This window comes from Raphanus sativus, chromosome 2, assembly GCF_000801105.2.
Source record: "Raphanus sativus cultivar WK10039 chromosome 2, ASM80110v3, whole genome shotgun sequence".
In the NCBI taxonomy this organism is placed as follows: domain Eukaryota; kingdom Viridiplantae; phylum Streptophyta; class Magnoliopsida; order Brassicales; family Brassicaceae; genus Raphanus; species Raphanus sativus.
In genome coordinates this window covers 6847322-6963783 of record NC_079512.1, presented here as the reverse complement: position 1 = coordinate 6963783, position 116462 = coordinate 6847322, and the positions used below count along the sequence as shown (strand labels likewise).

Here is a 116462-nt window from a genome sequence, read left to right as displayed (position 1 = left end):
ATTCGGTCAAAAACACTGAACATGGTAAGAATGACCAAAAGAAATATTGATTTGAGGCTGGCCAAAAAAGCCTGAACTTTTGTTGATTTTTATCAGTTTATTAAGAAACTTTGATTGACTGACCAGATTAAGCCACCGTTAACTAACAGTGAAGACGTGGTTAATCAACTTAAATACGATCGTTAAGTAAAACAACGTCATTTTGAGATGGAATGAAACGACGTCGTTTTACCTATTTTTATTATCAAAAATATGTTGTTCGCGCCAAATGACGAGGTTTCTTACCACTAGACTACTGTCACTTTTAAGAATATTCATAACATGTTTTCTTTTATTGAGTATCAAACAAATCTCGAAAAATCTAAATTTTTTAAAAAAAAATTCCAAAAAATCTTAAAAATTCAAGAAAATTCTGAAAATTAAAATTAAAATTGAAATTATAAATATTAAAAAAAAAACATTAAATTTGTTTTATAAAAATTAATGTATCTAAGATCATTTGAGTTTTTATCTTAAATACATTAATCATACTTTTTTTATAAATTAATATATTTGAGATAAAATAGAAAAATGATAATAATCACACTAAAAATGTTTTTATTTAATTATTATCATATTTTAGAAAAACAATTGTGATAATATCATTTGTTTATTGTATCTTAATTATCATTTGTCTATTTTATCTTAAATACATTATTCATACTAAAATCTATAGTGTGATAAATATCATTTTTATTTTATATTACATACGTTAATTTATTTAAAAATATATTTCAAGTTTTTTAATCATTAAATTTAATTCGTTGCATTTTTGAATTATTTTAGTTTTTTTTTGAAATTTTAATGTATTGATTTTAAAAAAAAAAACTTATTTGTAATTTCAATTTTAATTTTACTTATCAGAATTTTATTGAATTTATAAGTTTTTTTGGAATTTTTTAAAAAGAATTTAGTTTTTTTGAGATTTGTTTGATACTCAATAAAAGAAAACATGTTATGGATATTCTTAAAAGTGACAGTAGTCTAGTAGCAAGAAACCTCGTCATTTGGCCATGAGTTCTCAGGTTCGATCCACGCGAACAACATATTTTTGATAATAAAAATAGGTAAAACGACGTCGTTTCATTCCATCTCAAAACGACGTCATTTTACTTAACGATCTTTGCAAACATCGTTTAATCATTCTGTAACGGTGTGTTTAATTTGGCGAGTCAGCGATAACTTACTGATTAAAGTTTAAAGTCAAATATAGTTCGGTGTTTTTTTGCCAGCCAATATGTTCGTATTTATTATGGCAATTCGTGCAAAGTTCATGATTTTTTTGGCCGAATTCCCATTTATAAACCCCTATGAATTGATTTGTGAAGTCTTATAAATAAAGGGGAGTTATGATCAGTAATGTTTTAATATGCTTTTTAATCCATATAAATGATTTTATTAACCCTTATAAATGATTAAGTTAACCCTTAAATGATTTATAAATAGTTTTATGTCTCTATGAACTATTATAAATGGTATGTCTGTTATACCAATTATGAACTTTTATAAAAAAAACTCTAAACCAATTTTTAAAAACTAATTTTATAGTCTGTAAGAAAGTATTATTTGTTCTTAACCAATTTGTAAATACTTATAAATAATTATAAACTTTTATTAATGGGTACACTTTTTATAAGAGTTTATAACTGAAACACAAAAGATTTAAATTCTTACAAAGGAAACACCAGTTTATATATACTTATAAATTTTTATAAATTGATTTATAAGGCCTTATAAACTGATTTGTGGCTTATAAAGTGATTTTTGAGGCTTTAAGTTAATTTATTATTGTTATTGACTAATTTTAGGTTTATAAGTGTTATAAACTGATTTAGAAGAATAGATATTTTTCAAACAGCTCAAGAAGACTCTCTAAACAATTTTCATACCTTTTATATTTTTTTATAAAGCCTTTATAATATTTTTATAAATCTTTATAAACCTTTATAAATGGTTTATAAACTATAAATAAATATATTTATTTACTTTATAAACCTTTATAAATTATATCTTTATAATTTTATTTGTTATTAGAATCATTTATAAAGGTTTATGCATTACTTATAAGGGTTTATGAATTGTTTATAATATATTACAAATCATTTGTAATGGTTTATAAATCATTTATAATGATTTATAGATCATTTATAAGATGTTTATAGATCATTTTAAAGGTTTATAAATAGTTTATATAGTCTTATAAATAGTTTATATAATATTATAAATAACTTATAAAACCTTATAAAATTATTTAAAATCAAAAGAAACCATAAAAGTATTAATAAAGGCTTATAAATAGTAATGCATCTCCATGTAAATGGCCTTCATTTAACGACTACGACCGATTTGGATGCCTAACCTATTTATTATACTGCTGCATCCATCGATAAGCTATAGAAGCATCCATAACCAGAAAATCTGCTACTAGCATAGGCATTTGAGCAATGAAACCACCTTTGAGAGCATCACGGTTTTTGTGTTGTCAGGGTCTAGCCACAGACTGTAAGCTGATTCTCCGTTGCAGTCAATCTCTCCGGACAAGCCCTTCAAAAGCGCGGTCTCGTATCCCAACAGTGAGAGAATGGTGTGGCGGAAACAAACCGGTTTGGTGAAGTTCTTTGCGTATCTGATCCCTGAAAACAAAGCTGACCATGTTTCTTCTAGCTGCGTCTGCAATAAAATAAACGTTTCACAACATGGACATGAAAACTCCTACTAGATTCATCTAACGAAACTAACTACCAAGAAGAGGAGTGTACCGTGCAGTGTCCATCAATGAAAACAACGTGTGGACTATTAGGCTAACCAGTGACTCTAGAGGAAGTGTGGACGATTAGGCGAACCAGTGATTCTAGAGGAAACATAAGCGATGTACCAATACGTAACGTTATGGAACATATTTTCTTACAAAACGTTTCCTAAAATCTCAGATATATTCAACCAACAACAATCAAGACTTACGGCGAGGTCCAGTCCTTTTATTGTCGGCAGGTGGGGGAGGTAAGGTGAACGTGTGACAAGGATGTCCTTGAGGAAGCGTATAGCCAAGAAAATGTATAGGAGGAGGAGGAGACAGTGTGACACTTGTGACTAGAGAAGATATATTCCGAATTTTGATATTTTGCTCTTCGTTTGTTGGTAACAAGATAGAATGATTTACAACAAGAAGTGCCATTGATGTGAAGACTCGGAGGAACTTGAACTTCCTGACCATCTTCACCTGATTCTACAATAATAACCTTTAAATCAAAATCCACCTCTTAAGTAGATTCCTCAAGTAAACACTAGTTCTTAAAGTATCGTTGTCAACAATTCTAAGGGCAAAACAAAACACACTGGGTACACACACAAAGCATACTCCTTTTGTCTAAGACCAATCACACAAGCTAAGAAAAGGAGTAACCTTTGCCGGCATAGAGGATGCGGAGGAAGACGACGGCGGAGATATAGAAGATGAGCAACATCACCACTGAGAAGCTTCATGTAGCCACCACCACAAGTCAAGCTTTTGCTTGCGCTTGACTGAGAACTGGAAGACTAAGGTTTTATCACCGGATTCGTCGATTTCGTCACCAGAGTCGTCAATTTTGTCGCCGGAGTCATCGATTTCATCGACGGAGTCGTCGATTTCGTCGTTGGTAGTGTGTGAGAGAGATGCCGGAACTCGTCGAAGGGGAAGAGAAGATGAATCACACGAAAGAGAAACCAACCATGTGTATTTATGAAAATATCCTCATATTAGTGGTATAAATGAATTGTGGTATGAGAGAAAGTGTAAACATGAAATTTCCCAAATAAGAATAACATTATACTTTAGAAATTATGATAACAAAAATTTTTGTTGATAGATAAGTATTATTTTAGAACTTTTGATCAAAAGGTTCTATTTTTTAATATTTTTTTAAAAATTGTTATTTTGGAAAGTTATAAAATTTTATAGATAAATATAATAGATTTGGGATTGTGATTTAGAAATTAAAATAACAATATTTTTTGTTGATAGATGAGTATTCATTAAGAATTTTTGGTCAATATATTTTATTTTTAAATAAACTTTAAAAATGCTATTTTGAAATTTATTATTTTTATACAGAAACATTTTAAATTTGTTATTATGATTTACAAAACAAAATAACAAGAATTTTTGTTGAAAGATTATTATTCTTTTAGAAGTTTTGATCAAAAGGTTGTATTTTTGACTAAACTTTTTTAAAAATTCTATTTTGGAAAGTTATAATATTTATAGAGAAATATTTTATATTTGGGATTGTGATACAGAAATTACGATAACATGAATTTTGTTAATATATGAGTACTGTTTTACAATTTTGGATCACTAGGTCTTATTTTTAAAATAATTTTTAAATGCTATTTTTAGAAAATTATCATTTTATAAAAAAATATTGTAGATTTAGGATTGTGATTTAGAAATTATGATAACTCGAATTGTTATTGATAGTTGAGTATTTGTAAAAAGTTTTGATCAATATGTTGTTATTTTTAAATAAAGTTTTTAAAAATGCTATTTTTAGAAAGTTATACTTTTTATTGGGAAATATTGTAGAGTTGGAATTGTAATTTTGAAATAAGGATAACAAGTTTTTTTTTTTAGATGAGTATTTTTTTAGAATTTTTGATCAATAGGTTGTACATTTTAAATAAAATTTTAAAATGCTATTTTGGGAAAGTTATCATTTTTATAAAGAAATATTGTGGATTTGAGATTGTGATTTGGAAATACGGATAATAAGAAGTTTTGTTGATAAATGAGTATTCTTTTATAATTTTTGATCAATATTTTGTATTTTTTTTTTAAAATAAATTCTTTAAGAAATACTAATTATGGAAAGTTATCATTTTAAAAAGAAATATTGTACATTTGTGATTGTGATTTAGAAATTTGGATAACAAAATTTTTTGTTGATAGATTAGTATTCTTTTTAGAATTTTTGATCAGTAGGTTCTAATTTTGAAATAAAATTTTAAAAATTGATATTTTAGAAAGATAAATTTTGTAGAGAAATATTGTAGACATGTGATTGTGATTTAGATATTAGGGTAGCAAAAATATTTGTTGGTAAATGAGTATTCTTCTAAAATTTTTAATCAATAGATTGTATTTTTAAATATACATTTAAAAAATGTTACTTTTGGAGTTATCACTTATATAGAGAAATATTATAGATTTTGGCTTTAAAGGTATTAAACACTCAACTTTTGTTGACAAGTCATTTTAATCATAAGATTTCGTTAACCATGCCATTTTAGATTTATCGTTAGTCAACTGTCATAATAAACAAACAATAGGCGTAAAATGACTTTTAAAAGTAGACCATCCATACCATCCTTCATACTACTTTTACTGCAACGATATGAGGGCTAATGGTAGGGGAATCATCACCGACAGGCTTGAAATCTTGAAACTCCTTGAAGTTCAACACCCTCAGTTTTGCTCCGTAAAGCTTCTTCTTCCCAGACTCAATGATCTCCAGATTCAGATGATGCATCGGAAACGTCACTTATTTTTTTATTGCAACATATTTATTGATATTAACTTGAATTTACATAATCCTCATGTAGACGATTAGTAATTATAGCTGGTACATCGAAATGAGATTCAAACAAATTGTTATTTGGAATATTAGCTTTAGCCAAAATATCTGCTACTTGATTTGCCTTTCTTCCCACCCAAGTAAACGTAATTTCTTCAAACTTCAATTCCACCATCGTATTTCTCTAATCCAGTTATAAGCTCTAAAATGTAACTTCCGTTATTACCTCAATAGCCTTTTTGCAATCAGATTGCAAAATAATTTTCTTGTATCCCCTTATCCAACAATGTTGAATCGCCCATATGAGTTATACCTTGTAGTTCACTTTCAGAAGCACTTTGACCTTTCCTTCCTATCGCTTGAACATTTACATCCTCCACTCATATTTCTTACAATGAATCTCACCCTTGCTTCCAGATCATTGTTAACAAAACTTCCATCAACATTAAAATTAATTGATTTGTCTATCCGGTGGTCTTTTCCGGAAGAGATGAGTTCTACTACCTGAAGATCTTCCGTGTTGGTGTTATCCAGCTTGTGGAAACATCACTTACTTATCATATCAATTCTAAAACACAACTATATAAGTACTCATCATCTCCATAAAAATTTCCTAAGATCCACCAAAGTATAAACACGAATGGAGGTGAAGATGCTGATAGAAACGAAACCTCTATCTTGAGATAACCAGAGAAGAAAGTAGAAAAAAAAAGATGAAAATTATGAAAAAGAGTAAAAAATGACTATTCATCATTCTTGCATACCTTTAGTTGGTTTGTTGCTGTGAGCTTAATAATAACGATGGTTTTTGGGAGGCGATATTTAGAGTATGTGTAAGAATGATGGAAGGTGGAGCAAGCGAAGGCGGGAAGCTAGTAATGATGATGCCAGTTTTAGAATGGACCGTAAAATCCAAACATGAAAGCAAATCGTGAAAGAGAGCGAGAGAACACCTCGAGATAGTTAAAGAAAAGAGTATAGGCTGCAACTGGAATGCTAAATTATGGAATGAAATTAGTTGGAATGCATCATTCCACAGGATTCCAAAAAATATTTACCAGTTACTTGAAAAACCATTTCAAATCAATTCCACATATTCCAAAAATGGAATAAAACTTAAAAACAAATCCTTTTGTAAAATATTTTCCATTTGTTCCATATTAAAAAGGCTCGTGAATGTGTGGAATGATTGGAATTCCAATTCCACTAAAAATTTCAGTTTCTATTCCAATTTATTTATCATTCCATTTTTTTCATTCCACATATGATTATTCTTTTTATTCCATGTATTTCATCTAGGAAAAACCAGTTGCAGCCATAGATATCAAGTTTTGGAATTACATTTTCTGGGGTTACATATCGAAGAGAGACTAGTCAACTTTATTATTATAGATAGATATTTTTCTGAACAACCATTATTATAGATATCAAAAATTTTAAAGTTCTAAATATGCGACGATGTATTTTAAGTGACAGAATGTCCTTGTTGCTACGATCCACATTCAACCATTTGTCTATAATATTCGAAGAAAGAAAAAATCTCTGTTAATACAAAGTCCTTGAATCTATTCTATTAATTCTGCAGTTTGCTCTATTAATAAAAGTTGTATCCACTTATTTATCCCTATTACTCTTTGAAATATTACTAAACCTACTCTAAAAATATTAACTGCCGCTAATCAAACCTATTATGAATATTGGTATTGTAACTAAATTCCCGGTAATTGTTTTATCCTTAGTTAAATTTTTAAAATAAACCAACTGGCTTTATTTTGACTTTTTCAGTTTATCTTTTGGAGAAATACGAACATAATGAAAATGAGAAAAGAATTTACCAATTCTATCATAAGTTAGACAAGAATGATGTTAATATAAATCAACATCTTAAGACCAATAAAAAGTAAAATGATCAACATCTTAAGACCAATAAATGATCAATAGCTTTTCACTGACACATTTAATCAAATACATTTAAACTAGAATCAAATAATATAAATCAACATCTTAAGACCAATAAAATTGAAATTGTTATCTTATAATCGAAAGTCTAAACAATATATATCAATAACTATTATTCTATCACCAATACTATTAAAACATGAACATGATCTATTTATATATGTGTGGTCCAACTATTTTAATACAATTATTAAAATATCTTATTAATCATTTAAAAGAAATATAATACAAAAATACAAATATGATTAAAAACATAAATATAAAATTTAAATTTCTAAAAAAAATGTAAAACAAAAAATAAACCGCCCTTTTTAGGGTATAAATTGTTAAAATGATTTGGTATGTAGTATAATCAAGTAATATTATTTATATTTTTAGTAAAATGATCAAATATATATCTGCGCTTTCAGTTAATTATATTAAAAATGCTTCTTTTTTACAGTTTCTACACGAATCTAATAATAATCTATTCTATTAAATTAGGAACATGACTAATTGATAGCCCTCAAAATTTGATTCTTTATCTGCGGGTTCTGCTCCGTTTGATCCACTGCGGGACGGGTGCCGATCAACAAATTTGAAAAATATATGGGGCGGCTGCGGGTGCGGGTCGAGTATATTTTATGCGCGGCGGATGCGGATCGATCGAATTTAAACTGAGGATACCCTTTAACCGGCAAAATTAAAAAATGATTTTTGTAAAAATATGATTTTCTTATAAAATAATTAAAATTACGAATATTTATAAAAATTAACTAAAATATATATTTATGTCAGTTTTAAAAAATATCAATAAAAATATATAAAATAATTATTTTTATTATTTTTAATATTATCTGTGGGTCCTGTGGATTATCCGTTAATTTAAGTAGAGCGGATACGGACATCATTTTTTCTACTTGTGGGTCAAGTGGGCCGAATTTTTGAATAAAAAAATGATTCAACCCACAGTGGAACGGAGCTGGGCGGGTCAATCCGCAAACCCATCACTACTTAGGGCCTGACTGGTGTAACCGCAGCGGTTGCGGTTGCGGTTGCGGGAGTTTGCGGGTGCGGGTAGTTACGGTTTTAAGCGTTTTTTAGAGATTTGTACGACTGGTACAGCTGTTAGAAATTGTTGTGTTTGCGGGATTCTTATGACTGGTAAACTACCAAACAACATCTGTTAAATAATAATTTAACAATATTTACATTTTAGGTAATTATAAAAATATTAAAAATCATAATAATATGATAAATATAAAATTTATATTTATAAAATCATATTATTCAATTTTAAAAATTTATAGAAAATATTTTAGTTTTGAATTTTTATAATATAAATTGAAATATAATATGAATATATTTTACAATTTCTATTATTTCAATTGAAAATTTTTATTGGATATTTTTAATATTATTTTATTTATTCTGTTCTTAAAGAAAAAAATTTACCCTCCCGCAACCGCAAACGCTAGCTGGAACCAGCTTTTAATTTTAAGAGATTCAGAGCGGTTTGAAGCGATTTGTAGCGTTTTCTGTGATTGTTTCAAAACGCCAACAAACGCTATGAACCGCAAAAGCTGCGTTTGCGGATGGTATCGGGAAAACCAGTCAGCCCCTTATTGATATAAGTTTAGTCCAACTATTTTAATGCAGTCATTAAAACTTCTTACTAATCATTTAAGACAATATTTTATAAAATATAATTACAGAAAAAGCACAAATATAATTTAAAATATAAATATAAAAATTAAAATTAAATTTCCGGAAAAATGTAAAACAAAAAAAATATACATGCCCTTGAAAGAACGAGTCATAATCTAATATATTTTTTAATTCAACATATTCCAGGTTAGAAATAAATAATTTCATTAACTATTTACAACGTATCTGGATTTGTTGCTTTCTTCTATCAAAATCTTATCTTCTAAAATAGTAAAAGATCCGGCGTGATTTTTGGAGAGATCTCCCAACCCACAGGCTTTCTTGTAATTTGCATCTTGAATTGTTTTTGGCAACAAATAGTATGACAAAAATTGCAATTTTTGAAAATTGAATTTTCGTAGAATTTTTTTACATTCACAATTACATGTTTGTTGTACGGAGATGCGTGCCGGTGTCGGTCGGTCCTTTGATGAATTTTTTTTGTTATTTGTCGTGCGTACTTTTACGCGCATTTAAGTTAGAGAAGCCAATCAAACCATGACAACTTCTCAACGAAAACGCTGTCGTTTGGGGTTTTTCGATATTTCAGTTTCACCATTTCTAATTTCGTTTTTTTCTATATTAACTTTTAAAGGAATCAGCTTTGAGTTTTGAGCTTCTTGGGTTTCTCTTTCTTCTTTCTCCTTCACCTAAAAGAAACGGCGAGAAAGAAAAAAGAATTCTCACAAGGGTCGCCACCAAACAACCAAGAAAGACCCCTACGCTGCGTTTCCTCCTCAGGCGTTTGGAGTCAGATCACGCGGGTTTTAACACCTCTTTCTTTGTTCTCGGTGCGAAGTAAGGGTTTGGGTTTTGTGTGGGTGAAGAGACGATTTTCTCATTCGTGCTTCTTCGATTAACCCTCCCCTCCCCTCCCCCAGGTTCGTTTTGGATTATAAAGTTTTGCCCTTTTTTTTTTTCTTTCTTTCTTGTTCTGTTGTAATCAGGATCATTTTGAAAGCCCTATCGGTTTGGGAAATTGGGTTACGTTTGAGTTTTCTCTTTAACTGCTTTTGGTTTGATTTTCGGTTTATCTGTTATATTTGGTCTGGCAATCTAAGTGAAGTGTTCTGTTTCTGTTAGCCGACGACTTGTTCTGTGATTGGTTCTAGTTTATGGTTTGTTTTTCTTGCTTTCGTCAAATCAATTTGTGATTATAGAATTGAGAACACCATGTAATGCAAGTGTTTTGACTTTTCATTTTAACTTTTTTTTTCTCATTATTGGTTTTTTGGTCAATAGTTTGTTATTCTAGTCTTTACCCCTCCTGGTTGTGGTTGGTTTAGAAGCACTCTATTGTATTCATCTTTATGTTCAAAGAAGGCCATTTCTTTTTTTTTAAATAAAATTGTATTTGATGACCAAATCTGCCTATGTTTAAATAACATAGAACATCCTATTCTGTTTGACCATGTGTATCTTCTCCTTCAAAAGACTCATTCTAGGTAATTACTCACTGTGTTTAACCCTAGCAGGTTCCTGGCTTCTTCACTGTCAGGAGGCCAGAGACAAAACCATCGAGTGACTCCTGCACTTACAATCAGTATTTTTGGACAAGTTATGGGAATCTTTTCACGCAGGTAAACACACCTCTTCTTGTCTCTTTTAAGAGATCTATGTGATTAATTCTTTTCATAGTTTTGAAGCCTACTGTCTAATTTGTTTGGAGGTGCAGAGAAGCGCTTAATTAGTCACCTTTGTTATTTCAGTTTGGCTAGTAGGAAATCAAAAGATGGAATGAAGATCATTGCAGCTGCCTTTTTTGGTGTAACGTTTGGCTTTCTGGTTGGAATATCTTTTCCATCATTATCACTCACTAAGGTTCTTTAATCATTTATCTTTCTGCTCTGTGTTTTTATCATATATATATTTTTTAATCTTCTCTCATATATTATATTCCAGGTGAATCTCCCAACAAAATTTATTCCTTCAAACGATCTCTCATATATAGAGGAAAAGGGTTCCGCAATTGCAACTCCAGATAGTCATAAATCTTGGTCTTCATCAAAGAGTAACAACAATAACACCTCATCTCGTCCAGTCGACAAATCAAAGGCATGCTTGTTCTCACTTAACATTATTCTTAAAAGTTGGGTTATCATTTTCAAGGGCAGTAAGACTCTAAGGTCTTTCCAATAATAATATCACACATTTTTGTGGATAGGTGTTACCAAATTAACAGATAACTTCTTTGTGGTCTTTAAGCACATTGGATACACTTTTTTTATGGTTTTATTTCTGACTTGTGAGCAGATATGGGTTCCTTCAAATCCTCGTGGTGCTGAAAGATTGCCACCGGGTATAGTTGCTGCTGAATCTGACTTCTATTTGCGCAGATTATGGGGTTTACCTCATGAGGTATGCTCGCTCATAAACCATTTTTCTTATATTAGTTTTAAATATCATCAAACCATTCTTGTTAGCTGCGTTTAAGTCTTAAAATAGATTTGCTTCTTTAGGATTTGGCCAGCCAACCAAGATATCTTGTGACATTCACTGTTGGTATCAAACAGAAACAAAATATCGATGCTTGTGTCAAAAAGGTTAGTTTTCATTCTCTTGGTTTTGATGTTTTTGCCTTTTAGCATCACACCATTTATTGAATTATCAAACTCTTCTCAACAGTTTTCAGGGAACTTCACTATTCTCCTGTTTCATTATGACGGCCGAGTCACTGAGTGGGATGAGTTTGAATGGTCCAAGACTGCTATACACATCAGTGTCAGAAAACAGACAAAATGGTATCAGTCTCGTTTTAGTTCTAATAATACTCCGGTGATGTTTTATGGCTATTGACTCTCTTGGCACCTGTTAGGTGGTATGCGAAGAGGTTCTTGCACCCTGATATTGTAGCGCGATATGATTACATATTCATCTGGGATGAAGACCTCGGGGTCGAGCATTTTAATGCTGAAGAGTACATAAAGCTGGTGAAGAAGCATGGCCTTGAGATTTCCCAACCTGGCTTGGAACCAAACAAAGGGTTAACATGGCAGATGACAAAGAGAAGAGGAGATCGTGAAGTCCACAAGTATGATAGGACCCCAAGATTCTCTGCCATCTTTAGTTTTCTTCATAATTTTTTTTTTTTGAAATTTTTGGTTTTTGAATTGATTCAGGATAACAGAAGAAAAACCAGGATGGTGCTCAGATCCTCACCTCCCTCCATGTGCTGCGTACGTAGCAGAAGCCTTTCTTTCTGCCTGTAACAGGGAACTAAACATTTTGTGTCATTTGACAATTGCAGATTCGTTGAGATCATGGCTCCTGTATTTTCAAGAGACGCCTGGAGATGCGTGTGGCATATGATCCAGGTTCCTTATTTCATTCATCTTACCCTTTAAATCTGGCTTCTTGTCAGTTTCACCACTTATATGCCTTACCTTAACTTTTATAAACAGAATGATTTGGTTCACGGTTGGGGACTCGACTTTGCACTCAGAAGATGTGCTGAGGTACGAAAGGGACATCTATTGTTTCTTTGTCACGCAAAAGACTGGTTTACTTAGTTTTGTAGTTACCTCTTTGTTGTATGATGACGAATCTTATGTATATTTTTCACCAAAATGCAGCCTGCACACGAGAAGATAGGTGTAGTAGATTCTCAGTGGATCATTCATCAAACTGTCCCTTCCCTTGGCAGCCAAGTAAACTCTCGTTCTCTCTCTCTATGTCCCATTTTTTTCCTCTTTCTTGATCTGACATTAACGTCTTTGCTCAAACTCTCTTTCTCTTGTGATTGCTGTAGGGTGAGGCAGTAGATGGAAAAGCGCCATGGCAAGGGGTAACAAAACTTTTCAAATCTCTCTTGTTGTAATTATGCGATGTGAGGAAAAAGAAAGACGCATAACTTAAATGTGTTTGCAGGTGAGGGACAGATGCAAAAAGGAGTGGACCATGTTCCAGAGTAGAATGGCTAACGCAGAAAAGGATTATTTCAAATCTTTACAAGTTGAAAGCTCCTCCTCCAATTCAACAGCAACCACCGTTTAAATAGGAGGAGAGTTGTTAAAATAGTCAGGCCGAGACCGCTGACAGATATAGAGTTTACAAAGTGTATTTGCATTTATACATTTAGAGTTATGTATATGATAATGTAGTGGATACTCATCTCTTAGCTTACAACAAAATCTTCCATCGAATATAAAAAAAAAAGATAATGAATGTCACAATCTTGATCCATAATAGGAATATTCTGCATCCAGTGGGCTTATGATGTATGAAATGGGTTTAAAAGTCTTGCTGAATTTCTTGAGTCAGTTCAAAACTCAAAACCATGGATTAGACATATGTGGTTCAGTTAAAACTAAGAAACCTCCAGTTTTCCTCTCACATTAACATAGTTCTCTTATGTACATCCTTGAGGTTAATTTGGTTCTTAGACTAACAGCACATTTTCTAGGATAATGATCAAATATGAGCTTGGATAATGACTAAATTTTGTAAGAGAGCGTTTTTCTGAAAGAGTATTTGATCCTCTTATGAAATGGGTGTTTCTTTCCTCTCCAACAAAGAGGTCTTTTTTGCTTGACGATGGTTTTGTCTTGCAATCATCAGGAGTGCCTTCAGGCGGTTTTGTTGTTGTAATCACGGGACGGCAGTCACTAGCCGTGTCATTCTGTTTGGAAAAAAAGAAACCATCATCGTATGGCTGCTCCAGCAGAAATGGCATGAGAAGAACTTTGAATACAATGGATTTTAATGTCTATCCTTTGTGAAAGTAGTTTCATTGATGAGTTTCTGAAAACAATGTCTTAATCTTTTTTTTTCGTTCAAAATGTAGTTTTCTTTTCAACTTCTAACTTTCAGTATAAATCGAAACAGAGTACAAATCAGCCTCACCCACCAAGAGACAGTGACAAACTAAACATGATCCTTGCCTTGATCATACACAAAAAAAAAACCATTCACCAAGCAGCCAAAAGGAAGACACATCAGAGGAGGCGGCTTTCATTTACAAAGAATTCGAACAGCTAAGAAGAATGCCCATTGACCACATAAGATTGTAATTTTTTTTCTCTGGTTCTGTTTTCCTCTTTCACAACACTCAAGAGCTGAAAGTCCGAAATCTGCCTCAGGCTCATACTTAACTCCTCAACAATGTCTAATCTCTCTCATGCTTTTCTTTTAATTTATTTATTTTAAATGTGAGATACTACTCTAAAATTAGAGTTGCTCTAAAAAATCGATTCATCAACAACATATTAAAAATAATACTCCAGTAATCCATAAACTCTCACAGATGTTTTCATTTCTTTATTACAAACAAACATTAGCACATTATTACATTTGATTTCGATTATTTTAAAGTTATCCAACATCTATACTATAAAACTGAAATACATTTGAGATACAGTTTCTGAGATGTTCTGTATCAGTTCGTGAAGTACTACATGAGGTAGTACATGTGTGTTTCATGAAGATGGGCTAGGGTTGAGTTTGTGTTTTGTGATGAGCGTGAACTTACTGAACTTGGAAAAAGAAAGATGATATGTGGTAGAAGACATATGGACGCTTTTTTCATAAAGCAAAAGGGAGTTTACTTGAAGGTGAAGTTTTCTAATAAAAATAATGGAAAGTTGCTATATGTGTATTTGAAAGACTTGGAGAGAGAGTTAAAGACTTGGAAAGCAAGTTGAAGACGTGAAGGGAAAGTTCTGGTCTGGTATATAAGGAGGGATGTGCCTTATGAGAAAGCCAGACCGATAGAAGAGAGAGAGGGGTCTCATTGTATATTGGTGTGTGTTACTTCTTGGTGTCGAAGGACATACTGAAGCAGTCTGATGGAGTCCGATGTGGACTTATTCTGGTGTCCTTGGTGTTGGCGCTTTGTGTGGTGGAGTTACCCACCGTGTGTAATTCGTGGTGAGCTTTGTGTATGCTTGGATGATCAAGCGTTTTGGTGTCACTGGTGTGTGTTGGGTGTTGACGTACTTGGTGAAAGTACTTCTGAGAAGATGGAAGATTGAAGCCTAGACTCAGGGGGAATTTAGCAATGGCGGTTTCATTGAAGAGATTTATGAAGATTGCAGCTGTAGAAGACATGGTGCTCCGGTGAGCCGGATGGTGATCTATGCATGCGTGCTTGATTCCTAATCTTTGTAGATTGCTTCTTAGAAAAGAGTGGTAGACACTAGTGTGTGTGTTATACCATATAGCAATTTTAGGTTGCTCCTTATTCTAAGTCAATGAAATCGTGATAAGGTCCCGGAGATGTAGGAAACAAACCTCGTTAACAAAATTTGTATTTCATTTACTTTCTGCACTAGTTTTTGTCGCCTCATCTGCACTAACAATTGGTATCAGAGCGGGTCACCTAAATTACTGGTGAGATCATGGATGATGAGGACGAAACTTGTTCATGAAGTAAGACAAAGTTTGATTGAAGATTGATGAAGATGGCGTGATGAGATTTCTTCATAGATTTGGAATTTGCTGATCTTCGAGTTGGTTTTTGACTATGGTGTGACTCATAGGAGGAGATTGAAGACATGATTTTCAAGCCAGTTATGATGAGTGCATATGCATAGTAAAAAAAAAGGGGAAACTGAAGATGCAGTTTTGAGAGATGTTCTATATCAGTTCGTGAAGTACTACATGAGGTAGTACATGTATGTGTCATGAAGATGCGCTTGGGTTGAGTTCGTGTTCCATGATGAGCGTGGGCTTGCTAAGCTCAGAAAAGGAAAGAGGATATATGTTTGAAGACATATGGACGTTTTCCATAAAGCAAAAGGAGTTTGCTTGAAGGTGAAATTTTCCAATAAAGATAATGGAAAGTTGTCATATGTGTATTTGGAAGGTTTGGAGAGAAAGTTAAAGACTTGGAAAGAAAGTTGAAGACATGGGGAGTAAGTTCTGGTCTGCTATATAAGGAGGGACGTGCCTTATGAAAAAGTCAGACCTCATAGAAGAGAGAGAGGGGTTTGTATATTGGTGTTTGTTAGTACTTGGTGTCAAAGTAGTGTCTGAAGTAGTTTCCAATGGAGTCTAATGTAGACTTAATTTGGTGGCGTTGGAGTTGACGCTTTGTGTGGTGGAGTTGGCCTTCGTGTGTAGCTCATAGTGGGCATGTGGTGCGTTGGGGATGACGTGCTCATGGTGTCACTGGTGTGCGTTAAGTGCTGACGTATTTGGTGAAGTACGTTCGAGAAATGGAAAATTGAAGCCTAAACTCAGGCGGGTATATTTTTTTTAATTTAATTATCATATTTGTGTTTTCTTTGTGATTATATTTGTATTTTTCTTTGTAATCATATTTGTGTATAAATATTAATCAAAATATATTTAATTAAATAATAGCAATTTAAAAATTGATCCGGTATACGTTCGATTAAGGTTGGGTTGTCGGTCGAACCCGCCAACACGCCAACCCGCGGGTTTCAGTTTTGTTTTGGTCAAAAAATACGACCCGCACAACCCGCAAACAAATAATTTATATGACACCCGCCCAAATTAATTTTGTGGCTATCCGCGGGTTATATAAAAAATATTTTTATAATCAAAAAAATATTTTTAAAAATTAAATTGTTTTTTAAATACCATATTTTTTAAAAAAGTGTTTACTTTTCTTTTTATTTTTATTTTTAAATACTTTTCGGATCGTCAGGTACCCGCAATCTAAAATCTACCAACTCGCACCCACCTCAAATAAAATATTCATAACCCGCATCCGCAAATCGATTTTTTCAAATAGTTGAACCAAATTTTTGATCCGTCCTTAAAAGGATGGATATATTTTTTGTTTTATATTTTTTAAGAAATATAATTTTTTTATAAAATCGAGGTTATAACCAATTATATTTCTGAATATTTAATTTTTCTCTAGGATATATTTAATTTTTCTCTCGCATCTCTGAACCTATAAATATAGCTGCAAAAAATATACAAAATTTGAAATTGAGATTAGTATGATAAGGAGTTTGATATAAATAGGCCTTTAAAATAGAAACTTAAGTTCCATGATAAGGAGTTCGATATACAAAAATATGACATTCCTAAAAAAAAAGAATTTATCATTATGGAACTTTTTTGTTGTTGTTGCAGTTATATATTGGCATATAAACAGTTATATATAGATTGTTTCAGTTATATTTATAGGTTCCATGTGTTTTTTTAAATTGGATTCAACTATTATCAATTGGTCATACTGCTAAATTAATATGATAGATTTTTGATAAGATGTTACACAGTATTAGAAAATTTAATTTGTTGCTTTATATATTATGGCTTTTGAATATAACTAATATTTATCAAATTATTTATTAAAAATCAGTGAGATACTGAGATTGTTACATAAATATAGTTAGAGTTCTTTAGATAGGTTTTATCTTATTAGTTTTTGAATATATGAAGATATAGTTTCTAATTTCTTTATTTTTCTAAAATAAGTTGTTCAGTATTACGAATATTTCTTTAATATTCAAAGATATCTCAATCAAAATATAAAAAATGTTTATTCAAAATCCATAATTTAAGGGGTATATTGTTTTAAAATTTATAAATGTTTCCCGTCTTTTCTCAAATCTAAACAAATTTTGCTATATTTCAGTTAAGTATATTGCTTGTTAACTTGAATTAATCCAAATTAATATATTTTAAAACTTTTTATAAGTGATATAACTAAATGCGTGTATTTGTAATATTGATACTAACATTTCATAAACATGTGTAGATCTATACAATACGGTGGTCACCAACATTTATAAGTTAATAATTTAATATTGTAAATATATAACACCTATATATATTACGAATAAAGGGTAAACTTCTTCTGGATTTTATGTAAAACTATACAACTAAAATTGTCACGAAAGCATTGTATTCATATATGTAGGTCAATCTCATTTTCATAAACAATTTGGTGAGACATAGTTTACTCACGTTTGATGTTATATGGACATTAAATTCATGTTAATGTAGTGGAGTAGATTTAGGAAATATTTGCTTGTTTAATTTAAATAATAAATTAATTCGGATGCCATATACTTGTTTTATTTAATATTCTGAAATAGAAAAAATACTACACAAAAATAGGAGATGGTTATCTGTGATTTATTAAAAGAAAACAAAACATTTAATCAAAAGCATAACTTAAAAATAAGTCAATGGCAGAGAACGGTAAATAATATTGAAATAGAAGGTCACCTCAGAAAAAGATCACCTGTTTTAATAGTATTGATATATTAGATACACAGCAACAACACTCCTTACTAATTATAAGTTCATCAAACAAGAACACTTTGTTTCTTTTTGCTAAAGTCCCTTGTTTGGTTTTAGTACGATACTGAAATATGTTTATCACGCACACATCTTACTTATAATTTTATTATTTAGCATACATAATCATTACTTCTTTTTAAACCGGCATAGTTGGGTCAGAGTCCCTTATTCCTCCACCCGGCTTTGTGGTGGCCGCCGCTATAGTTGCTGAATCGCCAGTTCTCCGAAGCCTTGAACATAACTGCATGGCCACTGCCACTGCCATGGCTGGGGTTCATGTAGACATGATGTGGTGGAACCTGAGGAGCCATAAGCCTGTCCTGGTGCTCCATCCCTTGCGCACCGTGTTGCTGCATCCCGTATCCTCCATGATATGCATCTTCATGCATCCCCTGCCATCCATTACCCATCTTTCCCTGCAAATCATCATTAACAAAATTCCCTATGGTGAGAAACCATACAAAAATTACTGAACTGTTTAATAAGAGGGACAATTGGTGCATTTGCATATGACATCATTTCATAAAAGATCCGAAATCATTAACTAGATTCCATAAATAAAATTATATGTTTTTCTGGTCAGATAAAATTATTTAATTTATACAACAAATTTTCAGCCTAGCTTCAGGACTTATATGTTTGTAAGACACCAGACAAAACATGTACAGTATAATGCATATTATAAACAGCAAAAATGTTCTAAGAAACTTTGGAACATATCATGATTAATTAGATTGTGACATATCTTAAACGATAGCTTACATTGTGGTGAAATTGAGTCATCGGAGGTAGGGTCATGAAGTTCATATGAGGTGGCTGTTGGTGGTGGTTTTTGCCGTGATTTGGCAGCACCGTAGTGCGGTGGCTCTGGCTGCTCTTATAGAAATCCTCTACGTCTGAGTCTGAGTCTTCTTCATCAAAGACAGGCATGTGAGCCATGGGTGGACGGCCGTAGTTGGCCGGAAGCCTCATGTGGTGATCGTAGCGGGATTGACGGTCAAAGTATCCTCCTTCTGACTCCTCGTAAGACATGAATTTCTTGTGCTCCTGGAAGGCATAGCCGCTGCTTCTGTGGTCCTTGTGGCCGTACCCGTTGCCATACCTATGCCCTCCGATAAGTTTGTCAAGCATTTTTTTCTTTATATATACTTATCTTAGTGTTTTTTTATATGCATAATTAAAATCATTCTGGTTTCTCTCTATATATAGACACAAATCATGTAGTGTAGTGTTGAATTGTAATAGTGTTGGATATGATTCCCCCTGGAAATTACTCCTATATCATCACGACATTTAGCTGAATCTTATTCTCTGTTCTATTACCACCATACCGAAAGTTGAGTAGACATGTTTGTTCGGATTCCACTCATCTTTTTAATTGATATATCCAGTCCACGTGAGAAATTCGAATTCTTAATTGACTGAATAAAAATGGAAGGATAATAGTCAAACTGAGATTAAACCTACTCTAGTTCTATGAATAACGTACAAACAATCCAAAGTTAGAATTAGAAATAACCTCTAACGACAGTAGGTCCCGTTTGTGTTTTTTTAATTAAAAATTATAGCTCAAACTTTTTTTTTGTAAATCTTTCTTGGTGTGTTGCACTGAATCGTCGTTTGCCTTAGTGTAGTGGATTTATGTTGCTATGTCTTAGTTATGGCTTCTAGTTTCATGGTATTGTCGTGGTTGTGTTATTATCGTTAGTCACCCGGTGTGGGTTTTAGTCGCCTTTTCTTAGGTGTTTGATCGTATGTCATCCCAGAGTGGGTTTTAGTTACCGCTTCTTATGGGCTCTTGGTTTTGGGGCTATTTCGTTGGTAGCCAGCTTTTGTATGAATTATGATATCTTTCATATGAATAAATTTCAATTTGGGAAAAAAAAATCTTTATTCCGTGTTGGAAATTTAGGTATGTTACCGCTTTTTCTTTTCTCTGTAAAATAAATTTCATCAGTTCTCAGGTTAGATTTCAGGTGAGTTTCTCCCAGGATTTCTTTGTAAGTTTGTCGACTCTCTATTCTAGTTTTGGAAGTTATGTATACAAAATTTTAAATTTAAGAAATGTGCCATTTTATATTTTAGCAAAGTTTCTATTTTTGGAAATTTTATTTACAGCAATTTTGATCCTAAGTTGTTGACTAGTATTGTAATTTGTCACATTTTCTGTTGATCTTTTCTAACCAGTGGCAAAGATGAGAGCTATTATCGTAATTTCTCGTACACGACTTAAGATTTAAAATATGTATAATTTAAATCTAATATTTTCAGTCTGTTTAAGTTGATTTTGTTGGAAGTCAATGTGTTTTAAAACTATGTTATCTGCTTAAATTGGTAACGCAAAACTAGAGGATTCAACATGGTTGGTTTGCTTCATTTAATGTTAGTTGTATTTGAGTAATGAGACAAGTATGATTCTGGTCGGATACAGAGATGTATTTATGTATGCCGAAAGAGTTGTGTAATGCTGTGGCCAGCTCAGTCGATCTGTTAAGCCATTCAGCAAATGAGATCGATAAAGCGTCTTGGGGTGGTGTGTGTGGAAAATAGTCCCATATGTGGCTACGTAGAGGGTGAATTCTACCGGGGATGTACGAGCACCAATCTCGTAATGAGGATCCTTGTTTCTTCTTTGAAAGCTTTAGCTGTTATGTCTGTTTGATGTTAGATTTAACAGTACTTTTGGTATAAGTTATTGTTGAATTATCAGACGACAAGTCACCAATAGGTTCCCCGATGAGATTTTCTGTCAGAGTTGTCGACTAGATTTCTTGTAAGTATGTGCCTCTCTATTTTTAATTTTAGGAATTTATGTTTAGAGAAGTTTCTATTTTGGAAAAGCTGATTTTAGAAAAGTTTCTATTTAGAAAAAGGGTGTCATTTTAGGAAATTTAATTGGAGCGACTATGAGCCTAAACTGTTGATTCTCGTGTTGCAGTTTACTACATCTTCTGTTTATCTTTTCTAAAGTGGCAAAGGTGAGGACTATTGGAGCGACTATGAGCCTAAACCGTTGATTTTTGTGTTGCAGTTTACTACATCTTCTGTTGATCTTTTCTAACAGTGGCAAAGGTGAGGACTATTGGAGCGACTATGAGCTTAACCATTGATTCTCGTGTTGCAGTTTATTACATTTTCTGTTAAATCTTTTCTAACAGTGGCAAAGGCGAGGACTATATAATGAAGGAATGGTGCCCTCATTTAATGACTCTGCATCTGCCCTGGTAAGAGCTTTAATATCTTTTCAGTAATAGATAAATAAGAAACTAAAGATATCAACTAGTATAAAATTTGTTATTTTATATGTGCATCACATATTTTATAGTTTTACCAATCCTGTTTTATTTTATTATATCTCAGCAAAATTATGCCTATAGTCAAGATAAAAATAAATTAAAAATATATAATAATAAACTTACAATTACCACTAACACACCTGTAATACATATTTATCTTATCTGATTTCTTAATTTATATTATTAAACATCATTTATGAAGGATTACATGGTTTTCAATATATATGTTTGCTTAGTTAAAAAACTTACCGCCATATGAACACATCCAAACTCTTCAACTTCATGGAGGTCAATAATAAGGCTTAATTTGGGGTGGGAACATTTATTTTTGTATTTGTTATTTAGTATATATTTTGTTTGTATATTTTTTTTGGTAACAGAACCAAGTGTTTTCATTTTTTTACCGGAAATATAAACATGGTAAATAGTCTATTACAACACGAATCAAATTCCGTTGACAAAATTTACAGCTGTAATCCCTTTACCAATAGAACTGACTCGTTCTAGTTTTCGTTCGTATTTCGTATAATTAAATACTCGTGTTGACCATATCAAATAACAAATCATTTATTTTAGTTAGTATAAAAGAAAATATTTAGTGTTGTTGGTTTATTATCCGTTATTTGTTACTTCTTTTTATTTTTGATTATTTTTTTCTAATGATAAAAAAATCTTTTATGTTAAATAAATTAAACAAAAATGGTATATTTACAGAAATATTTTAGTTTTTAATTAATGGATGTGGATACAAAAACCATTTATTTTGTTAATTAGTTTATCTATATCGATTTGAAACATATAAGAAGTAAAATTAATGGGGATAGTTTAAGTTGCTAAAATAAAAGGAGTATTCTTAAATAATTATAAATATTTATTAAGTAATTGGTAATTATTTCACAAGTAAAAAATAGTAATAATTGGAAGATATACTACTTTTAATAAGTATTTGAAATTGTAAGTAGTTGTTTTAACAAACTAAGTACTAATTCAAATTTTATAATTTCCTACATAAATCAAGCCAAGTAAAATGCCACATACATAAAAACAAATGGCCAGTATTTGGTTTGTGCCAAAAAGTATTATGTTTGTGCCTAATCGACTTAATTTTATGGTTTGGACAAGAGCAAAGATGAATGAAAAAAAAATAGAACAAAACATGCAAGCTTGCTAGGAACATCTAAAAAAAAATTCAACACTTCAAATTTAAAGTTTTGTGTAGTGAAACTTCAAATATGAAGTTTCATCTTTTATTTGAATTTAGGTCTTTACAATTAATTATATATCATATTTATGATTTTTTTAAAAAATTGTTATTATTTTAATCTTTAAAATTTTTATACCTGATAGTTGTATCAGATTTTTCTTATAATCTCAATTTTCACACATAAAATTAAATATTTTTTAAATACAATTTATATTATTTTAAACTAGAGTTAGACAAAAAAATATTACAAAAGAAACTTAATAAAAATATAAAAGACTACATGAAGACATAATTATTGTACAAATTTGAATATTATAATAACACTAATAGTCTGGTAAATTTGTTACGGAACTTTCAAAATATTGTCCAAATAAATTGTGTAATGGAACATTACGAAAATAATTTTATGAAATAATGTGGTATTTTGTTTGTAGTTTAATATTTAATTATTTATTTTATTGATAATTTTATATTTTAGAATAGATTTTATTAATTAATGTTTATTTAGTAGTTTTGTATATGTGTTTGTTATTTATAAAAAAATATAGTTTTGCATTAATTATGATAAATATATAAACGTTGGAGTAAACTACAAATGATTTTGAAATTAAGTTTGAAATTTAGTTTCTGGAGAATAACGTCTTGAAACTTTAAACATAAAATTTTGTAAACTTTGAAATAGAATTTTTTCGGAGATGTTCTAGAATATTTTAATGACAAAAAGTAACACGAGACTAATGCGTTTGGATAATAATTAACAGACTGATTAAAGAGTAAATGGTCCCAAAAGCATATCCTCAAGAATCTTCTGGTTGACCGACTTGAGTCCACATGGCAGCCTTTTGGTGTTTTAACGTTCAAAACCCGACTCTTTCCGAAGGCAACGTCCTTGTCTCACGACTCTCATCCTTCGCATTTGTTTATAAACAAAAGAGATAAGACCAAGAAAGAGTAGTAGTCGTCTCTTTGTAATAATAATATTCTCAAATCATTTCGGCGTTGCTCACCAACCTGATTTCTCTTCTACTTTCACATACAACTCGTGTCGTCTTATTAAAACAGGACATAGTTATTATAAAGGGTTTCTTTGTTTGTCTCGGGGTTTGTGTGGTGAAAATGGAGAACAAGAACAATCATGGAAACGAGGATGGTCCAAAACATAGCCAAGTGGTGAAGATAAAGAGAGAATTTGAGAAGATATGGCAACCATCACTGCATCAAGCGGAGATGAGAAGGGTCCTTACCGAGATCAAGAGGAGTCAACGTTCACGTTCACCACTTGGCTTAGGAGAGAGATCTATTTCCGTTGGGAACAGATGATCCATATTTGCCTTGCAGTCGACAGAGAGTTTAAGAAGGAGAGGAGTTTCTTCAATAGTTGCAGAGTTTGTTGTCTATCTGTCTCTATGTAAATACGATTTGGTTTAAATATGACCGATGTATAGTTGCAGAGATACGATGTATGAATCTGGATTTACATGACATGTATGTGAAAGAGATATTGTCACTATTAATGAACAAAACTTATATATATACAACAAGATATATTTATTGACTCGATCTACAAGAGATTTCAAAATCCTTAAAAAAAGAAATAAACCACATGTGGAGCTTACAAGGTCTCTTGTGGAAAAGATAATCCAACTTGAAGCATTAGAGGATAAACTTGACGGAACTCTTGTTAAACAGAGTGCTCTTAACAATGGTTTTAGAACCTCTGATTCCTCAAGTGTTCAAATGAGAGGTAGAACATAATTTGGGCGTTGAGAATTAAACAAAAGTTGAACAGGCCTCAAACAATAAATAAAGTCCAACAAACGTCCCATTTTGTAGTCAAAGGAAGCAACGGCTACCATGACCAAAAAGCATGGATCAAGTTCAAGTTCAACTTGATTTTATGTCATAATTATTCAAAACCAATTATATTTCGTAAAAAGTAATATGTGACGATGACACATTACTAAATTTGAGAAAGAAATTCTAAAATAATGTTTTGCTGATAACCTTGCCAAGGCAGCTCTATCTCATCTTTGTAATTCCTCCTCTGTGGAGTAACTCATGCTTCTCTAAATATTAAGGTTTGCCCAAAAACATTAAAAAGGAAAGTACGGAATGACATAAAACATGATAAAGTTATCAGATAATGTTTCTATTAATATGAGATTTTGAGTGAATAAAGTCTTACAAAAAAAAACCCATGCAATGATAATTCCACTTTCAACTAATTAATTACTAACTTATTGCTCTTATGGCCATCTTTAAACCGGCTGAGCAATCAGCAGCATCATATGTCCCGATGTAATAGCTAAGACCATATGGAAGTTGGATCCTATCATCGCCTGATGTGTACTCTTTCGCATTCTCGTTTGCTATACACGTTTCATAGCCGGTACGATTTACCACCATCACATTGCTAGACTGATAATCGTATTTGAATTCTGCAATGCAACACCACATTATATCAATATATAAATTTATTGTCTAGAAATATTTACCCTTTCTAGTAGAGTTGGTTCGATGAACAAAAATAGATGGGTAAATTCAATTCGGAGTTGGTTTAGAGCTGTAGTGGATCAATATCATAACATAACACCTTAATCCGGTTGTAATACATAGATTGGACCGGACCTAGATGATTTATCCAACAAGTCCTCTCTTATTTAACTAAACTATTAATATATTTTCTTATCAATAACATTAATATGATTTTTTTTTAATATAGTTCCATACCGAGAATATCACCAGCGTAGAAGATTTTGCCTCGTGCCCAAGTGTCCATTGGAATAATCGCGTCCCAACCATACTGGCCGCCGACATAGTAGGTGGCCTGCTTCCGGGCATGGGAAACATTATTGGCTAGAAACAAACACAAAACCGTCATGATGATAGCCATTGGTACTGTTGGCGCAGCATATGAAACATGTACGGATGATTGAGCCATATGAGTCAAAAAAGTTAAAGTGAACTAGACAAAATCTTTGTGATTTATTATATAGACTGCTGATTTATATATGTTGTTTGAGGAGACTAATACACATGTTTATCTAAAGAATATTATATATAGGGTATTATAAGGTAGTGCATATACTAGTTTTCCTAAAGTCAATGCTTTAGTCAAACTATCTTTTTTTGTCAACAGTTAAATTATTTTTTAGATAATTTTTTATTGCATTCCTTATATATTAAAAGATAAATATAGACTGCTGATTTATATATGTTGTTTGAGGAGACTAATACACATGATTATCTAAAGAATATTATATATAGGGTATTATAAGGTAGTGCAGATACTAGTTTTCCTAAAGTCAATGCTTTAGTCAAACTATCTTTTTTGTCAACAGTTAAATTATTTTTTAGATAATTTCTTCGTTGCATTCCTTATATATTAAAAGATAAATATTTTTACAGAATAACCTTTGAGTGATGTATAATTTACACCTTTGTCATGCTGCAGTGTCATCACCTCGTACACTCACATGAAACTTTTTTTTGTTGCTAAGAAACTCACGTGAAATTTTAAATTGCCTTTTAGTCACTAGATATATTATAATGATTGCCATTGTGATTATTTTACATGTTATTGTGCAATATAGAAACTAGGGCTGGGCGTTCGGGTATCCATTCGGGTTTCGGTTCAGTCCATTCGGGTTTCGGGTTTTCGGGGTCAAAGATTTCAGCTCCATTCGGATATTTTTAAATTTCGGTTCGGGTTCGATTCGGATCTTTGCGGGTTCGGTTCGGGTTTGGATAACCCATTTAAAATGTTTTTAAATTTTCAAAATTCATTATATACTTTAAATTTTCAAAATCTATAAGAAAGATAATATATTACATATAAATTTTCATAACATATATGTCAAAATAACTTAATTTAACATATAAATTGGTTTTCTTTGAATATTTGGATAAAAAATCAATAGATATTTAACTATTTTGGTGTTTTGAGTATACTTTAGCTATTTTAAACATTTACTTTTGACTATTTGCATATATTTTCTGAGTATTTTGGAAAACTTAAAGGTATCTTATATATTTTTAATATTTTTAATATACATTATATATAAAAGTAATGTATATATTTAAGTATATAAATTTATTTCGGATACATTTGGGTACCCAAAATATTTCGGTTCGGATCGGGTTCGGTTTTGGTTCTTTAAATACCGAAATTTTGAACCCGTTCGGATATTTAATCAATTTCGGTTCGGGTTCGGTGCTACTTTTTTGGATTGGATTCGGTTCGGTTTTTCGGGTTCGGATTTTTTGCCCAGCCCTAATGGAAACTAGTTAAGATTCATGCCTTGCACGTGATGAGATTGTATATACAAACTATTTTCATACTATTAGTTTTTTTCATTCTTTCATATATTATGAAATAATAAAACAATAATATATATATTAAATAATTGAGAAGTCGGTAACTATTAAATATATAGATAAATTTTTGTAAGTACATAAATCAAACCAACAACTTTTATATATAATTTATATGGTATATATTAATTTTAAATGACATTAACATAGATATATAGTACATAATTAAATTTAAAGATGTTAACATAGATATATTATGTATAATCATTTTATGGTAAATAAATCCAGATTTTTTAAAAATATTTTATATGGTATATAATTATTTTAAATGATATTAACATAAATATATAGTATATTTTAATATAAATATCTACTAAATAAGGGTTTCTACTCATATGGTTTTATGATCATTTATATTTATGTAATAAAAAATAAATCACTGATAAATGAGATACAGTTAATGGTTTACTAGTTTATGATCGTTTTCTGAAATTCAGTGTAATGTTCGAAGTTAAAATATTAAGTTCTTATATTTGCTCAAAGAAAATTTCAAAATTAAAATATTTTTATATCTTCATATGGTATATATTAAACAATATTAAAATAGATATATATTTTAACTCATTTTTTTAAATGAAACTTCCTGCTCGTATAGTTTATACTCATTTTTATTTTGTTATAGTAAAAAATTAAACCATTGATAAAAAAATAGTGCGGGAGTTTAAAAAAAAATTATTGTAATCTTTAAAAATTTTAAACTTCAAAATATAAGATTTACGGAAAAATCAAAATTTTATTTTTATGGCTTGTTTAATTTACTTTAATAATATAACATAAAAATGATAGAGGATACATAATTTTTATCAAATTTTTATTAGTGAAAATCATTGATTTTTATATATACTTTAGTCACATGTTAAATAATTATGTAGTTTTTATTTAAAGAAAGAACGAAAAGAATAGTTAATTTTATAGTTAGTTTAATAAAAAAAATAGTATATAATTAGATGGATCAACTTATTTGTTTAAGAATTCTGAAAATCAATTTGACATATGTCATAGTTCAAATGTTGTAGTGTTTTTTAAATAATATATAAGGGATTTGCTGATCCAAAAACAAATGTGTGTTAGTGTAGTGACTGACGCTGAAGAAAGTAACTCTTTAAGGTGTTCTTATTCCAGTTGTGAAGTACTATATGAAATAGTACAATAAGTGCTATGTGAAAAGAAGTTGTGTAGCTAACTTGAGGACTAAATTTGGAACCGACTTAGAGCTGAACTAAATGCCATTTAGAAGCTAAGAAAACTATGATTTACCTTGGAAAAAGGGTAAATCATTAGAGGAATATTTCTAGAAGGCTTTGAACAAGACTTGAAAATATTCCACAAGGAAGATTTAGAAATATATGTTTTTGGGTCGAGACTCGAGAATAGATCTAGGAACATGTTAGACTAATGTTTATATTTGAGTGTGACATGTTAACTCAAAAAAAGTTAACAAGACACTTTCTTTTCTTGTAAAGAGAAAACCTCACTATTGTTTCTATTGTAGTACTTTGCAAAATAAATAATGAATTATACTTGTATGTATTAGACCAATCTTGCACTTAATCCTTTACGAACTCAATGTACCTAACAGTACGTGTTCAAATTATTGGTCATGTAAATAATGCTTTTACGGAGTATAAAGTAAACTTCTCAGTAGATAGAAAGTCCAGGTTTTCTTTAGCAAGACCCTAAACTCCTAAAGCATATCTTTAAGAATAGCTCTGGTCAAAAATAATACTCCAGAGCCTACTTATAATGTTTTCACTACCTAACAAAAGTTTTGATATGTTCAAAAACTCATCATTTTCTCTTTCTATTCATTTGAAGCCATCAATGCTATCTGCTGTGTTAGAATCTCAAGATTCCTAGACCTCTCTGGAGTAAGCTGTCCAAAATCAAACTCATCTGCTCTCTCCATTTCCTCTTGTATCAGCTTCAACGTACCGCTCTTGTCTAACTCCATCGGCTCACACTCCTCCTCCTCCTCCAATGTCCCATCATCCTTACCTTTCTTCATATTCTTCTTCTTCTTTGAAGGGCTCAACAACAAAAGCTTTTCCCATGCTCCATCATCATACAGATCAGGTATGATCAAGGGCACATGATTCTCATCCAAGCAGAACTTCAACATATCCGCGTTTCTCAAAAAATCATTCAAGTCACTCGAGCTTGACTTTGCTGTTCCCTCTGATGGTCTCTGCTGGTATGTTACTACAGGAAGACCATTAGAGTTTGATTCTCCTTCCTCTGTAACTTCTTCCAGAATCGTTGCTCCTCCTCCTCCTCCTTCACCTTTCCTCCAATTCTTCTCCTTTGGTTGAAGTAACTGAACCAACAGACTTGGATTCTGCATAACCATCACCAGAAACGACAACATCTCTTGCTGACTCTCTTCCATTCCTTGAACTCTGTCTTCCAAGTGAAGCATCTTCGTGTCAGTAACCTCCTGGTACTGCCTAACTTTGACAAGCTCCTGCGCCAATGCCTTCTTATCCCCTTTTAAGATATCAACTTCTTTCCACAGCTCAGGATAAACTTCCTGACAAGTTTCACTTGTACTTTCCTGTTTTCTGGAAACGCTTTTGCTCTGATGATCACTACTACTCTGAACATTCTTCCTCCGGATAACATTCTTTAGCAAGTCCTTTCGACCTCTGACAAACCAATCATGCGCAAACTCATAATGATCCGCATCAACTTTTCTAAAACCCTGAAACCAAAAAGACAAAAAGGTACACACTTTACAGAAGCAGAGACACATCCAAGATTCAGGCAAATGAACAAAACATATTTTCTTCATACCCATTTCATTATCTAACCAAGGGAGTGACATCAAGTAATCAAATAATCTCAAAAAGGTACACACTTTACACGCAAAGAAGGCAGAATCAAGAAATCAAGATTTCAAGAAACAGAACAAAAACACAAAACAGAGCAATCAAGAAAATATCATCATAGAAGCTAAAGAAAACATCTTTTCTTCATACCCATTTCATCATCTAACCAAGGGAGTGACATCAAGTAATCAAATAATATCAAAAAGGTACACACTTTACACGCAAAGAAGGAAGAATCAAGAAGTCAAGATTTCAAGAAACAGAGCAAAAAAAACACAAAACAGAGCAATAAGAAAATAGCAAAACTAAAGACTGAGAGAGGAGAGGGACTAACGTAGATGTTGAGCTGACGGACGAAGCTAGAGAGATTGCTGTGTTTAAAGTATTTAGGCAAGAGCTGAGCAGAGAAGAGGGTCGTGTCCGAGATAACGAAGCTGTTGTCGTCTCCATTAGCACTCCACGAGATGATGGAATCAGTGGAAGAGTCGTCGACCATCTCGTAGCATTTCCTCAGGAACGGCGCCACTGACGAAGACGAAACACCCTCCGATGACTTCACCATAACCTCTCTCGAGTCTCCGATAAAGTTTTTGAATTTTGAATTAAAGAAAAAGGAAGAGACTTTTGGGGATGCGTCGACTTGTACGCAGGGCAAAGGATCGCTCTCTCTCTCTCTCTCTCTCTCACAATCAAAAGAAAATTGCAAAGAAGAGACGATTCGTCGCCAAGTTTAGATTTTTTTGTTTGTTTGTTTGTTTGTTCGGAAAAGTCGTTTTAAGATATTTTTCGAAGTATTCGGGCCCAACCTCTCTCCCAGCCTTGTTTAGGTATTTACATAAACCGACTTTTCTTTTATAGACACAGCGGATACTTTGCAACTTTACATAGAAACATTAAACCAATTCGAATTTGACAGAAAAATCAAATCATATCCACTTACTGTATATACCATATTATAAATTAGCGAAATTAGATATTTAATTTTTTCCAAAATTTTAAGTAGTGTATGGTAGTTTTTATTTAATTAGATTATTTTAAATTTAGATGGTAAAAGTGTATATTACTTAAAATTACCATTTCAGTTTTATTATATTTGTTAATATTTTTAGTTTAGTTTTAAATTTATGGATATAAATTGAAACCTCGTATTTGTATATCAAATATATTCAACGTGTAAATTTATAATCATAAATATATTAAGGTGTTGTTTGTTTGCTCATCTGGATGAAAATCAAATCTATATTCGTTTTATGCATTAAAATAGTACACGTAGATGGATCACCCAACTAAATTTGTAAAATTCATCTCAAATTCTCATTCAAATAAAGGTGAGTCTTCACGAAACATCTCGGTGAAAGCAAGCCTCACCAAAAAATAAATTTTCCGTCAAAATCATAAAATATACAAATTCCCAACTAAATCAGTAAAATAAACTTTCCCGCCAAAACCGGAAAAGCGTAGTTTCCCGTCAAAATCGAAAAACACAATTTTCCGTCAAAACCGGAAAACACACAATTTCCCACAAAAATCGAGAAACACACAACTTCTCACCAAAACCGATAAACTCAATTTCCCGCCAAAACGTAACTTCTCATCAAAATCGGAAAACACACAATTTTCTGCCAAAACTGGCAAACGTAATTTCCCGTAAAAATCGAAAAAGTGAAATTTCTCGTCAAAACCGGAAAAATACAATTTTCCGCCAAAACCGGGAAATGCAATTTCCACCAAAACTGGAAAAGTGCAATTTTCCGTCAAAACCGAGACAACACACTTTCCCGCCAAAACCGGAAAATGCAATTTTCCGGCAAACCTAGAAAAATATATTTTTCGCCAAAACCGGAAAACGTAATTTCTGGATAGAGAAACAAATATAGTCAAACTACATCGAGATGAATTATTTGAATAGATCACCTAGATGGATCATTTGGATGGAGTTATATACAAACGAACAAACCCTAGGTTTTAACTTGTAGTATAGCAAAAAAATTGAAAATAATTTATATTGATTTACATGTTCTAAAAACAAATATATCTTAACTTGATTTAAATTTTTTATAATAACATGAGAGTTAGGATAATTCAACTACTTAAACATATTGATCTGATTTTTTTGAAAAGTAAAGATATACAACTGATTTTTAAATTAATTTTAAATCTCTATTTGATAAATTAAGTGAAATTATTATTAATTTGAATATAAATTAAACTTCATTTTTTGAAAAGCAAATTTTGTTTGAAAAATATATAACTATGTTGTTTAATACATATTTACATAATTTAATTTTATAATCATTAAAGTAATTGTGGTTCTGAATTATATATTATATTTTTAATTTAAAATTAATTATATTTATGGAATATACAAAACCTAAGAAGATTTTTTAGTTTTAAGTTAAAACTTAAAACTAGATTTGGACCCGCACAACCGTGCGGGTGTTAATTTTCTTTTTATTTACATAGATATATAGTTTTTACTTCAAGAATGGTATATATCATAATTACATATATGTTTATGTGCATTATACAAACATAAGTATGTTTTCAACATACTTTTTCATCAAATCAATTATATATAAATGTAACATGTTTTTGTATTTTTGTTTATATATTTTTGTTTGTTGAATAAGTGTTTTATTTTTATAAATTTTTAAAATATGTAGTTTGGTAAAATAAAAAATAATTTTGCATCACGAAAGACATGGTAACTGACTTCAAAATTATAAAGTTTAACAAAAATTCAACTTATATCCTTTTTAGTTATAATTAAAAATTAATTGATTAAACAATTAGTATTTGATTGTCTAGAGCTGATTTCATGTTTTGTATAAAACATATAAATGATATATATTTTCGATATATAGGGATTATTTGATCATTCTGTTAAGAATATTCTTTTTAAAACGTTCAAGTAACCGGATATTTTGTGATTTAATTTTCGATATATAGGGATTATTTATTTATATTATGGCTGCAACAGTTTTTTTTAAATGGTTTTTGTCTAGAGATGATTTCACGTTTTGTATAAAACATATAAATGATACATATGATATGATTTTAACTTTCTTTGCTCCAAAAGCAGTTTGTATATAGTAGTACCGGATCATGAAATAGTAAAGACAGTTAGAATATTACTTTTCAGAATATATGAGAATACTATATGATTACACCTGCACTGTTAAAAAGAATATATATTGCATGTAATATATCTTGCACGTAATATACTTCGCACTATAGGATAACATTAGTGGTTGAACAATAGGGTAATGTATTGGTTTATGTTAACCATGGGCGATTTTGTAGGAGTTGGTTTAACATTTAATAAGGATTAAAAATGAGTTATGCTAATCATGGGCGATTTTATAGGAGTATAAGAGATATATTATGGTGACATTTCTTAAGTAATAAATGAATGAGTTGTGATTTCTAGTTAGGGTCCATTTTTTTAAATATCACATATGAATGAGAAGTCATGACTTCTTTTTTAATATAATAGATGAATTACCGGATTTAATAAATTTTTTATTTATTTTTATGTTTGGATAATTTTATGTATTAGTTTAATAATCTAATATAGCAAATAAATTTAATTTATTCATTAAGGGTACTAACCATATTAGCCCCTCTATTTTTTATTGAGAGAGTTCGAATGTATTTTAGCCACTTTTAGTTTTTAATTCCTAGGTGTTTTGCTTGCATATGCGGGCATACTTATTTTACCGATATGCATTTTCAAATAAAAATATGTCATCATTTCAATTCTTTAATCTGCAACTATGAAAAATAAAACATGCCAAAAAATTTCATCAAAAACTTCATTTTTAAGTATATTTTTCATAGTCACAAAAGTTCAATATCTCCGACTTTGTAAACTGGTATTATTCAGAAGTTGTATATTCGACGACTTTGTGTGTTGTCCTATTCCGGCAATCTCTCTGCTCCTCACTACAACATCAAGAGATCCAAACATCTTCAGAGATGGTCTTCAAATGGTCTCAAAACATATTGTTTAGGTTCTTCAATGTTGATTTCTCTATGTGTTCTTTTGAACGAGGATGTTATAAGACTACAAATGAAGATTTTCTACGATTTTTCGCTCCTCAACCACTTATATTTTTTGTAGTCTTTTAGTCATGTTAACTTATCAGTTTGCCATTATCAGTTTCCCATTGAGTATTTCTCCGATTATGACCGACTTAGTTTTAATTTTCAATATAAGAATTTGGTGTTAAAAAGTATATTTTCATAGTTATATATTTTTTATTTTGATCAAATTCATAGTTATACCTATTTTTTCTTTATCTTTATTCCTTTTTTCTTGAAAAGGTTTTTTCTTTGTTCTTATTTTTCGTTTCTCACATTATTGTTTTTTTCTTAATCGACAACATGATCAAAAAAAAATTTAGTCAAAAAAAAAGAATTAGATGACTACTTTCATCTTTATCCTTCACCTTTTTCTTGTATATAATACAGCATATTCTTGGTTAGTAGTCAAAAATATGGTCATTAATAAAATTTATGACAACCTAGAATAATAAAACCTAGAACAAAAACCTACGATTCTAATACCTCTTCTTTTTAATTAGTAGTCAAAATTATGTTGATTAATAAATTTCATGACAGCCTAGAATAATAATATGGAAAAACCCTACGAAGAAATAGGATGATAATAATACGTATAAAAATATTATATTATATTAATTTATGATTGATAAGGAAAATAGTACAGATAATATGTCAATTTTGATTACATTAAATTATGACCAAGTATAATTTGTTATTACTAATAGATTTATGATTAATTATATAATAATTTTATTCATTAAGGGCGACAATGTATTTAACCACTCTAACTTTTAACGTGAGAACTCCGTTGCAAAAAAATCACTTCGCAAATAATAGTATAGATATTTAATTTAATATTAATTCATAAGTATATATTAAATTTTGGACTTCTGCTAAAATGACCTAAACTTTTTGATCAAATGCAAAAATAACCTCAAGATTTTCTGAATATATAATTTGTCAAATTCATCCTAAAAGTTCAAGATATTCAAAAACATACTATTTTCTCTTTTTGTCGAAAATGATTGTTTTACTCTATTATATTTATTTTCATTTTTTTTATTTACAATATTTCAATTATTATCAATACACTAACCACCGTAAATAACGCTCTAAATACATCCAAAAAACGACATCTACATCTTCATATCTCTATTTCTTACACACAAAAATCAAATCTCTTTCATTTTCTTTCTCATTTCGTTCCAAAATTCCAACATTTTATTTCAAAATTAATAAGTTTATTGGAGTTACTCAAGTTCATGGTTCTTGGTCAAGAACGAGTATGTAACTTTCATTAAAAGGTTATGTGTGTTTGGAGAAACTAAAAATGAATCTTACCGTATCTAAAAATGATATTTGAAATTTCAGATTTACTTTCCGAAGTAAACTTTTTAGAAGTCTTCTTGATATGTCAATGCATAAGTTAGTTTTGCAATTCATTTTTATGTGTTTTCATAGAAATTTCTTTAGAAGTCTTCTAACGTTTCTTTGTAACAGAAAAAAAATCGAGTAAACTTCTCTAGAAATTTTATCTGATAAACAGATTAATTTTGCAATTGACCGAAGTTTTGCAGAAATTTGACTTTTCCAAGAAGATTTCGGGACAATCAGTCTCTGAAGTATCGGCAGGTTAGTTTGCAATTAAAATAAAGAATATTAATTAGAAGACTTCTCAAAAAGATCTATGGAAGAAGACCTTCGACCTATAAGTCTTCTCTTAAAAAGTCAAGCATGATCAATTGTAAAACTAATTTTCGCAGACTTCTTTACAACTCTTCTCTGATATAATCGAAAATTCAAATACAAAAATAAGCTAAATTTTATAAAGAAAGAGAGTAGACTTCTTGAGAAGTCTTTTTTTATAAAATTTTAGTCGCAAAAACAATCTAAATCGAAGATTTCTGTCTACGTCAAAATATTTATTAAATTTGCATTTACTCCTAATAAAATGACTTTTGATATTTTATTGTTAACGATGTATATTAGTCAATATTTAAGTTCCTGAATAAAATTCATAACTTAATTGGTTATAACTATGAAATTACAAACTTTCAAATTTATTAACGTATTTAGCTAATGAAAATGATTTCTTAAGAAGTCCTCTCTTGATTTTTTTTTGAAAATGATGTTCTATCCTAATGTGTTTTAATGTGATTTTTGTTTTGCAAATAATGCTTCAGTTACATTTAGTTCACGGAGAATTATGGAGAATAGTTGGTGAGACATAATTCTTGGGATTTTGTGGTTGATAATGTCAAATGGGGAAAAATGATGTATGGTTCTATATAATACATTTTGAACATATTGTTATGTTTGTTATGCTTTGGAACTTATACTATTGTGTTATGAACCTTTTTGGCATCATTATTTTATGAAATTATTGTTACGTTTGTTATTTTTTAACTTGTGTTAGTTGTTATAATATTCAAGCATCCCCTATCAATTGCACAACCATAATCTTAACAAAAGATTTACAACGAAGACAATAATTTATGATTTCAGGAATTTGAATGAATGACTAAAGCATTGACAAAGATTTTTTTGTCAGAATGGAAAAAAGTGGATGTATTATTTACAATATTATATAAACTGTCAAAACAATAGTCTACTAACCCTAAGAAAGAACTACAATTTTCAGTAAAATTTAGCCGTGGATTAAAATACTTCTAGAGCTTCTCTACCGTTTGTAAAGTTCTCTAGAAGTTTTCTAATTTGCTTTCAAATTTCATTTCGCTTAAATTTTAATTTTTCTTTTAGTTTGCGTGAAATTTGCCGAAAAATCTGATTGTGATGTCTGCTAGAAAAATCTCACGAGAAATCTACTATAAAGTGATATATATAGTCTGATATATATATATATATATATATATATAGTCTTCATACTTGAAAAAGAAAAATGCTTATATAAAATGTTTAAAATGATTTCAACCAGATTTTTTTTCAAAAAAGAAATCATTTAAGCTTAAATAAGGAGAAAAAATTACAATAAATTTAATATATATTTTTATTTAAATCTAACATATAAAATAAAAATATAGTTTGAATCTATAAGTTTTACAACAAAAATTATAACAAAAAACATAATTACAACAATTTTGAATTTTTTATTTTTATTTGGTTTTAACACACATGAAATGAATATATCAAAAATTTAGTGATCTATATTTTAATTTTTAGAAAGAAAGACAAATTAAAATTTTAAGATAAAATACTATGTATTATTATAAATACTTTATATGTTTTGTAATATATTTAAGTTTTTCTTGTTTTTATAAATATATCCTATTTTATAATTTATTTTATAAGTATTTAATATATTAATATATTTATAATTTTATAATAATTAAGTGAAACGATGTAAATTCGTTGTCACTTCGTCGTTACATTTTAATTTTACTAAATCTCTTCAGCCTTTGTGAAGCTTCGCGAGTTCTTCATCTCCATGTCTCAGTTGTCAGCTGTGTTGGTCACCGTATTAGTTTTTTTTTTCTTTTATCTAAAATAAAAATATATAGCAATGTCATTTGAAGAATACATCAGATTTAGTTAGAAGATTTTAAAAGTATGGAGATCAAGAACTCATGAATCTGTGTGACATCCATACCTTCAAAATCCTCTAACTAAATCTGATGCATTCTTCAAATGACATTGCTATATAACTTTATTTTAGAAAAAAAGGAAAAAAACTAACACGTCACAGCCAATTAATTTATGTGATTAGTCAATGAAACATTGTAGATTGGTCATCCACTAGTACTGCCCCCCCCCCCACCACCCCCCACCCCACACAACATCTTTCAACACTTCCAACCGGAAAAGAAATAAAAGTAAGTATATTAGCATCCAATACTATTTTTTTCTTTTATCAAAGCATCCAATACTATTCAAATAATTGAATTTCATACCTAAGCCTTGGTTGAAAAGTAGTCGATAGGATCCATATTTTTTTAATTTTTTTGACAACAGATAAGATCCATATTCATTGGTCTTTAATTCTCGTATAGACTCTAACATTAAAGCTGCACAATTAGTTTGACCAGAAGTAGCCAATAACTTTTTTTTCTTTTTTTTTTTGAAACTAAGTAGCCAATATTGACCAAAGTGTAAATCTATCTGTTTATAACTAAGACACCTTCCAATCGTATCCTCATTATCACGAGACTGAAATATGGCGGATGAAATACCTTCCAAAGGGATCCTCAAGAGCGAAGCTCTGAAACAGGTTTTTGTTTCTTTTATAATTTTCTTTCAAAACTGTACATGATCAACATATAAATTTTGTTGATATATGCAAAGTTTGGTTTTGTCTGGATAAAAAGATCTTTGATATGTTTGGTTGTGTTCCACCGTCACAGTACATCTTAGAAACGTCAGCATATCCAAGAGAGCATGAGCTACTCAAGGAACTTCGTAAAGCTACAGTCCAGAAATATGGCAATTTGTAAGTCTTCTTATCTTAATCAATAGATCCTAACTAAACCAGATTGTTAAATTAAGAAAACTTATCTTTAAACATTTTGAGGATTGGATAACAATATTCTTAGTTTTTTTATTAATAGAAATACAAATGGTTTGTGTATTTCAGTGAGAAATAACTAAATAGTAACACAGAGACTACCTGAAAATGTTTCATTTCTGTGTCATTACTATATACCTTCTATTATTACAAATCTCCTCCATGGAGCCTACGTAAACTCTACTTCATATTAATGAAAATCAGTTGTTATGAAAAAAACTATATAATTATATATTATTTTTAAATTGGATTTTATTGAAAATGCAGAAGCGAGATGGAAGTTCCGGTTGATGAGGGACTTTTTCTATCGATGCTTTTAAAGATCACGAACGCTAAGAACACTCTCGAGCTCGGTGTTTTCACTGGTTACTCTCTTCTCACCACAGCCCTCGCTTTGCCAAAAGTTGGCCGCGTAATGTTTCAGCTTCTTGCTATAATCGGTTATATTATTTGCTTCGTATGTACTTTAGAAAGTGCAACTAGAACAATTAAAAATAACCTACAGCAAGTTCTAAATAAGAAATATAAATTGGAACTTATAGCATTCTTAAGTAATTCTGATAGATCAACTATACATTTGATAAACAAAATCTGCATAGGCTCGATGAATAGTTTGAGATTGACCGTCTAGAACAATATTTTGGATGCAGATTACTGCAATAGATGTTGACAAAGAAGCCTACGAAGTGGGACTAGAGTTTATCAAGAAGGCAGGTGTTGATCACAAGATCAATTTCATTCATTCCGATGGTATTACGGCCCTAGACCAATTGGTGAATGATGTACGTTAAAAAAATATGTACATATTCCAAATTTAGTAATTAAGCTTCACTTACTATTTTTGACTAACGATCGTACGTACATGTTCCAAATTTGAAAAAAAAAACAGAATCAGGAGTTTGATTTCGCATTTGCGGATGCTGACAAGTCAAACTACCCCAACTTCCATGAGAGGCTTCTGAAATTGGTGAAGGTTGGAGGAATCATTGCGTTTGACAACACCTTGTGGTTTGGTTTTGTGGCTGAGGACGAAGAGGGAGTTCCTGATCATATGAGGGAATATAGAGAGGCTCTTATAGAGTTCAATAAGAAATTGGCTTTGGATACTCGTGTCGAAGTCTCTCAGATTTCCATTGGAGATGGTGTCACGCTCTGCAGACGCCTTATTTGATCAAAAGAGACTACTTAAGATTAAAATCAAAGTTTGGGAGTTTGGAATAAATCTTTTAGATACTTCAATAATCACTTCTTGTCATTTTATCACTGATTTGCATTTAATGGTGTGTTTGATATATGATCAATCCACATCTTCTTCGCATACAGCATACTCATCTGTTGCACAATGATCATAACTGGCCAGGGGCGGACCTAGAAAATAATTTAACATGTGGCACAATATATATTAAAATTTTAAATATAATTTATTTCATTAAATTATATATATATATATATATTAAAATTACATTATAGCATTTCTAAAAGAAAAGTTACAATTTTAAATATAGAACTTTTTAGTCTTCAAATTTCTTTTTCAAAATTTCAAATCAGTAAGATTTTATTAATTACTATTTCAGTAACTTTTATATATATGTGCTACTTATTTATACAATGTTTATTTACATATTAATTTTGATAAATATAAGGACCATAGACTAAAACACAAATAATTTTGATAAATATAAGGACCATAGACTAAACACACAAACAATTTTAAAGTTAAATTTGAAGTTTTTCTTTTAGAAAAAAACACTATGAAACTTAAAATATATAGATTTGTAAATTTTAAAACAGAGAATCTTTTTAAAGATGTTCTTAGTCATTAAAAGCTTACAATTTATAAGAAAATATATCATATAAAAAGAGATAAATATTTTTCTAATTTTAAATATCTCATTTTAAGTAATTGTAAAAATAATATATAGCACATAATATTTATTAGAAATTATTTAATTTAGTTTTTGTTTTAATCTAAGGCTGAAAAATAATAAAAACAACTGTTAGAATAATATTAGAGAATGGAAAGAAAGAAAACAGTTGTGGAAAAAAATATATTATTGAAGGTGGCAAAATAAATGAAAAAAAGGAAAGGTGATTAAAAGTCCATGAATCATTTCTTCTGAGAGAAGAAAACCGGTTAGTGGACTCGAACTCAAAAAGGATGAGTCACCACCTGACCTTCTGAACCACTTGAGCTAAACGATAACATATGTATGATTACTTCATAAGATGTTTATATTATTTAGTATGTGGCATGTGCCACACCCTTTACACAGCTGGGTCCGCCCCTGTAACTGGCTGGATGTGTATCATTTTCTATCGATATGTTAGTTTATGAACTACTTTAAAAGTTGTGTATATATGGGTTAGTAAAAAATTATATAATTTGTGTTGAACTAAAAGTATAACGACCGAAATATTGGTCTATGAAATAAAATAAAATGATTTGAATATGTTTGTGAATACAAAACAAAAAATAGATATTTAGAGGCAAACATATGAAAAATGTGTATGAATTGTATCAAATCGAGAGTAAAACACAGTAGAAATAAGCACATTGTTTTAGCTTGGAGCAAATAAATATAAATAATAAATATAAAACATATTTGATCTAGAGTGAAATACATGATGCGTTTACAATATTAGGATAAGAAATAAAGTAAAAGTGTATAAAATTGATAATTGTATTTGCGATTCGAATTGTCTATGCATCCATTTTAGAATTGAGCGTAAATTCTTTTTGTATAATAAACTGAGAGAACATACTAGAAGTGTTTCTATGGAGTTAATTCCCCCTCCAGGGCCTCCAGTGATGACCTCTCTTCCCTTTTATCTTGTTTTATTTCCTTTGGATATGTCATCATGTAAAGTTTTCTCCTCCCTTAATTCCTCATCATAGTTATTAATTGGTGAAGTAAGTAGTAACCATCTATAAATAGTAAATATGAACGTTGACTATTTCTAAACATCATTGGTCATTGATCTTTTGACTATTCCAAGCTAAATAAATATTCTTAGGTTTGTGGAGATAATGGGCTTCCGAGAAATTTCTCACTAGGAACCATTATGGAAGATAATGTACCAAAGATTTTATTTTCTTCAGCTTTTCGAGGTCATATGTAATTTGTGAGTTTCATGTCGTATTTACAGAATATATGCATTTTAGCGTGTTTCAGCTCAGTATTTTCGGCCTACATTACATATCCACACAAAGGATATGACACAAGTGTTTTCAAATCTTTCTTTATAAAACACATGCATATGCACACTAGCCAATGACCAAAGTATAACATCTCTCTTTATTACAAAGACACCTCAATACTCCTCACAATCGCCAGACTGAGAGATGGCGGATGAACTACCTCCCAAAGGGATCCTCAAGAGCGAAGCTCTGAGACAGGTTTGTAATCCTTTTATAATTTCTTTCAAAAAAATTTCACAACATTTGTTGATTAGCAAAGCTTGGTTGTCTGGATAAAAGAAGATCATTGATATATTTGGGTGTGGTCGATTGGCACAGTATATCTTGGAAACGTCAGCGTATCCAAGAGAACATGAGCTGCTCAAGGAGCTTCGGAAAGTCACAGAAGAGAAATTTGGCAACTTGTAAGTCTTCTTAATTAATAGAATCATACAATAAAATGTACAAATTAATAATGTCTTTTTACATTTAATAAAGTGTAGTTTCAAAAAAACTAAGGTGTATTTATCAAATTTTAAACTACTATCAGAATATTTTTTTGAATTATCCATATAACTAAGTAGTTGCATTTATTCTTTAATTTTCTTATTTTAATGAAAAACGCAGAATCGAAATGGTTATTCCAGTTGATGAGGGCATTTTTCTATCGATGCTTTTAAAGATCATAAACGCTAAGAACACTCTTGAGCTTGGTGTTTTCACTGGTTACTCTCTTCTCACCACGGCCCTTGCTTTGCCTGAAGATGGTCGCGTAATATTTCTTCTTCTTGCTTATATATATATATATATATATATATATATATATATATATATATGTGTGTGTTTTATTTTTTGTGTTTGTTTATTAAACTTGCCTCAGTAAAAATTGAAGCAAATTTTAAATAAAAATAGAATTTGGGACATGTAATTGTTTTTAAGAAAATGGTTTCAGGATCAACTACATTTGATAAACAAAAATTGCATTGGCTGGCCCAACAAGTTATTTAAGATTGACCAACGTTCCTGGTTAAGGTTAAAAGAAATTTGGATGCAGATTACTGCAATAGATATTGACAAGGAAGCCTATGAAGTGGGATTAGAGTTTATGAAGAAAGCAGGTGTCGATCACAAGATCAATTTCATCTATTGCGATGGTCTGGAGGTCTTAGACAAATTGGTTAACGACGTAAGCGAAAAACATATGTTCCTATGATTTTACTCCTTAGGCTTAACTATTGTTTGGCTAATCATACATATTAATTCCACATTTGACAAAAGAAGAATCAGGAGTTTGATTTCATATTTGCTGACGCTGACAAGCCAAACTACGTGAACTTCCTTGAGAGATTTCTGAAATTGGTGAAGGTTGGAGGAATTATTGCATTCGACAACACCTTGTGGTTTAGTTTTGTGGTCGAGGAAGAAGAGAACGTTCCTGAGTTTATGAGGGAATCAAGAGCGGCTGTTATAGAATTTAATAAGAAATTGGCTTTGGATCCTCGAGTAGAAATCTCTCAGATCTCCGTTGGAGATGGTCTCACTCTATGCAGACGCCTTGTGTGAGCAAAAGACTACTTAAGATTTAAGACCGAACTTTGGAATAAAACTGTTATGCTTCAATAAATACTTGTGTGTTTGATTGATGATCACTCAACATCTTCTTCACATAACCAGTTTTTTTTTTTTAAATTAAGAAATAATATAGTTAAACAGTTTAGAATGAGCCAAAAATATTTACCTTATATGTATATGTATATACAGAAATATGGTGTGTATTTTTATAATTTTTAGTTCTTCTTCTTTTTGTTTTTATTAATTTTAAATAAAAATGCAAAAAGGGAGAAGATATTCTCGTGGATGATTCGATCTTCTGATGCACACATCCGTAGAGGAAATACAAGTTCGAGCCTAACTAGACTTTCCTTTTTTTGATATTTCCTTATTTTATAAGATTGCTATTATTGATACCTTATTTTCCTTTTACTTGATGTTATCTTTGCTTATAAAAAGGGACTAAGATCGATTTTGATAATAGTCATCCCAAAACTTGAGACTAAAAAACTTCTATTGTTTTCGTACCCCGTCCAAAACCATGCCTATATCTTACCCGATCAGCGAGTTCGTCGTGGCTGATACAGGTGTCTTCTGGGACATTGCTTATTGTCCCATCCCTAGTGGTCTCGATCCAGAAACGATTTATCAGAATATGAAACAATCTCTTAAGAATATGGGTTACTATGGTAAGTTGTCAATATTTGCTTACGGTGATGAGAATCAGAACCCTAAAGATATCGAAACGGGCGGAATCAAGTGCGTATTCGCAGGAGATGAGCAGACAAGGGTTAACAAGATCTTGCACGACCTCACCTTCTGGGGGATACGCAGGAAAAACGAGGAGAGACGAGCGAATGTGATGGTCATCTCAGGATCCAAGTTTGAAGACGAACTCTACGTCAAGTTTCTTGGCTATTTGAGATCATTAAATACCAATATTCTCTTAGCGCAGCCTGAAGACTTACCAAACCCTGGTGATGAAGCATCAGGGACGCTACTTCGTAATGTAAGTGAAGTGTGGCTTTGGAAAAGTCTAGCAACTGGAGAAAAGCCTATCTACCGAAGCGGAAGTTTACAAGATGTTGACGATGCATCTGCTTGTAGTAAAAAGTCGCAAGGTGTTGGCGACGACGTAAGTGGATGATGCTAAGGGTCACAACATGGAATGGAAGTAGTTGATGCTAGGTTCGATTCCTTGAATGCGTACTAGTACTGTTTTCAATTTTTATTAATCTACTTATAGGATGAACTGGATGTGTACGTTTATATTTATTGATTTTTTTTGCTTAAATTGGGACGTTTGTTATTTTTCCATCGATGATTTAAAAGATTATGAACGGAAAGAACACTCCCAAGCTCGTTAAACCTTTAATTCTTGTAGTGTACGTGCTCTTACCACCGCTTTTGCTTTGCCTGAAGAAGATAACTGCGTGACGCTTCTCATCATTCTTGCTATAAATCATATTGCCCATTGTTGGATCTACTCTATTAGGCGTTTGTAAATGCAAAATTCAAAAATAAAAAAAACCGTAAAATTCTTATAAAGCCGCAATTTTAAAATAATTCTTAAGAAAATTTTGATTATGCATATAAACTGAAGTCTATAAATTTTGTCTATTATATATATTAGACATGTCAATTATTAAATACTTATTAGAGTCTCAAATTATCAGAAAGGGTCCCCTTCCCAGATGATTGCAATAGTCAATAAACATTGACAAAAAATGCCAGTCCATTAGTAATTAGAGCGGCGAAATATCAAGAATGTTTAAACTCGAAGGGTTTCTTTGGTAAAATAAAATAACTATTTTCGTTTCTTTTTGGGAAGAATTTTGAGAAAGTTAAAACTATGAGGGTTTATATGATAATTTCAAATCAGAAAATTTCCACTTTTTTTTGAATGTCGAGAGCTGACAAATTGAGAAATACCTTCGAATCTGATTCGATTCGATTTGCATTGAAGAACACATGAGAGCCTCTTTTTGACTCTCTCTCTCTCTCTCTCTCGCTCTCTCTCTACAGATCTCTTCCTCTCTCTCACTTCAAGATCGCCACAACTCTAACCCGTTTCCAAGTAAGAGGATTGTTAAGACGATCTCGACTCTAATTTGTTTTTTTGTTTCTACTGATTTTATAGATTTCTGGGGTTTACGGGAGTCTCCGTGCATTTCCCGATGATGGGTAATGAGAAAGATTAATCCTTTTGGTCTCTGTGTGTAGGTGGAGATCGTTAGAGAGATTGTGTAACAACATCAGAGTCAAAAAAATGGGGAAGAAGGAGAGACCAAGACCAGAGAAGTTGTCTGTTTACCTTTATATACCTAACATTGTTGGTGGGTCTTTCGAGATTTAGACAAAAGCTTCTTCTTTTTTTTTTTTTTTTGTAGCGTGTGAGTGATTGTTGTTTTAATGATTTATTTGAATTGCTGGTACAGGGTACATGAGAGTTCTCTTGAACTGTGTTGCCTTTGCTGTCTGTTTCTCTAACAAAACACTTTTCTCCCTCCTCTATTTCTTCAGGTCAGACTTCTTTCTTTGATTTTTTTTATTTTATATATCAATCATGTTTTGTGTAATGGCGTATAAACACTAGTTATCTTTTGATCATTGTGGATTTACAGCTTTTGTTGTGATGCTGTGGATGGCTGGTGCGCTCGTAGATTCAACCAAGGTTTAACAACTTCTTCTCTGTTTCTGTAAACTCTAGTGTCTCATGTTTAAGATATCAACTTTCTTTTGCATAAGATCCTACCACTGATCAAGATTGGAACTGTATTGTTGCTAGTGTTTAGATTCAATGTAGTAGACTCCTTTTTCATTGTGATTTATGTAAGACAAGACATGCCACTACTATAATATGTAGGAAGCTAGAATTTGACTCGCTTCTGTTTCTTTTTCCCTCAGTTTCAACGTTTGGGGCTGTTCTCGACATGGTCACAGATAGGTGAATCTTCTTCTACATATATGACAGGATCAACCTACTTAACTTGTTTTAATAAATTCTGACCATTTTGGGGATGTGCTTTGTTACAGAGTTAGCACGGCATGTCTACTCGTGATTCTCTCTCAAGTCTACAGGCCTAGCTTGGTCTTCCTCTCTTTGCTGGCTTTAGATATTGCTAGTCATTGGCTGCAGATGTACAGGTAAGCTAGTTCACTCTTTCTCGTTTCACCTTGAAGTCTACTCTAAACTCGCAGTTTTTTTAACTTTTACTACTTCTATTCGCAGTACGTTTCTAGCAGGGAAGAGCAGCCATAAGGATGTGAAAGACAGCACAAGCTGGCTTTTCAGACTCTACTATGGCAACCGGATCTTCATGTGTTATTGCTGTGTTTCCTGCGAGGTGATTTGAACTTGTCTCTATGTCTATCTTAAGGTGAATAATGTCCTTCTTAAATGTTTTCAAAATGTGCAGGTTCTGTATATCATCCTTCTTCTCATTGCAAAGAACCAAACCGAAAGTCTCCTGAATGTACGTAGACTCCTCTCTCTCTCTTTTGTTTACTTTTACCTCTTATTTTCCAACTCAGCCATGACTCCTCTCGTTTGTTGCAGGTCGTACTTTCCACATTAACTCAGATTTCACCACTTTCTCTTCTTCTAGCTTTGACAATATTCGGTTGGTCGATGAAACAAACAGTCAATATCATTCAGGTAAAGCTCTACTTTTTTGCCTTTGCTAAATCTGCCACTAATCCCTACATTTAAAGCTGTTTCTGGTATCTAAATTGGATTTGCGGATTTTTTTTTTGGCAGATGAAAACAGCTGCAGATGTCTGTGTACTGTATGATATAGAGAAGCAGCAGAAGAATCCTTGATCTTCCTTCCCTTTTTTCTGAACTTGCAACTCTATTTATCTTTTTTTTTTCTTGTGTAGAAACATGTTCCTATGTTATAAACGAGATGAAAGAATATTGGTTTACCTTTTTGACATAATTTTCTGTTTGTAAATATAATCTTATCACAAGTTTTACAATGTGATTGTAGTTTCTGATGCAGCAGTGAGTAGGTCCAAACTCAGATAACATTACACGAAGCAGTTCTTGTCACTGTTAGCCACTGAAACCCTCACTTATAGACCATACCAAAAACAAAACGTAGATAATAAATCTACAAAACCGACTGTTGGACACAGCTGATGGGTTAAGATGCTGACAATTTTTTTAAAGCGAAGGTCTTCTGTTTTGAAAAGTATCTCCATAGAGAACACTTTTTCTTTTCTCTACCATGGTCAGCACAAAACCTATGCCTGGCAGTCTGGATCAACCTCTTGATCGACCAAGATTGTCGCGTCGAGGTAAACTCGACTCAGCCATTTCTGATTTCTTCTCGTCTAGATTCAAGAATGTTCCTACACGGCTGCACTAAAAGCTAGTCTTCTTGAATAATAAATATTATAGATATTATTGATCTGATGGGAAACAAGTGTGATGGAGTCATCGGCCAGGTAATGAAATGAAAGAGAGAAAGACAAATTTCTTTTTTTATATACCATGTATGTAAGTAAAATCGGTTAAGTTTGTGCAATTTCAATGCATAGATTTTTTTTGAATCTCGAAATGATGTTCTCTTTGTGCATTTGTCTGTTTTAGTTGTTCCAAAAGTTGTTATTTCCTCTTCAGAACTGTTCACAACCGCCGATGTTTGATCATTAAGTTTTTTTTTAGTTTGGATTTTTTCATTCCCTTTGATCTTTTAGAGGGAGATCCACCAATAACGTCTTCATCATGATTTGAACTCAAAGAAAATGAAGACAAACCTGGAGATGCTTGCGTAGGAGAATCTATAGTAGAATTTCTTTTTCCACTTCGGAACCACATGAATTTGACACATTTGTTTTTGAGACACCACCATTGAATTTTTCTGAAATTTTTAAGAATAATTTAAGGTGATGCATTATTGTGTTTAAGCTATGCAATGTAATTTTTAATGTAATAAATGTTTCCTTTTAAATCTTGTCTAGTAATTTTATTTATATAATGAAAAAATAATTGTGATTAATATTGTATTTAATAGAAATGTTACAAATCGAAAATGAATTGTTTTGCAAATAGTATAAATGATGATAATACTAATTTAGAAATATTATATTTTGGAGTAGAAAATGAAGTAATATATTAAAGCAAAACTCAAATCCATTTTGTTACTGTATTTTGGACTATATTTATTTAATATGTCAACTTTAATAGTAGTAAGGCATAGAGAAGAAACAAAGTAATATTACTAATTATCAACTTTAATATTCTGTTTATGGCATCTTTATCAGATCTATCTCAAAAGCCACTTCATCTACCAATTAAAAAATAAATACCAAATAGAAAAAAAATATATCTTTAAAAAATATGGAATTAACAATTAGAAAATAACCATGCCATTGTACTCTTTCATATAGTGTACAATAATACCTCTAGCTCTGAACCTTTGCTGTCCAACGAGCGTATTTTTGGGAGTAGTGCTATGTAGATCGAATTCCTTCAGAGGAACTACATGTTCCAAGACATACCCTCCATTCACCAGGAATGGTACCGTTGTTTCAAACCCCGCGACCGACCCATCCCATGGCCTTGAACTTTGTATTCCATGGGGAGAGAGCACTACTTTGTTTATGAGATACTGTATCGACAATTGTGCATCAATGACTAGTGGTGTTCCATGGAGTTTGAAAAATGCAGCTAACTGTCTTGTTAGACTGATGGCCCAGCATACATTTTTTTCCTCTTGATAAAGTCATTTGAAAAAAAAAAAAATCGGATGCCTACAGACCTAGAAGAGGTTGGCATGTGATTGAGAATGTCATGTACTATTGTGTAACTGGTGAGAGAATACTGTGGTGTCAGGCAAGCGAATTGGAGTGGCACCAACCGAATGTAATAAAATGGAGAGAGGTGATGGGCTTGAAGGATTCAAAGGACACTCTATGTGCCTCCAAACTGGTCAACTATGGTTGGGGATTGCCCGAAGAACAACTTGACGATTTGCTTTCCGATCACAAACTGGGCAATTCTGGTCCCAACATATTACTTTTCTGGGTTGTGCTTGCTCCTAGGAAATTGGAGGTTCGGTGTGCTGAGAAATCTTTACAAAGGCGCAAAGATAAAGGCGAGATTTGAGGGAAAATTGAGTGGTCTGAAGTAGTTACTACTCTCAATCCTCATCGTCCTCTGAGTCATCCTATATCACTGTAAATTTTTGCATTCTCTAACCCTCAATCTCTGAACTCAAAACTCTATTTTTAAATCTTACTTTGGAAAATATTTTTAAATCTTACTTTGTTTCTTCTCCGTGCCTTATTACTATTTCTGTTTCCCAATTAGCATTTTGCATTTGTATTAAGAAAATTTATTCACAATGATAAGATTTCAGTTTGGTTTAACTAAAATCTTGAGTGCAGAAAAAGCTGACTTTCTTAAAAAAAGATATTGTAGAAACGCTACCAAGTGTTGTGAGTTATATTTCACCAACTCTTTCTATTTGCTTCACATTTTATCATCTATTTCTCAATACATGATAGCATAATGAAGAAGCTGAAATTGACATGATGGTCTTCCACTTATGTTGCTGCTTTGATAGTCATTCTTGTACTTATGTGCTTCAATTGTTCTTGTGCCGAGCATGGATCCACCTTATGGATGTTTTCATGGCCTCGGCAAAAACTGTCATTTCTTAAACTCACTTCAGCTCAATTCTTTTGCATATTCTTATTCATGCAAGTCTCTGAGTGTACATTGTGATTCAGTAAGTAAATAGTTGAAGAATCTACAAGAGCTCGATCTCATTTAAAACAAGCGTTAGACTAAAGGGCTTCCACTATACGGTTATCTTTACCTTTTAAAAAATTTAAAACCGAGCTAATGTTTCACTGGGCATAAACATACATCTCTATTTGATAAATGAAGGGATAGACAACAAAGTTACATTTATTTTACGACTTACAAATGACAAGAATCATTTTTTCTATTTCTCTAACTCTATACAAAAACAAAAAAAACACAGATCAAAGACAACTTAATAGATGGGACAGACAGTTACTCTCTTCTACTTCAGTCTTGTTCACTACCTTCGACAATATTGAACTTACACAATGGACATGTCGCATTCATTTTCAGCCATTTCACAATACACGTCGAATGAAAGTGGTGGTTGCAAGGAAGTGTGACCAGCTCTGTTCCATCTTCATATGAACTCAAACATATACAACAGTCCTACAAACAAACAAACAAAAAAAACCCATTGTTAAAGGAAAGATCTGAAAAGAAGTTTCAACGAGATAACTTTCTAAAATGACAACTTACAGCATCTTCTGCCAAAAGGACTCGTTCGTTCCCTGAATACTCAGTGCCTGCTGCCTCCATGGGTATCATTTTCCCTCCACCGTCACTTTGCTTTTCTCCATTGTTCATCATCTGAAACTTGTACTTAGGAAGGATACTGAGATCTGCTTCTGATGCACCCTCCTGAAACTCACACACACAAAAGGACTGTTTTTATTTATCTCATGAAAGTAAATTTGATTAAGGGGTTGCTGTTCAAGTCTGAACCTGCCCGGCAACGGCATAAAGAAGAGCAATGATACAAGGGAGGCAGCAACACAGGGCGATCCCGATAAGACATGCCAGCACAACGCAGAAGACAGCGAAGAACACATCAAATGCCAAGAAAACAAAAGCCAACCTGCAGGCATTAACCGTTACAGTGTCATTATCCATTCTTTTATTTTTTTTGATCAAAAAAAAAAAATCAAACACATACCAGTACAAATGCGTAGCGTTTTGCACAAGGATATCACCCCCAGATACAAGCCAGTAGAAGCCAACAATCCACCACACAAATGATACAATGGTGTTCATTGATTCGCATGTCTTAGTGCTGAGTAAAAAAAATTAATAATTAGTAAATAAATAATTAATTTTACAACAGAACAAGAAAACAAAACACAAATAAAACAACCTGAGGATCCTCTCATCGCCATCTTCATCATCGCTATCACGACCACGACCAGAGCCTTCACCAGCTTCCAAATCCCCACCACCACGCATGCTCCTCCTCTTCCTAAACTCCAACCACACAAGCACCACATGGACAAGACACTGAAGCGCGTAGCCGCAGATCCAAACTCTAATCGGGACGTTAGGGTTCTCATTCTTGGAGATAAAAAGTATCACCGCCGCGACGACCACGAAAGCGGTGTTCCAAAGCATATCGAGAGCCACGACGGGTTTGGAGTAGCCCCAATCGGCTCGTCTGTCTTCGAGCTCCTGTGCGGCGGTCTCTCTTACAACCATCGAAGCTCCTCGCCGACCGGAAGCTCGGAGTGCCGCGAGTAGAGGCTGGCGGAGACGGGGAGATTGGCGGGGGCGGAGGAGAGGGGAGGTGGAATCGGACATGGTTGGTGAGGAGGAAGGAGAAGAAGACATGATGGTGGTGGGGATTTTTTTGTCTGAAGGGATGGAGAAAGGTAAGTGAATCTATAGAGTTCGTACCCAACCAACCACTCAAAAGAGCTTTTAGGAACTGAAGGTCAAAACAGCGAGAAGCTACTTTGTTTTTCTCTAAAAAAGATGATTTGGTGAATCGGTGATTTCATAAGCGTTATTAATTGATTTTAAACGAATGTGTTGGATCACAGAGATAGAGACATTTGGTTAGTCAACGATTGGACTGGTTGATAGAAATTTTGTGTTTTGGCACTTGCTGAACCGGTCGGTTAAGAATTGTTTCGGGGACATTTATCTAGACTCGAAAATAAGATCTGAACCGATCCCAACCAATCAATATACTATATTAAAAGGTAAATAACCTCAATGGAAACTGTGTCCACGTCATCATTTTAATTCCGTCCAATCAGATACATTTATTTTGCCACGTGAGGTCTTCTTCGATCAAAAACGAAACATATTGGACTTCTTCGTGTGGACTCATAAAAATTCTCCATGGCCCATCTGACTGATATCTTTCAAACCCAATCTTCTTCGATGCAAGCGATGATTGACTCCAGCTCTTTAACTTCGTCGGCATCGTTTCACATCCCTGCAAATCGGCGTTTGTTATCTGAATTTATTACGAACCCGTCTTAATCATTCACTTCTATTATTTAATCCTCTTCATGGTTTTGTTTCACCTCCCTTTTTCTACCCCTATATAAATCTCCTTGAATTTTATATCCCAGGAAACTCTACAACCTTCACAAAATAAGATAAAGCTTTTAAGTTCATGAAATATGTTTAAAGTGGCTGAAGATCTTGCAACTATGCATGTTCTTCGAGTTCTTGGGGGTACAGGTAATATAAAGCCTAAGTTCATTCTAGCTCGCACGTGATTTTGTGTTATTGGGTTAATTCGTTACTCTGGTCTTCTATGTTCAAGGTTACTCCTACAGATTCAGCCAACTCCAACCTTTCGTTAGAGTAAATCGCTCAAAGATCTATCCACCCAAACTGGTAGGAGTTAGGCTCTCTGTCTGACTGAGAAAGGTTGATATTGATTGATTGCTTGGATGAATTTATTTTTCCTGTTGACGTATACTCTTTTTCTGATGCAGCTTTGTTCCGTTATACGACTTCGTAATGTATTCAATAAAAAATTTGTAGACAGTTACTTTCAGTTTATTATTCTAAATGATAGCGGAAGCACTAATTATTGTATTATAAGATGAGTAGTATGAATGCTGATCATCAGCTGTGTTGCTCTCTTTTTTTTAGTATCATTTTGCCGAAGATAATCGCTACCCATAAAAATGTTTAGACACATGCCTAAAGAGAAATAGTGAAAAGGATCTCTCAGATTATCTTCTATTCATCTTCGTTATATAGAATTTTTGTTTAGATTTTGGAATTGAACTTTTTGCAGTATTGTGTTCTTCGAAGTTTATGCAAGTTTGAGTACGTTGTGACAAGAATTTATAACTTTTCACTCAAAGATTCCAATTCTTTGCTCTTCCCTTTCTCGCTGATTCATTGCTTAAAACCTTTTAGTTCTCTTCTGAGATTTGGTTTATTTAATCTGACACCCCTAAATATTTTACGACAGAGCTAGAGAGCGAAGAAAGAGGATGAACCCAGATGTCATTAATGGAAAATGATTAAAATCTGTTTTCGTCAATTGTGGGGGATTCAAATTTGCACTTATCATCATAAAAATGGATCTTCTAGGTATTTGGTCCAAGGTAGTTGCAATGCTGGAGCAGTTTGTTCACGTCCTTACAAGGCATGTTCTTTTCTCTTTATTGTGGCTGCAATATCTTGAGCCTTTGGATGACATCTACTAACTAAGCATAGGTTTGTCTCAAACTTTTCGTTGGTTATAGCACTATTTTTTTGTGCAAGGTTGCTAATTGCCTTCCTAATCTTCTTTGCTTATGTCCATCAGATTGTGGGTACGATAAACGGTTTGGTCAAACTCCAGGGAGGTTGTCTGTAAGTAAACAAATGAATCTGAATTGCTGAGAGCTGAAATTTGTTGTGGCTGGAACCAGCATTGGTGAAGGTTGTTAACTGTAACGATTGGAAACATGTAGCATTTTGTAAATACGAATGGTTGTCTATGGTTCTATTGCAGGAAAGAGAATATCCGCTTGAGCATTGGTTCGATTGATCAAGGAAAATTTGTATGTCAAACCCAAAAATACTGCCACAACAAACGTAAGGATCCGAGATCCCAAAAGTGAGAAAAGAGCAGACTAAACGCAATCCAGAGACAAGAACTTACCGTTGCTACTCTACCTTTGCTGAAGTAATTGCATTTCTGAAGCCCTTACTAAAGTTCACCTCTTGCTTCCCGACCAAACTCAAGCTCTTCACCATCCGGAAACCATTCTTCTCAAGTGAGCATGTCTGCTTAGATCTAATGTTATGATTAGCTTCTTTTAACTGCCAATTTAAGAAACGATATTAGTAGCAAAATAAATGCAAGCTTGGTTGTTATCTACTGCTACCTTTCTTATTTCCAATATATAAAAGAATCATTGTTTATTTTTACAGATTTTTTTTTCTCAGATGAAGGGGCTTGCATATCAGATAAACCATCAACAACATCTCATATAACAAAGAGAAAATCAATAGTCTACACATGTCTCCCCTAAGAATAAAAACTGATCTGCAAACAAAAAAGAATAAAAACTAATAAATGCCAAGATCGCATGACCACGTGATGCATTTCCCTAAGAAAAAGTTCATTCAAGAGTGTTACAATGACTCACTCAACAGTCTCAACTCACCTCATCAATGCACAAACTCGATTCCTCTCCAAAACTCTTTAATCACCACTGAAATCATGCATATTATCCCCTACCCAGCATATCGAGTCAGAATATATAAAAAGAAAAAAATAATTTCTAAGAGCATTGTAATAATCTGATTGTTCTCAAAACGAAAGTTAATGATTGTACATAAAAATTAATTTATTTAAATTCCAAAATTTGAAATAGTTAAATCTAATATTCTTTGAAGGAACTATTTGAACATGTTTATGAAAGTTCAATTGAAGTATCCTCATAAAAATATATTTTGTTGATGACAAATATCTAACCTAATAAAATTAGTTAAAATTTAGACTAAAAATTTTATACCTAAAAGATATTTATTGAAATACCCATATTCTGAGTTTTAATGTTCAAAAAGAAATACCATCAGTTGGATTCAAAAATACATTCAAATAAAAACACCATAACATTAAGATTTAGTGTTTAGATTATTTTTTAGGGATTAGTATTTAAGGGTGGAGTTACAAAAGTGACATAATTATCGTAAATAATTATAAAAATTATTTATAAATATTAAACTAACAATATGTTTACTAACTATTTTAATATATAATAAATATTATATAAATTTAATTTTGAAGAAAATAATGAAAACTTTAAAATTGTTTTTATTAAATATTATATTTATTAAATTTTATGGTTACTAAATAATTTATTCTAAAAATCAACTTTCCAATTTTTTGAAGAAAAACCTTTTGATTTATATTTGTGGCAGAAAATATTAACATTAAAAGTCATTTTAGATATATTGTTAGTCAACTATAACGGCTGACTAAAGATATACCTAAAATGATATGAGGCATGTTCGGTGGCAAGATAATGAAAGGATTTTGGTGGCTCCGCTGTCGCTAAAACGAAATTCCTTCACCTCATCTCTTACTTTTCTTTTTAAAATTCTGTTTTTGTTCTTTTAGTTTTGAGGCAACCGCCATGATCGTCGTCAGTTAAAAGAACAAGGCTATGGTAAACAGAAAATTTTGATAAAATAGTTGTCAATAAAGTTGAGTGTTTTTTTTTGGTTTATTGAAAAGTTGGTGTTTTATTTCAACCAAATTTAAAAGTTGATGATTTAAATGACATTTTCCTGATTAAAATAGTGTAAAAATTTATGGTTAATACCAAGTGAGGAAAAATTGTGATGAAAACTTACAGAAATGTCCACAGGATAGACTTTCTCTAGGGGTAAGAATGAGAAGCTATGGTATTAATAAAAGTTGTGTTCTCAGTGGAGCGAGATGAGTGGAGGGATTATCTGGTCTTCGCTTGCCCTTACACCTTCACCATATGGATCTTTAGTTACTTCACTGCTCGGTCCACGAGTTATACTGGCCTGGAAAGATATGACTGTGTCTTTGGTGAGACCTATAAGAGTTAAGTTAGACACTATTCTTCTGATACTGGTTTTTCATACAACAGTCTATCTTATATGAAAGGAACGCTACGTCTTGAAGGCATCAGGGACCTCTCCATGGCACTGCATCTCTCATTCGTAACAATGATAAAACGATTCTTAACCGTATCTCATCACTCAAGTACAGAGATATGCACAAATTGGAAGGTTTATTAGAGCAATGGTTTGACGTTTATTCATGATGGAGAGATGGTTCCAGTTTTATTTTTTCACACTTTTCTTTCTCATTTACAACCATAAATTATCCCAATTGTAAATGTTTATTATTTTTTTGATTATTTAATATAAAATTTGATTAAAAAGGTTACGGAAATGTAATCTAAAATACACCTATAAAGAAGAAGAGTAAAGTTCAAAATTCAATATTCACAATGAAAAATGTCAAAATTAATATCACCATATGATTGTAAGTTTTCGTGAAAATGATGTAAAAATAAATAAATACAATTTTTATAGTACCTGATCCGTGCGTAGCACGGATAAATAATCTAGTACTTATAAAATATTATAATGTGACCCACAAAAATGAACAGAAAAATCCAAAAATTAGAAATAGCATATCTAAAACCGAATGATACCGAACACAGAACCTATACCTGCTTGAAGATGGACCAGAATACCCCCAAATAAATGTGCATGTCACATGCATAACATCCAAACTATCTTAAGATCAGAAGGAACTCAAAAGGCAAAACTTTCACATATCAGGAGAGGCGATCAAACCCTGAAACCCTAAACAACCCCACTCGATCCGGTTTCCTCTCTCCCGACAGGGCCATCTAATAGGACGTGCAAGTGGAGCGGTCGAACATGATCCGAGTTAAAAAATAAAAAAAATTAAGAATTTTCGAAAATAAATATACAAGTTATGATATAAAATTTTTAATTTTCAGACATAGTACTAAAAAATTAAAACTGGTAATTTTTAAAAATATGTCAGATACATATATAAATAAAGCTATTTTTTTTTTGTTAAATTACTTCATTACATCACTAAATATACTATTAATATTTTTGAAAATGGTCCATATATAATTCGAGACGGGCCGGCTCCTGAGGAGTGCAAAGAACTCGCGTTCATACACAAGAGTTGCAGTACTGTCGGGAACAGACCCAATGTCTTCTCCACCCCCACCACTCTCTCTCACCTCATCTCCACCAATTCTTCTCACCTCCTCATCCCTTTTGTCTCCATTCGAGGACACGACTCCTCCACTTCCCTTTTATATTCCAAGTAAATGCCTTTTCAGTCCCTTGTGATGATCTTGTTGTGTCTGAATAAACAGACAGTTGAAAGAGAGAGTAAAGGAAACATTTGGATGTGAGTATGCGCTGTTTATTGAATTCACAGGTTTAATTAGGTTTTGTCGCTCCCGTTCAAGGGTAAAGAATGACTCTTTTTTTCTTGATGCAGCCTGGTGTAGAGTAGCTAGCATTGGGTGGCACAGTGATGACAACACACAATATATGAAACAAAAAGACTTCTCGGTTCGTGTTGCAGTCTATACGTTGTTGTTGATATGGTGAATGAATTTGGTTTTGAGTTGGTTTGAAGGCAGTTTGTTACTTGAGTAGCTACGGTAAAGACTTCAAAGGCGGGCTTTTGCGATATCAAAGTGGTGAGACAGCCACTGTTGTTCCCTCAGCTGCAGTAAGTACGTCCTTTTACAGTTTTTCTCACGGTTATTACTTAGCTGAAATCTTGAAGTTTGGCGTCTTGACCAGGATGTTATCATGTACACAGCTGATGACCGGAATATTCATTCGGTTGATGAGGTTTGCCTCCCCCTACTCAAGGTGGAAAACTTGCCAGACTATACACAACAACGGATGAATTGAGTAGTTAACATAGCTTCTCAAGTTCTTAGTTGATCTTTGTTGGGCCTACCCATTTTTGGTTGAAACTTACATATATAAACATATTATATTTTCCTTTCAACATTCTTACAAGAATTATTTGATATAAATACATAAAAATACGCCAAGAATCAATGTGAAAGTCTGGGTACATATAGATAGAGATCAAACGTTGGGGCCTAGAAGAGAGAGGAGAAAAGTTTTGTAGTGACCACTTGTATCAGACTGAACAGCATTGTACAAACTCTTCTTGTATCTCTTGCGGTACTCTGAAACGATGTAATGCATATCCACCTCTGCTCTTGTCACCACCATTCTAATCAACGCCGTGTCGTCTGTTCCCAACCCTTTCATCGATTTCCTCAGCGCCTGCAGTTTCATTTTGTCATGCTTTTAACCTCTAAAAAAACTGTGTCTTGTGGTTCAAGAAACATGAGATTTAGGTTTACCTTTGCGAAATAGAAAGAAGAGTTTTCAGCACATTGTAAGATTGTCAGAAGGACATGCTCGAAGTTCCCGCGTGTCTCATCCCTAATGGCCTATCAAGAATTAAAAAAAAATATAAGAATTAAAAAAATATATATATTGAAGTACTATAGAGGGTTTCTTGATTAACAAGTTTCTGATTCTTGATTATTACCTTTCCAAGTTCTTTACCGAACATCGAACGGTAAGTAGATCTGAGAGCGACCAGATGAGTCCTGCTTCGGTCTGTGAAAATCTGAATCAGCGTCTGGTCATCTGACTTGTGCTTCCTCGCAACCGCCTTCTTGAGAACCCTAGCGTCATCCTCTACGATCTTGTCATCGATCTCTGGTCCTTCATACCGTGTAGTGTTCAAATAAGCGAGCAAAACCTGTTATATATTTATATATACATGTCAACATCTAATATTATCTCAGTCAAAAGGATTCATCAGATGATCAATACATACTCTTTTGTGATTGCCAGAAGCTTCAGATTCAACGTCTTGTTCGACCCTGACACCAAAAGTGTTTAAGTAAACCTGTTTGATCTGACGAAGCTGAGAGCCAGAGCGTGTACATATAATCTCAGCGACAGCTTTGTGATCAGTCACGGCTCCTCTCAATGCTTGTTTCAGTATTGAAGCGTCTCGCTCCACTGCTTCAGGCATCCACAGAAGAAGGGCTTTCTGAAACCAACAAAAAACATCTATATATAGTTTTAAACATACTTATTTGAATATAATAATTAACTCAAGTCACAAAACTATACAAATAATAATAACTTAGATCAAAAGTAAAATACATCCGCCCGTAGGGCGGGCCGATTCTAATATACTATATATTTTAGTTTTTAACTAATTTCAGACCCCATTATTATTATAAAATAAAAAACGAATAATATTTGAATGTAATATCTAGTTACGCATCTAATCCATATACAAAAACGAGCATGGTTTAAATCATATAGATGTCTAGATGAATAATGTTTCTTGTAAGGCCTACCTTGAGATGACCGTGAAGCTCCGATTGGAGACGTTTGCGAAGGTCGTCTGAGAACTTAGTTTCATATTCTTGTTCGATGAGAGCTCGTTGCCCTGCATTGCGGTGAGCTAAGATGTTGATTATTACCGAAGCATCGCAACCTCTTCCTGAAAATTTGCACAAGATTATTTAAAATGTGACAGAGAAACCTTGTTATAACCATTAAAGATACCTTTGAAGGCCTTAAAGAGCTGCTCGGCATCGACTCGAGGAGAAGGTACTGTCATTGGTATTTTCATTGTTGCCATTTTTCTCTTTCGTCTTCAATAAGATTCAGAATAAGATAGTTATAAGATTTTCTTCTTCTTACTTCTTAGTTTTTGATTTTTTTTTGTATTTTCTTGATCTTGTTTTGGATTTTGTTGTTGGTGGTGGTGGTGATTTGTGGATGTTGAATAGTTTAGGGAAAATGTGTTTTGCCAAATATGCCAAGGAAATGGACATTGGACCTTGGTTTCAGGAGTTGAATTCTCTGTTTCGTTCAGTTAAATGTGACGGTGGATGCTTTGATACATATTGCACACAGAACCTTTTTATTGGGTCCATTGTTTTATGTTTCATCTTATATAATAAAACAGACTTTTCTGTCTTCTCCTGCTGCCACCTCAGCAAAGAGGAAAGGGAAAATTGCGCCACGTGTTAGGCTTTTGTTTTAATTTTTTCGCCTTTCATCGAGACGGAGTGGGCTTCTATCGAAACAAGAATTTAGTACTTTATAATAGGTTGTAAATGTGTTTGTTGGTTTGAGAGAGTATAGGGCTCAGGCCCAATAACATATAACCCTTTTAGACGTTCTATCTTTACTCGAATCAGCCAGAAACCACCTTCTGTGCGAAACTGTCTATCATATATATGTAACGCTTATACTCCATTTCCAGACAATCAAGCAACTGCTCTTAATGATTTCATTCAATCTAAGTAACCCACTACTTGCTCATCCATTCATCTTCCTTACTTTCACTAGAATTTTCTTTCAGTATATATAAAGAATTCTCGCCACGGCTCATATTTTTGCGACCTGCCTTTCTAACCATATCACTCGAAAAACCTCTACAGTAAGACAATTGCTTTGTCAAGATTACATACACCTTTAACTCTATTTTTTTGGATCTGTATTCGCAAATTCTAATTGTTCGTTTATATCATTGGGAAATATGTGACCGCTCGATTGTTCGTTTATAACAAAAGCTTCGCAAATAACTTCAGAGCTTTATCTTTTTTTTTTTCTCCTTTATGTCTTTTTGCACGTAAAAGTTGGAGAGCGGTCATTGAAGTGGTTGATTGCATCTGTTTCCTGTTTTATTATCTCTTTGTTTAGACCGCAAGATGATTTGTATTTGGACTAGAGGAAATAATCCGACTCACCATATTTTTGTTATGTATTTAAGCATCCATAGAAGATTTCCTCTTGCGGTTGCGGAAGAATAAATAAATCTTATCTTATTTTGAAAACTATTTTAAATTTTTAAAACTAAAAGTTTAAAATGAAAATATTATAAAATATATATACACATTTTATATATTAATTTGCATTCACAAACATGATCATAATTTGTTTTATAAAAACTTTAAACTAACTATTCATTAGAAATTTTAAAAGTTAATATACATACATATATAGAGATATACACTTATATAAAACGAAACAAAATATTCTTTCAAAAGCTTTAATATAAATCTTCAAAAAAATAATTTTTAAAATTATAACTTTCAACTAATTAGAATAGTTAAATAAACAAACATAGTATTATTACCAATCACTATATTAATAATTATTATATTTTATAACAATAGTATGTATTTATATTATTATAGTGTTATAATATGTTAATATTAGTAATTTATTATTAAATCGTTGCAATATCTCATAATCAACCTATAACATCCCGAGTTGTGATATATTAAAATGCTTAAGAGAATTGATTTGGCTACCTATGTCACCAAAGTCGACTTATCTTTTCCGTCACACATCCGTTTAGAACTCTAGAGTTAAGCGTGCTTGGACTTGAGTAGTGGAAGGATGGGTGACTTATCGAGAAGTGATTTGCGATACCGTGCGAGTGAGACCAAAACACGGGGAAAAGTCGGGTGATGATTGTAGAGCCAGTAAACAATGATTTCGAATATTGCAAAACTAACGACAGACCGTCATATGGGATGGGGCCCACGGGCCGAAAGAGCGGGCATGGGTAGCCTATTAGCCATGGACGGGTTGGGATGTTATACAACCAGTCATAAATATCTCGCAAACGCAACAATTTTCAAACGTTATGCAAGTCATACAAAACGTTTAGTAACACTTGAAACCGTAACCACCTGTATCTGCAAATTTCCTTACTAACAACCGCAACCACTACGTTTGAACCAAACATACCCTTAACCGCTAACAACATACCCATATCTTTGGTTTAGCTTATTTAAATTTAAAATACGAATTTTATCATAAACCTACGGTATATGTTTTTTTTGTCAACATCTTAATCTGCGAGTATATGTTACAGGTCAAATATACATAATGCCGGGTATATATCTTCAAAATTCATAGCAAAAACAGATGTTGTTATTAATTTAGTTCTGAATAGATACACACTAAAACAACAAATAAATTAGAATATATATTTCACTGAATATAAAATTCTTTACAATTTATTCAAGGGATACTCAATATAAATTAAGATACTTATGCATAAAATCATGAAACAGACTCCTAAAGAAGATAATCGAATTAATAATCACTGGTAAGAAACCAAAATAATTGTGAATATAAAGTATAGAAACTGTTTTTTTCAGAGAAAAATAGAAAATATGTTTCACAGTTATTACTTATTAACAATGGTTTTTTAAAGTTTATAAACACTTCAAGTTTAGCATTAAAGATGTCAACTCTTGAGGATTTTTTGGTGACATTTTTAGTATTGTTCTAAAATGGGCAGCAGTCATCAAACATCATTGCAAGTGTCATCATCCCATATAGATTCCAAATACCATAAAGAATTCTTAGTACCGTAATTTAGAACTCAATTGTAAATAAAAATTTAAAGCACACTGATTTCATGAAAAAATAAAAATCTGCGAACATCTACTGGAGTATATTAGAATATTGATGTGGTGTATTCTCAGATTTTTGGATCATAACATAGAATTAACTATTATTTATTCAATTCACATTTCCAATCTTTCCATACGTATTTGTAGATAGTAAAAATGGTAAATTGTCAGTTTTACTCATTTTTAATTCTATATATGGTTCATATTTTTATATTATTTGTTTAACTCCGGGAGTAGCCCGGGAAAAAATTCTAGTTTATATAGAGTTGGACAGTAATAGCATTACTTTGATTTTCTAAACTTTTAGTTGTACAGGAGGACAATGCGTATCTGATTCGCAATCACTTTGTTTTTTGAAGCAAGGGAGCGTTCGATCTTTCATACAGCACCAACAATCTCTTTGGAAAAAGCCTTGATCTGAACATCTTCTATGGATACATTTTGGAATATAGAGCTTGCTCTCTATTTCTGCAACATCCAATTGCCTGCCTATATATTTGAAACCACACATCATTTACACAACACTGACAACGACAAAAGAATAAATATATGAAGAAATATATGCATACATTGATGTAGAGCAAAGAAGGAGAACACGAATATGCATACGAAAACTGTCTTTGAAATCATCTTTTGTTTATCTTAGGCGATCTTACTTAAGATGTGATGTTTGTTTTACTGGTCAAATTGCCATATATATAGTGTTATACTGAAATCAAAACGCAGATATTGTCATAAAGATGTAATGTTTTTTTTTATTGGTCAAATTGTCATGTAAATATAATCGTAAAGAGTTTAAAATCCAAACAAATTGAAGTCGAACAGAAAAAAAATTGGATAACGTATATAATGTCATTTAATATTTGTCAAACGATTACTTTACCAAACAGGCGTATAGGCTCTGTATATTAATTGACATGCAAAACAAAAATATGAACTTTGTTTTGTAAGTTATATACTCCCTCAAAAAAAAAATTATAAACTCCCTCATTTTTTTTGTTAATACATGATGTTTTATAATTGTGCACATAGATTAAAAATCTATTTAATTTCTTTTTTTTAATAAAAGTATTAATTATTTATATAATTATAATTCAACCAATAATAAAAAAGAACACATAATATCATTGGTCATATAATATTAACTGTTAATAAATTTTATATCAAAAAATTAAAAATGTCATATAATTTGAAACAAAAAAATTTCTCTAACATGTCATTACCTCCTGTATTAAAAACGGAGGAAGTAATATATAAGCTATTCATATCTTAGTTTCATAAATTCTATATGTTTACCTTTTCATTAATCATCTTTGCATACCACATTTTAAATCTTGCATTATATTTTTTACAAGGAATAAAAATAAAGATTTATCATCATATCTTATCTACTTATATATGTTTGTTCTTTTATACCACATTAATTCATATTTATAAATACTAAAGTTACTTATTATTTGATCATATCAGTATAGCTACATATTTTCATATCAAACTGATAAGAACTGAATGGTTAACACGAACAAACCGGCTTGACAAGGTCATAACATTGATTCGTGGGTAGAATAAATCTTTGGGAAAACAATCACTAGTGACAAAAAAAAGGGGAAAACAATCACTTTTCCTTTAATTAAGAAAAATCGATCACGAAAGATCAATATATCTACAGAGATTTTGTATCTGCTGGAGACGCCATCAGAGTCGCCATAAAGACGTCATCTGACCGACCAACTTCCAAGATTGTTCAATTATCAAAAATACATGGGATTTTGTTTTTATGAAAACAACCTGACTGTTACAAAAATAAAAATAAAAATAACCCGAGAATGAAACAAGAACAATCTGTGATTTGTTGCAACACACGACTGACGAATGACAGAACTTAAGAGAACAAATTAGAGATTTAAAAATGAAAATCGGGGAACTTTTATGTTTTCATGCTTACCAATGGGCTCGTTTTGCTTACCCTTTAATATTTAACATTTATTAAAGAGCATTTAAGTTGACCAAATTGATACTCCCTCCGTTTTCTTTTATAAGTCGTTTTAGAGAAATATTTTTGTTTCAAATTATATGACGTTTTCGGCTTTCTATGTAAAATTTATTAACAGTTAATGTTGTATGATCAATGATAATATATCTTATATTTTTTCATTGGTTGATTTGTGGTTGTGTAAATACTTAATGATGTTTTTGTCTAGAAAATATAAGAAATTTATGTTGTTCTTAATCTATGTGCAAGATTTTAAAACGACTTATAAAAAAAACGGAGGGAGTATCTAATTTGGATGTCAAAACGTTGACAAAAAAAAAATTTTGGATGTCAAAACAAATTTGTGGATTTTTGGATTGATTAGCCGAAATATTTATTTAAAATAGGTCATAGTACAAGGCCTGAGCATTTCGGGTATCGGTTCGGTTCGCGTATTTCGGGTTTCAGATAGTTCGGATATAGGATTAAAGGATCCACTGAGTACTTAACTTCTTTTCGGTTCGGTTCGGTTCGGATAGTAAAACTAAGAACCGGAAAATACCTGAAATAATTTCGGTTCTCATTTGCTTCCGGTTCGGGTTCGAATAGTTCAAGTAGTTCGGATAGTTCAGATAAAATATTAGTTATTTAGGATAAACTATCAAATAATTATTATGATTTAGATAAAAAGTTTGAATATTTTGGATTATTTTAGATATTTCGGATAAAATTATCTGGATACTTTTGGATAATTTGGGTAATTCGGATATTTTATAATAATGTAGTTATTTTCAAATAAGTTTGTATTCTTTTAAGAAAATCTTTAGTTATAAATATATATATTTAGTTATGTTATATGTATATATAATTAATATTTTTATATATTCGGGTACCCGTTTGGTTCTCTGTTCGGTTCAGGTTTGGTTCGGTTATTTCGAATATAGAAATATAGGAATCATGCGGGTATTCGAAGGTCCTCGGTTCGGTTCGGATTCGGATATTTCGGTTCGGTTCCGGTTCGGTTCTTCGGTTCCGATTTTTTTGCCTAAGCCTAGTCATACATTGATATGGTTGTTTGCCAAAAGCAGTACAACTTTTAAATTTGAAAAACAATCACAGAAGTACATTAATTTCTGAAAATTTAGTCCTAAAGAGGACAATTGTTGTCGTCAATGCAATCATCTATGTTATAGTAACATAGCGATGAATTTCTGTGACAGCACCAACAATCTATTTCTGCACCAAATCCACATTTCCGTTTAACACACTTTGGAACATAGAAATCGCTCGAACTCTCTAGTCCTCCAACATCCATCTCCCTGCCTACACATTTGAAACCACACGTTATTTACCAAATATTAAAGATGTCAAAAATAAAGAGAAAGTTGTTACACATATATGAAGAAACCTATATATGCATACATTGATGTAGTGCAAAGAGGGAGAACAGAAATATGCATATGAAAGTTGCCTTTGAAATCATATTTTGTTTGTCTTAGATGATCTTAGTTATGATGTGTCTTATCTTTTTGTTCTTATTTTCTTACAGTATGTAATGTATGTTTTATCGTCAATAACCCATATATATAGTGTTATTCTGTCATCTTAAAGAGGTAATATATATTTTTTATTTAACAGAAAAAGATGTAAAAATATGTTACTAAATATTGTCATATATATCATCTTAAAGAGGCTAAATATATTGAAGTCAAATAGATAAAATAGACAACATATATAATGCCATAATAATAAAAAATTTATTGCTTATATTTTCTTAAAACACTACTTTATTGCTTAAATATACCATCTTAAAGATGTTAAATATATTGAAGTCAAAAAGATTAAAATAGACAGCGTATGTAATGCCATTTAATACCAGTTAAATGATTTACTTTACAAACTGGTGTAGTGTACATCCTCTACTATAGATTGCATGGTATCAAAAACTAATATGTGAAAACTAAATGTTTTAAAACATTGAAACACTATTTAACAAAAATGTAAATGGAAATGTTTTAGAAGCGTCTATAATGTATGTGTTTGTACAATTAATCAACATGTGAGCTTGATTTTTTCTTTGTTTTTTTGGTTTTTCCAAGATAGAAAACAAAATTAAATGTTGTTTTTCTTTGTATATTTTATAAAAAAAATCAAAAATTAGAGAAAAAACCTGTTATCCTTCGAGAAAACAAAATAGTGAGCTTTATTCTAAGTAAAATCATTATACAGAAATGATAAGATATATTAAAATGCATATCAATAACTAGTCATGAAAGTATTAAAAATAAAATTAAACAAGTAATCACTAACATCAAATTATTTCACGTTTCTAAATTAGAATTGCGTGATGACAAAAAAAAATTAGAATTGCGAGTTTTCTAAAACTGTGTTTTCAAAATGAGTTTTTTAAACATGTGTAGGCCTGGTATTTTAACATAAATATTTATTTTGACTTAAAAATTAAATTATAAATTATTTATAGGCTTATAAAAATTATAAGAGCTTGTGAAACATTTACAAAATGTTTAAGTATACATTATAAGGGTTCATAAATATATAAAATTGTATTATAACTTAATTAACCAGTTTTAATGAGAAATCTATAAGGGTATATAACTTATTTATAATAGTTTAACATAACTTTAAGAGTTTATAAATAACTTACTATCCTTTATAAATTACTTGATAGTTTCATCTGCAAAATATAATGTTTATAGACCCAATTGTTTTTTAATTTTTATAATTATTTCTAAGAGTATAGAATTATTTTATAAAATATTTAAAATTATAAGCAAAATAATTTATTTATAGATAACTATAAACAATTTATAGGATTCTATATTTTAATAAGAAATTAAAATCTTTTATGAATTTTTCTGAGTCATTTAGAATATATATTAAATTATGTATATCTATATATATAAGGTATGTTACTTCTAGTGGGAATTACCATAGTTGTACCTTAGAATGTTCTATATGGATCATACTTAATATTTTTATAAGTAGTGCAATATTAACCATAATTGCATGAAAATAATCATTTTAAAATTTGTTAAAATAATCCCCAGAAAGTAATATATAGTTAAAAAACCATACAAATTTTATTTGTTTATGAAATACTAATAAGATTTTTTTTAAAAAGAAAATATGTCCTCGAAAATTGGATGCCCAATTGACTTGGTGACTTAACTTCTGGACCGGCCCTATGTGCACACATAATTTTCCTAAGTTCGATTCTCCTGTGTCATTTTCTTGTTTTGTAGCAACAATGCACAGCACAGGCATGAAATTTGATCTAGATTCGCTCCTGTGTGTGTGAGAAGATATCTGCCACAGTCAAAGATGAATGTTGGATGGCATGCAGCCGGTATATCACTATACTGGACGATGAAGTGTAAATGGAAGATCACAACCTTGGCTCTGTGATTAATCATAGAATTAGAACACGATGCTTAGTATGAACTCTCTAAGCTGTTCTTCACTTTGGTGGAGCCCTCTTCCCTTAGCATGAACTCTCTAAGCTATTTTGTTGTGGAACTCTCTAAGCTTTCTTGTGCTACTCTTAAGATGCAAAGAAACACTCAAATACTCAATGGTACAAGCACTTTTTTTTCTTTTTTTTTTCTTAAGCCTTAACTCATTATTCTTTGGAACATTCTAGTCTAGCATTAGCATATACTACAAAAATATCGCAGCCCTATCTTTTTTAGTAGGAGTTTCTATATTATTTTTGGTAGTAATAATGATAGTATATAGAATATGGTCTAAGAAACTACAAGATTATCCACTACGGAAATTCATTTGTCTTCTTCATCTTATCAATAACTGAAACTTAGATATCTACTCTCCTTTACGTTTATAGTGAGAGATTGAAAGTAAGATTGTCCAATCCGGTTTTGGTTCAGGTCTTATTTGTTTCTAAATCATAGAATTTCAACAAAAAATCGGTTTGATAAACTAATTAGATTCCGCTAAACAAACCAGTCGAAAGCTATTAATAAAAAACTAGCAGTACGAATCAAAATCCATCCTACCTCAGCGATAGAGACGCTTCCCGAGATACCCCGAATCCCTACATGCCAAATTGATACATCATAGATCAATAATGGCAGTGTTAGTGGGCTAGGGTGGAGTCTTAAGGATCATATCGGAAATGAGATGTTTGGATTAAGAGCTTGTACTAGAAGTTTCTCAGCGCTCCATGCTGAAATGGACGGTCTACTCTGGGCGATCTCATGTATGAGAGAGAGAAGGTTCACATCGATACGGTTCGAAACAGACTGTTCGGACCTAGTGGATATGACCATAAACCCGGAAGAATGGCCAACCTTTGCAACGGAGATCGACATGTTCCACCGACTACAGGATAACTTTGAGAATGTGACCCTTAGTCATATTCCTCGAAGTATGAATGGTCGTGCGGATGCTTTGGCAAAGGAAGTTAGGATGAAATGATACATATTTTTCCATATAGATCAGACTCGGACAGATGGAGATGTTCCCCGGAGAATCAATTCGTCTAGACCTCACTTGATCTAGTACATTGGGCAGCCGACAAAAAAAAAAAAAAAAAAATCCATCTTTACTATTTGCAAGCTGGTATAAAAAGGCAAAACCAAACCATGATTTATACGAGTTTGGTTTGGTTTAAACGTAATCAAACCGGTCACATGTTCCAGCTTTATTTTTCTATTTAAAAATATTTTCTCTTTCAAAAATGAGCGGTTTCAACGGTTATAACGGAAGGTGCAGAGACAAAGAACTCAAAATAGAGAAAGAAGATTTTCAGAGATTGACTTTTTGTTCTTGAGGAAGACCAAAGACACAGAGAACACGACGAGAGAGGAGGGAGGGGGCTCGACTATGAAGCTCTGGAAACGAGCTGCTGCTGCGATAAAAGACCAGAAAAGCTTACTAGCCGTTGGATTCTCCCGGCGAACTTCATACCGGAACACGGATCTCGAAGCAGCCATCATCAAAGCCACCTCCCACGACGACTCCTCCGTCGACTATTCGAACGCTCAGCGCGTCTACAAATGGATCAAAGCTTCTCCTCTCAACCTCAAAACTCTCATCCACTCATTATCCACCCGCGTCAACCACACCCGAAGCTGGATCGTCGCGCTCAAATCCCTGATGCTTCTCCACGGTGTGCTCTTGTGCAAAGTCTCTTCCGTCGTCGGAGAGATTCGACGTCTTCCTTTCGATCTCTCCGATTTTTCGGACGGACATTCGGCTCTCAGCAAAACATGGGGGTTCAACATCTTTGTTCGAGCTTACTTTGCTTTCCTTGACAACTACTCTTCCTTCACATCTGATCAAATTCATCGTAACCGCGCGAATCTACAATCGGATAAAGTCGATTCGGTGAAGCAGCAGCTCGATAGGATCCAGAGACTTCAGTCTCTTCTCGATTTGATTCTTCAGATACGTCCCATTGCTGATAACATGAAGAGAGCGTTGATCCTAGAAGCAATGGACTGCATTGTCCTCGAGAGCATCAATATCTACGGTCGAATATGCAGCGGAATCATCAAAATCCTCCCGACCGCCGGCAAAACAGACGCCGCCACGACTTTAAAGATCGTCAAGAAGGCGACGTCTCAAGGAGAAGATCTCGCTTTGTACTTTGAATTCTGCGGAGGCTTTGGCGTCCCGAATGCGCGGGTTACGCCTCAGTTCGTTAGTATACCAACGGCTGAAGTAGAAGCGATGGAGAAAATGGTCAAGAAGAGCGTCGAAAAGGATGAACAAGAGCAAGAAGAAGTAGTGGAGGAGGAAGAGAAAGCTATTGTACTGTTGGAGAAACCGAGATTGCAGACGATCATAACCGACGAATGGGAGATTTTCGAAGACGATGAGCATTGTTTTAATGAAAAAGTCATTCAAGAATATCATCAAGATCCCCTGCCTCTTGTAGTATGGAACCAACCAGTTGTTTACACAATGCCAGATTTGATTACGTTCTAGAGAACGTTTTCAGTAAATCTGGATGAGATTTGATTCTTTTTTTCACCTGGTTCTGGTTCTGTACATAATACAATTTTTTTACCAGTAAAAAAATTCAAGAAAAGAGGTACATTTTGAGATACATACCGAGTTTGATTCTGAGTTCTACAACATAGCCTTTAGGTCACAAACAAAACTTGATTCCGAATCTAAAAAAGTTGGAGAAAGGTTTGGTTTTTTTATCTGATGGTGACAAACTTGTTGGTTCCATGTTTTGCCCAATGAGACTTCAAATCAATAGGGTTTGAGAAATCAAAACCATCACCAGAGAGTTTCTCAAGAACTTTCTTAAATGCACCTTGGCTCATCTTCCTTCCAGCGATACGAGCACCGCGCTTTTTGGTGTTCATCGGCAAAGGGTACATGGACACATTTGTGGTACAGCAAGCGGACTGCCATCCCCCACACCCCCACCTGTAACACTGTTGAGAAAATCCGGTACACGAGCAAACCGGAACCGGTAGACAACCGATATCTATTGTAACACCATTTATCACCATCTCTATGCTCTTCCTCAAAGGACTCCTCTCCCTTTGCATCCTCGGAACAACACTGTCCTTCAGCTTCCTCTCTTTCTTCGCCTTAGGATCAGCTCCTCTCTCCCCACCACCACTGCATTGCCTTCTCTTGAGAGACTCATCGACCTCGGGTTTAGGAACCTGCAGAAGCTGCATCGGCTGAGCCCTGGGATCATCAAGAAGCGTGTGGTGGTTTGAAGGGTTAGGTAAGTTGTTAAAGAACTTGCTATCTCTGTGCTGGTTTAACCAGCTGTAGCTCATGAACGGTGCATCAGAGGCAGTGTAATCTCGCGGAAAGGACATGATATTGCTGCTGCTGCTGCTACTACCGCCACAATAGCCATTATTATTTGCGGTTATGAAGTTTGGATTCTGAGGGTTGAGAAACTGCTTCTCGTTAAGGTTGTTAACCATACTTGGTATTAGCTGAAACCCTAAACTCGGTCTGAACTGAGACTGCTCGTAATAACCCCAATTCCTGTTGCTCAACCCATCTTCGTCCATTTATAAGAAACTTCTGCGAACAAAACCCACATTTGTTTTTGGTAAAAGATCTTTACTTTCCACATGGGTTCACAATATAGAATCTAAATCATCCTTGTTCGAGTCACATTCGCTAAATCTAAGATTAGTTTCAATCACATTTTGTCAAGAACACATTTTTGTGAAAAGGGCTTAGGTGAATCTAAAAAGCCCAATCAGATTTAAGGATTTGAACAAGAAAAGACCATAGATTCGTTAATATGTTTTATTAGGGTTTCGCAATTAAACATTTTTTTGCAGGTGCAGAACAAAGCATATGGAACAGAGGGATCTAATATAAAAAAGTATAAATATATAAGCACAGAGAGATACGTCGACAATGGAGAAAGAGAGTGAGGCAAAGAGTACAAATACGAAATATTTTATGGATAGTGGAGAGAGGAAACTTACCGAGGATGGTGAAATCGATCTTTTAGATTTCTTTTTCCTTTTGAGAGTGAGAGAGAGAGAAGGGAGGGGACGGTGGGAGATGGTAGAAAGGCTGATAATGGTACTATTTTAGTTATCTTTAACTTTCTTATACTTCTTCTATTTATTCTATTATATTTAAATATCTATACATTAATTGGTTAACACAAAACAAAACAAAATTAAAAAGAACAAAAAAGAACAAATTTTTTTAAAACGAATTCTATGGTGATTTTACGGTAAAACAAATAAATATGCTAAGTAATAAAATTGCTTTTGAGTTTTATTAAGATAAATAATCTTGAGATACTCCTAAATTTTTTTTTCACAAATCTAACACACAAGAGTTAATTTTGCTAACAAAAAGATAAAATTTATTTTTTATCTAATTTAATAAACATGAATCATTACTTTTAACTTAAAATGAAATATTAAATTACTAAAATAAATATTTTGAAAATGAAAATCATATCAATATATTATGTATATACTCTTAATTATCTTATATAATTTACATATAATTATATTACTATATTTTATTTGATAGGTTTATCTACTAAACCACTTTCTTTATGTTGGTTTGGTCTGGTTTTAATTGGTTCGGTTTTACCAGATCGATCATCCTTAATATTCAATAATATCTTAATTTTTTTGGATACATATTAAGGATTGGGATCGCGTTTGGTAAAAATTCTTTTTGAAATTTTGAATTTTCAGGTTTTTCGGATTTTCATTTGGGTTTTGGTTCGATTAAGGTAAAACTCATAATTAGAAATACCGTAAAGTAAGATCCATTTGGTATTTATGTCTGGTACGGATCAATCCCAATTCACTTTTATCAGTTCGAGTTTGGTTCAGATTTTCGGATGTGGTTTCTTTTGCCTAACATTAATTAAAATGACCAAAATATTTTTTATTAATGAGACAAAAAATATTTATATATTAATCTAGATTAAGAGTTTGGATTTGGGGGTGGTGGAGTTTTGGAGGGGTTGGTGTTTTGGGAAGTGGGGTTTAGGATTTAAAAACACAATAATTAAGATTTAAAATAGTAATTTTAAAATTATTTTCAAAAATAAGTTTTCAATTTAAAAAATATATTTAAATATTCATTTATGCAGCTATAGAATATTTTTATCTCTTTAGTGAAATGTTTTTGGTCATTTTTCTCCTTGTATGTTTTTTTGATCAAAATTTTTTTGAAGATCTGTTGTGATTTTTTTGCCCTTTTATTAGTTCAAAATAAAAAAGGCAATATAATATGATAGAATAGTAAATATATTTCACATAAATTTATTATTTTATCATAGATTAATATTAATTTACAAGAAATAAAACTTAATTAACATAAAATATATAAAATTAAGAAATAACCTTAAATAAAATTAGGTATGCAGTTATCTTCATTCACGAGAAAATAATAATGCGTCACTTTTTATTTTTCTAACCAGATATGTGTATTTCCTCCCTCCCTGGTTGCGGGTCAAACCCGTCCCGCTTGACTTGCCAACCCACGGGTTGAGTGATTTTTTTTTCAAAATCTTTTTGACCTGCCTGATCCGCATGAAGAAAATACCAAATCCGCACCCGTCCCGCTTAAACCCGCGGATGATACGCTAGACCCGCGGATAATATTAATAATAATAAAAATGATTATTTTTAAATATTTTTTATTAAAATAATAATAAAAATCGATTTATAACTAAAAAATTATTTTTTAAAAAAGTTAAAATTTTCTTAAATTTAAAAAATATTTTAAATTTCCAATTAAATTAAATAAAATATTTTTATTTTATTAAAAATATATTTTTTCTTAAAGAAAATCTTTTTTTTGCGGGTTGGCGGATACCTGCGATTGAATTTTGGCTGACCCGCATCCGCCCCGCGTTAAAATCATTCGACCCGCACCCACACCCGCATACAATTTTTCTCAAATCACTCGACCCGCACCTGCCCCGCGGCGGATCAAACGGGGCGGGGCCCGCGGATAATGAGTCAAATTCCCAACTCTACTCCCTATATATATGTTCACCTCAAATATTTCTAGTTCAAAGTGTTCTTTATGCTTTCCTCTGCGCATTTTAACTCTCAGTTATAACCGCACCTTGATTTTAATTGTCTCCAACAACAAAATAAAATTGAAATATAGATGAATTATATTACAAATCACACACAGTTAAATAGAATGAAAAATGCCCTTATCCACCAAGTGTTTGATGAGAGAGAAAGAGAGTATAAGTTTAATTGGTTGAGGTAGGACTCCTGAAATTTTAGGGTATATGAATCAGGATCTGTCGGATTCGTTGATTTAGTATTTTTATCCGCGGTTTCAGGATTTCCGAGTTTCGGATATCCATATATGTATTGTAATATCTATGAGTATTTTTATTCGGATTCGTATCTAGATTAGTAAAGCTAATAAAAATATTTTTTAAACTACTAAAAATAGTACAAAAATTGATACCTTATGAATTTAGAGTACTAATCAAACATATTTCTAATGTTTATCTGCACTATTAGAATTAGCAAAGATATTTGAAATTCTAGAAGTTAGATATAGATAGTCTGTGCAACGAGAACTGAGTTATTATAATTGTGTGCTTTGAGTTACATGTTCTTAGTTAAATCCCTAATAATCTTTCTGGTTTGCAGTTCGGATTTACTTGCACCTAAATCTAGTGCCTCATATCTCTATAATATACAAACATCTTCTTTTGTTCCTCGTCTTCAAAACTCTCAGGCTGATGCTTTAGCAAAATCAGGCCTTGCACGTCTTATTGTTGTTGGTAATTAAACACTGTCCTCTGGAAAGTAATGAAGTAGTTGTTTGACAAAAAAAATACAAACATCTTCTTTTTACTTTCATTTCTTCATTTTAATCCTTATTATTTAGCTTAATTCTAAAACTTATATATTGCCTAATCCTAAAGTTTATGTGAATTTGATTTAGATATCATATTTCACCTCTGAAATTGCAGAATAATTTAAATAAATAATTTAAGCATATCAAGAGACTGCTAAAACTATAGTTTGTACATCAATACGTTGTAGTCATGCATACTTCTCAGATCAATAAAACCTTATCCGTGTTCCCTTAGTATACAAATAAACCTGCTATATTTGCCAGATAACATGTACATGCTCGTGTATAAAACAGGAAATACATCATAATGTATAAGTATTGGCGACAAATCTTCCGTTCATTAAGTATTTAATTCCACCGTCCATGCGTAGATCATTTGGGCTCTCATTTATCTTAGGCAGCTACTGTTTTACTTAGACAATTATGTGATTTTTCCGTGCTCATATATGGATATAAATATTTATAAAGTAAATATATTATAATAATTGATTGCTATTTACTTTTAATTTTATTAATTTATATTTTTATGCATAATTTATAATAATATTTTTTTATTAATTTAGTTAGATATATGATTTTAGATATGTTATATCTAGTCGGTTTTGTTGTTTTTACAGTTGATTTAGTTATCATTTGAATATATTGAATTACATATATTTCTCTAAATTCAAATATAGTATTTTTATCATAAATTTGTTAAATTTTTAAATTTGTTATTTGTTTTTAGGTTGGTTGTAGTCTTAGATATATAAATATATTTTAGGAATATTATGTATAACTTAAGATATATTGTGCTTAGATTGAAATAACAAGATAAACTAAAGTGTCTAATTCCAAATTACATAAATTAATATAATGATAATATTCTGAAGTTTCATGCATATATTAAGTTTTTACAAAATAACTAAACTGTAACAGTTTGTTAATATTTTATTTTCATTATTAATATGTTTTGAGTTATCTATAAATTATATTTAATTATAATAATAGTTATTACAAAATTTTATATTCTTATTGCAGTAAAATTTATGATTTTAGATATAAATTGGATTAGTCGAATCACTCATGTTGTGAATATATTGAGTTATATATTCTTTCAAATTCAAACTGAAGTATAATTATTTTAATTATATTTAAGTTAAATCAAATTAATTTTGTTTATCATTTAAATTTGCATGTATTTTCACAATATTTATCAAATTATATATTGATTGTTAAAAAATATAGGAAGATATCCGATGGTCATTAGGAAATTATAACATAAGTAACTGATACATTTTTGAAAGCTCATGAACACATATCAATATTTAAAATAATTAAAATATTTTATAAATTCTAAATAATTTTATGCTTTAGATTTATTGAATTGTAAGCTGAAATTTATTTTAAATAATCTTGAAATGAGAATTCAGAATTGCTTTGGTATTTTTGTTATGGTTATATTAAGTTCCACAAACATTAAAACATAAAATTTAAAAGAAAATTTAATATTAAGAAAATAAATAATTTTAATAGTGATAAAATATAATATATCTACCTTGTTAAAGTATATAGTGTTAAGTTATTTTAAATATTTTGTAATTATTTGATCCAAAATGTTTTCTTAATTTATTATTAGTTTTTAATATCTCTTAAAATAAACGGTAAAAAAATATCTCTATAATATTATTTGAGAAGTCAGTTTCTTACGTGTCGCGATCACGTTAACTGTCACGATGGTTGATTACGTTGATATCCTTAATAAAATAAAAATGTTACATTTAAATACTATTATGATTTTTTATTTAGTTTCCTTTTAAAAAATTTCCAAATAACATATAGAATAAAAAAGGAAACATTTATAAAGTTTACAAAATAAAATTTAAAAAGAAAATATATGTTTATATGATATGATTTCATTAAAAAGGAAATTTCACAAAATAGAAATATGCCATTTCAAAAAAAAATTTAAATAACATAAAATAAAACTTTTGAAGTAATAAAATATTTTTTTATATTTAATATCTATAATAATAATTTATTTTATAAATATAATTTATAGGATGAATGAGATTGTAGAATATGAAAATAAAATATTTAAACAACTTTTACAATTTAGTTCTTTTGTAAAATTTATATATATGAGTGAGATTGTAGAATATTATCATTATATTAATTTATGTAATTTGGAATCAAACTCCTTAATTTATTTTCTGTTTCATTCTAAGCACAATATATATTAAGTTCTACATAATCTTCCTCAAACCAATATAGTTACATAGCAAAGACAACAATCAACTTAAATGCAAATTAGAAAATTAATCATAATTTTAATATATTAAAAATAAAAATAAAAAATACTAGTTGAATTCAGAGAAATGAATGCAATCCAATATACTCAAATGATAGCTAAATCGACTGTAAAAACAATAAAATTGACTAGATATAACGTATATAAAATCATATATCTAATTAAGGTAATATAATTTTAGTAATATAAATTATTCATACAAATTATAAATTAATTTAAAATTTAAATTAAATAACAATCAATTATCATAGTATATTTAATTTATAAATATTTATATTAGTGCATGTGCACGGGAAAAATCACCTAGTTGTGATTGTATTTGAGAAGTCATATTATATAAGTAAAAATGTAATTTTAGATATTTTTCTGTAATTGAAAGATATTATAGCCAACTAAATATATGAAAATAAATAGAATATTTCAGTACTAATTATAAACTATTTTTAGTCAATTAAACATTGATCAATTTATGTTACTTAAGAAAAATATATATATATATATATATAATTTTTATGGCTTTGAAAATATATGTTTTTGTATTGTTTAATTTTTTTAAATAAATAATATTTATTTTCATAATATCAGATTATCTGTGTGAATTTCTTTTTATGAAATCACATTATATAAAAAATATAAATTTTTCATCTAAGAAAATATTTTTTCACTTCAAAAGTATTTTTATGTTATTTAAAATATTTTTTAAAATAGAATATTACTATTTTGTGAAATTTCCTTTTTTAATGAAATTACATTATATACACATATATTTTCGTTTTTAAATTTGGTTTTTACTTTGTAAATGTTTCAATTTATTATATATGTTATTTGTAAAATTTTAAAAGAAAACTAAATAAAATTTCAATAATAAATATAAAATTTTAATTTATTAAAAGTATCAGTGTAATCAACCATCGCGAGAGAAAACGTGAGCGCGACATATAGAAAACTGAGTTCTCGAATAATTATATAGATATATATATATATTATCTCTTGTAAGTAAATATAACCCAAGTGGGATGCCAAGTGTAGTATGTAACCAAATAATGTACTATTTTCCTAGACTGCAAACAAAACATGAAAGTGAAAGGTGATTTCTTATGCCATGTTGCACATTTTTTTATGAAAACAATGCCATGTTGCCAAATAATATACTCTTTTCCTAGACTGCAAATAAAACATGAAAGTCAAAGGTGATTTCTCATTCCATATTGCTACATTTTTTTTTTTGAAAACAATGCCATGTTGTTGCATAATTTGTATATTTGTTCTGAATTTTCAAGTAGTTATCTCTAAAATTATTTTAAGTGCAGTGCCGGCGACTGCCGCACTCGTCTTTTTCCGTGTTTTCTTCGTCGCCCTATTTATCAGCGTCTTAAAATTGTGCGTTGATGTGTAGCTTGCGTCAATTGTTATTATCCTTTAACTCTTTCTTTCAACATGTCGCTAATGTGTAGTTTTTATTCCTTTTATATTTTTCTGACGCACTCACTGAGGCTGCTGCAAAGACATGAACATGGCTAATATAATATATTAAGGGTAACGTAACTGGTACGGCAACTGGTCCATTTTGGTGTCCTAAAGCTAGGGATCCATCACAAGTCCATGATATAAGTCAATATAAACAATAATTAAGGAGAACGATACACATCCAAAGCTTAAATTGTTTAGTGTAATAAGATCGACCGTCGTTGTGAACCAAAATATAACAAAAAGAAAAGAGAGTAAAACCTCCGTCTACGACGATAATGCCCACGTGTCTGCTCTTTACTGTCTGGTTCCTCATTTGTATCCCCGTTTCGGTTCACCTGGTTCGAGCTCAAAACCAAATTGGAGCCACGACTCATCCCGACGAAGGTCTCTGACTTCGAAATAATTAATAACAAGTTATTTGGTTTAAATAAACTGACGGTTGTGGTGGGATAAACAACAGCGGAAGCTTTGAACTCCATCTTCGCGGCTTGGAAGATCCCGGCGCAGAAGGAATGGAACACGAGCGGCGACCTTTGCTCCGGCGTTGCCATAGACGACAAAATCACCATCGACGACAAAGACTACAACCCTCTTATCAAATGCAACTGCAATTTTGTCAACTCCACAATCTGCCGCATCACCGCTCTGTACAGTATCATCAGCTCTTTTTTTTTTTAATTTCCTTTTATATATGTTTTTTTTTTGACAAAGCCCTTTTATATATGATCTTTAGCCACTGAGTGTGTCATGCTGTTGATTTACTTCCACAGAAAAGTTTATGCCATAGATGTTGTAGGACCTATACCTCCACAGCTTTGGAGTTTGACATACCTCACCAATCTGTATCGCCTTTTCCTTCTTTTTTCTTTTTCTTATGATCGTAAAAAGAGCCTGTAAATGCATTTCATAATTGTACCTCAAAATAACATGCCATTTTTTTTTATCAGAAACCTGGCCCAAAATTATCTCACTGGCTCCCTTCCTCCTGCAATTGGAAATTTGACTCGAATGGAATGGCTGTAAGGCTGTTGATTGCATGATGCCTTCTTCTCATTCCCTCTTATTTTCTCTCACGCCCAACTGTTTCTCAACTACCGTAGGACCTTTGGGATCAATGCTTTGTATGGCCCCCTTCCCAAGGAAATTGGTTTGCTTACAAACTTGAAATCGATGTAAGCTTCTAAAAAAATATCACAAATGTCAGATTTTGATGCTTCCTTATTCTTATAGTGCATATTCTGCATGCAGTGGTATTGGTGTAAATAACTTTTCCGGTTCTATACCAGCTGAGATTGGGAACTGTACAAAACTAGTCAAAATGTGAGAATGTACAAAGCACTTTTATGAATTCATTTCTGCAGTGTTTTTTAGTTCAAATATGAAAACTTAATTACTATTAACCTTTCACAAAATCTAGGGTTGTTTGGATTTCTAACATTTTATTGCAGGTACATAGGAAATACTGGACTTAGAGGGGAAATACCTTCATCATTTGCTAATCTTGTGTTGCTTGAAGACGTGTAAGATCTTCTTGTACTGAATGCGCGTGTAGTTAAGTTTATTGCTGGATTATCATCATAATAATTCTTAGAATCTTTAGAAAAATATGTTAATCTATATAAATATAAAATAAAGTTTTTATTAAACTAACCATAAAATGATTTATTAATATTTTTTTCTTAAACAAAATTATGAAATTGCCTGATATAAATAAATTATATATATATGACAATTAATGATTTTAACTAATAATTGTTTTTATAAAAATTAATGTATCCTCTAATTTTTTTAATTTTAACTTATTAAAATAAATTAAACAACCACATTAACCATATAATAAAAATTTATATTTTTTTGTATATGTTATATTTTGAATTTTTTTAAACTATTATAAATTATCAAAACTGTTAAAATTCTGATCTTTTTGTGATCGATGGTTTTAAAAATTTGTTATGACAAGATACAAATGATTACAAAATCATACAAGTAGAAAATCTCGTTTAATAAATATGTATATTAATATCATTTAAATTAAACTATAGACCATAAAAATACATGCATAAATGTTTTAATTTCAAAATCTGCTTTGAAAAGTTTTCTGATAAAAGCTTTGAAAAAATATTGACAACTTAATATTAAATTTTAAACTTTGCATTGATTTTCTAAAAATAATAAATTACTAAAACTATTAAACATCCCACAATAAAAATTATGTTATCAGTGATTTAAAGTTTTTGTTATAAAAGATACAAATGATCAAAAAATTATGAGTAAAAACATTATTTAATAGATAATCTTAAAAAATATTATATATTTATGTTAATATCATTTAAATTTAATTATTTATCATATAAATAGATAAATTGTTTATTTTGATTAATAAAATGTATTTTTGTGTTCACACTAATTTAGTTATACACGTAATAGTTACTAAATATTTAATTATTTAATATATATTTAATAGTTCATAATATGTAAAAATATACAATACATAAAAATAATTTATATAATATGTTCATTCCGCACAAAACGCGGATCTTTTTTTTGTAAACTCAAAACGCGGATCTTGTTTATATATATTTACGTTACATTGTTCGTTCCTTTTGTTGTGCGGTAATTTTTTTCCTTTGATGTATGTACCAGTTTGCTTAACGATATGGACATTACTGGTCAGGTACCGGAATTTATAGGCAAATGGACCAAACTTACTATCTTGTAAGAAAGATTTCATTTTTTACACTTATATATTCGTTATTATTATTTTATTTTATTTTGATTGTGACACTGCTCTTGTTTTTTTATATTTTATCGTAATTTTTACTCTTAGTGGAAATTTCTTCTTGCCATTTAGACTTTGGGATTCAGGGATTGCTACCATGTTTTACTGCAGGAGAATTCGAGGAACTAGTTTGAGTGGTCCAATACCATCGTCATTTTCCAACTTAACTTCTTTGAGAGAACTGTAAGTTGTTGCATTGGTGCAGACCCATCCCAGCCTTAAGGAACATAAAGCTTTAGCTTTATGCCACATTTTTTTGAGCAACTTTGGCCACATTTATATTTAACAATTTTAAAGCAACAAAATTTTAAATTTTATGCATAAATTTAATGATCATAGATTTATTTGATATCTTCTTTACATGTGTAGAAAGACTCGGTTAGTATAAGATAATTATCTAGTCATCATTTTTCCTTTCTCATCCTTTCTTAGTTTTTTTTATAGAATAATTTTAATCTATATGTACCAGTTTATAACTTATGACAATGCATTTTACATTTTAGCTATCAATCATTGTTATCTAACTTATTATAGTTAACTTTTAAAAAGATGTTGTTCATAAAAAACTTATTATAGTTAACTGCAGTCATCTTTCTACTTACAAAAACATTAGTAATTTGTTTTTCTAATACTTTTATGATTTCATTGGTTCTTTATATACTAGTAAAATAATTTTTAAAAATTTAGGTTAATATTACAGCAACAACTTCACAACTAAACTATTATATTCGTTTTTTTAAGATAATAGAAATTTAGTTTTAATATGATACATTTCCTTATATGAAACAAATATATTCCTGTATAAAACAAAATATATCCATATTAAAAGAAATATAGTAATGATAAAAAAAAATTACTTAAAAACTTAAAAACTTAAAGGCCAAATTTTTGTATTGCTTTAGGCCACTAGATTTTCCAGGACGGCACTGCATTGATGCAACAATCATTCATTCCTGTTTACTTTTCTCTTTTTTTTTCCTCACTCTTTGAGGAAAATGGATTATTTTAACTTGAACAATTTAGTTGTACAATTTATACTATAATTTTGATATTGCGCTGATTTCAACCACAACTAAAGTTTAGTCTGAATAAAATTTTGAATTATAAAATTTAAACCAAAATTTAAATAATGTTGGTCATTTATGCTTTGTGAAATGTCAATGTATAGTATTTGCTGAGAGTCACATGTCACACCCACTATTTTCTGAGTTAGAAATCACATGTTTTGTTTCTGTTGTTTAATCAGCTGATACATGTCAAAAAGTATAATGCGTTGATTAATTAAATATTTTACATCTATATATATTGAGTTTCTTTTAATATACATCACATATTATTTTAATACAAGAAAAAGTTTTTGGAAGGTAAAATGTTGTATAATTAAGCAATAAGACATATTCAACAAAAATTTGCTAAAACATCTAAGTTAGTTCAAACTATTTTACTTGAGAGTCCATGAGATTTACAAACTATGTAAATATTTAAGTCTTCTATTCATATAGTCTCCTATGTTTTCAAACTGCATAAATTTGTTCTTCATATTGGTCATATGTTAACATACTGAAAATAGTATCGATTGACTTTACTTTCAACATTACAAGAAAAGCTATGAATAGATGTGAAATCATATTAAATTATTTTATTTTTTATTATTAAAAATGGTAAATAAATATTTTTAAAAATTATAAATGTTTTTAACTTTTCATTTAAATATATAAATAAAATGAATACGTACACATAAAGTAAAATTTTATTTTATTAGTTCGTAGTTATCCATTTGACATGTGGCAACTAACTCTGCAGAAACTAGAATATGGCATTTGATTCAGTAATATTGACTAACATTATTTCAGTCAGTGTTGCTTTTGGCTTAAGTTTTAACGCTACCCACATAATCATATCCTAAATGTAGGAGTCTTGGTGATATATCTAATGGAAGTATATCTCTTGAATTCATCAAAGACATGAAATTAATCTCTAAGTATATTGTAAGGCAACAAACCTACTCCAGTTCATGAACTATTTCCCTCTCCTCGTACGTGCATTTAACATTGATGATATGTGCCGCAGAGTATTTAGGAACAGTAATATTACTGGGACAATACCCTCTAATATCGGGGAATACTCAAGTCTTCAACAAGTGTAAGTACAACATACGTCCAGGTGTTTCAGGGTCTTTTCTGTAAAACGTGTTTCAGAGTCTATCGAGTGAAAATCAGCGTGAGAATACCACGTGATCTTGCGGTCCTACAATTTTAACGCTGCTGATAGTATTATTTCTCATTTTCCCAGTCACTGGACTTAACGTGTTACCGTCTAATTCGTGTCTGTTTTCTAGTGATTTAAGTTTCAACAAACTACATGGACCAATTCCGGCTTCGCTTTTCTCCTTAAATCAACTCACGCACTTGTAAGTTTTCTACATCTTCTGGTACTTATGTTCGTATCTACCAGTGATAACTAAGGTGAAAGCTTTGTTGTCTTCATACTAGGTTTCTTGGAAACAACACGTTGAATGGTTCTTTGCCCATTCAAAAGAGCCAGACTTTGAGCAATATGTGGGTTACAGAGTCCTTTTCAATTGATCATCTTTGAAAGCCACAAAGTCCCGATATAGACAAAAGTTTTCTAGTAGACAATGAGGAAACTGTTTAATTTGGAATATCTAACATATTCTGTAGATCCTAATCATTTCTTCTCTTATTCTTTCAGAGATGTTTCGTACAATGATTTATCTGGTAGTCTTCCTTCATGGGTCAGCTTACCAAAATTGAAAATGTAAGTAAACAAAACACTGACACGAAATTTGTAATGATTTTTTTTTTATAAGAAAATAGATAGTTTGTATGAATTATAAAGATTTTAATTAAAACATTATCAAATTTCATCTATGACCATGAGATTTTGATTTTTAAATTTTAAACAAAGACACCACCAAAGCATCTTCAAACTACAGAAATTCTCCTAATCCACAATTAAAATATATTCATTAATAGTAGATTTTAGAATAAATTTTAAAATAAAAATTAATAACACTAGATTCCTTTAAGTTTCTTAAAATGCATAGTCCAATAACAGATGATTTATCATTTTAATACAAGTTACTCTAAATTTTAAAATTGAATAAACTCTCTAAGAATTTTATTCAATGTAAAAACTGAAAATTTTTGTAGATAAATATTTCATTACTCACCTGAAAAATTCTATATTATTCAAACATAAATTACAAAAAAATATGATGTAATTTCTATTGAACTTTTTTTAAACGTACATTAAATCAATTGCTAATATAAATATTATAATTGGTGGATTTTAGGAGATTAGTTGTGATTTAAATTGTTTTAGTGGATTTTCTTAAATTAAAAAATATATAAAAATCTAAATCATATAGTTCTCATAGGATTCTTGAATATTTTACATAAAGACATAACAATTTCTCTAACTCAACCAAAATTCTCTAAAAACTAACTAAAATTAAATCTGATCAATTCTTCAGAAAATTTTGATTATAGAAGGGGAATTTCATGTTTACCACATTGTTGGTATCATTATTCATGTTTACCATCACTAAATAGACATTTTAAAAAAAATCTTTTTATTAAGAGGCAAAAGACTCTTATAGCATTGCTCTCTATATACATACTAAATAATTATTATAAAAAAATTAATATATTTAAAACACCACAAAAATTAAAGACTCTTAAAATATTTAAAACATCATAAAAACTTAATAGTTATATTTTTCGAAATTTTATTTTCTCAAATTTGAACTTTTATAATTTTTATTGTTTTTTCAAATTTTCTTTTTGAAATTCAAAAATTATTTCTGAAACTACTTTAAAAAAAAATTGAAGTATTTATTTATATATTTTATTAGAATCTTAAACTCTACTTTCCAAAAAAATATATCCATCTCTCAACTCGAAATCCTAAGTCTATATTAGTTAATCTTATGGATATAAATGTTTTTGTCTCTCTTTAAAAGTGAGAAACAAAATGGTTAATGTAAACATGAAGAATAATATTACAAATGTTGTTTTTTGGCAATTTCCCATTATAGAAACTCACCATTATATCTCTACGAGTGTATATTCATGGTGCTTTATATTCTCATAAATTGTCCCCTTCATTTTCTTATAGGAAACATTTATTAAAATCATAACAAATTATATATTATTTTGCAGCAACCTTGTTGCTAACAATTTCAGCTTGGAGGGTCTTGACAAGAGGTAATTAAATTAAATATGTTTTTGTTGATGCCTGAAATTCCAGTTTCATTTTCTTTTTTTGAAAATCTATTTTCATCTTGTTAAAAGAGTTTTACCAGGACTGAAGTGCCTGCAGAAGAACTTCCCCTGTAATCGAGGCAAAGGAATCTGTAATCTTCAAAAAGAGATATTATCATAACCATTTTCTCAACTGTTCTTATATTTTCTGTTGTACAAAATATTTGCTTAATGTCTTCTCTCTTGACTTGTATCTAGATTCTGACTTTTTGATCAACTGCGGAGGGCCACAAATACGGTCTGTCACCCGAGAAATATTTGAAAGGGAGAACGAGGATCTAGGATCAGCTTCATCTTTCGTGAGTGATGTTCAGAGATGGGCAGTCAGTAGTGTAGGACTTTATGCCAGGAGTAGCAATAATATATGGGTTGTCAACAGTTTGGACTCAGAGCTTTTTCAGTCAGCAAGACATTCTTCGTCTTCCCTAAGGTATTATGGGTTGGGACTAGAAAATGGAGGCTACACTGTAACACTCCAGTTTGCTGAAATAGATATTCTTGGTTCTAACTCTTGGAGAGGTTTGGGAACACGATATTTCAACATTTATGTCCAGGTCTGTCCTATCGGTTTATTCTTTATGTAATCATCTTCTAACTGAAATCTGAGACCTAACTCCGTTATCCAGGGACGCCTTGTTGAAAGAGATTTTGGTATACGTACAACAGTTGGTGACACTACTGTTCGAGCAGTTCAGGGAAAATATAAAGCAAATGTATCAGAAAATTATCTTGAAATTCATCTTTTCTGGGCTGGAAAAGGAACATTTAATATTCCTATTCTAGGTACTTATGGGCCTTTAATATCGGCCATAACTGCAAAACCAGGTATCACAACAACTGGCGAATTCTGTTTTTGTTCCTATCTCCTCATGGGTGCCTAAGTGTTACATATTGTTGTTGTTCAGATTTTAAACCAACTGTGGGCAACAGGCCACTATCAAAGAAAAAGTATAGGACGGGTACTATTGTAGGTGTTATTGTCGGGCTGGGACTTTTAAGCATCTTTGCGGGCGTGGTTATCTTCATCATCCGAAAAAGCTGAAAGCGTTACACAGATGATGAAGGTAATAATAACAACACAAACAAGTCTTTGAGCTTGGATTTCATCTTTTAAACTGGTTCATATTTTTGTTGTTGCAGAGCTGCTTAATATGGACGTAAAGCCTTACACTTTTGCATACTCTGAACTTAAAAATGCCACTGGAGATTTCAATCCCTCCAACAAGCTTGGAGAGGGAGGATTTGGGACTGTTTATAAGGTAAGCCCTGAACTAAGTAGCACTGAAACGGTTATGGGCAAAACTGAGAAGAGAACTAGAACACCAAAACTAAATATATTTGAAACGAGTACGAATTAAAAAATTTAGAAACTCTGGAAATAATGAATTTAATTATAAATATTTATTTTATCAAAGTAGAAATACTTTTGGAAATGTTTGGAAACAAGGATAGTAATAAAAAAAATATAATGTTGTTTGGAAACATAGATAGCACTATATTAAAAAAAAAAATAATAGGTTTATCTTGAATCATAGATTATTATAAATCTAATTACAATTAATATTTATTCTTGGGTTTTGTATGATTGTTATTAATTTGTTAAGAAAAATTATTAGAATTATTTATAGTTTCATTTTAAGGATTTTTGAATAAATAAAGAACATAATATAATCTATATAATATATATTTCGTATTGTTACTTTCTGTTTTTGTATATTTTAAATATCTTTCCCAAAATTTTTTGATATATAATTTAACAAATATATTGATCCACCTCATGAGTTATTCTGTGTATTTAAAAATAATACATTATTGTTAAGTTACAAAATTATTAAATTACAAAAATATATATATTTGTAAAATTCTTACTACAATGTTTGCGGTTCAGAATATTTTACGAATGTTCTTATTACATGACACGGTAATGAAATACATAGTTTAAACAATAAACAAAATTAGTTAAACTGAAATCATAAAATTTTAACTTTTTAAAGTTTGTATATACTAGGTATATACTGTAAAACATGCATCCGCACAGTTTTGCGGATCAAGATCTAGTTTCCAATTGAAACAAAAATATGCATCTGTACAGTTGTACAGGTCAAGATCTAGTTTCCAATTAAAACAACTCAAAGTAGTTTAGACTGTTTAGTGATAAGTTTTTGTTTTTTTTAGGAAATAAACATTTAAATTTTTGAATGGATAGAAAAACACAAAAAAAATATATATATTTTGGCTTCACTGTTTTGGGGGAGACGTCCAGACCGTCTCCAGTATGTAAGACACATTTTTCAGTTGCTATGCGGTATCTCACTCCATCTGCCCTCTAGGATCCAATTAAATATAAATATATTCTTTAAAACAGCAACATTATCATCATATATTTGATAAATGTTATGTCCAACTATATTAATATAGTTATTAAAACCTTTTACTAATCATTTAAAAAAATTTATACAAATATTACAAATAAAAACACAAATATAATTAAAGATACAAATATGAAAATTAAACTTTTAAAGAAAAATATAAAACAAAAAATATAGTAACATGGATAAAATTAATACATCCATCAGGGGAACCTGAATGATGGAAGAGAGATCGCTGTGAAAGTATTGTCGGTTGGATCCAGACACGGGAAGGGACAATTTGTTGCAGAAATCGTAGCAATTTCTGCAGTTATGCATCGCAACCTAGTAAAACTTTATGGTTGCTGCTACGAAGGAGATAATCGTTTGCTGGTTTATGAGTATCTCCAAAATGGAAGTCTCGATCATGCACTATTTGGTAATGAAAAGAAACTTGACGTATTTATCTTTGCTTTTCTGCCAAGCTAAATTACTCATTATTTTGGATGCTGCAGGAGGTGATAAAACTTTACAACTTAATTGGATGACCCGTTTGGAAATATGCATGGGAGTAGCCAGAGGTCTAGCTTACCTCCATGAAGAGGGGAGTGTTCGCATAATACACAGAGATGTGAAGGCCAGCAACATTTTGCTTGACTCTAACCTGCTCCCAAAAGTCTCTGATTTTGGGCTTGCAAAGCTATACGATGACAAGGAAACTCACATGAGTACCCGAGTGGCAGGAACCATGTACGCATTCACAAACCCTTGATTTTTTTTTATTTGCAACACTAATGTATATATTATCGAATTAATTTGTTTACAAACACTTGTTTGTACAAACACAAGTGGATATCTTGCGCCAGAGTATGCCATGCGTGGATACCTAACAGAGAAAACGGATGTATATGCCTTTGGTATTGTGGTTCTTGAGCTGGTGAGTGGAAGGAAAAACTTTGATGTGAACTTGGAAAATGAAAAAAAATATCTTCTTGATTGGGTACGTCCTTGCTTGTTAGACAAAAGTTTTATTAGATATTATATTATTTGAAATCTAATATAATATATCAGTGGTGGTGTATACAGGCATGGAGTCTACACGAAAACAGCCGTGAAGTTGAATTAATTGATCATGAGCTCACTGAATTCAATATCGAAGAAGCTAAACGCATGATAGGCATTTCTCTGCTATGCACACACTCATCTTATTCCTTGAGACCCCCCATGTCAAGAGTGGTGGCTATGCTTTCAGGAGATGTTGAGGTCAGTGATATAACCTCTAAGCCAGGTTACCTAACGGACTGGAGATCTGATGACACCTCAACCTCCTCTTTCAGTGCCTTTCAATCAAAAGACAATAGCTCTTCTGGGTTCAACTCCACGTGTTTTGTGACGCCCAGAGACGGCAACTCGAAGCAAATGCTTGGAGTCAAGATCAATGAGGGAAGATAACAATGTATCAACTATCTGTGATGGGCTACACATTTATATAGACCTTTTTGTATGCACTACAAGAAAACATCGGTATTCTGAGGGATATACCGAGGGAAAATGAGTTCCTCGAAATTTTTTGACGAAAAATCGAGGAAATACCGAAGAAACCAAGAAATGTGGTTTCGAGGAAACACGGTTTGAGGTTTTGAAAACATCGATTTTTTTCCTCTGTGTCATTTCTTATACAAATGTAATTCATACTAATGAGGTTTCTTTGTATAGATGATCATAAACAATGAAATAATACAATTACAAAAATAATTGTAATTATTTTCTTTAACGTTTATTAAAATGTATAAGTGTTTCTCTTATGTTGTGTGGTTTCCGTTCAATCCGCAAAACATTATTTTCGGTTTAAAACCCTTAAGTTTGACGTCATTTTTGTAATTGTGTTATTTCATTATTTTCATTTTTGTGGGAATACTTACAATTATTTTTGTAATTGTGTTATTTCATTGTTTATGATCATATATACAAAGAAAACTCATTAGTATGAATTACATTTGTATAAGAAATGACATAGAGGAAAAAAATCGATGTTTTCAAAACCCCAAACCCTGTTTCCTCGAAATTTCCTCACAATATTGTGAGGAAATTTCGAGGAACCTGCTTTCAAATCCTGTTTCCTCAAAATTTCCTCACAATATTGTGAGGAAATTTCGAGGAACCTGCTTTCCTCGGAATATTTTTCATTAACCCGGCAACCCTAGCCGCCAAACGTTTCGCGAAAATTAGATTAGAAGATTTCGAGGAAATTTCGAGGAACCTTATTAAATTTTGTTAGGAAATTCCGACGGAAAGTGTCCGTCGGACGTCTCATAAATTAGGTTTTACGTTCTTCTCTTCCCCATTTCTCTCTGCCTCTCCTCTCTTCCTCTCCTCTCTTGCTCGGCCTCCTTCCTCTCCTCTCTTCCTCTGCGCGGCAAATCCCCTCTCTTCCTCTCCTCTCTTCCTCTCCTCTCTTCCTATCATGTAAGTTCATCTCTCTTCTCTTCCTCTCTTCATAGATCGATTCTTTGAATGTTAGATCTCGAAATTTAGGTTGTTAGGAAAGAAATTCTAGGATTGAATGGATAGCTTAGGATTTTCAAGTTTGGATTGTTGTTTGGATTGTTGTTATATATTATTTTTAGTTCTTTTGTGTTTTGGGTAAAATTCAAAACGTTTTTCATGTTTTAAAACGTTTTTTGATTTTTTAAAACGTTTTTTGATTTTTAAAAATGTGTATATGATTTTTTAAAACGTTTTTGTTTTTCTAAAACGTTTTTTTATTTTTAAAAATGTGTATATGATTTTTAAAACGTTTTTGAATTTTTAAAACGTTTTTTGTTTTTTTTTTAAACTATTTTTTATATATTAAAACTATTTTTGTACTTATTAAACTATTTTATATATATTAAAACTATTTTTTTAATATTATAACTATTTTTGTAATTATTAAACTATTTTATATATATTAAAACTTTTTTTGTAATTATGAAATTGTTGTTTTATTTTTTTTCGATTTATTTTGTGTTTTGGTTAAAATTCAAAACGTTTTTGTGTTTTAAAACGTTTTTGATTTTTAAAAATGTGTATATGATTTTTTAAAACGTTTTTGTAATTACTAAACTATTTTTTATATATTTAAACTCTTTTTATATATTTAAATTATTTTTGTAATTATTAAACTATTTTTATATATATTAAAACGTTTTTTAAAGTTTACAGTAATAATAAAACGTTTTTTATAAATTTTAAAAATATTTAAAAACCTTTTTCTATATTTATAAACGATTTGTAATTTTTTTATAAATATAAATATATATATATATATGTATAAATCATGTATACTAAAAACTATACTCCCTCCGTTTCATATTAAGTGTCGTTGTAGAGATTTTTTTTCGTTGCAAAATAAGTGCCATTTTAGCATTTCAATGCAGAATTTATTAACTTTGTTCTGCATTTTATTTTTCTATTGGTTGAAATGTATGGGTAATGATGTTTTTGTATGGAAAATATGTAAAATTTAATGATTTCTTAATCCGTGTGCACAACTCTAAAATGACACTTATTGAGAAACAGAGGGAGTATATAGTAATTTTAAACTATTTTTTTATATATTTATATTTTTTGATTAAAAACTATTTTGGATTTTTAAAATTTTTATTTATTAAAACTAATTTTTAATATATTTTAATTTGTACAATTTTGAATAATATTATCTAATATATTTTCAATTTCAATTTTTATTTTATATTTTATATTTTCGAATTTCATTAAAAAAATTAATATTTTTTTTTATTTATTTTTTTGAAAATTCCGAGGAAAGAGTTCCCTCAGAATATTTCGACGACCACGTCCGTAGGAAAATTTTGAAGACTTTTGTGACGAACTCTCGTCCTCACAGTTTCCTCGGAATTACTGTTTCTCGAAATTCCGTCAGAAAATTTTGAGGAAATTTCGAGGGAAAATGAAATTTCGAGGGAAAATGAAATTTCGAGGAGTTTTTTTCGAGGACTTTTTTCCTCGGTATGTCGTCGAAATACGGTTATTCCGACGACATACTGAGGAAAAAGTCCCTCAATATATGCGTGTTTTCTTGTAGTGATGTGACTATTTGAGGATCACTAATAATGTTTCACTTTGATTCAATAATGTTTTAAGCACTTCGATTAATTAATGTTAAAGCACTTTGCGATTAGTTTGTCCGTTGGTGAAAATGAATAATACTGAACAGGTTATTGTAGTTCATGTAATTGATAGCCGGGAAAACTTTTTACCAATTAATCAAACCAAAAAGTTCTTCCATTTTTTTATTCAAACTTTGAATCTCTTTAACGATATCATCACTGTAAATCTGTAATGATACGTACAAAGAACTGATATGTGACCACGAGAATAACAGTTTGATCAGTAATAGTCAATACATTTCGGAAAAGATCTTAAGTATTTAGTGAGTAAGAGAAAGTTAGAAAGTTATTAAAGAAAGCTTATATAAACTAGGCTTGATGACATGGTTGACAAAAATAATGTGTGGCCGATGCTAGTTAGTCGATTTGTCCATTAAAGCGATCAAACACACGAGAATGGTCAAAATACATCCAAATGTATTGGCATAGATTTATAGGGAAAATTGCCAAATATGACTCACAACTTGATTTCAAATGCAAAAGTAAACCCAAACATGAATCAAATACAAAAGTGACTTTAGGAAATATTGAAATTACAACATGCCCCTTGTGTAGAAACAAAAAAACCAAAATGCTTTTTACGTTTTTAACCCCCGTAAGTCTTCCGTCCAGACGACTTACAGTCGTTGTTTTAAAAAAAGAATTTAAAAAAATTTGTAAAAAATATTTTGATAAGTGAAAAATAAAAATCATATAACTAACATATGTTTTAAGTGATATAAATTAAGATATAACAAAAGTGAATTGATTTCGACATAAATGAGTGAAAGTAGTGAGTCATGATATTCTTTGGTTTAGGTTTTGCCAACATATGTTGTAGTATTGTATGTGTTCTTAGGGTTAGATTTTGGAAAGCATAAAAATATTTTTGAAAAATATGAAATTTACCCAAATGTGTTTATTTCTGTGTATAGTAATCACAAAGCAAGTTTAATTTGATTTTATAACGTGTTTAGTTAGTTAATTTTAGTCAATTTAGTTTAGGGGTTAAATTTAGGGTCTGGACGACTTACTAGTAAGTCGTCTGGTGAATATATTAACGGTAGACGACTTACTAGAAAGTCGTCTGATGTATAGTATTCCACAAACGATTTACCAGTAAGTCTTGCAAACCGGACCCCTAACCGGATATTTACCGGACATACATAAGATGATTTTTTTTTATTCACTGTTTCGCGAACTTCAGAAAAAAACCCTAACGGCGTTTCTCTCAAAACCCTAAAGGCGATTTAAAAGGCGATTTCCGTCGATTCTCTCTAATCCATCGTTCTCACCGCCGATTATATCTCTGCCGTTATCACCGACGTTCTAAGCACCGTTCTCACCACCGCTTCCTCTATTTCAGATTTGAGAGGAAACCCTAACGCCGTTTCTCCCTAAACCCTAACACCGTTTCTCTGTAAACCTAGCGCCGTTTCGTGTCTCGTTCTCTCCGCCGGTTCTCTGTAAACCCTAGCGCCGAGACTCCCAGAGGCGTCTCGTTGAACTCCGCCGCCGGTAACTCCGCCGCCGGTAAGTTATTGAGAACATAAAACGGTGTCTCTATCTATAGTCGTTCTGACCGTGCTTCTTAATTTGTCGTCTATTTTGGCAGATCTATAACCGCTGTGTCGAAGGCGACTATATCTTCACCGAATTTCCAGGTGGGCTTTGAACTGTTCTATTGGATGTCTTGGAAGACTTTGCGGAAAACTTAAATATAAGCCAGACGACTTAACACTAGTAGTCTGGAAAGTCTTCCAGCTGGAAGACTTTGCGGATGACTTAATATAAGTCGTCTAAGTCGTCCGCAAAGTCTTCCAGCTGGAAGACTATCCTGACGACTTGTATTAAGTCGTCCGCAAAGTCTTCCAGCTGGAAGACTTTGCAGACGACTTGTATTAAGTCGTCTGGAAAGTCTTCCAAACTTATAACTTGAACTTCAATACTGGATGGTTGTCTGTTTGAGATGGTTGTTGTCTTTGGTTGTTTTTGTCTTTGATTGTTTCTGTCTTTGATTGTTTTGCAGACAAAAACATGGATATTCCAAAACTCCCCCGGAGGAAATATACATTAGGGAAAGAGCCCAACCCAATTAAGAGCATTTCGTATCACACGGATTGTACGACGTTGCATCATGCTTTAGAGGAGGCTCTTAATCATCGAGAATATGAAGCGCGCGAAGGAGTCAAAGTTGGGAGTTTTCATCAAGTTCCAAGAGCTGGGATTTGGTTGGGCTTCAAGGCTGGTTCACTTCATGCTCGGTTTCCAGCTCGACATAAAGAAAAAGTATGAGTTGTGGTGTCTCGTTGGTCCAGAACCGCTGAGGTTTTCACTGATAGAGTTTGAAAAGCTCACTGGTCTAAACTGTGAGTACATCGAGGACATTGAGAGTCCGTACTGTCCTGTTACGCCGGAGATGTCTGCTTTCTGGGCGAAGTTGTGAGTTAATATCAATGCTGGGCCATCTACTGACCAGATAATAGCAGCACTCAAGAGATGCAAAGAGTGGTCTCGGGATGATCGCAAGCGGCTCGCGTACCTTGCCATCTTCGCTGGATACATTGAAGGGAAAAAGGTCACAACCTCTACACGGGATAGTCTGGCGAGGCTAGTGATGGATTTAGAACGGTTTGAGAATTATCCATGGGGGAGAGTCGCTTTTAAGGTGCTGATTGAGTCTCTGAAGGCCAAAAATATCACGGGTTGTTACACGATTGATGGGTTTGTACAAGCTTTCTAGTCATGGGTGTACACAACTCTGCCGGAACTTGGTGCTGGTTATGGTAATCTCGTAGGAGGCGAACCGGCTGTACCGTTACTGGCTTACTCGGGTGGCAAGGGACGCAGATGGTTTCAACAGGCTATCTGCAGTCAGGTATTTAAACTTGTATCCAACAGGCTATCTGCAAAAGACTTATAATTAAGTCGTCTGGAAACAGGCTATCTGCAGTCAGGTATTTAAACTTGTATCCAACAGGCTATCTGCAGTCAGGTATTTAAACTTGTATCCAACAGGCTATCTGCAAAAGACTTATAACACATAAGTTCATAACACATAAGGTCATAAAACATAAGTTCATAACACATAAGGTCATAACACATAAGTTCATAACACATAAGGTCAAAACACATAAGTTCATAACACAGAAAATGTCATACAACATAAGTTCGTCTGGCAGACTTAATTGAAGATCTTCTGGGTTAGACGACTGACTAGACGAGTAACTTAAAGGTCGTCTGGGTTAGACGACTTACATTGTGGTTTCGTATGCCCGGTTTCTTTGCAGTTTGAGCATCTATAAGCCCTGTGTTTCTTCCGGGGTTTGCTTACTCTCATCCTGGATAGCTCTAACCAAGATTGCCATCTTGATTTCTTTTGTCTCCCTGGACCACGCTTTACATCTGGAGGAAAGCATGTGCGTGCCTCAACCGCTTGTCGATTACAAGGATATATATTCTCTGAGTATCCTGCAAACAAATAATTCTTTGAGTACACTGGAGATACAAGTGTGTCGATATGCACATCAGCAAGTGTTCCAGCTGCTATAGCATGAGAGCAAGGTATTTTCTCCACTCCATAGACACCACAATCACACTTTTCATGTTCCAAATCAACCACACAGTCCATTTTGCCACCTTTCACAAAGAATTTCCATCCATCAATTGGTTGGGCCCTCATCTTATCCGCTATCTCTGACCAAACAGCAAGCAAGTATTCAACACCCCGACTATTTTGAGTTGGGAGACTCAATGCATCGTCTCTCCTTTTCCAAAACCACCTTCCTAGCTTCTCCCTTATGAACTCCAACAGGAAGTCAATCGGAAATCCCCTAGCTCGCTTCAGTGCGGAATTAATAGACTCAGCGATGTTGCTCGTTTTTATTTTGTACATGTCTCCCGTACAGTAAACCCTTGACCATAGGCTAACATCTGCATTCACCAAATACGTTGCAAGGTCCGGGTTTGCACTCCGTATCTTAGCCATGTACCGGTCAAAATCTGAAACCGTGTGAGCATAAGCAGCACCTTTCACCAAGTACAAAAGATGTCTCCCTTTATAAGTTTTGACAATGTTTTCTTGAAAGTGATAATAACATATTCCTCAGGTTGCCCAAGGAAACACCTTATCACATGCACTTTTATTTGCCTCGTGCCGGTCAGACACTATCACCATAGGAGAATCATGGGATATACAACTAGCCAATTTTGTGAAAAACCATTCCCAAGAAGGTCCATCTTCAGCATCTACGATCCCAAAAGCCAATGGAAATATCTGAAAATTCCCATCTTGTGCCGCTGCAACTAACATAACACCTCCATACTTCCCACTTAGGTGAGTCCCATCCACCACAATGACCCTTCTCTGATACTTAAAACCTTTGATAGAAGCTCCAAAGGAGATAAATAGATACTTAAATCGGTTCAGAGAATCGAGTTCTATAGCCGTGATAGAATCTGGATTTGCTAAGGAGACTTGCTCGAGATATGATGGCAGTCGCGAATACCCATCTTCTGCTGATCCTCTCACCAACATTTGTGCATATAACAGTGCTCTGTATGAAGTGGTGTAATTAAGCGTCATACCAAACATGTTCTTCATAGCATCAGTGATATGCTGCGGATTTAACCCATCAATGATTCCAACACGATCAATGAAAAGCCGAGCAACATACTTCGGAGTACAATGTTTCCGCTGAGCGATTCTATCTCCCACTGAGCATGTATGAGCTTCCACATACTTTGTTACCCAAAACGTGTTTGTCCCATGTTTCACACTCGCTCTGAGCCTCCATCCACAACCACTAACCCGACATATTGCCACAATGAGAGTTTTCGATGACTTGTATATTTTGAAGGTGAATCCACGCCTCACTGCTGTCAACCGCACCTCCAAAACCAATGCATCCTTGCTAACGAAACTCTGGTTGACATGTAGCTTGTCTCTTTGAAATCTTTCTCCTTCAATAGCATATGTTTCTTTGAAATCTTCAAAACACATATCATCTTCTTCTGAGTCCTCATCTTTGACCTTTCCATAAACACTGTAATTCTCACCATCCTCGACCGCTTCAGCAACATCACAGATATCAGCATCCTCCTCTCCATCATCCTCCTCCCCATCATCCACCTCCTCATCCTGCTCCTCCCCATCTCCTCCTCCCCATCATCCTCCTCGCCATCATCCTCCTCCCCACCAGCTTCATTAACTTCTTCCCTTTCCTCTGAAACCGTTCTCTTCTTGCTACGGCTTCTCATCTTGCTACGGCTTGATACACAAAGCCGTACTCCATGCGTTTTGGTTATCTCGAGCAAGTATCCAACTTGTCTATCACTTGTAACATGAATAGGAGGGGTATCTGGAGCCATATCTTGCATCATTGCTTCTGGTACTGAGTAACTTATCTCCACAGACTCTATGCTCATATCCAAGTTAAAATCTTCTTCAGTCATTGCAACAAGTTCAGCATGTGTCGAACCTTCACTCAAAAAAAACATTCTCGCTCCTTTGGAATCATTAACCACAAAATCCCAACAGCCATCTTTCCACAACCATTCTCCATACACTGCAGGTAACCGACGTATCATCTGCAAAAAATCAAAAATAAAAACACATTAGCTAGAAACTTTGATTAACATGAAGTGATGTTGGTAAATTCTTAAATAACACCAATTATGTTATAAATTTAATTCAGTAGCTCTAATATTGATTAATATACATGAATTAATAAGAAAATGTAAAAAAAGTCTTTATAGTTTTGGAGAAAATGAAAGTTTACTAAACATTGACGCAGACGACTTACTGGTAAGTCGTCTGGAATACTTAGACGACTTACAAGTAAGTCGTCCGAAGAGGTCATTTTGGCAATTGACTTTAAGCTAGACGACTTACAAGTAAGTCGTCCAGTTTTGTTTGTTAAAAAAAAACACCCGTCTCGGATAAACGGGTTACTTTTGCATTTGACCGAATTGTGTCAGAAAATTTGACTTTTCTTAGACGACTTACTAGTAAGTCGTCCCTGGGAAAACAAAAAACACAATATTTTATTAAAACGAGATGACTTACTTGTAAGTCGTCTCATGTTAGTTTAAAATTCGAAAATAAAACTGAAATTTTTATTTTTTCCAGACGACTTAAACGGAAGTCGTCCAGATAGACGACTTACACGGAAGTCGTCTGAGATAAGCAAGGTTTGACCAGAATCTCAGAATAAAATCTGGACGACTTTACTTATCCTGGACGACCTTCAAGTAAGTCTTCTAACTGGACGACCTTCAAGTAAGTCGTCTGGGAGAAAATAAATATTTAAGTTGTTTTTCCAATTGCAAAACTAACCTGAGACGACTTACCAGTAAGTCGTCTAGCTTTAATAAAATATTGATTTTTTTGGTTTCCCCAGAGACGACTTACTAGTAAGTCGTCTGGGAAAAGTCAAATATCTGACACAATTCGGTCAAATGCAAAAGTAACCCGTTTATCCTAGACGACTTACTAGTAAGTCGTCTAGGATATTCTCGGGTTTTTTTCTAAACAAAAAAAGATGGACGACTTACAAGTAAGTCGTCTCTTTGTCCAGAAGACTTAACCGTAAGTCTTCTACAGCCAGACGACTTACAGGTAAGTCTTCTAAGCGGAAAGATCTGGAAATTTTTCCAATTTCATACGTTAAATTAGTGAGATGACTTCCTTACCACACAGAAGTCTTCTCCAAACATCCAGAACCTTAAACGAGAGTAACCCACCAAGAATAGTAAGCTTGAATGTCTCTATCAACCAAAAAAAATTAAAAATCAAAAGCTTGAGTTTTTTAGATGAATATGGAGACAAAATGAAAGAGATGTTGTTTTCAGTTCATAACAATTGAGAGAGAGACAGTAAATCGATTTCAGGTGCATTAACAGCTTCAAATTGGTTGTTCATGGTAGTTGGGGTATTAAAGGCGATGACAATCTTGTAAATACTTGAAGATGATGAGGTTGAGAGAGTAAAATGGCCATTTTCGAAAAACATAAAAATAAAAAAATTAATGGCATTTTCGTAAATACTGTGAACATGTGGGGTGAATAGGGCAAAAGAAAGATAAAAAAAAAAGAGGTTACTTTTGTGTTTGAATTTGAGTTTTGAGTCAATTTTGCAAAAAACCCTAGATTTATATGGTTTGGGAGACCTTAAGTAAACCTCAACAGAAGTCAGGATGACAAGGAATGAAAGACGTGTCAAAGCGAATTATACCGCAAAGCCATGGCCCATTCGAATAGTCTATTGGAACGTTCAAAGCAGTTGACAAAAGGTTGGGAATAACTATTAAGACAAACCAAGATTTATGACTTATGAAGGGATGTATTAGGGTTGAAAGAAGCTAATATAACCATGAGAGATGATTTTGGATCAAAAAGAAGATAATTGATATGTGCATAATACTAGATAAGCTGTTTGGAGCATATGTCTTAAACTGTTTAAGCAAAGACTGTTTGACTTGGCCGAAGATGAATGTGAGCAGATAATTTTACTATGTTACAATATTAAATTTTGAGATTTTTGTACATTATTATTTTACAATATTTTATTATATCCAAGCAGATAATTTGTTTAAAATATATATATAATTTTTGAATTAGACTTTTGAGATTTTGTACGTATAATCTTATGCAATTCTCTTTTATTTTGTAAATTTGTTTGGATCCAAAAACTGACCCAAAAATAAAGGTTGATTCGGATCCAGGACAAAGTACATGTTGGATACTTTTTGGACCTGTAGACTTTGTTCAAATCCACATCCTATCCGAGACCCGATCGAATACCCTAAATACCCTAAATTTTTTGTGTATGTTAAGTATATTTGGGTATTAAAATATATTTTTTCAGGTCATGGGTTTCAGGTAAAATTTAAATTTTTTAAAGTATACGTTGTGTGTTTGGATTCAACTTTGGATGTTTTTTTGTTCCTCAGATGAGATTTCAGGTAAAAATGTGGGTCTTTTCGGGTATTTGAACATTTCTGGGTATTTATTTGGATTTTTTTGGTATTTTTGGGTTTCGAATAGTTTCTCGGGTTTTCAGGTAATTCAAGTATTTTGGGTCCTAAATACCCGACCGACTCAGATCCTCTACATACCCAAAAATCACGTCTATATTCATAATTATTTGAATTACAGAACCAACATATACATGAAAAGAATCAACCCGAACTAAAACCTAAAATTTTCAGATATCTAGTTGAGTTCCAATATTTAGGACTCCAAGAACCCAGACCTAAAAATAACTTATCTGATCCAAAGACCCGTATGCCCATACCTACTCTCACTTATTATATTTTGTGAGCATTTTGTAAAAATTACTTTTGTTCAATTGGCGAGTTATCTTAAATAACAAGATTTAAAAATAACAACGTTTATGATAGTTATCTTAAATAACAACATTTGTAGGGGAATTGATAGTTTTTAAACTTATCTTAAATAACAACTTTTATGATAGTTATTTTAATAAAATGTAATTTAACGTAAAATATAAGGGTTTTAACAAATTATTTGCTAAAGTGTTTTTATCAAATTTGATTTGTAAATATTTAGAATTATATATTGTAAGATGATATGGTATAATATTTTGTATGATATATGCTCTTATTTTAATAATTGGTATCTAAATATTATAGATCCATTATTGAGCATAAAATATGGTCTATAACATTATTATATAACACCCATAATGTTGGATGAGAAATAAAAAAATGTAGAGAATTGTATCATATAGGATGAGAAGTAATAATAGAATTTATTTAAAACACTGAAATTAGTGTATAGTTAAAGTAGTTAATAGTAGAATAAAAAAATAAAGAGTTATATATGGGTGCAACAATTTTTATAATAGATTTTTAAAATGATGTTCTTTTAATAGTATAGACTTTCAAAATCATATATATATATATATATATATATATGTATATATAATATTCTTAGCAAATTTATTCTAACAATGTATTTAAAATACTTTAAAATAAAGTACGGAAAATAGCTAGTTTCCTATAAAATCAAATCGAAATTATTAAGGAACACAGTTCCAATGAAAAAAGATAAAGTGAATTGTTGCAGAGTTGGTGGCACCATGGAAAAATATAGTTTCTTTATAAAAAGAAAACATAGTTTTGGTATATGATATTGATAAATGATATTTTGCGATAATGGAGTTATTATAAACTAGAGATTTTTTTCGCGCTACTCGCAGTTTATTTGTCTATAAAATTTATATCATTTTAATGTTAAATATATCTTAAACATTATAGTATAAAATAAATTAAGTTTTTGTGTTTATATTATATTATTTTTTGTTTTGAAAGTTTATAATTTTTTTGTTTCAAATTAATTTCTATTTGAATATTTATTTTATATGTAAACATATTAAAGTTTCTGTTAATCTTTTAGTATTCATGTTTAAATCTTTATAAAATTTTCAAATACTCTATATTTAATAAAATATTAATGTTTTCTATTACCTTATGTATTTCATATAGTTGTTTATACATCATCTGATTGATTTTTAAAATTACTATTTGAATAATAGGTAAAGAAACTTTATTTCATAAAAATATATAATTTCATAAATTGTGGTCATTTTGAATATTTAAATATGTAAATTTGATGACCAATAAAAATGATTCAGTAATTTTAAAATTTGAAACTATAATTTATTTTGATGTTAAAAATGTTTAATTTTTATTATTTTAACTGCAAACAATTAAATTGACGGATGAAATCCAAAAGGTAAACTTCACATTTTATTGATCATTTTAACTTTATTAAGAAGGAAACGTTACGTAAAAGTAGATGATGAATCAAAACATATATTTTCGGTTAATACCAGGAGTTTTTTTTGTAAAAACTTTTGTATAAAGATAAAATGACATGGAAGTTTAAAATTGTTTGAATATGATTGAGTTTTAAATTTATTATTGGAAGAATAGGTAAATAAACTTTATTTCATAAAAATATATAATTTCATAAATGTGTGGTCATTTTGAATATTTAAATCTGTAAATTTGATGACCGATAAAAATGATTCAGTAATTTTAAAATTTGAAACTATAATATATTTTGATGTTAAAAATGTTTGATTTTTATTATTTTAACGGTTCACTCTATTTTCATTATACTTTAATTGCTTTAAAATAGAGTAATTTTTATAAAGTTGAATTCTACTCCATCGATACTCTATTTTAAAATAAAAATAGAGTGATAAACAATAATAAATTAATTACTCTATTTATAGAATAAATTTGTTTTCACTCTATTATAAAGTAAAAAATAAAATATCATTGAAATATTTTTACTCCAAATTTTATTTTAAAGTAAAAAATAGAGTAGAATTGAAGATTATTTTACTGCTGATCCTTTGGTAAATAGAATTAAATAATACCATATATACATGAGAATATTTCTTAGGATAGCATTTTTCAATTTATTTTCACAAAATAGTTTTTAAAGAGAAAAATAGATTTTATTAAAAAGAAAATATATGTTTATACCCATATGATTAACTAAATTAAACTTACAATTTAGAGTTAAGAGTTGAAGTTTAAAATTAAAAAAATTAAAAAAATTAAAAAAATTAAAAAAATTAAAAATATTTTAAAATATTTTTTTTAAAAATAGTTTCAAAAAGCATTTTGAATTTCAAAAGAAAATTGAGAAAAACCTAAAAATGAATTAAAAATAAAAATTCAAATTCAAAAACATATAATTCAAAAATATAAATTATTTTTATTTTTATATTTTATTTTTTTTTTTTATTTATATATCTATAAAATAAGGGATATAAGGATCTTTGCTTCTTTAATAAAATCTGTTTTGGTCAAATAGAATATATTTGTCGACTCTTTTGGTAATGATAACAAAAACTTAAAAATAGATATTCAGAGAATTATCCTATACATATATATAGAACCACTTTTATTCCACAGAATATTTATTTTAAATATTTCCCATTTCCAACTTTTTTATGGTACCACCTTTTCTCAGTTCCAAATCCAAATCCCTCATTTTTTTTTGTCAATGTATTCACAATCACAAGGATATTAGTGAGTAGGAGAGAATCGAGAGATCATGTTAAAAGAAATCAATCATGAATGTTTGTCGAAGAATTTTGGTGGTCTCACCTTAATACTTATATCAACGCACGGAAGTTATAAACGAAAACGAGTGACAATGGTAAATATTAAAAAAAAAAAAAGTTAACAGTGCTTATGATTCAGGGTCACTGAGAATCACTCATCATCATGATTCATGTTTACTCACAATGATGTTTATATAAATTTTTACCGGAAGAAGTTATAAATAAGAGAACGGTAAAAAAAAGGAGTAAGACACAATGCTTCCTTGCCCATCAAGAGAGTAAATAAAAACAAATCTGAGTCAGCAATTTCACCAATAGTGAAGGCAGACAAGAGTTGTCACAAGGTCTAAAGCATTTTTGTGTTCGTTTTTGACTACGTTTGTACATAAACCATTCCATACAGCTTACCAGAAACCCTGAATCAGACAAAAAGGGTTCTGTTGTAACCTGTCTCATCTAGGAGGACCTGTTGCTCTGGTTAGCTTCTCTATCTCTGCGTCTCCTGCCTGAGCGTCCTAGTAGAACCCGTCCTTGTCGCTCCATCCGACTTGCCAAAGAGTTACTATTCGTATCTTCCTCTTCTTCCCCAGAGACAGTCATCTGATCACTTGTTCCACGGTGGGTTGTCAAGTCATTAGACTCTGAATCAGAGCTTCTTGTCTGACTCCTCAACGCCCCAAGACCCTGCATCATAATGACAACACTCCCAATATACCTACCAAATCCAGCATGATGCTCACGACCCTCGTCTAAACCCGAACCGTGGGGGTTGTTGTTTCTTTCTATCACGTAATCCCCCAACACCGTTGCACCAGGTATCATCGACCTAATCGTGCTGATAACATCATCCCGGTCCTGCTCAATCTCAAGCCTCCTCCAGTTCTGCTCCACGACGGGATCAACTTCACGCGGCTTTGCACAAGGGTGGTCCGTCTTCATGTGTCTCCTCAGCTCTCTGAAGCTCCCAGCGAATACACAGTTCTCCTGCATACAGATCCTCTTCTTGAGATTCAGAAACTCACGCGCAGGCTGCACTATCGTCCAGCCTTTCACCTGGCCTCTACAAAGCGGGCACGTGAGATTATTCCCAAGCTCAGACTTATTGCTCGGTTGACGAGACGTTGCTTTCAGTTTAGCTGACGCTTTCTTGTACTGGTCTAAGCAGTTGGAGTAACGGAAACTGGTGCCGCACATGTAAGGACGACACCCCTTGTCGTGAGAGGAGCAGAGGAGAAGAACAGCGTTGTGTGGACACTCCATGCAAACTGAACATATAACATTCTCATAGTCCTTCTTCTCTAGACACTTTGAACAGTCCACCACGTTACTTTCTGCCACACGTCGATTAGAAGCCTTAGTTTTTTTGTACGGTCTTGCTTTGATCCGTCGTGAATGGATCCTACGTCTTGTCCTTGTAGCTTTGGCCATATTCTCAAAATCACTGCTCATACGATTAGAAAAAAAAAATCATATAAAAGAAGGTTGTAACAACATAACCAAATAATAAGATAACAAAGCAAAGGAACGTGCTTTCACCCAAAACTAAAGCAACACGACAGTGAATCAATCATGAATATAACCCTAATTCGATCCTTAATTCCCTCAAAATCAAATTATGAACAATTCAACAAAAGTTTCAAACTTTCATGAACCAAATCCGAATCTTTCCAGACCCAATTGAAACAGGAAAGGCACAGTTACTAAAAACGCATAATCGAACAGGAACCTCCGTCGAAAGAACACAGAGATCGCTAATTGTACGATGACGTAACAGAGAGTTTTACCTTTAGGGATTGAAGTTTAGGGTTTGTAGAGGAGAAGGAGCGAGAGATAAGAGGAAGGGAGTGGGGTGGGGGCTCTGGCTGCGAGATTCCTGTGGAAGCGTCAACACTGCTTCCACCCACAGCTCTCGATTCTGAGTTTCTCTTCCTTCACGCCACGTGTGATTGTGCTATATATCACCTCCTCCATGCTTCCTTCGACTGCGTTAAGGTGACGCGCCGATGGATTTAGCCTGTCTAGGCCCATTATGATTCACCATTGGGCCTAACATCGGTGTTGAGTTGTTTTTGTTTTTAATCTCTTCAAATGATTTCTTTTTTTTTTTGACAACTATTCTAATGACGTTCTACCGGTCCAGAAGCCAAACCAGAGATACTGAATAGACATATAACATAACTGAAAAAAAATTCCTCGTACCACGTGCAAATTTGTCTATTATTATATTTTATTTTTTTGAATATGTCTGATCGTGAAGATATGAAAGAAAGTTTTATTTTTGTCGAAATTCCTCCATATCTGTAGTGAATACTGGTCATTCTTCAGTTGACGACACCATCTTCATTAGTTTAGAACAATATGTTGCAAAAACCATATCTGAAAATTGCAGGATCTTCATATACTTCATTACTCAAATCAGCGCTTCACATTCTACATGTAAAAGAAATAGACTACGTCGGAGATTCATCGTCCCCATAATATCTTTTGAATATGTCCGTCTACAATACCATCCTTGACCACTGAAAATATCGTGTTTCTTCCAAGCTCCGTCTACATAACAAACTATAGTTGATTCCAAAGATTGCAAAAAATAACCGAGAGGTTTCTTTATTAGTAATTGCACCTCATTCAAAGTTTTTCCTCAATCTCTGCTATGCGGAGGATATCCTGGAGATTGCCATCCTTATTCTTACAGATTTTATCGTTTCTATTTTTCATATATACCACATAGTCCAAAATAAATAATCTGACTCAACAATTTTCGGGAGCCTCCAAAAAAGATAGTTCAAATTAGTGAAAACTGATGATGTTGGAAAACTCCAGAGAGAGAAGAGATCTTTGATAAAGCTCAAACCTATAGGATAGATGGGCATTCAAAAAGAATATGATTCACATATTCTTCTTCAGCTCCACAAATACTACACTGAAGATCACAATTTATACCACGTGCCTTCAAATTTTTGAACAATGGCAGAGATCCAGATAAAACTTGCCAAACAAAATGCCCAGTTTTAGGGAGCATTTTAGTTTCCAAGAAAAGGCCAAGAGAGGTTTTATATTTGGTCCGAACGTTATTATCCTTGAACCTTTGTTAGGATATAAAGTTTTGGTCTGAAAGCCTAATTTAACCGAATACTTTCTAGATTCTGTAAAAATCCAGCCGTATGTGTTGGACCTTTGAGTTCGGCTAATCGCCAAGCCTCTGATTATCTTGATATCGTCTGGATGAATATATGCATTAAGCAAATTTATATTCCAAGAATGATCATTCGGATTGATGAAATCCTCCACCGATAAATGTTGGTCTAAAAATCGATCCTGAATTTTTGGTTGTGCTGACTTCGAGCGAGGAGTAAAAATCCAGGGATCATTATATTCTTCAAATGATCAATTGGTTTGGATTTGATTGTACCAAACAAATCTATGGATATTAGTTTTAAGAAACGTCAGTATATTTATGGTTCGATATATACCGATTAAACATAATAAATCAAAGAAACCGAATAACTAAATATATTAATATATTTATATATAATTTTTATGATAAAATTAATAATATGTACATAATTTATTTTATTTACATGATATTCATAATTAAAACATTAATTTTAATCATTTTTACTTTGTTTTAAGTTAAAAAGGTTATTTTATTTTTCTGTTTTTACTGAATTAAATAAAAGATGGGTAACTACTTTTTGCTAAAATATAGTAATATGATAATATTGTGATATTATTATTTTCTTATTTTCATTTTAATATTTAAATAAAATATAATATATTCTTTTTCTTAAAAGATAATTTTATATATTAGAATATTGATTTTTCTCTTAGACTTAAGAAGATTCCGTAATATTTAGATTAATTTTCTTAATTTAAAAAGATTTTTATTTATACTTAAACCGGAAGAAATCGTGTAATCCGGCGTTTTGCTTTTAATCAGTAAACAACGTCTTTTCCTAATTCTTTTACTTTCACTGTATATTCTTTTTTCTTGTATAGAAAATAAGGTTTTAAAAGAAAAATGCAAGGAAAGATAATAAATTGGAAAGCAATAAAGTTACGTCGATATATCTATATATATAAAAGAAGGTTGGATCTCTCCTGCTGACACATCAGCATCCATGTCACAAATTCGAGTGATGAGGAACTGACACGTGTCCCTGCATCTAAAACACATCGTTTCATTAAAACTTCAGTTAGATGGGCTTCGATCTGTTCTCTGTTTGGGCTCTCCTTAGACTCTTCTCTTCGAGGGTTTCTTGAGTCGTTTCATCTCGACGGCGGCAGTTTCTGCCTACACAAGTAGTGGAGCTTCTCCACTTAACTGATTCGTTGTCTTCGTATTTTCAAACACTGGGTAACAAATGGTTGAGATATCTCTCCACCGCCACTTTGCTCTTAAGTGACATGACTATTCAACAACGTTTTGAACCAACCATTTCCTAATCTCTGCATCGTAGTATCGCAAAGAACCTCACCGGATTGTGCCCACATTCAGATCTGTTTCAAAGTTGTAAGTGAATAAACAAACAAAGAAAAAAACAGATCAAAGAGACAAGAAAAGTTACTTACCTATTGAAAGTATGTGGCTTTGGTAATGAATCCGAGTAGTGATGCGAGTTGGAACAAGTTGTAAGGTTTCGACACTAAACTGTTTTAAGCAGACAGAGCAAATGTAGAGACCACATACCATTGCAAACACCAAAACTATCATCCTTACGAACAGATGTGATCTCTTTGGTTGTTTTATTACAATCGCTGCAGCGTCCTGTTTACATCAAACATTAAAACCTGAGAATATGAGTAAACCCTTAGTGCTTTAAAAACCATAACTTTAAATCTTATGAAGAAAAAAAGAGAAGATTTTGAAGGTTGTTTCCGATGATACAACTAACATGCAGAGAAACACAGAAGCTTAAATCACGAAAGATTAGATGAGAGTGGTAGAAAAAGAGTACCTTCAGGTATAAACAGATGGACTCCGCCATTGATGCTTCTAGAAGTTTCTGAAACAAAGTGAATGCCTTCAGTGAAAAAAATCTTCTGAAACAGAGTAACCATGAAAATGAAGAAGAAGAGGAGCTTAGATAGAAGGAGGATCTATTGGTTACTATGAGGATGATCTATAGGGGGTGAAGAAGAAGATGGGATCAGGTGGGGAAAGAAGAAGGTGAGGTGGTGAAACGAAGAAGATGGAATGGGGTAGTGAAAGGAAGAAGAAGATTAGGTTTTGTTGGCTAGAGTAAAAAAGTCAAGGTATTTTTTTTCCTTTCGGTTCAATTTTTTTTTTTGGGGTCAAATTCTTTTCGGTTCAATTAACCATTCATTTTATGTAACAATACAAATTAAAATCCATTAGTAGCCCCGATAACTAAAGTTCATTAATCAAAAATATGAGTATTGGACCACAAAAGCTAAATATGCATTCGCATACCAATTAAACTGAAAAAAATATTTACGACACCTAAAAACATGACAATTTCATATACAAAAGTCAATAATTTTAAATGCATTGTATTTATAAAAGAATGAATATTTATATTTAATTCAACATCTAGCTAATTGTTAATAGAAACACAAACAATCTATCTATAACAATATATTTTTTTATCTCTATTTAAATCATATCTCACGTTGATACGTAAGCATTTTAAACATTTATCATTTAATATTATTTTGTTGTCATCAGAATTTAATGATTTTTGGTTTTATCGATTTAATAAATAAAATAAAATAGAGTGTGGAATCATTTGTAATTTTTTTAAATTCAGTTTCTTGTGGCTATATTACACTAGCAAATGCCGTAACAGAAGTTAAAACTACAATAATATCAATATACACAATACACACACTAATGATTAGCTCATATTTTCATATATGTATAACGCCATAAAAAATGTCTTGCTACATGCAATCTGGAGGCTCATCACATTCAACAAATACAAAAATTATTTTACACAACAACATTCAAAGATGGAATAACACATATCTACAGAGCAGCCAAATGTTCGTATACAATGCTATTTACAATACAATATAACTTATAATATAATGTTATGTAAAAAAGAGTTCGGGTTGACCAGCCAATTACATAATTTTAGATAGAAACTAAACAAAATTAGAGTTAACAGTTGTTAGAGTTGTATCTAGACATCAAGTCATGGAATTAAAATAACAATTTTCAATGTTATTTGACAAATCATAAAAGTATATGAGAAATGATTATATGTTATTGATGAATCTTTGAAAGGTATTATTCATGTTAATATTACAATTAAATGAGAGTTTTTTTACAATTAAGCAAAATCAGTATGACACATGTTATTATTACAAGTAAATTATAAAATTTATTTTCATAATTTAAACTAAAGATGTTAGTGCATGGTTAGGGAGTACTGTTAAAATATCAAAATTTGAATTTTAACAAATACCAACTCCTGATTACAACTTAGGCATTAAAATTAATAGTTTTAAAGTTTGGATTGCTACAATAAATCCACACCACCATTATACATAAAAACCACCATTATACATAAAAACAATGTGATATCTCACAATCTTTGCAAAACAAATAAACAATGACACAGTTACAAATATCATATGAAAAATTGGTCTGAGTCAGAGATAAACACAATCACGTAAATTTAAAAACACATTTAAAATATATTGACAAAATATCAAATCCCGCCCGTAGGGCGGGCCGATCCTAGTTGAATATATACTGTACATGTCATCCTAATCAATCACGTTAATGTCGATGGGAAGTTTTTAGACGTCATGTTTGCAAAAAAGGTCTCGGTGATAGTAAATTTGACTTTAAATGCAGAGGTGAAATATAATACTAGAAGAAAGAAACGGCACAGACGATCTATTCTAAATGATATAGAAGCTGAGTTAGCTACTATAAAAGAGAAGATGAGTACTGAAACGGAGGACGTAGACTTGTGGAGGGGGAAAACAGGCTTCAAGCCGTGTTTCTCAACCAATGAGACTTGGTTGCAGATACGAAAATTAGGGACTCCTTGCGCCTGGGGTAAGGGTATTTGGTTCTCCCAAGCTACCCCTAAATTCGCATTTATGACTTGGATTGCTGCAAGAAACCGTCTAGCAACAATGGACCGGATCTCTTACTGGAACCAGGGTGTGGACTCTACCTGTGTACTCTGCAAAGCGGCTCAGGAGACTCGAAACCACCTCTTTTTTCAGTGCACCTTCTCTTCTCAGTTATGGGAGCAGCTGGTGAAAGGTATTCTGCGTAATGCTCACACTCAAAACTGGGATGATATTATTGAACTGATCAGTGTATCGACGATGGAGAGGAAAAAGACCCTCTCTCTCAGATATGCTTTCCAAATCTCAGTGTATACGATTTGGAGGGAAAGAAATAAGCGTCGTCATGGTGATAGCCCTATGCCTCTGCAAGTTTTGTTGAAGCTCACAGATAAAGCTATCAGAAACAAGCTAAGTTTGATTCAAAAGAAGAGAGTGAAAGGAATGGACACTATTCTTCAATTTTGGTTTAGCACAAGACTGTAAATTTTTCTTTTTCTTTCTAGGTGGCTAAAGGGAAAGAAAATTTCTCAATTGTAAAGAGTTAGAATTTTCTTTTTTGCATAAGGTTCCACTAGTTGTAAAAAGGTTTTTTGATGAATAAAATTTAGCATTCATTCAAAAAAAAAAAACAAAAAAAAATATTTACTAGGCGAGTTGAAGAAATCACGGAACTTGAGGAGGTTAGTTAGAGCCGAGGGTCGGAACCAAGCCGAGTTCAGCTGTAACTTGTAAAAGTATTGATCGGTACAAATTCTACCATATGTCTTTAAATAATTTTTAGGGTTTTTGCACTAGATATCAAAAATATACTCCCTCTGTTTCATTATAAGTGTCGTTTTAGACTTGTGCACACGGATTAAGAAAACATTTAATTTTGCATATTTTCAATATAAAAACATCATTACCGATACAATTCAACCAACAAAAAAATAGAATGGAGAATAAAGTTAATAAATTTTGCATTGAAACTCTAAAACGACATTTATTTTGCAACGAAAAAAATTATCTAAAACGTCACTTAATATGAAACGGAGGGAGTAGGAGATATCTACTATATAAATTGCAATTATCGTAGGAGCTTTTGGAATGTTTTGACTAGCAGGAATAATTTAAGGATATTAGATATATAAATTAGAGGTTGTTGTGACCTGAATATAGAAAGAAAGATCTAAGAATTGGAGTATTTACAATAAATGAGAAAGTAAAACCTAGTTAGAAATCATAAAAGTTGTACTATGGTATATTTGAATATTTAAAAGTAAAAAGTATTTTTGATTTCTCTTTTCCTTTCCGAGGAGGAAAAAAATTGACACATCTTTTCGACTTCCAACACTCAACCGTTCGATTCCCTCCTTGCAATATTTATTCATCTTCTTTTAGGCAGAGCTAGAAGTGTATCTCTCTCTAATTGCATAGAATTCGAACCAAACTGAGAAGCATTGTGACTGCAGTGAGCGTTTTAAAAAAATGCAGCAACTATGGGAAGTGAAGGAGAAGAAGAAGAACGAGAGAATCATTAAAGGAAGAGATCTAGTGGATGTTGTCTTCTCATGGTCTGTTCGTGATGTCCTCAACTCAAATCTTTACAAAGGAAAGGTTCTGTTTTCCTCTTAATCTCATAATTTCTTAGAAACTTATTTAATTACTCTTAATACCTCTTTTGCTTAGTTGCTTAGTGGATTTTGTGGGTGTTTTGGTTTAATAGGTTGATAAAATCCCTAACACATTCCAGTCAAGCAAAGAGTATTTCAAGTCATTTGTTAATCCTATCATCGAAGAGACACATGCTGCGTTGTTGTCAAGTATGGGAACTCTGAGACGAGCACCAGCTTTCAAAGTTTGGGAAATCAAACCGGCCAAAGATTTCAAACTTCCCAAGAGTCTTTATTACGAGGTTACTTTGCAGACAACGTCTGATAATAATATGACCAATGGAGATCGGAAGCTGTTAGAGTTCAACGACCTCATTGCGGTGACTGATAAGAAGCCTTGTAGAATCGATGACTTGAGATGTTCCAATGAGCCTTACTTGCTCGCTCTTGTTTGTAGAGTAAAAGAAGATAACCCGCATTTGATAACTATTCTGGCCTCAAAACCCATCGATCTCGAGGAAGGTAACATGGAAACAAGAAAGAAAGGAAAGGGTGTGAAGAGAAGCCTAAGCCTCTTTGGTGTTTATTTGACCAACATGATGACCAATATTCGTATTTGGACGGCGTTACATCCTGATCCAGAAGGAGGGAACTTAAAGCTTATATGTAAAGTACTTCAAAGCAACAGTGAGGTAACTATTATGAATGTTTTTTTAAACTGAAAATTTTTAACCTGGTTGAATCCAGGGAGTCGCAAACCCGCAGATGGACTCCATCTCCAGGGCTACTATTACTATTATGAATGTTGCACGTTCTTTTCATGGAAGTTTAGTTTTTGTTGGTTAGCTTTTCACAGAAGTTTAGTTTTTGTTGGTTACTTTCTTCCGGTCTGGATTACTCGAACACCTCTCAAGATTGAGTACTAGATTAGATTTTTGATTTAAAATAAAAATAATTATTATGAATTCTCCTATCTGACTCCTCTGTTTCTTGTGTAGGTTGGTGGTGAAAGTTGTGCATCTTGCCAAGAAAACAGTGAGAATATTATTCCAAATCACTTAGAGAAAAAGCTGCGTTCGTTCAAACTGAATACATCTCAGGAGGATGCGGTTTTGCGTTGTCTAGAAGCCAAAAACTGCAACCACTCCAACAATATCAAACTTATATGGGGACCACCAGGCACCGGGAAGACAAAAACGACAAGCGTTCTGCTTTTAAACCTTTACAAAACGAGATGCAGGACGCTGACTTGCGCTCCAACTAACATAGCTGTTTTGGAAGTTGCTTCGAGGGTTGTGAACTTAGTCTCCGACTCATTGATGTTTGGTGGGTACGGTCTTGGAGATATCGTCTTGTTCGGTAACAAAGAAAGGATGAAGATCGATGAACGAGAGGACCTTTTCGATGTTTTCCTCGATTACCGAGTTGATGAGCTCTATGCTTGCTTTCAGGCTCTAACCGGATGGAGAGCGAACGTAAACAGGATGATCTCCTTGCTCTGTGATCCAAAAGACGTGTATAACAAGTCTTTCGTCGAGGAAGACAAAGATAAGCGTCCTTCGTTTAAGAAGTTCGTAGAAGAGAGGTTTAGTAAGCTCAGGACGGACCTGCGGTTTCAGTTCTCAACTCTGTGTCTCCATCTACCAACTGTTTTGCTCTCTTTTCGAGTAGCGGAGAGAATGAACCAGACTAATGATCTCCTTAGAACTATGACGGTTTCTGATGTCGTTAGGAAGAAAGTAGATGAGAACGATACAAGAAAGCAAGATTGTGTGAAGATGTTAGAATCGATTTGCGATAGCCTCGACCTTCAAGATTTCATAGGAAAGTTTGATCTCAAAATACTCTGCTTAGACAACGCGCGTCTGCTTTTCTGCACGGCGTCTAGCTCCGCCAGGCTACACATGAGTTATCCGATACAACTCCTTGTGATCGATGAAGCTGCGCAGCTAAAAGAATGCGAGTCCGCGATCCCTCTCCAGCTTCCGGGGCTCCAACACGCTGTTTTAATCGGCGACGAGAAGCAGTTGCCTGCGATGATACAGAGCAAGATTGCTTCGGAGGCTGATCTCGGGAGGAGTTTGTTTGAAAGATTGGTCTTGTTGGGTCACAAGAAGCAGTTGCTGAACATGCAGTACCGGATGCATCCTAAAATCAGTATTTTCCCGAACAGAGAGTTTTATGGTATGAAGATTTTGGATGCTCCTTCTGTCAGAGTGAGGAGTTATGAGAAACAGTTTCTCCCTGGGAGAATGTATGGGCCTTACTCTTTTATAAACATACCCTATGGTAGAGAACAGTTTGGACAAGGATTCAGTTCTAAAAACCTAGTAGAGGTCTCTGTTGTGGATGAGATTTTGTCAAAGCTTTACTCAGGTAAATACAAATCTTGATTCTTGATTCTCTTTATTCTTGATTCTTGATTCTTGATTCTTGATTCTTGATTAGTCTTTTTAAAACTTGGTGTCTGATAATGTGTTACTAATCTGGCAGTGTCAAGAAAGACGGGAAGAACGATAAGTGTTGGTGTGATTTCACCTTACAAGGCTCAAGTGTTTGCAATTCAAGAAAAGATAGGCCACCGGTATGATGCCAGTGAGAAATTCACAGTGAGTGTTAGGTCTGTAGATGGGTTTCAAGGCGGTGAAGAAGATATTATAATAATCTCAACCGTTAGGTCTAACGGTAGAGGAGCCATTGGTTTTTTATCTAACCAACAAAGAACCAATGTAGCACTCACACGTGCCAGGTATCTAAAACAGTATCTCACTTATGCTGATTTAAAAAAAAAATTAAATGGCTTTCACTTATGCTAATTTTGTGAAACTGTTTGTTTGTGTTGTTCTTCATTCATTAACTTGGTTTGTAGATACTGCTTATGGATTCTTGGAAACGAGTCGACTTTGACCAACAATAGATCAGTGTGGAGTCAGTTAGTAAATGATGCTAGAGCACGAGGCTGTTTTCATGACGCATATGATGATGAATCATTAGCTCAGTGTATTAAAAGATCAGCCACAGCCCTTGATGATCTTGATAAGCTTCATCATAACAATAAGCTTCTTTCCTTTGAGAATTCGACATGGAAGGTACTAGACCTCTTTTTATATCATGTTTTAAGCTTATCTGTGGCAAAATTCTAATAAATTTTTGTAATCCATTTGTGTGTTATGAAGTGTCTCATATATAATTGCTTATAATGTATGGGATTATCATCTTAAGTATCTTTTAAAAAGAAACGTAGAGAATATAAAATATTTCCATCACTACTCTGCTATTCTTACATCTCTTATCTTTTCTCCTACAGGTTTTGCTTAGCAATGAGTTCTTGAAATCTCTGGAGACCATCATAGACTCTGAAATTAACGAGAGAGTTATGAGCGTTTTGGAAAAGTTATCTAATGGGAAGTTTCAACAAGACTCGGATACTGATAATCTGTTGAGACAACATGATGTCGATGACGGCTTAAGCCTCATTTGGGCAATAGACATTATCAAGAAAGAGAATCATTATCTCCAAGTTTTAAAGATTTGGCATGTTGTGCCATCTTCTGATGTTTCTTGTGCCGAAATATGTCTAGAGAATCATTACAAGGGATACACGAAAGTCAAGATAGAACGGTGCAGATACATATGCTCTCGAGGGTAAGTATAGTTATTTATTTTTTTCGTGGTTTTGATTATGCAAGAAACACAAGATAGAACGGTGCAGATATATATATATATATATATATATATATTTTGTTCTTTATGTATGGATGCAGAAATGTTGTTGTACCAATGAGATGGCCGATCAAGTCTTGCTTAAAGAAAGACATTATAAGGGATGTATCAAGATCGTTTGCGTTGTTAAGTGTTGTGGATGAAGCCGAGGTACCGAACCATCAAGGAAGACTTTTCTTCGATGAAAATCAGGAATTTTTGAAATAATTGCAGTTCTAATCATATTCGCTAAATTTTTTTTCTGTTTTGCAGGAAATAATCGAAGATGAAGAATGTGTGGAAGATTAGAAGAAAGGTTCATCTCCAAAGATCTTGAGACAGTTTCTGGTTAAAAGTATTTCCTGAGTATCAAGCAGACTTTTTCTGACTTTCCTTAAAAAAAAAACAAAGTGTAGTTTGCTTCTTCTGCGTGGGTGGTAAAGCAAACGTAGTTTCTGTTCACCAATATTTTAGTTCAGATGATTCAACTAAGTACATTAAGCCAAATGTATCCTAGAACTTATTTAAGTGTGACAAATGAGATTGTTAAGTCTCTCAAAATGTGTTTTTTCAAAAAGTATTTTGTATTTTATCGAAATTGGTTTGAAAGTCGAAACTATTTCATCATAAAAGAAATTTGATATAGAAAATACAGAAAGATAGCTAATGTCTTTACCACACACAAAATAGTAGATATAGTTCTTAATGACGATTTTATTAGAATCTAAGGTAAATAAGTAGATTTTCTCAAACCTACACTATCGATCGGATTTCTAATACATTTTAAGATGACATACAGAAATGATCTTTTTGATTAC

General features: G+C 31.9%; 16 protein-coding genes, 1 long non-coding RNA gene and 1 pseudogene across 21 annotated transcripts in view; 11 read left to right on the top strand and 7 right to left on the bottom strand.

Annotated features, from left to right (window-relative positions):
* The first annotated feature begins 9842 nt into the window (after positions 1-9842).
* LOC108818493 (uncharacterized) lies at positions 9843-13421 on the top strand. The gene is made up of 14 exons (XM_018591481.2): positions 9843-10117; positions 10712-10816; positions 10946-11057; positions 11139-11291; positions 11490-11594; positions 11696-11779; positions 11862-11977; positions 12052-12267; positions 12356-12412; positions 12484-12550; positions 12638-12691; positions 12809-12883; positions 12985-13020; positions 13104-13421. The coding sequence occupies exons 2-14, from the start codon at positions 10797-10799 to the stop codon at positions 13227-13229; spliced, it is 1221 nt and encodes a 406-aa protein (XP_018446983.1). The 5' UTR covers positions 9843-10117; positions 10712-10796; the 3' UTR covers positions 13230-13421.
* Positions 13422-18361: 4940 nt separating this feature from the next.
* On the bottom strand, positions 18362-19650 carry LOC108825385 (uncharacterized). The gene is made up of 2 exons (XM_018598682.2): positions 19221-19650; positions 18362-18874 (listed from the first exon to the last, which is right to left on the bottom strand). Exons 1-2 carry the CDS (start codon positions 19587-19589, stop codon positions 18614-18616), a joined length of 630 nt encoding a protein of 209 aa, XP_018454184.1. The 5' UTR covers positions 19590-19650; the 3' UTR covers positions 18362-18613.
* A 4057-nt stretch (positions 19651-23707) lies between these two features.
* Positions 23708-24501, top strand: LOC108840556 (uncharacterized). The gene has a single exon (XM_018613396.2). The coding sequence runs from the start codon at positions 24075-24077 to the stop codon at positions 24276-24278; it is 204 nt and encodes a 67-aa protein (XP_018468898.1). The 5' UTR covers positions 23708-24074; the 3' UTR covers positions 24279-24501.
* Positions 24502-25072: 571 nt separating this feature from the next.
* LOC108841648 (early nodulin-like protein 22) lies at positions 25073-26001 on the bottom strand. Its single transcript, XM_018614402.2, has 2 exons — positions 25689-26001; positions 25073-25396 (listed from the first exon to the last, which is right to left on the bottom strand). The coding sequence occupies exons 1-2, from the start codon at positions 25897-25899 to the stop codon at positions 25191-25193; spliced, it is 417 nt and encodes a 138-aa protein (XP_018469904.2). The 5' UTR covers positions 25900-26001; the 3' UTR covers positions 25073-25190.
* A 2973-nt stretch (positions 26002-28974) lies between these two features.
* On the bottom strand, positions 28975-30883 carry LOC108817513 (heat stress transcription factor A-8). The gene is made up of 2 exons (XM_018590234.2): positions 30492-30883; positions 28975-30030 (listed from the first exon to the last, which is right to left on the bottom strand). The coding sequence occupies exons 1-2, from the start codon at positions 30717-30719 to the stop codon at positions 29134-29136; spliced, it is 1125 nt and encodes a 374-aa protein (XP_018445736.2). The 5' UTR covers positions 30720-30883; the 3' UTR covers positions 28975-29133.
* A 7403-nt stretch (positions 30884-38286) lies between these two features.
* LOC108819091 (putative caffeoyl-CoA O-methyltransferase At1g67980) lies at positions 38287-40061 on the top strand. The gene is made up of 5 exons (XM_018592084.2): positions 38287-38447; positions 38581-38666; positions 39009-39153; positions 39392-39523; positions 39631-40061. The coding sequence occupies exons 1-5, from the start codon at positions 38394-38396 to the stop codon at positions 39910-39912; spliced, it is 699 nt and encodes a 232-aa protein (XP_018447586.2). The 5' UTR covers positions 38287-38393; the 3' UTR covers positions 39913-40061.
* A 1878-nt stretch (positions 40062-41939) lies between these two features.
* Positions 41940-43698, top strand: LOC108819073 (putative caffeoyl-CoA O-methyltransferase At1g67980). Of its 2 annotated transcripts, none has more exons than XM_018592073.2 (5): positions 41940-42138; positions 42259-42344; positions 42547-42691; positions 42974-43105; positions 43201-43698. In XM_018592073.2, the coding sequence occupies exons 1-5, from the start codon at positions 42085-42087 to the stop codon at positions 43480-43482; spliced, it is 699 nt and encodes a 232-aa protein (XP_018447575.1). In that variant the 5' UTR covers positions 41940-42084; the 3' UTR covers positions 43483-43698. The 2 variants fall into 2 exon arrangements, with proteins under 2 accessions (XP_018447575.1, XP_018447567.1); XM_018592065.2 differs by having other exon boundaries at positions 43198-43698.
* Positions 43699-43841: 143 nt separating this feature from the next.
* Positions 43842-44661, top strand: LOC108832439 (uncharacterized). The gene has a single exon (XM_018605930.2). The coding sequence runs from the start codon at positions 44012-44014 to the stop codon at positions 44615-44617; it is 606 nt and encodes a 201-aa protein (XP_018461432.1). The 5' UTR covers positions 43842-44011; the 3' UTR covers positions 44618-44661.
* A 729-nt stretch (positions 44662-45390) lies between these two features.
* On the top strand, positions 45391-47411 carry LOC108836459 (CDP-diacylglycerol--inositol 3-phosphatidyltransferase 1). Its single transcript, XM_057004395.1, has 10 exons — positions 45391-45547; positions 45694-45806; positions 45909-45993; positions 46095-46144; positions 46378-46417; positions 46507-46617; positions 46703-46817; positions 46890-46946; positions 47030-47128; positions 47231-47411. The coding sequence occupies exons 2-10, from the start codon at positions 45740-45742 to the stop codon at positions 47291-47293; spliced, it is 687 nt and encodes a 228-aa protein (XP_056860375.1). The 5' UTR covers positions 45391-45547; positions 45694-45739; the 3' UTR covers positions 47294-47411.
* A 2924-nt stretch (positions 47412-50335) lies between these two features.
* On the bottom strand, positions 50336-52046 carry LOC108826803 (E3 ubiquitin protein ligase RIE1). Its single transcript, XM_018600158.2, has 5 exons — positions 51423-52046; positions 51225-51341; positions 51014-51146; positions 50768-50929; positions 50336-50677 (listed from the first exon to the last, which is right to left on the bottom strand). The coding sequence occupies exons 1-5, from the start codon at positions 51887-51889 to the stop codon at positions 50516-50518; spliced, it is 1041 nt and encodes a 346-aa protein (XP_018455660.2). The 5' UTR covers positions 51890-52046; the 3' UTR covers positions 50336-50515.
* A 330-nt stretch (positions 52047-52376) lies between these two features.
* Positions 52377-54452, top strand: LOC108841008 (uncharacterized). Of its 3 annotated transcripts, none has more exons than XR_008941507.1 (5): positions 52377-52753; positions 52839-52945; positions 53502-53749; positions 53841-53887; positions 54030-54452. It is a non-coding gene; the product is annotated as an uncharacterized LOC108841008 (long non-coding RNA). The 3 variants fall into 3 exon arrangements; XR_008941506.1 differs by having other exon boundaries at positions 52378-52753; positions 52839-52912; positions 53841-53957; XR_008941505.1 differs by having other exon boundaries at positions 52380-52753; positions 52839-52912.
* A 3683-nt stretch (positions 54453-58135) lies between these two features.
* LOC108832472 (annexin D5) lies at positions 58136-59756 on the bottom strand. The gene is made up of 6 exons (XM_056998793.1): positions 59681-59756; positions 59470-59615; positions 58935-59153; positions 58641-58856; positions 58450-58539; positions 58136-58369 (listed from the first exon to the last, which is right to left on the bottom strand). The coding sequence occupies exons 1-6, from the start codon at positions 59754-59756 to the stop codon at positions 58166-58168; spliced, it is 951 nt and encodes a 316-aa protein (XP_056854773.1). The 3' UTR covers positions 58136-58165.
* A 9534-nt stretch (positions 59757-69290) lies between these two features.
* On the top strand, positions 69291-70621 carry LOC108840394 (putative clathrin assembly protein At1g68110). The gene has a single exon (XM_018613224.2). It carries the CDS (start codon positions 69392-69394, stop codon positions 70496-70498), a length of 1107 nt encoding a protein of 368 aa, XP_018468726.2. The 5' UTR covers positions 69291-69391; the 3' UTR covers positions 70499-70621.
* Positions 70622-70677: 56 nt separating this feature from the next.
* On the bottom strand, positions 70678-72099 carry LOC108840395 (protein BASIC PENTACYSTEINE3). The gene is made up of 2 exons (XM_018613225.2): positions 71989-72099; positions 70678-71572 (listed from the first exon to the last, which is right to left on the bottom strand). Exon 2 carries the CDS (start codon positions 71557-71559, stop codon positions 70717-70719), a length of 843 nt encoding a protein of 280 aa, XP_018468727.2. The 5' UTR covers positions 71560-71572; positions 71989-72099; the 3' UTR covers positions 70678-70716.
* Positions 72100-78786: 6687 nt separating this feature from the next.
* Positions 78787-89771, top strand: LOC108832463 (probable LRR receptor-like serine/threonine-protein kinase At1g56130; annotated as a pseudogene).
* A 13772-nt stretch (positions 89772-103543) lies between these two features.
* On the bottom strand, positions 103544-105240 carry LOC108843711 (uncharacterized). The gene is made up of 2 exons (XM_018616972.2): positions 105082-105240; positions 103544-104738 (listed from the first exon to the last, which is right to left on the bottom strand). Exon 2 carries the CDS (start codon positions 104723-104725, stop codon positions 103754-103756), a length of 972 nt encoding a protein of 323 aa, XP_018472474.2. The 5' UTR covers positions 104726-104738; positions 105082-105240; the 3' UTR covers positions 103544-103753.
* Positions 105241-110212: 4972 nt separating this feature from the next.
* LOC130508492 (uncharacterized) lies at positions 110213-110833 on the top strand. Its single transcript, XM_057004030.1, has one exon. It carries the CDS (start codon positions 110213-110215, stop codon positions 110831-110833), a length of 621 nt encoding a protein of 206 aa, XP_056860010.1.
* A 150-nt stretch (positions 110834-110983) lies between these two features.
* Positions 110984-116462, top strand: part of LOC108825375 (uncharacterized) — a 5832-nt gene continuing 353 nt past the window's right edge. Inside the window, exons 1-9 of one of the 2 annotated variants that reach the window (XM_056996360.1) lie at positions 110984-111094; positions 111802-111946; positions 112056-112634; positions 112941-114318; positions 114436-114691; positions 114812-115031; positions 115250-115587; positions 115707-115815; positions 115918-116462. The exon at positions 115918-116462 is cut by the window's right edge and continues 353 nt beyond it. In XM_056996360.1, coding sequence (XP_056852340.1) covers positions 111818-111946; positions 112056-112634; positions 112941-114318; positions 114436-114691; positions 114812-115031; positions 115250-115587; positions 115707-115815; positions 115918-115953 — 3045 coding nt within the window. In that variant the 5' untranslated portion in view covers positions 110984-111094; positions 111802-111817 and the 3' untranslated portion in view covers positions 115954-116462. The remainder of the gene's footprint in view (positions 111095-111801; positions 111947-112055; positions 112635-112940; positions 114319-114435; positions 114692-114811; positions 115032-115249; positions 115588-115706; positions 115816-115917) is intronic. The other variant, XM_056996363.1, reaches the window with a different exon arrangement.

Bases quoted from the DNA above. Each gene is read 5' to 3' on its own strand.
- LOC108818493 (XM_018591481.2), top strand. From the start codon at position 10,797: ATGGGAATCTTTTCACGCAG. The intron at 11,292-11,489 runs GCATGCTTGTTC...ACTTGTGAGCAG, and splicing joins GTCCAGTCGACAAATCAAAG to ATATGGGTTCCTTCAAATCC. The intron at 13,021-13,103 runs GTAACAAAACTT...ATGTGTTTGCAG, and splicing joins GAAAAGCGCCATGGCAAGGG to GTGAGGGACAGATGCAAAAA.
- LOC108825385 (XM_018598682.2), bottom strand. From the start codon at position 19,589: ATGCTTGACAAACTTATCGGAGGGCATAGGTATGGCAACGGGTACGGC. The intron at 18,875-19,220 runs GTAAGCTATCGT...GATGATTTGCAG, and splicing joins TGACTCAATTTCACCACAAT to GGAAAGATGGGTAATGGATG.
- LOC108840556 (XM_018613396.2), top strand. From the start codon at position 24,075: ATGGAGAACAAGAACAATCATGGAAACGAGGATGGTCCAAAACATAGC.
- LOC108841648 (XM_018614402.2), bottom strand. From the start codon at position 25,899: ATGGCTCAATCATCCGTACATGTTTCATATGCTGCGCCAACAGTACCA. The intron at 25,397-25,688 runs GTATGGAACTAT...GTTGCATTGCAG, and splicing joins CTACGCTGGTGATATTCTCG to AATTCAAATACGATTATCAG.
- LOC108817513 (XM_018590234.2), bottom strand. From the start codon at position 30,719: ATGGTGAAGTCATCGGAGGGTGTTTCGTCTTCGTCAGTGGCGCCGTTC. The intron at 30,031-30,491 runs GTTAGTCCCTCT...TTTTGGTTTCAG, and splicing joins TCCGTCAGCTCAACATCTAC to GGTTTTAGAAAAGTTGATGC.
- LOC108819091 (XM_018592084.2), top strand. From the start codon at position 38,394: ATGGCGGATGAAATACCTTCCAAAGGGATCCTCAAGAGCGAAGCTCTG. The intron at 39,154-39,391 runs GTAATGTTTCAG...TTTTGGATGCAG, and splicing joins CTTTGCCAAAAGTTGGCCGC to ATTACTGCAATAGATGTTGA. The intron at 39,524-39,630 runs GTACGTTAAAAA...AAAAAAAAACAG, and splicing joins TAGACCAATTGGTGAATGAT to AATCAGGAGTTTGATTTCGC.
- LOC108819073 (XM_018592065.2), top strand. From the start codon at position 42,085: ATGGCGGATGAACTACCTCCCAAAGGGATCCTCAAGAGCGAAGCTCTG. The intron at 42,692-42,973 runs GTAATATTTCTT...ATTTGGATGCAG, and splicing joins CTTTGCCTGAAGATGGTCGC to ATTACTGCAATAGATATTGA. The intron at 43,106-43,197 runs GTAAGCGAAAAA...ATTTGACAAAAG, and splicing joins TAGACAAATTGGTTAACGAC to AAGAATCAGGAGTTTGATTT.
- LOC108832439 (XM_018605930.2), top strand. From the start codon at position 44,012: ATGCCTATATCTTACCCGATCAGCGAGTTCGTCGTGGCTGATACAGGT.
- LOC108836459 (XM_057004395.1), top strand. From the start codon at position 45,740: ATGGGGAAGAAGGAGAGACCAAGACCAGAGAAGTTGTCTGTTTACCTT. The intron at 45,807-45,908 runs GTGGGTCTTTCG...TTGCTGGTACAG, and splicing joins TTATATACCTAACATTGTTG to GGTACATGAGAGTTCTCTTG. The intron at 45,994-46,094 runs GTCAGACTTCTT...GTGGATTTACAG, and splicing joins TCCCTCCTCTATTTCTTCAG to CTTTTGTTGTGATGCTGTGG.
- LOC108826803 (XM_018600158.2), bottom strand. From the start codon at position 51,889: ATGTCTTCTTCTCCTTCCTCCTCACCAACCATGTCCGATTCCACCTCC. The intron at 51,342-51,422 runs GTTGTTTTATTT...TTTTTTACTCAG, and splicing joins GGCGATGAGAGGATCCTCAG to CACTAAGACATGCGAATCAA. The intron at 50,930-51,013 runs GTTCAGACTTGA...TGTGAGTTTCAG, and splicing joins TTTATGCCGTTGCCGGGCAG to GAGGGTGCATCAGAAGCAGA.
- LOC108832472 (XM_056998793.1), bottom strand. From the start codon at position 59,756: ATGGCAACAATGAAAATACCAATGACAGTACCTTCTCCTCGAGTCGAT. The intron at 59,616-59,680 runs GTATCTTTAATG...GCAAATTTTCAG, and splicing joins GCTCTTTAAGGCCTTCAAAG to GAAGAGGTTGCGATGCTTCG. The intron at 58,370-58,449 runs GTAAACCTAAAT...ATGAAACTGCAG, and splicing joins CTTCTTTCTATTTCGCAAAG to GCGCTGAGGAAATCGATGAA.
- LOC108840394 (XM_018613224.2), top strand. From the start codon at position 69,392: ATGAAGCTCTGGAAACGAGCTGCTGCTGCGATAAAAGACCAGAAAAGC.
- LOC108840395 (XM_018613225.2), bottom strand. From the start codon at position 71,559: ATGGACGAAGATGGGTTGAGCAACAGGAATTGGGGTTATTACGAGCAG.
- LOC108843711 (XM_018616972.2), bottom strand. From the start codon at position 104,725: ATGGCCAAAGCTACAAGGACAAGACGTAGGATCCATTCACGACGGATC.
- LOC130508492 (XM_057004030.1), top strand. From the start codon at position 110,213: ATGAGTACTGAAACGGAGGACGTAGACTTGTGGAGGGGGAAAACAGGC.